General features: G+C 39.9%; 3 protein-coding genes across 9 annotated transcripts in view; 1 reads left to right on the plus strand and 2 right to left on the minus strand.

Annotated features, from left to right (window-relative positions):
• RPRD1A (regulation of nuclear pre-mRNA domain containing 1A) overlaps positions 1-13,110 on the minus strand; it is a 68,293-nt gene extending 55,183 nt beyond the window's left edge. For 2 of the 4 annotated variants that reach the window (XM_015082334.3, XM_015082333.3), the window contains exon 1: positions 12,789-13,108. In XM_015082334.3, coding sequence (XP_014937820.1) covers positions 12,789-12,939 — 151 coding nt within the window. In that variant the 5' untranslated portion in view covers positions 12,940-13,108. Of the gene's footprint in view, positions 1-12,788 lie in introns of all 4 variants that reach the window. The other 2 variants (XM_015082336.3, XM_015082335.3) reach the window with 2 other exon arrangements.
• A 32,794-nt stretch (positions 13,111-45,904) lies between these two features.
• On the minus strand, positions 45,905-68,198 carry SLC39A6 (solute carrier family 39 member 6). 2 transcript variants are annotated; one of them, XM_015082342.3, is made up of 10 exons: positions 68,057-68,198; positions 65,482-66,213; positions 63,841-64,024; positions 62,425-62,594; positions 60,396-60,614; positions 54,873-54,978; positions 51,099-51,476; positions 49,822-49,902; positions 48,315-48,505; positions 45,905-47,194 (listed from the first exon to the last, which is right to left on the minus strand). In XM_015082342.3, the coding sequence occupies exons 2-10, from the start codon at positions 66,202-66,204 to the stop codon at positions 47,042-47,044; spliced, it is 2,205 nt and encodes a 734-aa protein (XP_014937828.3). In that variant the 5' UTR covers positions 66,205-66,213; positions 68,057-68,198; the 3' UTR covers positions 45,905-47,041. The 2 variants fall into 2 exon arrangements, with proteins under 2 accessions (XP_014937828.3, XP_026924586.2); XM_027068785.2 differs by lacking the exon at positions 68,057-68,198 and adding an exon at positions 67,899-68,030.
• Positions 68,199-68,796: 598 nt separating this feature from the next.
• ELP2 (elongator acetyltransferase complex subunit 2) lies at positions 68,797-112,316 on the plus strand. 3 transcript variants are annotated; one of them, XM_015082337.3, is made up of 22 exons: positions 68,950-69,087; positions 71,664-71,742; positions 73,941-74,011; positions 77,869-78,025; positions 78,286-78,363; positions 80,577-80,641; positions 81,423-81,489; positions 81,970-82,110; positions 83,188-83,283; positions 84,711-84,811; positions 85,009-85,140; positions 88,649-88,798; positions 90,913-91,101; positions 93,322-93,391; positions 93,928-94,023; positions 94,168-94,225; positions 94,982-95,054; positions 102,488-102,680; positions 104,096-104,217; positions 106,426-106,559; positions 107,534-107,647; positions 111,757-112,316. In XM_015082337.3, the coding sequence occupies exons 1-22, from the start codon at positions 68,950-68,952 to the stop codon at positions 111,911-111,913; spliced, it is 2,481 nt and encodes an 826-aa protein (XP_014937823.2). In that variant the 3' UTR covers positions 111,914-112,316. The 3 variants fall into 3 exon arrangements, with proteins under 3 accessions (XP_053062656.1, XP_026924583.1, XP_014937823.2); XM_053206681.1 differs by lacking the exon at positions 78,286-78,363 and having other exon boundaries at positions 68,797-69,087; XM_027068782.2 differs by lacking the exon at positions 73,941-74,011 and having other exon boundaries at positions 68,949-69,087.
• Positions 112,317-122,007: the final 9,691 nt, after the last annotated feature.

Here is a 122,007-nt window from a genome sequence, read left to right on the forward strand (position 1 = left end):
AAAACAATTTCTTTATCCATTCATCTGATGATAAACACTTAGGTAGTTTCCTTGTCTTGGCGATTGTAAATAATGCTGATATTATTAACATGGGGGTGCAGACAGCTTTTCAAGTTGGCATTTTCATTTCCTTTGGATATATTCCAGAAGGGGAACTGCTGTGTCATATGGCAGTTTTATTTTTTAAGTTTTAAATCTATTTTAATTTTCTTTCAAAAAAATTTTTTAACGTTTATTTTTGAGAAAAAGAAAGTGCGCGCAGGAGAGGGGCAGAGAGAGAAGGAGACACAGAATCTGAAGCAGACTCCAGGCTCTGAGCTTTCAGGACAAAGCCCGATGAGGGACTTGAACTCATGAGTGGTGAGATAATGACCTGAGCTGAAGTCAGGTGCTTAACCAACTGAGCCACCCAGGCACCCCTCCAATTTTAATTATTTAATTTATTTTTAATTCCATAGTAACTGTACCAGATTATAATCCCACCAACAGGGCACAAGGGTTCCCTTTCCTCCACATCCTCTCCATCATTTCTCTCTTTTTGATGATGGACATTCTAACAAGTGTAAGGTGATATCTCATTGTGGTTTTGAGTTGCATTTTCCTAATGATTAGTAATGTTGAGCATCAAAGAGCTGCTTCCTTGAAAATATGAATTCAAATGATAAACTTCTACCAAGAATGACAAGGAAAAAAGGGAAAACACAAATTTTCAATACAAGGATTACCACTGGTATTGAAAGGACAATTAGGATAATAAGGGCAAACAATGAAAAACCCCGGACACATAAATTTGACACTTAGAAAAAATGGACTATAGTTCCTCAAGTAAAACACAAACCACTGCAAACTCACCAAATACATGAATATACAGAAAATATACAGAAAACCAAATATATGAATATACAGAAAATATACAGAAAACCTAAACAGCCCTGTAACAATAAAATTGAATATGCAATTTTTAAACTCCCAAAAAAGAACTCTCCAGATCCAGATAGTTTCTGCCAAATAATTCTACCAAGCATTTAAAGAAGAATTTTAAAAATCCTACACCTCTTCCAGAAAACAGGGGAACAAACCTCAATTCATTTTATGAAGTCAGTGCTACTCTGATTTCAAAACAAGACACACATGTGCATGCGCACGCACGTGCGCACGCGCACACACACACACACACACACACACACACTATAGACCAACAGTCCTCCTGAATACAGATGTAAATACCCTTAACAAAATTAAGCAAACAGAATTCAGCTATATATATATGTAAACAATTAACAACCACAAACAAGTAGGATCTATTGTAGGGATGCACAGCTGGTTCAAGATTTGAAAACTGATCAACATAATACACCATATTAACAGGCGAAAGAAAAAAATCACATGATCAAATTGATGCAAAAAAGGCTTTTGACAAATTTCATCAACATTTTATTTTAGTATCTCTCAAAAACCAGGAACAGAGAGGAAGTTCCTCAACTTGATACAGAATCTAAAAATAAAACTACAGCTAACACTATATGTAATGGTGAAAACACTGCTTACCCACTAAGGAAAAAGACAAGGATGTCCACTCATCATTCTTATTCAACACTGTGCCTGACATGCCAGCAAGTTCAATAAGGTAAGAAAAAGAAAAAAACACAGCGGTCAAAGATGAAAAAATAAAACCATACCCATTTGCAGATGACATGACTGTCTACACAGAAAATCCCAAGGAAACCTACCAAAAAACTCCTACAACTAATAAGTATGTTCAGCAAGGTCACACAAAACAAGATAAATACTTTTTTTAAAGCTTATTTATTTTTGGAAAAGAGAAAGAGTGCACACGCAAGTGGGGTAGGGTCAGAGAAATAGAGAATCCCAAGCAGGCTCTGCACAGATAGTAAAGAAAGGGGAAGATATGCCATGCTTATAGATTGGAAGACTCAGAGTAATAAAGGTCAATTCTCCTTACACTGGTATACAAGATTAAAGAACCCTTATCAAAATCCCATCAAAATAATTTTTATTGATATAGACAAGAATATTTTAAAGTCTATATGGAAGAACAAAGGAACTAGAATAGCTATAATAATTTTGAAAAATATAGAAGAAATAAGTTTATTCAATTTCAAGATTTATTACATAGTTATAATAAAGACTATGTGTGGTATTTATTGGTACAGGGAAAGACACATGGATCAATAGAGAACCCAGAAAAAGACGCATACAAATAAGCCCAAATCAATTTTAACAAAGATGCAGAAGTAATTCAATGAAAGAAAGACAGCCTTTGAACAAACTGTACTGGAGATTCTGAACATCCACATACAAAAACTGAACCTTGACCTAAATTTCACCCCTTCCACAAAAATCGACTGAAAAGGCATCATGGACTTAAATGTAAAACTATATAAACATTTTAGAACAAAATGTAGAAGAAATCTTCAAAATACAGGGCCAAGCAAAGCTCTTAAACTTGTTATCAAAAGCAAAATTCAGGGGCGCCTGGATAGCTCAGCTGGTTAAGCATCTGACTTGGTTTCTGTTCTGGTCATGATCTCATGGTTTGTGGGTTTGAGACCCACATGGGGCTCTGTGGTGACAGCGTGGAGCCTGCTTGAGAGTCTCTGTCTCCCTCTCTCTGCCCCTTCCCTGCTGAGAAAAGGTCTAGGATGGATGATGATGCCAGTTGCAAAACAATGTTAAAATACACAGTGCCACTGAACTGCACATTTAAAAAATGGTTAAAATGGTAAATGTATATTATATATAACCTACCGCACAAAAAACCAAGAAAAAACATTAAAACATTAAATTTTATGTTACATATACTTTACCACAATAAAGAAATGTGCACGTGTGTGCACACACACAGAGTCATGCACTCAAGGGTCAAGATACAACAAAATTAGTAGCGTGCGCTGCTTTGATAAGCAGTCAGGAAAGTGATATATTTTTCAGCTGTGAATGTCATGTGAAAGGTACAATGAATTTCAGTAGAATGGTCCCTCTACCTTTATTAATATTTAGGCACTAACCGTTTTCATCCACACCTGCTTTTTACACTGACGTCAACACAGTCAAAAGGGGGAAAATATCTTAGAAGTATTACAAAAATAATTTTTACCTTGTGGACTCATACATTCCCTAAAAAGGTCTTGGTGATTCACTGACCACACTTGAAGAACCACTACCCTAAGAACTGATAAATATGGGAAAAGCAGAACAGTATGACAGACTGAAAATGGTGGAAATTTTCCAAGTTTTTCTCATTAAGGGAAATATTCACAACTGGAATTCATTATTTGTCTTAAAATGTTGGAAGTTCCTAAGTCAGGCACTATCTTTAAAAGAAACTGTTTAAAAGCAAAACATTCTTTAATACTCCTTCCAAGATCTAAAAATCTCAGATTCTACACACTTTCCAACATTCATTCAGTAACTCATCACGTATTTTACTTCATGCTAGATTCTGAGGCAACAAAGAAATAGGCTCAGTCCTCTAGCAATAGGAAACTCAACACAGAACCATTAAAATACAGTACAATAAGTAGTATAAGAATAGCAGTAGCAAGTACTTGATGTCAGAGTTGGAGACCCAACAAATTTGAAGAGACCCAACAAACTCCCACTGAAATGGGAGTGTGGAGAGCAGAAAGAAAAAGAATGAAGAAAAATGAACAGAACCTTAGGGTTCTGTGGCACACCATCAATACAACAAACATACACATTACAAGAATCCCAGAAGGGAGGAGGGTGCATAAAGAATATCTAAAGAAACAATGGCCAAAAATGTCCCCAAATCTAGGAAAGACATGAATCTACAAATCCAAAGATCTCAATGAACCCTAAGTAGGATAAACTCAAAGAGACCCACACTGAGACACAGAATCAAACTTTAGGACAAAGAATTATGAAAACAGCAAGAAATGACTCACTTTCACGCACAAAAGAGACTCAATAAGACTGAGTAACAAGGACAGCCAACTTATCAGAAACTATGGAGGCCAAAAGATGCCAATACTGAAAGAAATCTGGCAAAATTATCTTTCAATACAAAGGAGAAAATAAGACATATTAACCTAAACAAAAGCTGAGGGATTTTGTCACTAGCAGATCTGTCCTACAAGAAATGGTAAAGAGACTCCCGCAGGCTGAAATGAAAGGATGTTAGATAGTAACTAGAAGACATATAAATAAAGATCATCAGTAAAGGTAACTATATAATTAAATATAAAAGCCAGTATTAATTGATGTTTTAATCTGTAACCCTCTTTTTGTTTCCTATATGACTTAAAAGACAAATATATAAAACAGCAATTTTAAGTCTTTTAATGGGCACACAACTTACAAAGATGTAACTTGTGACAGTAATAACAAAGGGGGGGGGGGGAGACAGCTCTATAGGAACAGTTTTTGTAGGCTATTGAAGAAAAGTTACTATCAATTCAAACTAGATTATTATAAATTTAGGATGTTAACTGGAATTTTTATTCCCAAAAAAGGATTAGGGACTATAAATGGACAACTAACTCTTCCTGGGGACTAGGGGAAGCTGCAGAGAGGAGTAGGTAGACACCAGAGCTTAGAGGCTAGGAGACAGAGTAGAAATAGAAACAGAGTATATAAAAGCAGAGAGACACATAAAAGTGCAAGGTGTTTATATGACTTTTTTCTTTTAGGAAATTACATAACAAAATTAACCACATTAAAGTATCTAATTCAGCAGCAGTTAGTGCATTCATAAAGTTCCACAACCATCACCTATACAGTATTTAGTTCCAAAACATTTTTGTCATGCCCCCAGATGACCTCATACCCATTAAAGTCATCCATTTTCCATTCCTCCCCTCCTCCCAGCTCCTGACAACCACTTTCTATCTCTGTGGATTTATCTCTTCTGAATATTTCATATGAATACAATCATAAAATGTTACCTTTTGTCTCTGGTTTCTTTCACTTAACATGTTTTTGAGGTTCATTCACACTGTGGCAGAATTAGCCCTTCATTCCTTTTTTATTTACTGGCTGAATACTATCCTACTGCATGAATTCCACTGCACCATATAAATTCATTCATCCATTGATGGACATTCAGGTTGTTCCACCTTTTGGTACTCTGAATAGCACTGCTATAAGCAGTCTTGTAAAATATATGTTTGAATCCTTGAATATTTCAACTCTTTGAACATATACCTAAAAGTGGAATTACTGGGTCATATGGTAATTCTATGCTAACACTGGTAAGGAGGACAAGCAGATGGCTAAAGAGACTAAACACAAGGAAATTAGATGGGAGGCTATTGCAAGGGTGTTAGTGAAAGATGAGGACTTGGGCAGTAGAGATAGTGCTAAAATAGCAACAAAATAGCTCAAGGTGAGGCACGTGTGGAAAGGGGCCAAGCCAAACTTAAAGTTCTGAGCTTAGGCAACTGGTGGACAGTAATGTCTTTCACTGGAACAGGAAAGCCCGCCCCCCCCGCCCCCCCGCAAAAAAACAAAACAAAACAAAACCAAAAAAACAGTGGGATGAGAGTGGGGAAAGATAACATAAAGGGTTGTTTTGTGCAAGGTGAGTTTGTAGTGCTCAAGAAATACCATTCAGTAACATTGAAATGGGCTAAAAAAAGGGATCACTAAGTGTGATCAGCATATTGATGTTTCTACCATCACTTAACATCTAAAGTACCAAATTATAAACACATAAAATGAAATTATTTTTAGTCATGAAGAGTTTTCTATGTGCTATATGTTAGTTATAGCATATCAACTGCTTTTTAAAAATTCTCAAACAGGGACTTATTTGGATTAAATCCACAATTAATATAGTTGATTTACTAACGAAATCGTAGTAAATCCAGATAAAGCTGCTATGTTATAAGGGTTCTCCAGAGAAACATAACCAATAAAATATGTGTGTATATACATATAAAGAGATTATAATATTAAAAGGAAGTAGCTTATAAGATTATAGACGCTGACAAGTCCCAAGATCTGCAGCTAGGTCCCGTGGGTCCCGTGGGTCCCGTGGGTCCCGTCTGCAAGCAGCTCCAGACCCAGGAAGAGTCCATGTTTCAGTGTGAGTCCAAAGGCAAGAAAGAACAGTCAGGCAGGAAGAGTTCCCTCTTACTTACAGGAAGGTCAGCCTTTTTTAATTCAGGCCTCCAAATGACAGAGGTCAACTCACATTAAAGGAGGGCAATCTGCTTTACTCAGTCTATACATTCAAATGTTAAATTTCCAGAAATTACTTCACAAACATACTGTATGACCCAATATCTAGCTGCCTCGTGGCCCAGTCGGCATGCCACATAAAATTAACCATCATTAAGTGCTGTTAAAGATAATAATTCATGATACTCTGCTAAGAAAACTGAATTTTCTGATAAGCAAAATACGGTCCTTGACTACCCAAATAAATTTGTTATTTTAAAAAGTAATATATAAAACAGAATACAGTACACAGTACGATTTGCACAAATACTAATGAAACAAACACTGGTGAGTAGATGAGGATTTTAAGTCACGCTCTTGAAGCAGAATGATGTTCCCTGAGCTAGACCAAAGCATGCCATCACAAAAATCAACTAAGGCAAGCCATTTTCTCAATTTACAAAAAATATTTTTTCAGTTTTAAGTCTTTCTGTGTAATGTGGCTTAATCCTTTGACACATCCTTCTGTTAGTCTGTACTAGAATTAAACAAGATACATTTAGCACAAAGTTATTCTAAAGTTAAGGGTGCACTGCACAATAGTCTTTACAAACCTTTATAAAATATCAAGAACTGATATATAAACAAGCTTGAGAACCACTTATTTAAAGAATTACAATAAATACATTTAGAGTAAGACAGCATGATTCTCAGCCTAAGATGATTTACCATTAAAAAGATGTGAATTCTCTTTAAGCTAATATATAAACTGAAAAGGTCATGATCTCACAGTTTGTGAGTTCGAGCCCCGCACCAGGCTCTGTGCTGACTTGTAGTCTGGAGCCTGCTTCACATTCTGTCTCTCTCTCTCTCTCTGCCCTTCCTCCACTCATGCTCGCTCTCTCTCTCTCTCTCTCTCAAAAATAAATAAACATTAAAAAAAATGGTACAATACACTAATGCCTAACCATTTCTATCATGGTCTCTCTCTTTTTTTTTTTTTAATGAAATTACTCTTTTAAAAAAAATTTTTTTTAACATTTATTCATATTTTGAGAGACAGAGCATGAGTGGGGGGGGGGGGGGGGGGCAGAGAGAGAGGGAGACAGAATCCAAAGAAGGCTCCAGGCTCTGAACTGACAGCACAGAGCCTGACCGCGGGGCTCGAACTCACAGACCGTGAGATCATGACCTGAGCCGAAGTCGGACGCCTCATTGACTGAGCCAACAAGGGGGCCCCTCTATTATGGTCTCTTAAGTCAGCTGAAACCATTAAGAAAAACACTAGAATATTTAGTAACAAAAATTAATATATAAATATTAATATTAAAAACAGACCCATCCTATATGTTCATCAATAAAGAAACAGTTATAAATTTTGGTGCATCCAAAAAACAGAATACAATGCAGTAATTTTTTTTTAATGAAGCAACACCATTTTTATCAATATGCAACAATCTGAAAGATATATTAAAAGGAAGAAAAGCAAAGCAAAGTCTACATGTTGGTCTATGTAATACTCTACCATTTGTCTAAACAAGAAAGAAAAAAATTATATATAGGACTGTATATACATAGAAAATTCTGGAAAAATATATAAACTGTTAAATTGATTCTAGGTGGGGAAAATCTGTGGGTAAAGAAGAGAAGAATAATGGGAAGGAGTCTTACCCCTCTTTATAACCTTTTTTCGCTTTTGAATTTTACATTATGTGCATGTTATTACTAAGATATATCTGTGTATTTTTTAATACACCTGGAAAGTCCAAGCATCTAATGTAAGCAAAGTAAAATTTTTACTTAATTTCTCAGTTATTAAAGAAGGGACTAAGGAAAAATTATAAAAAGAAGATTATAGGTACCTGAGAGCAGCCAAGAGTTATGCTACAGAACCAAAAATGACCAAATGACCTAGAAGACAGCAAGGTAACTAAATAATTCATTATAATCCTCCTAACGCATTTTATAAACATAAAAATTTCAAATATCTTAGGGGCACATGGGTGGCTCAGTCCGTTAAGTGTCCAACTCTTGATTGCAGCTCAGGTCACGATCTCACAATTTGTGAGATCAAGCCCCGAGTCCAGTTCCATACTGAGCATGGAGCCTGCTTGAGATTCTCTCTCTCTCAAAATAAATAAACATTAAAAAATATGTATCTTAGGGGTGCTTGGGTGGCTCAGTCGGTTAAGTGTCCAACTTCAGCTCAGGTCATGATCTCATGGTTTGTGACTTCTAGCCCCGTGTCGGGCTCTGTGCTGACAGCTCAAAGCCTGGGGCCCACTTCAGATTCTGTGTCTCCCTCTGTTTGCCCCTCCACTGCTTGCACTTACTCTCACATTGTCTCAAAAATAAATAAACATAAAAAAAATTAAAAAATTAAAAAAAAAAAGAGATACAAAGATTTGCAAAAATGTAAATCACTCCAATTAATATTTTTAGGAAATCGTTATCTTTTACTAAATGTTATTTTACATTAACATGAAATCAATTTGGGGCGTCTGGGTGGCTCAGTCGGTTAGGTGTCCAACTTCAGCTCAGGTCATGATCTCACAGTTCATAAGTTCGAGCCCTGTGTCGGGCTCTGTGCCGACATCTCAGAGCCTGGAGCCTGTTTCGTATTCTGTGTGTGTGTGTCTCTCTCTGCCCTTCCCTTCCCCTCTTTCAAAAAATAAAAAAAAAACATTTTAAAAAAATGTAAAAATGGGCAAGAATCTGAACAAACATTTCTCCAAAGTCAACATACAAATAGCCTTAAGCACATGTAAATGTGCTCAATATCCTTAGCCATCAGGAAAATACATATGAAAACCACAATCATACTTTACAACCCAATAGGATGGCTACAAAAAAGACAGGTAATACAAGTGCTGACAAAGGTGTAGAAAAATTGGATCCTCATACACTGCTGGTAGGAGTATATGAAGCAGTCACTGTGGAAAAGTCTGGCAGTTCCTCAGAAGGTTAAACATAGAGTTTCTGTATGACCTAGCAATTCCACCCATAGGTATATATTCAAAAAAAATGAAAAAACATTCACACAAAAACCTGTATGCAAATGTTCATAGCAATATTACTCATAATAGCAAAAAACAGAAATAACCAAATGTCTTATCAACTGATGAATGGATAAATCCATACAATGGATTATTATTTGGCCATGAAAAGGAATTAAAAATGCTACAACACAGATGAGCCTGGAAAACATTATACTAATCAAAGGAAATCAAGCACAAAGGATGACATGTTGTATACTTCCACTATGTGAAATGCTAAGAATAGGCAAATCTATAGACAACACAAACTAATGGATGCCTAAGGCTAGGGAAAGTGGAGGGGTTTGGGGGATAATGGCTAAAAGGCATAGAGTTTCTTTCTGGGTGATGAAAATGTTTTAAAATTGACTATGGTGGTGGTCTCACCATACACTAAAAACCACTGAACTATACACTTTAAATGAGTGATTGTATGATACGTTAATTATATCTCAATAAAGCAGTCAGAAAACAACAAAATCCTTACGTTTTTTGGTTATGCTCTAACACATTTCTCAGGGAAAATATGGCTACTTTATAGTCTTCATAAAGGCCTTGGGATATATACCTGCAAACAGAAATTCTTTTTTTGTCCCCACCCCAGAAATTCTTTAAAAGAGGCAAAAATAAGGAAGGTGGAACAAAAAAGGAAATCTTCATAACTGGATAATTACCATGTGTGACATTACCATTTTACCTGATTCTTATATTTTGAACAGTAATTTTTCCTACCCATGTCACATTTATCTTCTTTAATCACTTCAAGAAACTAAAGAATGCCAAGCTTAATACAAAATGTTCTACTGATTTTACTTATTGATTTCTTTATTTCAAATTTGACCAATTCCTTTTATAAATATTTATTTTATAGAGATTATGTGAGGATTCACAGTATCACAGTAAGATGGCTAAAACAATGCTGATATTCAGTTAACTATTCCCCTTGTCATTATGCTACAGGCCATGGAGGATCCTAAAGCTGATGAGGAGGGACGCTGCGGTGGCTCAGTCAGTTAAGAGTCCAACTTTGGCTCAGATCATGATTCCTCACTTCATCAGTTTGAGTCCCACGTCAGGCTCTGTGCTAACAGCTCAGAGCCTGGAGACTATTTTGAAATCTGTGTGTCCCTCTCTCTCTCTCTGCCCCTCCCCAACTTGCGCGCATGCGTGCGCACACAAACTCTCTCTCTCTCTCTCTCTCTCTCTCAAAAATAAACACTAAAAAAAATAAAGTTGATGAGCAAAACACTGCAAAGGTGGGGGAACACAAAGGCTCTACCCTGCAAAGGTACAGTCATGTCAAGGAAAGGAAACTTCTGGCAGATAATGCAAAACCAAACAAAACTGCAGCAGCAGCAGCATGATCATCACCACCATTACCATCATCACCCAATACCACTCGCCTCCTACAGTATCTATTTATATGCCTTCAATTTTTTTTTAATTATAAATCGTTTAAACATATGGAAATAACCCCAAGCCCAGTTAATAGCACATCTTATCATTTTCCCCCAGGTATCAAATGATTAAAAAAAATATGAAATGTAAGACACCACAGATCCATTTTCACTTCCTCTCTCCCTTATGGTAAGCACTGTCTTGCAACGTGATGTTAATCATCACTATGCATGTTTTTCTAACTGTAACTACAGGTATCTGCGAACAAAGCAGAGTATTGTTCCTGCATGTTTTCAAACTTTACCAGATGGCATACTGGTCTGCACCTTGCTTTCTTAGCTCAACATTTTCCTTGTTTGTTGTTTTTTTAATTCAGTGATGTTGTTTCATGGAGCTCTAGTCTGTTCACGAAAACTGCTGGTCGGTATTATATTCCATGAATGTTTCAATATATTCGCCCACAGCTGTTTCTAATTTTGTTACTAAGAAGCTACAATAAACATGACTCCTTGAGGACATGTATTAGTTTCTAAGACACATTCCTAGAAGAACTGCTAGGTCAAAGGATATATACCTTCAACTTCATTAGGAAGTCATGGAGTTTATCTCCTTTTTACACTTCAACCAGTAGTGTAGGAGAGTTCCTGTTTCTCCCCGTCTTCACCAATTCTTTTTTTTTTCATCTTCACCAATTCTTGCAAACTGAAGGGTATAAAGTGGTACCTCATTGGTTTATTCTTTCCTGATCAGTAAGATTAAGTATCATTCATTGGCCTTTCAGGTTTCCGCTCATGGGGCACCTTTAATAGTACTGCCATTTTTCTATTGCTTTGTGGTAGTTCTCTTAAGATAGTCTGGGTACCAATCCTTTATTGATTATGTGTTTCTGATACTCTTCCCTAACCCCAAAAAAGTATAAGCCTTTTGCTTATTTCGAAATCTAGTAAAGTATAGGAGCAAAGACAACTACTTCCTTCTCAGAGTTCAGCTATTTTCCAGACCTTTTTATCTGCTTCTCAAACCTTTCTGGTCACTCACAGAAGATGAATTCCTCCCTGAGCACCAATACAGAGACACACATATGAACTGAAAAACCTCACTCCAAGGTCCATTTCTCTTAAGAGATTAACCACAAGCAAATAGACAAGAAAAGGACAGTTTGTTTCCATTCCCTGTAGCCAATGCCACATTTTAGCTCTCATATTAATACATCACATCATACAGCTTTCATATAGGTCAGTAAACAAGCATCCATTTTGATTAATAATGGCTGTTAAAACCCCTAATTAATAAATAACCAGCATATCGATACAGGAGAATGTCTGAAGCAATAACGAGAAGCGCACATTCTTTCTACGCAATGAATTAAGAATTACGGTTAAAACCCAGACTCTAAGCAAATGATTTAGTCTCACTGACAATCAGTTCTTACAGATAAAGTCGCTCTGCAGAAGTGAAATGATTCTGAGTGTTTTAGCGAGAGCAGACTACTGCTCAGAAAAGTTAACTTCATTTACAGGCCTGATGTTTTGCAAAACAAACATGCTGCCCTGAAAGTACATAATCACGGAGCAAGAAAAGACTTTAGATGACTCAATGTAACTCCCTCATTTTCAGGTGAGGCAACCGCAATCCAGAAATTAATAATAAATTCACCGAATGCTAGTCCTCTAAAATCTACAAATTCAGGGTTCCTTCACTGCATCAGGTATGGATGCAATTTCACATTCCCCAATTCTAAAATTCCGATTCCTCTATTAATTTTTCAAGACTGAGTTGATGTGTTATAGAAATGATGGAATTAACTCCCATCCGGACGCCAATCTTTTCCTTTCCACTTCCCTTTTTTCACCCTTACCCTCCATTATAACCCACAGAATGAAAAAGATACCTGACTGCCTGAATTTCTGGCCCTAATTAGAGGCAGAATCCCGAGTTCCTGGCTACGGCCTCTGTGTTAAATCAGAAGGAGTTGTGTTTTGTTTTGATCCTTCATTTCTTATGCAACAATACCTACTAACCGCAGGTTCTGCGGGAAGCGCAGTGCACGCCGCTCCTCCTAGCCGGCGGACCACCGACGCCAGGAAGCCGGGCACGCTGGGTAGGGCGGTGCCGGGCAGCGGGGAGCTGGGGTCGCTGGGGAAGTGGAGCTCGCGGGGAGGGGGGGTCCCGGCGGCACCAGGGAACAGGCCGGGTGGCGGGGCGACTCACCTTTACGCAGCTCCCGCTCCCACACGGTGACGATGGGCCGGGAGTGCTTGCGGTGGTGGATGAGCCACAGGGACAAGGTCTGCACGCTCTGCTGCGAGTTGCTCAACTCCGACAGCTTCTTCTCCAGCGCCGCCTCAGAGAAGGCTGACATCCCTCCGACACCGCGTTCACGCCGTCCCACGCGGTGGGGCTGAGGGGAGGAGAGTTTCGCCGCCCGCGCCGCGGCCTCGCCCCCTCACCCCACCCTTCCCCACGCCCTCACCACTGCTGCCGCCACATCCAAGACCGGCCGCAAACCAGCAAGATGGCGTCCGGCCGGCAGTGACGTCACGGCCGACCCACGCCCCGCCCTCGGAAGAGGCGAGGCCAAGCGGCAGGTCCTCTGAGCGGAAGGGCGGGGCCAAAGCTGGCGCACTGGAGGCATGTGGGGGCGTGCCGCTTCGGCCAGGCTGGGGCGGAGTGGGGTTTGCCCAGTCTGGAACCGTCGTAGGTTAAAACTGTCTGCCAAGAAAGGAGTGATTAAAAATATCTACATAGGCGTGTGAATTGGCATAGCCAATTTGGAAGACTATTTGGCGTGATAATTACATTTTAAAATTACAATTTCCCTGTGACCCTGCACTTTCGCTAATTGCCCTCAGTGCTAGGGAAATCGCATGCTTGCCGGAGGAGCTGTATGCTAGTTTCTTGTCAGGCTTACTAACCCTAAAGAGATGGGACATTCACAACAGATAGATGGCTAAAAATTGTAATACTGCATATTACAGAGTACATGCAGCAGTTCAAAAGATTAATCCAGTGGTGAATTGGAGGGTTGTTTTTTTTTTTTTTAAGTTCCTGGGGGAAAATACAGTATAACATTTGTTTTTTTAATATAAAAGTGTACATTTTATATGAATTCATAAGTATGTAAATGCAGGGCAAAAAGTCTGGAAGAATATACACTACATTAATAGTGGTGTCGGGGTGCCTGGGTGGCCTGGTCGGTTAAGCGTCCAGCTTCGGCTCAGGTCATGATCTCACGGTCCGTGAGTTCGAGCCCGCGTCAGGCTCTGTGCTGACAGCTCAGAGCCTGGAGCCTGTTTCACATTCTGTGTCTCCCTCTCTCTCTCTGTCCCTCCCCTGTTCATGCTCTGTCTCTCTCTGTCTCAAAAATAAATAAACGTTAAAAAAAAAAATTTTTTTTTAAATAGTGGTGTCAAAGGGAGGATCAGAATTGGAGTCCTTAAGCTATGTTTCTATTGTTTTCATTTTTTTACAAGAATGGTTGCACATATTCCTTGTATAATTAAAAACTAATTTCAGAAATCCCATAATTGGGGCGCCTGGGTGGCTCAGTTGGTTGAGTGCCCAACTTCGGCTCAGGTCATGATCTCACAGCTTGTGAGATCAAGCCCTTTGTCGGGTTCTGTGCTGACAGCTCAGAGCCTGGAGCCTGCTTCAGATTCTGTCTCCTTCTCTCTCTGCCCCTCCCCACTTGTGGTCTGTCTCTCTGTCTCTCAAAAATAAATAAATGTAGGGGCGCCTGTGTGGTGCAGTTGGTTAAGCATCCGACTTCAGCCAGGTCACGATCTCACGGTCCATGAGTTCGAGCCCCGCGTCAGGCTCTGGGCTGATGGCTCAGAGCCTGGAGCCTGTTTCCGATTCTGTGTCTCCCTCTCTCTCTGCCCCTCCCCCGTTCATGCTCTGTCTCTCTCTGTCCGAAAAATAAATAAACGTTGAAAAAAAAATTAAAAAAAAATAAATGTAAAAAAATTTTTAAAAAATCCCATAATTAATCTAGCATTTTGACATATGACGAATGACATGATGTGTGACAAATCCATACGTTTTGACATAGTACTACAATAGTTCACAAAAGAAACAGGTACTGTCACATTCTAAATATTAATACAAACTTCTAGAAAGATACATTAAAAAATACAGGAATTCTTATCTTTTGAGGGGCAGTGTTCAAGAATTTTGCACCAACTGGGCATCAAATACGTTTTTTGTTTGTTTGATCGTAAGTATAGTTTATCTTTCCCATTAAAAAAAATAGCATTTATTTTTGAGAGACAGAGACAGAGCACAAGTTGGGGAGGGACAGAGAGAGAGGGAGACACAGAATATGAGGCAGGTTCCAGTCTCTGAGCTGTCAGCACAGAGCCCAACGCGGGGCTCAAACCAGGAAGTGTGAGACCATGACCTGAACCGACTAAGCCACCCAGGTGCCCCTCCCCCCCATTTTTAATGTCACTACAGTTTGAGGTTCTGCCATACCTCAAAAGGTGAGATGACTTCTTTCTCTTCCTCTCACTCGCAGGTCTATTCCTGTCTCTACACTCTTGTCTTTCCCTATTATACATCCTTTTGTTTTTCCAATCTACTTAGTCTAGTTTTTAGCCTTCACTTTGTTCAGGTTTAACTTATCTGTCTTCTGAGACCTCAGTGTATCTTCTACACTATTCTCGTTCAGCCACCAGAATTCCTACATATCATCTCCCAAATTATGTCTTTACCTAAAATTCTGATTCTTCCCACTCCCTCCTTCTCTACCTCAATTCTACCTGAAATTTAAAGACCATCTTAAATTCCACCTTCTTTTCCTTCCCAGCCAGTTCAATGCATGTAAAAAGTTCCTTTACTGATTTGAATGCCTTCTTTAGTACTTACACTACTAATCTATGTTATGTATACTTATATAGTTTATCTGTTCTCTCTCCAGCGAGATTTTGCTCTCAGTGACCCAGTAAAAGCACCAACTCTTCCGTCTGCCTTAGTCCTTGGTCTGATTTGGCTGTTCCTGCTCTGAACTTCTACAGTATTTTGTACATGTATGTGACATGGCTTTCCACACTAAGCTGTTAGTTCTATATTTACTGACATTGGTACTAATTGCTGTGTTTTAAAAATATTGGCTGTAACTGCATATGCCCTTAGATAATTATAACTTGTTTTCATAATATACTCTGACTATACTTCTTTAAAAAAAAAAACCTTCAAATTATGTCACTTTCTTTTTTTTTAAGTTTATTTATGTATTTTGAGAGAGACAGAGACAAGCAGGGGAGGGGCAGAGAGGAGGTGGTCAGAGGATCTGAAGCAGGCTCTGTGCTGGCAGCATAGAGCCCTATGTAGGGCTCAAACTCACAAGCAGAAAGATCATGACCTGAGCCAAAGTCATGCTTAACTGACTGAGCCACCCAGGCACCCCTCCTCTGACTATACTTCTTGATTTGTCTTTCCAAATACAGGCTCAAATTCAGAATAATGTTGGGACACCTGGGCGGTTCAGTGGTTAAATATCCAACTTGGGCTCAGGTCATGATCTCACGGTTTGTGAGTTGGAGCCCCACATCGGGCTCACTGCTCTCAGCGCAGAGCCTGCTTCAGATCCTTCCCCCGTTTGCAGTCTCTCTCTCTCTCTCTCTCTCTCTCTCTCAAAATAAATTAAAAAAATTTTTTAAATCAGAATGATGCATTTTCCCCCCATAAATTATCTTTGGCTTGGGGCGCCTGTGTGGCTCTAACCATTAAGCATCCAACTTTGGCTCAGGTCATGATCTCCCAGTTTGTGAGTTCAAGCCCCACATCAGGCTCTGTGCTGACAGCTTCAGATTCTGTGTCTCCCTCTCTCTGCCCTTCCCACTCGTGCTCTGTCTCTCTCTTTCTCTCAAAAATGAATGAACTTTAAAAAAAAAATTAAAGACAAAACTATCTTTGGCTTTCTTGGAATGGCCACTAAGTAACAAAGAGATGCGCTCCTTCAACTTAAAAAAAAAAAAAGAAGATTGTTGCAAGAAGAGACTAGACCAATATCACTTATGAATATGGAAGCAAAAATCCTTAACAAAATACTAGCAAACCCAATCCATCATCCTATTAAAAGGATTATACATCATGACGAAGTGGGATTTATTCCAAGAATGCAAGGGTAGTTCAAATACAAAATCCAATCAATATTATACATCATATTAAAAGAACGAAGGTAGGGAACCTGGGTGACTTACTCGGTTAAGCATTTGACTTTGGCTCAGCTCATGATCTTGCAGTTTGTGGGTTTGAGCCCTTGTCAGGCTCTGTGCTAATAGCTCAGAGCCTGGAGCCTGCTTCAGATTCTGTGTCTCCCTCTCTCTCTGCCCCTCTCCCCCCTCCCCATCTCTCTCTCTCAAAAATAAATAAACATTAAAAAAATTTTTTTTAATTTAAAAGAATGAAGAAAAAAACACGTGATCATTTTAATTGGTGAAAAAACAAAAATTTTTGACAAAAATCCAGCATACTTTCATGATTAAAAAAAAAACCTCATCAAAGCAGGAATAAAAGGGAACTTTCTGAACATAGTATTATATAATAATAATACATATATAATGTTATATATATAGCATAATAAAATGTATGGGAAAACCCACAGCTAACATTATACTCGATGATGAAAGACTGAAAGCTTTCTTCCTAAGATCAGGAACAAGACAAGTATATAAATTTTTGCCACCTTCTATTCAACATTATACTGGAAGTTCTAGCCATAGCAATTAGGCAATAAAGAGAAATACAAGGTATCCAAATTGTAAAAGAAGAGATAAAATTATTTCTATTTACAGAGGACATGATCTTACACATAAGAAAATCCTAAAAAACAAACAAACAAACAAACAAAAAACCTAAGGAATCCACAAAAGCACTGGAGCTAATAAATTAATTCATCAGGGGGCGTCTGGGTGGCTCAGTCGGTTAAGCATCCAACTTCCACTCAGATGAGTCCTACATCGGGCTCCGTGTTGACAACGTGAAGCTGGGAGCCTGCCTTGGATTCTGTGTCTCCCTCTCTCTGTGCCCCTTCCCTGTTCATGCTCTGTCTCTCTTTCTCTCTCAAAAAGAAATAAACATTTTAAATAATTTTTAAATTAATTCAGCAAAAAAACAGGACTAAGGTGAATACACAAAAATCAGTTGTAGTTCTATGTTCTATATACTAGCAATAAACAATCTGAAAATGAAATTAGTAAAATAGTCCCACTTACAATAGCATAAAAAATAATAAAATACAGGAATAAATTTAACCAAGGATATTTTCAGGTATACACTGAAAACTGCAAAAATATTTTTGAAAGAAATCAAAGAAGACCTAAATAAGTGGATAGACATAACTTGTCCATGGATTAAAAGACATACGTTGTTAATATAACAATATTACATAAAACAAGCTCCAAGTCCAATGCAATTCATGTTAAAACCCAGTGGCCTTTTGTGCAGAAGTGGGAAAGCTGATTCTAAAATTCATGTGGAATTGCAAAGGAGACTGCATAACCAAAACAATGTTGAAAAAGCAAAGCAAAGTGAGTTTCAAAACTTACTACAAAGCTATAGAAATCAAAACAGCGTGGCATATTATTAAGTGAACAAAAGGAATGAAGCAGCAATAAATGCTAGAAGATAGATGAACTTTAAAAGCATTATGTTAAATGAAGGAACTCATACACAAAAGGCACATACTGTATGATTTCATTTATATGGAATGTCAAGAATAGGTAAATCCAGAGCTAGATAATGGTTGCCAGGGGCTGGGGGGGGGAGGGGGAACAAGGAAGTGACTGTTTAACGGAGTTGTTTTTTGCAGTGATGAAAATGTTTTAGAACTAGATAGAAGTAATGGTTGCAGTGCGTTGTAGATGTACTAAATGCCACTAAAGTTCACACTTTAAAATGGTTAATTCTGGGATGCTCAGCTGGCTCAGTTGGAAGAGCATGTGACCCCCTAATCTCAGGGTTGTGAGTTCAACCCCCATGTTGGGCATAGAGATTACTAAAAAATAATAAATAATAGGGGCCCCTGGGCGGCTCAGTTGGTTAAGTGTCAGACTCTTGATTTCAGCTCACGTCATGACCTCACAGTTCATAAGATAGAGCCCCACATGGGGCTCTGCACTAACAGAACGGAGACTGCTTGGGATTTTCCCTCCTCTCTCTGCCCCTCCCCTGCTCATGTGCTCATGTGTGAGTTCTCTCTCTCTCTCTCTGAAAATAAATAAACTTAAAAAATAAAAAAATAAAAAAAAACTAAAAATGATTAATTCTATGTTATGTGCATTTCACTTCAGTACTAAAAAAAGGGGGGGAAGTCTAATAGAAATAATTAGATTAATGGTTTATTTCGTATTTTCCAATTTTTTTTTTTTTTTATTTTAGAGACAGAAAGAGAAAGAGCTCACGAGCAGGAGGAGAGGGACACAGGGAGAGAAAGAGAGAATCTTAAGCAGACTCCACACTCAGCACAGAGCCCAATGTGGGTTTTGATCCCACAACCATGGGATCATGACCCGAGCTGAAATGAAGAGTCAGACACTCAAGCAACTGAGCCACCCAGGTGCCCCCTTCCTTATGATTTTCTTGGTAACAATTTCTTTCTCTAGTTTACTTTATTATAAGAATATGGTATAGAATACATCAAACACAAAATATGTGTTAATCATTTGTTTATGTTATTGGTAAAGCTTCCAATCAACAGTAAGCTATTAGTAGTTAAGTTTTAGTTATAGTGAAAAGCTATGTGTGGATTTTTGACTGTGCAGGGAGGTTGGCACCCCTAAACCTTGCCTTGTTTAAGGTCAACTGTACTTATATCCCTATAGACTTCTCTGAAATCATTAATATTACTAAAATGTTCCAGGAAACAAAGGAATTAGGAGATCGGGTACTTTGGCTGTTTTTCCCTGTACGTGTAAATATAGCCATGGTCACATCAGATGACTCAACAGCTCCTGTTCCAACAGAAGAAACATGATTACTGACTTCAGTGCAATAACAGATGATGTTCTCTAAGCAACCTTCCAATCAATGAAATCTTGACAATGGGTCTGAACATCACAGAATAACATATCCTGCAGGCTGACTTCATCTGCCCTTGCTAACATGGGGAACTGAGAAAGGAAAAAGATAACCCTGGAAGCTGATAGCCGGGCTGTAGTGTTCCTAACAAAACATCAACTATCCTCATAGGACATAAAGAGTAACTGGACAAGGTCATTCTGTGACTGTTGTGGAACAAAACAGAGTCAAGGCCACCTTGAAACCACAAAAATCACTAACGTCTTCCTCTTATAACAAACATAAATGATTACAGCTCCTTTACCAATGATATCTCTAACCCCACCCACCTTAGTCCTTTGGCATTATAGATAGAAATTACCAAAGATCTACCCACTCACCAAATTCTCCCTGCTTCCTGACAGCATCCAATCCAGAACGGATCCCTCCTTTCCCTAAAATCTCCATAGAATCACCCAACTCAAGCTCAAATCTTATAAGCCCTTCCCAATTCTTTCCTAAAGACTCACCCACAGTGTCTCTGATGTGTGTTCTTCAGTTGCAGCAAGCTAAATCACCCGAACTTTAACTTGATGTGGTTCTTGTGGTCTTTCAGCTAGACAGCTTTAATATAAGATATACATCAAACTGTTAACTAGTGGTTAGCTCTCTTGGTAAGAAAACAGGTAATGTCTTCTTTACAATGTAGACATTTCAGTAAGGTTTGACTTTTTGACCACAAGCATGCACTGAGAAAAATAATAAGTATATTTTGATTGGGGCAGGTGAGGGACCTCCATTGGCTCCCTTTGCTATAAGAAAAAAACCACGTCCTTAGTCTGGCGTACAAGGTTCACATTAATTGAATTCTACTAGTCTTGGCAGCCCCATTGGTCACAACTCCCCTATGTTCTCGAGCCTCTAGCTGTGTCAGACTCCCCAATTATTTCCCAAATCCTATGCAATTCCATTTTCCACTGCTTTCTACCCATTTAAACATGCAAACAATATTCTTCCTGCACCTGCCTGTTCTCCCCCACAATGAAGAACTTCCTTTTGAAGTTTAAATTGGTTTGAAAATTGGTCTGAATCTGGGGCGCCTGGGTGGCTCAGTCGGTTAAGCATCCAACGCTTTATTTCAGCTCAGGTCTTGATCTCCCGGTTTGTAAGATCAAGCCTTACATTGGGCTCTGTGACGACAGCTCGGAGCCTGCTTGGGATTCTCTCTCTCTCTCTCTCTCTCTCTCTCTCTCTCTCTTTCTCTCTCTCTCTGACCCTGCCCCATGCGTGTCCCACTTCCCACTCAAAATAAATAAATAAATAGGGGCACCTGGGTGGCTCATTTGGCTTGGCGTCTGACTTTGGCTCAGGTCTGATCTCACCGTTTGTGAGTTGGAGCCCCACATCAGGCTCTGTGTTGACAGCTCAAAGCCTGGAGCCCGCTTCAGAGTCTGTGTCTTCCTTTCTCTCTGGCCCTCCCCCACTGGCACTCTGTGTCTCTCTGTCTCTTAAAAATAAATAAATATTTAAAAAAATAAAAAAAATTATAAATAAACTTAAACAATGGTTTGAATCAATAGAATGAATGTACAAACAAAATGCAATACATACATACAATGGGATATTATTCAACAATAAAAAGAAATTAAATTCTGACACGTTACAACATAGGTGAACTTTGAAAACATTATGTTAAGTGAAATAAGCCAGACACAAAAGGACAAATATTGTATGATTCCACTGTATGATTACACCAGGAACCTAGAATAGGCAAATCCATAGAGACAAAAAGTAGAATAGAAGTGACCAGGGGCACCTAGGTGACTCAGTTGGTTAAGTGTCTGACTTCCACTCAGGTCATGATCTCATGGTTCTTGAGTTCAAGCCCTACAACGGGCTCTGTGCTGACAGCTCGGAGCCTGGAGCCTGCTTCAGATTCTGTGTCTCCCTCTCTCTCTACCCCTCTCCTGCTCATGCTCTGTCTCTCTCTCTCTCTCTCTCTCTCAAAAAGAAATAAACGTTAAAAAAAAAAAGTGACCGCTACTAGGTGGCTCAGTAGGTTAAATGTCAGACTTCAGCTCAGGTCATGGTTTGTGAGTTTGAGCCCTGCATCGGGCTCTCTGCTGTCAGTGCAGAGCCCGCTTTAGATCCTTTGTCCCGTGCCCCCCTGCCTTTCCCCCACTCGTGCTCTCTCTCTCTCTCAAATAAATAATAATTTTATGGGAATGCAAGATGGTGCAGCCACTCTGGAAAATAGTATGGAGGTTCCTCAAAAAATTAAAAATAGAACTACCCTATGACCCAGCAATTGCACTACTAGGTATTTATCCAAGGGATACAGGTGTGTTGTTTCGAAGGGACACATGTGCCCCAATGTTTCTAGCAGCTCTTTTGACAAGAGCCAAAGTGTGGAAAGAGCCCAAATGTCCATCTATGGATGAATGGATAAAGAAGATGTGGCATATATATATATATATATATATACACACAATGGATTATTACTTGGAAATCAAAAAGAATGTGAAATCTTGCCATTTGCAACTACATGAATGGAACTGGAAGGGATTATGCTAAGTGAAATTAGCCAGTCAGAGAAAGACAAATATCATATGACTTCACTCATATGAGGACTTTAAGAGACAAAACAGAGGAACATAAGGGAAGGGAAACAAAAGTAATATAAAAACAGGGAGGGGGACAAAGTATAAGAGACTCATAAATATGGAGAACAAACAGAGGGTTACTGGAAGGGGTGTGGGAGAGGAGATGGGCTAAATGGGTAAGGGGCACTAAGGAATCTACTCCTGAAATCATTTTTGCATTATATGCTAACTAATTTGGATGTAAATTATTTATTTATTTATTTATTTATTTTTTAACGTTTATTTATTTTTGAGACAGAGAGAGACAGAGCATGAATGGGGGAGGGTCAGAGAGAGAGGGAGACACAGAATCCGAAACAGGCTCCAGGCTCTGAGCTGTCAGCACAGAGCCCGACGTGGGGCTCAAACTCACAGACCACGAGATCATGACCTGAGCCGAAGTCGGACGCTTAACCGACTGAGCCACCCAGGCACCCCGTAAATTTTTTAAAAAATTAAATAAAAAATTAAATTAAATCAAAATTAAAAAATAAAATAAATAATAATTAAAAAAAATTAATGACCAAGGTCTAGGGGGAGGAAGGAATGGGGAGTTATTGTATAATGGGTACAGAATTTATGTTTGGGATGATTAAAAATTTCAGGAAATAGTGGTGATAGTTGTACAACATTGTAAATATACATAATGCCACTGAATTATACCCTAAAAAATGATTAAAATGGAATTAAAAAAAATTTTTAATGTTTATTTCTGAGAGAGAGAGAGAGAGAATGAGCAGGAGAGGGGTATAGAGAGAGATGGGAAGGGGTATAGAGAGAGATGAAGACACAGAATCAGAAGCAGACTCCAGACACTGAGCTGTCAGCAGTTAGCCCAATGTGGGGCTTGAACCCACAAACCATAAGATCATGACCCGTACTGAAGTTGGACACTTAGCCAACTGAGCCACCCAGGTGCCCTTAAAATGGAAATTTTTTAATTAAAAAAAAATTAAAAATTCGTTTTCATGTTTATTTATTTATTTTGAGAGAAAGAGAGAGAGAGAGAGAACATAAGCAGGGTAGAGGCAGAGAAAGAGAGAGAGAGAGGGAGAGAGAAAATCCCAAGCCGGCTCCATGCTGTCAGCACAGAGCCCGATGGCTCAGCCTCACCAACTGTGAGTTTGTGACCTTAGCTGAAATCAAGAGCCAGAACTTAACCAATTGAGCCACCCCAGTGCCCCTAAAAATGTTTTTTAAGTAGGCTTCATGCCCAACGTGGTACAGGGCTCAATGCAAGGCTTGAACTCAAGATGGCGAGATCAAGACCTAAGCTGAGATGCAGAGTTGAATGCTTAACCAACTGAGCCACCCAGGCACCCCTTAAAATGATAAATTTTATGTAATGTATATTTTACCACAATAAGAAAAGAAAAAACTTGATTTGAATTTTTATTATACAAAATTTCAGGAATATACAAAAATTAAGAGAAAAATTTAATGAGCCTCCATGTACCCATCAACACTCAGAACAATTATCAATCCCTGGCCAAACTTCTACCCTTTCTCACACCCTCCCCTCACCATACATACACTGAATTATTTTGCAGCAAATCGTAGACATTATATCATTTCATCAACAAATATTTTAGATGCTCCCTCTAAAATAATGTCTTGGGGCACCTGGGTGGCTCAGTCAGTTAAGCATCTGACTTCAGCTCAGGTCATGATCTCTTGGTTCATGAGTTCAAGCCCCACATCAGGCTTTGTGCTGACAGCTTGGAGTCTGGAGCCTGCTTCAGATTCTGTGTTCCACCAACTGAGCCACGTAGGCACCCCATGGCTTCTACTTCTAGATACAAGTAGCATCTCCCTCCCCTTTGTGACAACCAAACATGTTTCCAGATAATTGTCAAATGTCCCATGGGGAGGCAAAACTGCCCCCAGTGAGAACAACTTCTTCAGAACTACCCTTAAGAACAACACTGACTATCAAAAAATTAAAGGGGCACCTGGGTGGCTCAGTCGGTTAAGCATCCGACTTCGGCTCAGGTCACGATCTCACGGTTTGTGAGTTCGAGCCCTGCGACAGCTCTGTGCTGACAGCTCAGAGCCTGGAGCCTGCCTCAGATTCTGTGTCTTCCTCTCTCTCTGCCCCTCCCCGCACACGCTCTGTGTCTCTCTGTCTCTCAATAATAAATAAACGTTAAAAAAAATTGTTTAAAAAAAATTAAAAATAGAACCACCCTATGACCCAGGAAATTGCACTACTAGGTATTTATCCAAGGGATACAGGTATGCTGTTTTGAAGGGGCACATGTACCCCAATGATTATAGCAGCACTATCAACAATAGCCAAAGTATGGAAAGAGCTCAAATGTCCATTGATGGATGAATGGATAAAGAAGATGTGGTATATATATACAATGGAGTATTACTTGGCAATCAAAATGAATGAAATCTTGCCACTTGCAACTATGTGGATGGAACTAGAGGGTATTATCCTAAGTGAAATTAGTCGGAGAAAGACAGATATCATATGACTTCACTCATATGAGGACTTTAAGATACAAAACAGATGAAACATAAGGGAAGAGAAGCAGAAATAATACAAAAACAGGGAGGGGGACAAATCATAAGAGACTCTTAAATATGGAGAACAAACAGATGGTTACTGGAGGGGGTTGTGAGAGGGGGGACAGACTAAATGGGCAAGAGGCACTAAGGGAGACACTTGCTGGGATGAACACTGGGTGTTATACATAGGGGATGAATCACTGGAATCTACTCCTGAAATCACTGTTGCACTATATGCTAACTAACTTGGATGTAAATAATAATAATAAAAAAAAAGATTATGGCTGAAAATAGTGATACATTTTGCTAACTGCCGATTGTGGCACAAATATTTTCACTTTTAACATCTGAGTTTGCCACCAGGGAGCTGTGCCTCATGCAGAGCAGAAGGCCCACCTACTTAAAAACCACCCCTCCCTGTGCACCAGCATTGAAACCAGAATGTAACAGGAACTTTCATGTTGATGACAACAGCAGAATAAAACAAAAAGGAAAAGGAAAAGAAGATGGATACAGTATATAAGAGAATGTTGGAAGAAATACTTTAAATAATGACAGAATTGGTGGGAAGGCAAGCTGGTGCTGCCACTCTGGAAGAGTGTGGACGTTCCTCTAAAAATTAAAAATAAAACTACCCTATGAACCAGCAATTGCACTACTAGGAATTTATCCAAAGGCTATAGGAGTGATGATTCATAGGGGCACATGGACCCCAATATTTATAGCAGCGCTTTCAACAATAGCCACATAATGGAAAGAGTCCAAATGTTCATCAACTGATGAATGGATAAAGAAGATGTGGTTTATATATACAATGGAATACTACTTGGCATTGAGAAAGAATGAAATTATTCCATTAGCAACAATGTGGGTGGAACTGGAGAAAGACAGATATCATACGTTTCACTCATGCGTGGAACTGGAGAAACTTAACAGAAGACCATGGGGGAAGGGAAGGGGAAAAACAGTTTCAAACAGAGAGGGAGGCAAACCATAAAAGACTCTTAAATACAAAGAACAAACTGAGGGTTGATTAGGGTGGGGCTGAAGAGGAGGGAAGTGGGTGAGGGGCACTGAGGAGGGCACTTGTAAAAAAAAAAAGAACTACACTGCCTAGGTTTGTTTCATGTCTGTCTTCACTTCTAGACTGTGAAATCCTTAATGACATAGACAGCTTCTTCTTCATTTTAGCGTCACCAGTGTCTGATTCTTACTGAGATCTTCATAGGAAGAAAGCTGGGAGGCCAAGTGAGTTTTGGTAGATCACGGAACTTCACAAAAATCTGAAGCTATTAGGTCTAGCCTTAGTTACTTCTACAATATCCTAGTCCACTATTCCTGCAGCGTCTCTCAAGAAGTCAAGTCATTGGGATTCATCTTCCTGCAGAGGGGCTCATTTTGTTAAAATTCTTAGGGTGAGTGGAAGCTTGCTCACTCTATTACTTTATCCATTGTCTCAACTCCACCCTCTGAATTCTTATAAAATGAACTTGATTTCAGTCAGGTTCATACGGCAGCCCTTCAGGTATGTGAAGACCACCCTTATATTTATTCATTAAATCATTCAAACATATACCTACTTGAACAAGAAAAAAGCCTCTCTTCCTTGAAACCTCCCCCAAATTACCTAACAAAAAGTCTGAATGCTTTAAGCCCTCTAAGTGAGCCGCTCCCTGGTTCCCTCTAGTGTACATTCTCCCTCATTACAACAGCTAAAAACCCAACTTGATCAACTACCCGTTGTATTCTTCATGGTCTTTGGCAGGAGAACATTGAGATATGAAACACCTAACATGAGCCGGGTGCTGCGGATACAGCAGTGAATAAAACAGACAAAAAAACTCTGCCCCTCATAGAGCTTACATGGAGGTAAATAATGAGCCATGTATGTAAATGTAATACAAGGCATGATGGAGTACGGGCCATGAGCAAAAGTAAATAGGGGGGGAGGTAGCTTATGTTAGAATTTTATTTATTTATTTATCTATCTATCTATCTATCTATCTATCTTGGGTGCAAAAGAGATCCTCTTTCTCTGCATCCTCGACAACTTGTGTTAGAATTTTTAAATTGCTTAGCCAGGGAAAGCCTTACTAAGATGATATTTTGAGATCTGAAGGACAGGAAGCAAGGGTCAAGCAATATTTCAGAGTGTTCCCAGCAGAGGGAATGGCAACAGCAAAGGCCCTAGGACAGGAGTGTGCCTGTTGTGGTTCAAGAAATAGCAAGGAGAAGTCCTAGGGTTGGAGGGGTGTGATCAGAGAGTAAGAGGAGGCAGAGAGTAAGATGAAGTCCGGGGGCGGGGAAGAACAAGCATACAGCACCTGCAGACCACTGCAGGGACTTCAGCTTTTACTCTGAGATGGAAAATTGTGGGAAAGTGTTGAACAGAAATGTAACATGATCTTATTTACATTTTATTTTATTTTTTTTTAAAATGCTTTTAGGGGCACCTGGGTGGCTCAGTCAGTTGAGCATCAGACTTTGGCTCAGGTCATGATCTCGTGGTCCGTGAGTTCGAGCCCCGCATCGGGCTCTGTGCTGACAGCTCAGAGCCTGGAGCCTGTTTCAGATTCTGTGTCTCCCTCTCTCTCTGACCCTCCCCCATTCATGCTCTGTCTCTCTCTGTCTCAAAAATAAACATTAAAAAAATTTTTTTTTTAATGTTTTTAAATGTTTATTTATTTTGAGAGAGAGAGACAGACAGAGCACGAGCAGGGGAGGGGCAGAGAGAGAGGGAGACAGAATCTGGGGCAGGCTCCAGGCTCTGAGCTGTCAGCACACAGCCTGATGCGGGGCTCAAACCCACGAGCTTTGAGATCATGACCTGAACTGAAGTTGGACTCTCAACCAACTGAGACACCCAGGCTCCCCATTTACATTGTAATGAAAAACAACAACAACACTCTAGCTGCTAGGTTGAGGAGTCACCAGGTGAGGGTAGCAGCTAGCGAGGAGACCAGGTACTTGTAATAAGCCAGTGAGAGTTGATGGTGCTTTGGACCAGGCTAGAAACACAGGAGACGAAAAGCTGACAGATTCTAGATCTATTTGGAAAGTAGAACAGGCCAGATTTACTGGTAGGGGGTAGGAGTGAAAGAGAGAAGAGTTACAACTGGAAGGCAGGTAGTTACCATTGACTGAGGAAGGATAGTGGGACAGCAGGTTTTTTAGGAGGAAAGAATAGGAATTCACATAACATTTGCAGTTACCAGTGGAGATGTTGGGCAGGCAACCGAATAGCCCAGAATCCAGAAGAGAGATCTGGGTTGGAGTTATAACCTCTGAGTTTGGTGATGGACAGTATTTAAACTCCTGAGACGGCATGAGGGCAGCCAGCTGGGAATGCAGGGTAACAGAGAAGGTCAGGGATTGAACTCAGGGCACTCCAGTATTTAGACGTTGGGGAAAGGCAAAGAAAGAAGCTAAACATATCCAAAGGAATTGCCATTGAGATAAGAAACTAGCAATGTGGAATCCTAGAAACCAGAAGAACGCATTTGAAAGGGAATGATCAAGTGTCAAATGTTGCTAATAGACCAAGATAAGGATGAGAGTTGACTATTAGATTTAGCACTATCTTCCTTGGGACTTTTCTTTTCAGGAGAATATTTTATTCCATTATCCCCCCCCTTTCTTTGTAAAATATCACTTTTTTAAAAAAAAGTAAGCTCAGTGCCCCACATGGGGCTCACACTCATGACCCCAAGATCAAGTCACATGCTCCACCAACTAAGCCAGCCAGATGCCCCCAAATATCACTTTCTAATACGCTACATAAGTTGCTTATTTATCTTCTTGTCTGTCTATTCTTGCTAGAATAATAAAATAAATACTAGGGCAGGAATTTTTATCTATTTTGCTAAATAACAAAATTCTGCATAGAGCAGCATCTGGTCATAGTAGGAGCTCAATAAATATTTGTTGAATGAATGGTTTTCAGATCCATCATTATGTTGGTCTGACATTTATGAACACGCTTGTTTGGCAATGTTTCTCTGAAGCTATTAGAATATGTTCTAGATAAGTCTTAAAATACTAAGGTGGTTCTCCTTTGTTTATAGCCTTGCATTTTATGGCAAGCTCAGCCTGTCTGGCGGACAATCACCTTGCGACTTCATGCCTCCCTATCTGGCACCGTGTACTTCTACTGACCTGAAGAAAAACAAATCCATAGCCAGCCAACCCCACAGAGCTCAGGGTATGCTCCTCATCTCTAATAATGGAATCACATGTTTCAGAGGAAATGGAGAAAAAAAGACATTGGACATCAGATGGGGAAATCTCTTTTAAGACAAGGGTGCCCAACCTGAACTCCCAAATTTTTCAGCTTTTGAGGCTAATGGGAGTTTAAGCCTCTTCTGTGGCATCATGTGGCATTGAGACTTTCGCCAAACCAATGAATCTAACCGAACTTCATTTTCTTCATCTGCAACTTGTAACTGATCAGGTCTACACAGCAGGGTTGTCATAAAGATTGAGAGGATTATGTATAAGCCTACAAGAGACTTTAATAAACGCTATCATTTTTACTTCATAACCCCTTCCCATTTGCCAAGTGTCTTCAGCCATGATAAAGTGGAAGCAGAGAGCTTTTTTTTTTTTTCCAGTAACATCATACAATAAAAAAGCACAAATACGGTATGTGTCCTTTTGTGTCTGGTGTATTTCACTTTGCATAATGTTCTCATCATGGTTCATCCATACTGTAGATAGTGAAATTTTTGAGTTGTATTTTTTCTCATGAGTGAGAAATTTTGCAATACGTCATTTTTTATACAATGAAGAGCGATTTGAATCTTTGCCCGTGACCCCACAATTCATGTCATTTGTGACTTCCTCCTAACCAAGAACAGGAAATACCTTTACGTTTATTCAAATATTTGTGTCCATTAGCAGCATTTTATCTTCCCATAGATCTTGCACAGATACATTAAATAAAACTGGTTCTTTAAATTTAGCACAGGAGAAAAACCTAATAGTTGAACACAGAGAGCATCATCTATAAATTTTAGTCATCCTCTCAATTTGTACAATTTAAGTTGCAGTAAAATTCCACAAGGCAGCAGACTGGTTCCATTAAATTGGCCTCAATGCACTGATTTTTAAATACATTCTAGATATTCCCAATATTGGCATCCCCAAGTATAAAACAAATTTTTAAGCCAACAAAGGGAATCTATGAAGATATTTTCTCCCAGAGACAACTTTACAAATCTAGTTGACAAGTTTTACTATTAAATTAGTTGTAATAGAATCATAGAACTTTACATTTAAACCACGAGAACATGACCTGAACCCAAACCAAGAGTTGGACACTTAAATGAACCTCAGGTGTCCCGAAAACTTGATATTTTAAATTGCGTAACTAGTTTAAGAGACAAAAATCTACCTCATCCTTGTTTTGGAAAAAAAAAGTTTGAGGCACCTGGCTGGTTCAGTCAGTGGAGCGTGTGAATCTAGATTTTGGGATTGTAGGCTTGAGCCCCACACTGGGTGCAGAGATTACTGAAAAATAAAATCTTTTTTAAAAAGTTCTGTTGTGTTTTGTTCTGTTTTTTTTTTAAGTTTATTTATTTATTTTGAGAAAGAGAAAGAGAGAGTGGGGAAGGGCAGAGAGAGAGAGAGGGAGAGACAGAGTCCCAAGCAGGCTCTGGTGTCAGCATAGAGCCTGACTCGGGCTTCATCTCACAGTGAGATCGTGACCTGAGTTGAAATCAAGAGTCAGACGCTTAAAGGACTGAGCCACCCAGGCACTGCCCACCCTCTCCACAGCCCCCCACTCCCCACCCAAAAAGTTTAACATACAGGACAATTTACTTTAAAATTTTTCAGTACGGTTCTATTCATTCTAATACAATATAGAGTTGTGTAACTGCCACAAGAATCAGAATGCAGAATGGTCTGTCACTTCAAAAAACTCTTTGTGTCACCGCTTCACGGTCATACCTTCCCTCTGAACGCTAACCTTGGGAAACTACCCATGTATTCTCCCTATCTTACTATTTTTTCCAGAATGTTATGTAAATGGCAACATCCGATAGGTAACCTTCTGTATCTGTCTTTTTCTGCTTAGCGTAATGCCTTTCACATTCATGGAAGTTGTTGCCTGTATCAATGGTTCGTTCTTTTCATTGCCGAGCAGTATTGCATTGAACAAATACACCAGTGTTGGCTATTCATTCAACACTTGAGGGACATTTGGGTGGTTTCCAGTTTCTTGCAGTTATGAATAGAACTGCTATGCAGCTTTTTGTGAAAATGTGTTTCAATTACTCTAGGGTAAATACACAGGAGAGGGATTGCTGGGTCATGATGTGGGTGCATGTTTACTTTCATAAGAAATTGCCAAAAGGTTTTCCATAGTGGCGCATACCATTTTGCATACCCACCAGCAATGTATGAAAGTTCCAGTTGTGCTATATCCTTGCCAGTAATTGCTATTTATTTATTTATTCATTTATTTATTGTGAACTTGACACCACACGTGGGGCTCGAACTCACGACCCTGTGATCAAGAGTCAACTCAGCCAGGCAGGTGTCCTGCCAATACTTTTTATTTTGGCCATTCTAGTAGATGAGTAGTGATATCATGGTTTTTAAAAATCATTTTTTGTTTTTAATTTTTTGATGTTTATTTATTTTTGAGAGAGAGAGAGAGGGACAAAAAGTGCAAGCGGGGGAGGGGCAGAGATAGAGGGAGACACGGAATCTGAAGCAAGGTCTAGGCTCCGAGCTGTCAGCACAGAGACTGGTGTGTGGCTTGAATTCATGAATCATGATATCATGACCTGAGCTGAAATCGGACGCTCAACTGACCGAGCCACCCAGGCCCCCCTTAAAAATCATTTTTAAAAGTTGTGTGCTATGGATCTTTAAAGGGAATATTTTGATAAGAAATAATTTTTTTTGGCGTGCTTGGCGTGCTCATTTGGTTAAGCGTCTGATTCTTGGTTTCTGCTCAGGTCATGATCTCGCGGTTTCATCTCATGGTTTCCTGAGTTCGAGCCCCACGTTGGGCTCTGTGCTGGCAGCGTGGGGCCTGCTTGGGATTCTCTGTCTCCCTCTCTCTCTGCCCCTCCTCCGCTTGTGCTCTGTCTCTCAAAAATAAACAAAGGTAAAAAAAGCTTTGTAAATAAAAAAGACACAATACAAATTCTACACAAACTGTTCCAGAAAACAGCAGAGGAGGAAATATTTCTAAGAGGCTAGCATTACTCTTTCAACTTAGTATACAGCATTTATGGTTGTATTTCTAGTTTTTTCTAGATATAAGCACTTGGCATTTCTTAAGCCTTGCCACTAGAAATATGCTACTAGTTTCAGAACTCAGTAAGAACTTCTTCCAAAACAGCCAATAACATTTCAAAAACATTGTTCTACCCCTGACATGATTTACTAATTTGTATAGGATATTTCCATAGTTGGAGATATTCGAACAATTTTTTTTTGCTACAATTCATGATAGAGGATGTTCATGTGTGGGACACTCTCTCAAGTAGTAACAGAGACATGAATAAGATAGACTATGGCTTTTAATCTTTCTCAGTACTGTATGTACATAAATTACTAAATGTAAGTTCATAATGTTATAGGATTGACTATGAATCTACTCCCAATTTGTTTTTGAAAAGTAAGTTACTGGGGCACCTGGTTCGCTCTGTCGGTTGGGCGTCCGACTTCAGCTCAGGTCATGATCTCATGATTCGTGAGTTCGAGCCCCACATTGGAGCTGACAGCTCAGAGCCTGGAGCCTGCTTCAGATTCTGTGTCTCCCTCTCTCTCTGCCCCTCCCCCGCTCACATTCTGTCTCTGTCTCTCTCAAAAATAAATAAAACGTTAAAAAAATTTTTTTGAAAAGTAAGTTACTTCCAGATTGTATTATTTTTAACCATCATTGGAAACATGTTACTTGCAGAAAGGCTCTACTATAGTAACAATGTGACACATTACTGTTGGACTATTAGAGAACCACTACTCTATACTATTTGCTTATTTTATGTAAATTGTCTAATTTATCGCCATATTTTGCTTATAACATTCTCTTATCCTTTTGACTTCCATAGGATCTATCTTTAATTTATAACATTGGGAATTTCTGTCATATTTTTTTCCTTGATCAATTTGGCTAGGAAGCTTATCAATTTTACTGATCTTTACAAAGAAAGATCTTTTAGGGCGCTTGGGTGGCTCAGTTGGTTGAGCATCTGACTCTTGATTTCGGTCCAGGTCATGGTCCCAGGGTCATGGGATGGAGCCCTGAGTTGGGCTCTGTACTGAGTGTGGAGCCTGCTTGAGATTCTCTCTCTCTCTCTCTCTCTCTCTCTCTCTCTCTCTCTGTCTCCACCCCTCCATTCCCCCCCACCCCCACTCACACTCACTTTCTCTAAAATAAAAAATTAAAAAATTTAAAAAAAAACAGCTTTTGGTTTTATTGATTTTATCTATTATTGGTCTATTTTCTCTGTCACTGGTTTTTACTTATGGTTTTAGTTTGTATTTTCCTAATGATTATTTATGTTCAACATCTTTTCATGCCCTTATTTGCCACCATACATCCTCTTTGGTGAAATATCTGTTCGAGTCTTCTATCCACTTTAAAAATTTTTGCTTTTTTCCCACTTTGTGTTATGAGAGCTCCTTACACACTCTAAATTCAAGTAAACTTTTGAACATGTGATTTGCAAATATTTTTCTCCCAGTCTGTTTCTCTCTTGCATTCTCACAAAATATTTCAATATTTATGAAGTTCAAATTATGTTTTTTAAAAATCTATCTATCTATCTATCTATCTATCCATCTATTTATCTATCTAGTGCTTTGGTGTCATGTCTAAGAACACTGCCTAACCTCAGGTATTGAAGATTTCCTTCTATAAGTTTCATTGGTTTAGGTCTATGACCCATTTCAGATAAATTTTTGTACAAGCTGTGAGGTTTAGGTAGATATTTATTTATTTTCGCTCCAATGTTCAATTTGTTGGAAAGACTACTCTATTCTCCATTAAACTGTCTTCTCACTTTTGTAAATAGCAAGTGGCCATCTTTGTATGGGTCTATTTCTGGACCCTCTACTCTATTGCATTAATTTATGTGTTTATCCATTGGCCAATACCAGAGTACTGATTATAGTAGGTTTATAGTAAGTCATAAAGTCAGATGGTATGATTCCATCAACTTTACTCTTCAAAATTGTTTTGGTTATTCTAGTTCCTTTGCCTTTCTATAGACATTTTATTTTTTAATGTTTATTTATTTTGAGAGAGAGAGAGAGCATGCACCCATAGGTGGGGGAGGGGTGTATAGAGACTCCTAAGCAGGCTCTGCTCTGTCAGTGCAGAGCCTGACACAGGGCATGACCTCATGAACCGGCAGATCATGACCTGAGCCCAAATCAAGAGTTGGATGCTTAAAGCGACTGAGCTATCCAGGTGGCCTGTATATAAATTTTAGAATCAGCTTGTCTACCTTAAAAGATCCTGCTGGAATTTTGACTGAAATGGACTTACTTCTACGTCCAGCTTTCCAATCTATGAACATGGTATGTTTCTTAGTTTTTTCTTTTTTTAAAGCATTTTCTAGTTTTCAGCATATTTTGTTAAGATTTGTAACTAAGGGTTGCATTTTGAGGGGAGCCATTGTAAGTGGAATTTTATTTTTAAATTTGTTTCCAATTGTTCATTTCCAAAAATAGAGATATGATTAACTTTTGTTTGTTGACACTGTATACAGTAACCTTGCTGAAACTGCTTATTAGTTCTTGGAAACATTTTTGTAGATTTCTTGGAATTTTGTATGTAGATAATTATGTCATCTGTGGTTAGGAAAAATTTTTATCTCTTATTTTCCAATTCATATGCATTTTAATTTTTTTCTTGCCTTATTGTACTGTTTAGGAGTTCCAGCAAGATGTTGGAAATGAGGGCTGAGAGTGGACATCCTTGCCTAATATCCAATTTTAGGGGAAAAGCATTCATTCTTTGACTAATAGGTATGATGTAAGCTATCATTTTATTGTTTTTTCTTAATCATAAATGGTTGTTAACCTTTGTCAAATATCTTTTCTGCATCAATTGATATGATCATTTCTTTCTTGTAGTTTTCTTGGTTTCAGTATCAGACTAATGTTGGCTTCATAAAATGAGTTGGGAAGTGTTCCCTCCTATTTTCTAAGAGAGATCATTTACTGTTGGCATTATACTTTTTTAAATATTTGGGAGAATTCACCACTGAAATGATCTCAGCATGCAATATTTGTTTTCAGAAGGTTTTTTTGTTTACCTGTTTTTCGTTTCGTTTTGTTTTCAGAAGGTTTTAACTGCAAATTCAATTTCTTTAACAGTTATGGTACTATTTAGGTTGCTTATTAATCTTGGGTGAATTTTGGTTATTTGTAGTTTTTTAGGAATTGGTTTATTTGCTCTAAGTTGCCAAATTTTTGTGAATATAGTTTTCCTTGATCCTTTATTTTGAACTAAAAATGAAAATGCAACATATTAAAATGTGTAGGTTGTAGCTAAGGCAGTATTTAGAGAGAAATTTATGATATTAAATGAAGATAAGTAGAAGTGTTTCAAATCGATAATCTAAGCTTCCACTTAAATAAATTAGGAAACAACAAAATATACCCAAAACTTATTTTAAAAAGTGCCAAAATTAATGCAATTGAAAACAGATAAACAAGAGACAATCAATGAAACCAAAAAGTGTATTCTTTGTGAAAATCACAAAAATTGGTTGATAAACCTGTAGTCAGACTGATCAAGAAAAAAGAAAAGAGACACGTTATCAATAATAGCAATGGTATCACTACTAACTTACTGCTGTTATTAGGAGGATAAGTGAATACTTTGAAAACTCTGTGCCTATAAATTTGCAACTTAGATGAAAGGGATTAATCCCTTGAAAGACAAACAGTACCAAAACTCACTCAAGATGAAATATCTGAATATTCTTGTATCTATTAAATAAATTGAATACAGAGATTAAAAACTCCAGGGTCAGATTGTTTTAGGAGTGAATTCTAACAAATATTTTAAGGAAGAAATATCAATACCATTTCTACACAAACACTTCCAGAAAATAAAAGAGGAGAAAACACTTTCCTACTCATTTTATGCAGCCAGCATTATTCTAACACTGACACCAGACAAGGAAAGTGCAAGAAAACTACAGACCAATATCCATCATGAACAAATACAGAATAAAAACACTCAATATTTGCACACTGAACTCAGCAATACACAAAAAAGATAACATATCATCTACAATGGGATTTATTTTAAGAATGCAAGGCTGGTTCATTTAAAAATTAATTAACCTACCATATTAAAATTACATTATCATATCAATTGATACCAAAAAAGCATTAAAAAATTTTTTAATGTTTGTTTATTTTTGAGAGAGACAGAGTGTGAGTGGGGGAAGATCAGAGATAGAGGGAGACACAGAATCCACGGCAGGTTCCAGGCTCTGAGCTGTCAGCACAGAACCGATATGGGGCTTGAACTCACGAATCGGGAGATCATGACCTGAGCTGAAGTTGGACGCCTAACCGGCTGAGCCACCTAGGTGCCCCACCCCCCTTTAAAAAAAAATTTTTTTTTTTATCAAAAAAGCATTTGACAAGATTCAACATTCATTCATAAAAGTTCTTAGCAAACTAGAAGCAGAAAGAATTTCCTCAATTTAATAAAGGACATCTACAAAAAATTATAGCTAACACTTTATCTAATGGAGAAATACTGAATGCCTCTCTAAGATCAGAACAAAGCAAAGATGTCCATTTGCACCATTCCTATTCAACATCATACAGGAAGTCCTAGTATAATGTAGTGTAATAAAGGAAAAGAAATTAAAAGCATACAATTGGAAAGAGAGGCATACAACATGCTCTTCTCATAGATGACATTACTACATAGACAATCAAAAACTATCTACAAAAATCTTAGAATAGGGGTCTGTGGGTGCCTTGGTCAGTGTAGCATGTGACTCTTGATCTCAGGGTTGTGAGTTTGAGCCCCATGTTGGGTAGTTGAGTGTGGAGATTACTGAAAAATAAAAAAATCTTTAAAAATCTCTCAGAATAAATGAGTATAGCAAGGTTGCAGGATATAAGGTGAATACACAGAAATCAATTTTATTTCTGTATACTAGAAAATAAATTGGAAATTGAAATAAAAACCAGAATGATTTATTAATGGCACCCAAAACATGAAATACTTAGGTATAAATCTAACAAAATGTGTGGAGGATTATGCATGCTAAACACTATACATCGATGAAAAAAAGATTTTAAAGACCTAAATAAATGGATAAACATGGTTGTTCATTGATTAGAAGACTCAATATTATTAAGCTACCAATTCTTCCCAAACTTACCTATAGTTTTAATGTGATCCTAGTCAAAATCCAAGCACAATATTTTTGGACATTGAAAAAGTGATTCTAAAATCTTTATTGGAAAATGAAGACTAGAATATCCTAAACACTTTTTTTATCCTGAACATTTTTGAAAAAGTAAACAAAATTTGATATGTCATGATTTCAAGACTTGATTTCAAACTTGTGAAAATTTAGGGGCACCTGGTTGGCTCAGTCAGAAGAGCACATGACTGGTGATCTCAAGGTCATGGGTTTGAGCCCCACATGGGGTGTAGAGATTACTTAAATATATAAACTTAAAAACAATTCAGGGGATGTCTGGGTTGTTCAGTTGGTTGAACGTCCAACTCTTGATTTCATCTCGGGTCATGATCCCAGGGTCATGGGATTAAGCCCCTGCATTGGGCTCCACGCTAAGCGTGGAGCCTACTTGAGATTCCCTCTCTCTCCTCCTCTGCTCTTCTCCCCTGCTCTCGTGTGCTGTTTAAAACATTTTTAAAAATTAAAAAAATTCAGTAATCAAGACAGAATAGAAACTTCAGTAACAGATTCAAATAGCCAGAAAGTTATAATAGGCAAAACAGTGTGGTACTGCATAAAGACAGATAAACAGACCAGTAGAATGGAATTGAGATTTTGTATATATGGTCAAATTATTTTCAACAAAGGTAAAGACTATTCAACAGAGACAGGACAGTCTTTTCAACAAATGGTGCTAGGGAAACTGGATATCCACACCCAAAAGAATGAAGTTGTGCCCTTACCTAATATGATATACAAAAATTAACTCAAATTGGATCAAAGAAGTAAGAGCTAAAACTATAAAACTCTTAGAAGAAAGCACAGAGGAAAAGCCTTGTGACATTGGATTTGGCACTGGTTTCTTAGATATGATATCAAAGGTACAGACAACAACAACAAAAATAAACAAGTTGGACTTAATCAAAATTGAATACTTTTGTGCACTGTAGGACAATTTAACAGAGTAAAAATCCCATAGAGTGGGGGAAAATATTTGGAAATTACATATCTGATAAGGAGTTAATATCCAGAATATGTGAGGAACTCCTACAAGTCAACATGAGCATGAAACAAACAGCCCAATTAAAACACAGGAGAAGAACTTGAACAGACAATTCTCCAAAGAAGATATAGCAATGGCCAGCAAGCACATGAAAAGATGCTTATGGTTAGTCATTAGGGAAATGCAAATCAAATCCACAATGAGACCCTACTTCCCATCCAGTAGGATGGCTATTACCAGAAACTAACCTACAAACAAACCAGAAAACAAATGTTGGTGAGGATGTGGAGAAATTGGAACCCTTGTGCACCGATAGTGGGAATGTGAAAATTGTGCAGTCGCTGTGGAAAATGGTATGGTAGTTCCTCAGAAAATGAAAGCTAGGATTCCCATACAATTCCACTTCTGGTTATATACTCCCAAAGAACTGAAAGTAGGGAAACAAGATATTTGTACCCCTGTTCCTAGCAACATATTTACAATAGCTAAAAGGTAGAAACAACTCAACTGTCCATCAATGGATAAATGGACTAACAAAATGTAGTATATACATATAATTAAGTAATATTCAGCCTTAAAAAGGAAGGAAATGCTGGCGCGTGCTACAACAGGGATGATACTTGAAGACACACTAAGTGAAATAAGCTAGACTCAAAAGGACAAATTGTAGGATTTCACTTATATGGTATATCTAAATAGTCAGATACATAGAGACCAAAAAAAAAAAAAAAAAAAAAGTTGGACAGTGGTTACCAGGGGCTGGAGAGGAGAATGGAGAATTACTGTTTAAAAGTTACAGAGATGCAGTACAGGGTGATGAAAAAGCTCTGGAGATGGATGGTGGTAATGGTTGCACAACACATGAAGATAGGTGATGCTACTGAACTGTACCTTTAAAAATGGTTAAAATATTAAATATTATGTTTATCTTACCAGAATCTTTTAAAGGAAAAATTCTTTCCAGTTATCAATAACATAGTGTTTATGATGACAGCTACGAAATTGTGGTACTTTGCTACCTCCTTTCTCATGACACTTTGTATACTTTATATGGGAAGTTCAAGCTCTGATGTTTTTGGACTTGTAGTTTCTCTCTTTTTGGTCTACATTAGTTCCTCCTTCTCTGCACAGTTCCCCTCCCCTCTTTTTTTTTTTGTTTTTACAAAAATATTTTGAGAGACAGCATGTATGTGTGCACACGAGTTGGGGAGTAGGGGAAGAGAGAGAGGAAAGAATCCCAAGCAGGCTCTGTGCTGACAGCCTGACGTGGGGCTTACGAACTGAACCTTAAAATCATGACCTAAGCCTAAATCAAGTCAGATGCTTAACCAACTGAGCCACCCAGGCACCCCTCTCCTGTTCTTTCTCAAGTCCTTGACTTCATAGGATGGGGACACCAAAAAGGAGCAAGTTTTTAAAAAGGCGAAAGATTTATACAATTTGAAGAGAAACCAGAGTATATAAAGGAGACAAGTTTTTAAAAGACTTCCTGAATTCCAAAATATTTCTTGTACTCTTAATATGCTAAAATGTTTTCCTTTAATCCTGAAATATTAAACTTTAAAGAAAAATTGTTTTAATGTTTATTTTTGAGAGAGAAGGCGAGTAGGGGAGGGGCAGAGAGAGGGAGAATATAGGAGAATACAGAATACAGAATCTGAAGTAGGTTCTAGGCTCTGGGCTGTCAACACAGAGCCTGATGTCGGGCTCGACTTCACGAACCGTGAGATCATGACCTGAGCTCAAGTTGGATGCTTAACTGACTGAGCCACCCAGGTGCCCCCTGAATTATTTAATTTCTGATCCAGTTACGATTGTGTTTTTCTCTCTTTAACATAGATTACAGCAACAGGGTTTCTGATGAACAATGCCTACATTCCTAGGATCACCTTACCTGATGATATTATAAACAGAGTTAGCTATTTAGGATTCTTGTACCTAATGACTCCAAACCCATATCTTCCTATAATAACACTGAATGTAAACGGACTAAATGCTCTAACCAAAAGACATAGGGTATCAGAATGGATAAAAAAACAAGACCCATCTATTTGCTGTCTACAAGAGACTCCTTTTAGACCTGAGGACACCTTCAGATTGAAAGTGAGGGGATGGAGAACGATCTATCATGCTACTGGAAGTCAAAAGAACAAGCTGGAGTAGCCATACTTATATCAGACAAACTAGACTTTAAAGTAAAGGCTTTAACAAGAGACGAAGAAGGCATTATGTAATAATTACAGAGTCTATTCATCAGGAAGAGCTAACAATTATAAATGTCTATGTGCCGAATACGGGAGCTCCCAAATATATAAAACAATCACAAACATAAGCAACCTTATCGATAAGAATGTGGTAATTGCAGGGGACTTTAATATTCCACTTACAACAATGGACAGATCATCTAGACACAGGATCAATAAAGAAACATGGGCCCTGAATGATACATTGGATCAGACGGACTTGACAGATATATTTAGAACTCTGCATCTCCAGTGCACATGGAACATTCTCCAAGGTAGATCACATACTGGGTCACAAAACAGCCCTTCATAAGTACAAAAGAATTGACATCATACCATGCACACTTTCAGACCACAATGCTATGAAACTTGAAATCAACCACAGGAAAAAGTCTGCAAAACCTTCAAAAGCATGGAGGTTAAACAACACCCTACTAAAGAATGAATGGGTCAACCAGGCAATTAGAGAAGAAATTAAAAAATATATGGAAACAAATGAAGATGAAAATACAACAATCTAAACGCTTTGGGATGCAGCGAAGGCAGTCCTGAGAGGAAAATACATTACAATCCAGGCCTATCTCAAGACACAAGAAAAATCCCAAATACAAAATCTAACAGCACACCTAAAGGAAATAGAAGCAGAACAGCAAAGACACCCCAAACCCAGCAGAAGACGAGAAATAATAAAGATCAGAGCAGAAATAAACAATATAGAATCTAAAAAAGCCGTAGAGCAGATCAATGAAACCAAGAGTTGGTTTTTTGAAAAAATAAACAAAATTGATAAACCTCTAGCCAGGCTTCTCAAAAAGAAAAGGGAGATGACCCAAATAGATAAAATCATGAATGAAAATGGAATTATTACAACCAATCCCTCAGAAATACAAGCAATTATCAGGGAGTACTATGAAAGATTATATGCCAACAAACTGGACAACCTGGAAGAAATGGACAAATTCCTAAACACCCACACACTTCCAAAACTCAAACAGGAAGAAATAGAAAACTTGAACAGACCCATAACCAGCAAAGAAATTGAATCACTTATCAAAAATCTCCCAACCAATAAGAGTCCAGGACCAGATGGCTTTCCTGGGGGAATTCTATGAGACATTTAAAGCAGAGTTAATACCTATCCTTCTCAAGCTGTTCCAAAAAATAGAAAGGGAAGGAAAACTTCCAGACTCATTCTATGAAGCCAGCATTACTTTGATTCCTAAACCAGACAGAGATCCAGCAAAAAAGAGAACTACAGGCCAATATCCCTGATGAATATGGATGCAAAAATTCTCAATAAGATACCAGCAAATCGAATTCAACAGCATATAAAAAGAATTATTCACCATGATCAAGTGGGATTCATTCCTGGGCTGCAGGGCTGGTCCAACATTCACAAATCAATCAATGTGATACATCACATTAATAAAAGAAAAGGTAAGAACCATATGATCCTGTCAATCGATGCAGAAAAAGCATTTGACAAAATTGAGCATCCTTACATAATAAAAACCCTTGAGGAAGTCGGGATAGAAGGAACGTACTTAAACATCATAAAAGCCATCTATGAAAAGCCTACAGCTAATATCATTCTCAATAGGGAAAAACTGAGAGCTTTCCCCCTGAGATCAGGAACATGACAGGGATGTCCACTCTCACCGCTGTTGTTTAACATAGTGTTGGAAGTGCTAGCATCAGCAATCAGACAACAAAAGGAAATGAAAGGCATCAAAATTGGCAAAGATGAAGTCAAGCTTTCACTTTTTGCAGATGACATGATATTAGACATGGAAAACCCGACAGACTCCACCAAAAATCTGCTAGAACTGGTACATGAATTCAGCAAAGTTGCAGGATACAAAATCAATGTACAGAAATCAGCTGCATTCTTATACACTAATAATGAGGCAACAGAAAGACAAATAAATAAACTGATCCCATTCACAACTGCACCAAGAATCATAAAATACCTAGGAATAAACCTAACCAAAGATGTAAAAGATTTGTATGCTGAAAACTATAGAAAACTTATGAAGGAAATTTAAGAAGATATAAAGAAATGGAAAAACATTCCGTGCTCACGGATTGGAAGAATAAATATTGTTAAAATGTCAATACTACCCAAAACTATTTATACATTCAATGCAATCCTAATCAAAATTGCTCCAGCATTCTTCTCAAAGCTAGAACAAGCAATCCTAAAATTTGTATGGAACCACAAAAAAACCTGAAGAGCCAAAGTAATTTTGAAGAAGAAGACCAAAGCAGGAGGCATCACAATCCTAGACTTTAGCCTCTACTACAAAGCTGTAATCATCAAGACAGCATGGTATTGGCACAAAAACAGACACATAGACCAATGGAATAGAGACTCCAGAATTGGACCCACAAAAGTATGGCCAATGTAATCTTTGACAAAGCAGGAAAGAATATCCAATGGAAAAAAGACAGTCTCTTTAACAAATGGTGCTGGGAGAACTGGACAGCAACATGCAGAAGAATGAAACTAGACGACTTTCTTACACCATTCACAAAAATAAACTCAAAATGGATAAAGGACCTGAATGTGAGACAGGAAACCATCAAAACCCTAGAGGAGAAAGCAGGAAAAAACCTCCCTGACCTCAGCTGCAGCAATTTCTTACTTGACACATCCCCAAAGGCAAGGGAATTAAAAGCAAAAATGAACTATTGGGACCTCATGAAGACAAAAATCTTCTGCACTGCAAAGGAAACAACAAACAAAACTAAAAGGCAACCAATGGAATGGGAAAAGATATTTGCAAATGACATATTGGACAAAGGGCTAGTATCCAAAATCTATAAAGAACTCTCCAAACTCCACACCCGAAAAACAAATAATCCAGTAAAGAAATGGACAGAAAACATGAATAGACACTTCTCTAAAGAAGACATCAGATGGCCAACAGGCACAGAAAAGATGCTCAATGTCTCTTCTTATCAGGGAAATACAAATCAAAACCACACTCAGATACCACCTCACACCAGTCAGAGTGGCTAAAATGAACAAATCAGGAGACTATAGATGCTTGAGAGGATGTGGAGAAACGGCAACCCTCTTGCACTGTTGGTGGGAATGCAAATTGGTGCAGCTACTCTGGAAAACAGTGTGGAGGTTCCTCAAAAAATTAAAAATAGATCTACCCTATGACCCAGCAATAGCACTGCTAGAAATTTACCCAAGGGATACAGGAGTGCTGATGCATAGGGGCACGTGTACCCCAATGTTTACAGCAGCACTTTCAACAACAGCCAAATTATGGAAAGAGCCTAAATGTCCATCAACTGATGAATGGATAAAGAAATTGTGGTTTATATACACAATGGAGTACTATGTGGCAATGAGAAAGAATGAATTATGGCCTTTTGTAGCAACGTGGATGGAACTGGAGAGTGTTATGCTAAGTGAAATAAGTCATACAGAGAAAGATACCATATATTTTCACTCCTATGTGGGTCCTGAGAAACTTAACAGAAGACCATGGGGGAGGGGAAGGAAAAAAAGAAAAGGTTAGAGAGGGAGGGAGCCAAAACATAAGAGACTCTTAAAAACTGAGAACAAACTGAGGGTTGATGGGGTGTGGGAGGGAGAGGAGAGTGGGCGATGGGTATTGAGGAGGGCACCTGTTGGGATGAGCGCTGGGTGCTGTATGGAAGCCAATTTGACAATAAATTTCATATTTAAAAAAAAGGATTCTTGTACCTATATCCATTTTTTTCTTTTTCTACACAATCCTATAGTTTTGTGAGGGTCTGAGATTTTATCCAATTTAGAAGCTGCAAGCAAGCCTGAGATATTTTAGGGATAATGGCTGAAGACATGAGACTTCCGGGACACAAAGGATTTGACTGCTCACAGCATAGCAAGCATTTGCATTGGTACTTCTTGACCCCAAATCCTACAGTAGCAAAGTGAAAGGTCTCCAGTGGATGTTGTACATGGTATAAATCTGTGCAGCAGCTGAACCTGGGGAATTCACCTCATATATAAGCCTGATCTTTGTCTCTGACCTCATCCTTCAATGTTGTTCACTGAGAAATGACCCAAGCAAAGAGTGGTCAGGGTCCTCCATTCTTGACTTAGCTAGCAAGAATGTAGGGAGTCTTAGGGTACCAGGTAGACTGCCTTTCCCAGCACGGTTTTATTTCAAGCTTACACTACCCTCAATTAACATTGTGAACATTCTTTTTTTCTCATCCCAGAAGCTATTTAAATAAATAACCTAGGGATTTATGTGCTGCTTGAAGTTTTGGTAAAATTCACAGCAAACAATGCCTTGTCAGGGAGGAGGAAGGCGGGAGTTTTGACAGGATTATTTTAACAGTAATTGACTTTCTATTTTTTTCTTGAGTGGCCATTTTCCAGAAAATTAATCCATAAAGTTTTCAAGTATACATAATCTACTCTATGCATTTTTCATTCAAGGTATTACTTGTGCCTTTTTCTATCAGTCTTTTAAGTTTTCCCTACCCTTCCCCCACTCCCTGCCTGATCAGCTTGTTTCATATTCTACAGCTCCTACATCTTTTTTTTTTTTAACATTTATTCATTATTGAGAGACAGAGGGAGACAGAGCATGAGCATGGGAGAGGCAGAGAGAGGGGAGACAGAATCCAAAGCAGGCTCTATAAGCTGTCAGCACACAGCCCGGCGTGGGGCTCAAACTCACAAACCGTGAGATCATTGCCTGAGCTCAAGTTGGACACTCAACCGACTGAGCCACCCAGGCGCCCCCCTACATTTTCTTCTCATCTCCATTCTCCCCCATATGGAGCCATGGAAACTACTTAAATCTTCCACAGATCTACAAAGGAGTTTAACCTGGAGTAGGAATTATTTCCAGTTCATTGTTTTGTGGGCTGGTCCTGCACACCTTCCACCTTCAGAGTCTATGAAGTCTGTGTTCCCCAAACTCAAGGAACATTTCCAGCTCTTCCAGAACTTCCTCATCTTGCAGTGATTTAGTAGTAGCAGTAAGGTAGGTCTGTGGGCAGAAGTCTGAAGCACAGTAATCATTGAACTAGAGGAGACGCCTCATGTCATGCTTTGAGGCACCCTAAATCCAAGTCATTCTCTGGTTACCCATATCCATCCCTGTCACTTGGTTTGGGGAATAGAAATGATAGTCCAATTGACTCAGTAGGCCATCGGGTTTTGTCCAATTTTCTTCTGATTCTCTAGAACGTAGGGTATCAATTCCTCTCGGGCTTAAGGCCCTGGTTGTTATAAAAGAAAAACTAGGGGCAGCTTGGAACAGATTGTGGATCATTGTCTTGGTGGAAAAGATTTTCAAACGGAGTTAAGGCCACCTAATAATATAAATGAGTTGATAAGTATACTATAATCTGGATTGTACTTAAAATTAGACATCTCAAATTCACAGAGATGAAAGTAAAATGGTGGTTACCAGGGGCTGCGGAAGGAGGAAATGAGGAGTTGTTATTTAATGGGTGTAGAGATCCAGTTCTGCAAGATGAAAAAGCTCTGGAGACCCAATGCACAGCAGGGTGAATATACTTTAATGAACTGTATACTTACAAATGGTTACGACGGTAAAAGAAAAGAAAATCAGGTATCTGATACCAAGCTGACATGGGGGATTTATTTTGTAGAAAAGCAACATCTAGAGAATGCCACAGACAGCCCTAGTATGTCTAAAGTACTACATATAAACATGGTAATTGCTCAAAGTGACAACACTGAAGCACTGAAAGATACCAAAGTACTTTCTGAATCCAAGAAGTCAAATTACACTCAGAATGGTTTTCAGGTCTTTACGTATCTCAAAGTTCTAATATGCTGACATCTGGCAAACCAGATAACCAGAGCACTCAACAGCCAAGTTTTCTGACCATACATAAACTTACTCGTACTCATCCGGTATATCTCCATACAAATATTTTAAGATTCCAATTTCTTGGTTAAGCTATATATGCTTGAGCTCAGTAAATATACTTAGACTTCTGTATTATACAAAGTTAAATGTACAACTAAATTAGTAAAAAGTGCTCACTGTGGTTTATTTCACTCTGACAAAAATGTTTATGCATGTGTACTCTATACTAATACTGCTTTTTTTTAATTCAAAAATTTCCTTCTCTTTTATAACTAGTTTTGTGACTTTTTTGGGTAAGACATCTGTGTCTTCTTTATTCTTACAGATTCTTCTTTTTATTTCTTAGCTTAAATTCAGTACGAGCTTTATTGGTATCTTAGGCTTTGTGTGCGTCCTTGCTCCTCAACGCCAGCAGTTCTTCAGAGGTCTGACATCCAGCACGGGGCTTGCTGTGTTAGATTAGTTCTACAAAAAGGATTCAAGACATTTTTCCTGAAATATACAGAATATGTCATGCCAAATCTCTTGTTTATACAATAAACTGGTAAAACTGGTAAATTGCACATACAGCTCATATTCCCAAAATAGAATAACTTAAATATTAAAACGTACCTTTATGTTACCACCAAAACTGACCTTATAAAGCACAACAAATGGAAATACTCAATTAAAAAAACACACAAAATCCACTAACCGTAAAGTCTGCGTATCACAGCGTAAGAACTCTCATTTCCCTATGACCTATTCAAACTACAGACAGCTATATTTTTTAAGCTACTCTAGAATTTACACCCTAATTAGAAATTTATACGAAACACAATTTTATGTTCAAATATGGAAATAAGCAACATAATTCCAAAACCCAAAAGTATTCCAGCATTCTGTAAAAAGAAATATCCCCAGCGGCTACATCCATGGTCACTAGCATCATTGTGCAGCATCTCAGGTACCTTAAAGAAAAAAAAAAAGGGCAACATTTAAGTTTTCAGAACCACAAATTTGTTTTTATTACAGAACAGTATACAGTATATAGTATACGGTAATATTAGTTGTATACGTAGCTGGATATACTGAGTCAACTCCTTAAAACAGGATCTTAAAACAGGACATGTTGACTCTAGCTAATACTGCCACACAGCATTTCCCAGCAGTTTTATCTTTTTTTATGCTTATTTGCGAGAGAGTGCGTGCATACGGAGCACGTGCACCGTCAGCGCAGAACCCAATGCAGGGCTTGATCCCACGAACCACGAGATCATGATCTGAGCCGAAATCAAGAGTCAGACACTTGATAATCAACTGAGCCACCCACGCACCCCTCCCAGCAGTTTAATTAATAGTGATTATTCACAGTATGCTCAACAAGCCACAGTCTTTATTGGTCCAGTTTGCTCCACTAGAAGATGAAGAGCTATACTGATTATGGTGCTTCAGTTACTGTGTATAGCTGAACTGAACATGACATATAGCTCACCTAAGTTCAGAGATCTGGAACTCTTACATTATATAGAAGTTCGGCAGATTAGCTGGGATTATTGTGTGGATTTTGGTGACAAAAAAAAAAGTAACTCCTTTGTCCATTAGTAAGAAACTTATGAACATTCTCAAGTATACACAGCATGCCAACAAAATGTGACATGTGCTGGGTTTCCTACAAATCTATACACAATTCAATACCTGATTACTGAGATTCTACCTTCAAGAAGACACATCAGAAAGGGGTAGATATTTCTGTGTATCCTGATACACATTAGGATAAATGTGCTTGTGATCAATAATCCAAAAAGATAAACTCTAAAGAGCCTGTATTTTCTATGTTACCTTACTAAAGTATAGACTCCCTTATCACTACGGCATTTAATATAAAGCTTTTTTATTTATTTATTTAAAAAGTTAGCTCTATCCCCAATGTGGGGCTTGAACTCACAACCCTGAGATCAAGAGTCACATGCTCTACTGAGCCAGCCAGATGCCCCTTAATCTAAAGCCTTTATAAAAATAAGGTTTCACTGAGCATTTTCTCTATTTTATCATTAATCAACACTATAATTAAACTTCTTAAAAACTTACCATATCAACCAGAGCAACATACATGAATAAGCCAGCAGTAAGTGCAAATATCCACATAGAAACATTTTCAGCATAATGACCAATGAAGATTCCCGTTGCCATTCCAAGATATGCCAGCATGGCTGACAGAGCATTATAAAGAACAGCCTGCTTAACAGTCATGCCAGCCTTTAGTAAAACAGCAAAGTCACCTTTCATAGAAAACAAAAAGGGACAAAGTAATGAAAAATCACTTTTAAGACACAAACCCAACAGATTTCCCAATTTACAAAATTCTCTAATTTTTTTGAGGGGAAAAGAAAAAGCAGCAAACTTAAGAATTACCCAGGGGTTAACAGTGTTAGTGTAAATCACCTAACAGCTCTATAAATTAAGATTTTGGTTTTTAAGTTTGTGATTGTTTGCTTGTTTATTTATTTATTTTGAGAGAGAGAGAGAGGGCAGAGAGGGAAAGAGAGAATCCCAAGCAGGCTCCACACTATCAGCACAGAGCCTGATGTGGGGCTCAAATTCACAAACTGAGATCATGACCTGAGCTGAAATCAAGAGTCAGATGCTTAACCAACTAGGCCACCCAGGACCCCTAAATTATTTTTTTCCAGTTTTTTTTATGGCTTTCACTTTGTCGATGAATGATAAATACCACAAACCTACTATTTGTGGTCTTGCACTGTCTTCAACAAGCTTGTAACTGGCCATCAAGAAGAGGAGAGTGGAGAACAGATGAAATGATTAGCATATGATAAAGGCAATTTATAATTAAGAGCTAAAGAGTCTAATGTTCCAGTTATAAAAGGAGAAAAAGAGACAAATTAAGATAGGAATAGCTGAGAGAGGCTTAATGAAACATGAAGGATCTAGAATGTGGAACATAAACCAGATGTTGAGGATCATAAACATTGAGTAGGCAGATGGGAGGCCTTGTGAATGGCAGAACACATGCCAAGGAGCAAAAGTGAAAATGGCATCACAGGTGTGTGCAAATATGTGTCTGTAAAAAGAAAAACAAGGACATGAACTGGGATCCAGAACAACTCTGGGAAGGTTTTAAGTCCTGGTGACAGAAGAGAAAAATATTCAAAACATAATTCATCAACTTCCCTTTTCTTCAGCTGTAACAAGTCTCTTTGCCAACTTATACTCTGTTAACAAAAGATGACTCTTATTCCTGTGGTCTTATTCATATTGTAGGTATGAAGATAATGATCACTGATGTCACCAGCATGCTGGTGTAAGAAGATATGTGGTAGGGAAAGAGGACAAGGGAGGAGACCCAGGTTTCTCTCTGGCAACCCCACATGGACAATTGTGTAATTAAACTTATAGGGTCAGAGTTCTGGCTGGAAACAAACTTGTACTCAGTAAGAAAAGAAAGCTAGACAGGTTAGCAGACTTCTAAGAAGGCATGAAAGTTACAAAGAAGTTTGCTGGAACTCTGAATAGCAAAAGCCAGCAATACTAGGATACTTCATCCCCCTGGAAAATGCCATTTATGTGGTTCTCTTACCTAATTCATGTGGCAACTCATGACAAAACACAGCAACAGAAGTACTTAAACCACTTGATAAACCTTCAGTAAAAGCAGCCCCTGGGTAAAAATCAGAGAAAGTTTGGCTACATTATATTGTGGGTGTTTTTAAAAACAACTTACCAGCTTACAAAACAAGGTAAAAGATGTGAACCATATTCTGGTCGTAAATAAACAGAACTTTCCCAGCTGTACTCCGTATCTCCTTTATAAGTAATGTTAGATTACATTCCATTAGGTTTACATTTCCCAGTGGAGCATAAGCAGGTACGAGAGAGAAGGGAAAGTTCCCCTATGCCTCAGAGTGATTAGAGGATCTTCCCACAGACCTGGGAAGTAACTGCAACCACGTAAAACATTTATGTAAAAAATAAACTGATTTAAAAGGTTTAAAAGAAAACACAGCAGTCAGGAGTACAAATATGTTTCGCTGGCCTCAGAAGAATTCACTATGTAATTAGACTTGTTTACGTTCATTCTTTCATTGTCTACCAAGGACAGTCTAGGACAAATGGCTCCCCCCATTTTAAAAGCTAACACCATATATAACTGACTGCTTATACAGAGTGACTGAGCACCTGCACGTCCTCCTTTGCTGCTCATGCTGTGCACAGTACATACAGGAGGGAGAGCACCAGGCTTCCAGGGGGCCAAGGCCTGGGCGCATCTGCCCGGCTGCACAACAGCACTACCTCCTGGGGCAGGTGGTTCGCTCTGCCAGGCCTCAGCTGCCTAACCAGTAATCATTTCCATTGCTCCTTCCAGCATCAAGTTACTAAACTCATAAGTATTCTATTATCTCTCGATTGTGATACAACAATTTAATAGCAAAAACTAGTTTTTTGGATAGAGATTCGTAACTGAACTTATCAGACATGCCAAGATGATTTTGGTATAAAAGATGATGAAAATTCTCTTCCCTTAATACTATTTTATAGATAAGGGAACTTAAATGTAAACAAAAACAAAACCAAAACACATGCTCTGTACACATTAGATCTTGATCTTAAGACTGCAAATTAAAACAACTGTTGATAGTTACAAGTTAGGTAATGGGCTAGGCAGTTGTAGCACTTAACCTTACCTAGTATTTATTGAGAACTTCCTTGTCGAAGTAGCTACAGAAGAAATAACATTTTGATAATCTTAGAAGTTAACAGCCTTATCAAAATCAACCTATTCTTTGTTAAAATTGGACTGGTAGTTTAATGTGACATTTTCAGAGTCAAACAACAAGCAACTATGTAGATGTATACCAATTGCCAGGCCATCGCTGAAATTGTGCAGGCCGTCGCCCATTATCACCATCCAGGCCAATGTGGCGATGCCGGCGTCTTTCAGCTCCTCCCGAGAGTAGCGCTGACTGTGGCTGTGGGGGTGGTGGTTTTGGTGGTGGTGGTGGTGGAGGATATGATGATAGTCATGATGATGGTGAATGAGATCGTCTGATTGGCCGAGGGTATCATGGAAATGCGAATGGCATTTATTCTTGCACCCTCGGGGTACATATTCATTATAGACTTCTTGCGGATGAGCATGAGCTATCATGACCTCTTCTTCTTCCAAGATTGCTGGCTGTTGAGAATCAAAGTGGGAAGGCTCCTGTGAGTCTGCTCGTAAATAGCCTTCAGGTCCTAGGTATAAACACAAAGGACATTGGGAAAGAGTCAGAAAACTTTGTTAATGTGCCTGGACACATTTCAAACAGTCCCACTGACAAAGTCCAAAAAGATCTTAGAGCATGGCAAGTACTAAACAGAGTGAAGCTTATGAAAAACATCATCAGGCTTCACAGCGACATGCAGAAGAATGAGCCTGGACCACTTTCTTACATACACAAAAATAAACTCAAAATGGATGAAGGACCTAAACGTAAGACAGGAAGCCATCAAAATCCTCGAGGAGGAAGCAGGCAGAAACCTCTTTGACCTTGGCTGCAGCAACTTCTTACTCAACACATCTCCAGAGGCAAGGGAAACAAAAGCAAAAAGGAACTATTGGGACCTTATCAAGATAAAAACTTCTGCACAGCCAGTGAAGGAAACAAACAACAAAACTAAAAGGCAACCTAAGGAATGGGAGAAAATATTTGCAAATAACATATCAGATGAAAGGTTAGTATCTAAAATCTATAAACAGTATATCAAACTCAACACCCAAAAAGCAAATAATCCAGTGAAGAAATTGGCAAAAGACATGAATAGACACTTTTCCAAAGAAGACATCCAGATGCCTAACTGACACATGAAAAGAGCCTCAACATCACTCATCATCAGGGAAATACAAATCAAAACCACACTGAGATACCACCTTACACCTGTCAGAATAGCTAACATTAACAACTCAGGCAACAACAGATGTTGGTGAGGATGCAGAGAAAGAGGATCTCTTTTGCACTGTAGGTGGGAATGCAAACTGGTGCAGCCACTCTGGAAAACAGTATGGAGGTTCCTCAAAAAATTAAAAATAGAACTACCCTACAACCCAGCAATTGCACTGCTAGGTATTTATCCAAACAATACAGGTGTGCTGTTTTCAAGGGGCACATGCACCCCAATGTTTATAGCAATACTATCGACAATAGCCAAAGTATGGAAAGAGCCCAAACGTCCATTGACAGATGAATTCATAAAGAAAGTGTGGTGTGTGTATACACACACACACACACACACACACACAATAGAATATCACTTGGCAAAAAAGAATGAAATCTTTCCATTTGCAACTAGAGGATATTATGCTAAGTGAAATGAGCCAGTCAGAAAAAGACAAATATCATAGGACTTCACTCATATGTGGAATTTAAGATACAAAACAGATGAACATAAGGGAAGGGAAGCAAAACTAACATAAAAACAGGGAGGGGACAAACAGAAGAGACTCTTAAATATAGAGAACAAACTGAGGTTTGCTGGAGGGGTCGTGGGAGGGGAGATGGGCTAATGGGTAAGGGGCATTAAGGGAGACACTTGTTGGAATGAGCACTGGGTGTTCTATGTAGGGGATAAACCATGGGATTCTACTCCTGAAATCATAATTGCAATATATGCTAACTAACTTGGATGTAAATTAAGAAAGAAAGAAAAGAAAGAAAGAAAGAAGAAAATACAAACATCAACAGGTTTTATTGAATTTTAAGAAATGGTCTCACAGATTAAGAATGGATTTTAAACTTTAGCCTTCAGTAACAACCGCTCAGATTCTTCCTTGATTTCTTCTGCCTTCTTACGTTTGTTTTTTCTTTTTCAAGTTTTTATTGAAATTCCAGTTAGTTAACATACAGTGTAATATCTGCCTCCTTACATTTTTGAAAGATGACTGTTTTCCTGATTATAAAAGCACCACATACTTTAGAAAAACATTTAAGAAAAATACTGAAATTTGGAAATAAAAAACATGCTTAATCATATCATCCAACTTCTTCTGTTTTGAGGGCAAAGCTCAAGGAAAAACAAGTACTGTATTTGAAATACAATTATCACCAAGGACCATTTATTGTGCAAAGAGAAGTAAATTAAACTGCAACAATAAAGTTTTGTTTTTTTCTCTTTGTCTTGTCCACTGATGACACTTTTCTTGGGAACATTCTGACCCTGTGGTCCAATCCTAGGGCAGCTATTTCTGCTCAATGTTACATATTTCACTGGACTCCATTAAAAAGGCTGAAGAGAGAAGAGACACAAGAAAAAGAGCAAGAACATTTCACTTACTCTTTAGAGAAAAAAACATGTGAAAAAACAAAGGGTGGACAGGAAACCTTACAAGTAGGCGGTAGCAAAAACGTAGTTTTTTCTCCTTTGTCAGCTGGCAACTATGTAGTGAGCATCTACACTGGCCAGTATCCTGCTGGGCACTGGGGATGGAATGGAGCATGACAAGGTCTCTAGCTTCAAGGAAGTTACGTTCTTGTGGGGTGACAGCCATATTTAATAAGGAAACACATGTATAAATAAGGTCATTTAAGGCACCAGAAAGCATGGAAAAAAACAGAAAAGGTTAATGTGAAGGACAGTGACCGGGAAACCTTTGTCTTTTGGTGATCAAGAAAGGCCTCTGACCCCCAAATGATGGGAGAAGGAATTTGTGTGAAGATCTGATTAAGAGGCTTTCAAGAAGAAACAACAGCGAATGCAAGGCTCCGAGATAAACCTGGTGTGCTCACAGAATGAAAAGAAGGCCAGTGAAACTGGACACAATGAACAATGAAAGAGAGTTCATGGCAAGGAGTCTGGTTTAAAAATTTATTAACTCAATCTGTCTAACAAGAAATGCCAAGCTAATAGTCAAGTTACAGGAAAAATAGGAACTTTACAGTGGAGCATCATGTTAGGTGGCACATCATGTCACTGAAAAGGATACAATATCACGTTGTGGTATTCCTGCCCAAAATGATCAATTAATCATAAAAAAAAAAAAAAAAGAGAGAAACCCCAAGTGGGGGACAACTAGACGCAACATTTGATTCTGGATTATACTCTGGACCAATTTTTTCTTTGGGTGGAGGGAGAATATAAAGGAGTCATTAAGACAACTGGAAAAACATGAGTGATATCTACAGAGACTAGATAATGGCATAGTATCAGCATTAATTTCCTGATTTCAGTAAGTGAACTGTGGTTATAGAACACAGTGTCCTTTTACTTAAAAAAAAAAAACATACTGAGCATTTGGGGATACACAGACATCTCATCTGTAACTTACTTTCAAATGGTTTAGCAAAAAATTGTGTATGTGTACTCACAGAGAAATAGAATGATAAACGTAGGTAAAATAACTGGGGAATATATGAAAGAGATACAGAAATTCTTTGTATTATTCTTGAAACTTCTCTGTATGTCTGAATTTACCTTTGGAAAAATAAATATAATATAAACAACTTACAATTAAGAAGAAAAGGTATAAGATATTTCAAAAGTAAAAAAGAAAACATTTAAAAAGGGACATAGTCCCCTCTCTTCCAGATAGTCTAAGCTGCCTGTAAATCACGGAGCAATCGACTACCTCCAGCCCTCAGATGTGTTAAGACTTACGATCGTCTGCATCTACTTTCTCCTCATTTGTTGAAAGTTGAGATTCATACTTGGACAGCTGCTTCTTAATCTCCACATCATCATCATTTTCAGGTTTTTTCTGATTCTAAAATGGCAAGGGAAAGCCATACTTTAAAACAGTTGACTTGCTTAGGTGTACAACTGTAAACAAACAGTTAAGCAAAAGATTCAGAAAAAGACAACACAGTAAACCGAACTTTACTGGAATAAAAGTCATCCAAAGGCAGGCAGGGCCTATAGTTAACTTATACAGCACCTAGTAGTGTGTTCTAGACATAATAACTGCTCAGAAAGGTGAAGTGTCAAAGCTCCAATAATAGGAAATGTTGCAAAATCACATAGTCATCTTTCTCAATGTCCCCCATGTCATCCACTTTTAAGTGTGCTCTGGGAGCCTGTTAGAAATGAACAATCTTGGGCCACACTCCAGACCTAATGAATCAACATAGGGATTTTAACTAGATGCCCAGATGATTCATACACACATTAAAATTGAACTCTGCCCCAGGCTATCAATTTGGAATCAACTAGAGACATTTTCTCCAGCATTTAGTGAGCTGCTAACCAACTACTTGGTTCTCTCTCCATTCCTCTTTTGGACACTGAAACCACATATTTCCCATACTTTTTATAACCTGAAACTATACTGTAACACTGATTAAGTATTTCCTATTAAAACTAAAATACTTTTCCTGTAATAAAACACCATTAACAAGCTTTCTTTTTTTATTAAAAAAATTTTTTTTTTAAATCTTTACTTATTTTTGAGAGAGAGAGAGAGAGACAGCATGTGAGCAGGGGGGGAGCAGAGAGAGAGGGAGACACACAACAAGTAGCAGGCTCCAGGCTCCGAGCTGTCAGCACAGAGCCCGACGCGGGGCTCGAACTAACAAACTGTGAGATCATGACCCGAGCCGTAGTTGGACACTCAACCAACTGAGCCACCCAGGTGCCCCCAGCTTTCTTTTTTTCAACAAATCTCTACTGGTTAGCCTTAAACTTATTAGATTTTTTAACCACCTCAATACCATTCTTGAGATATTATCCTTACCTCTGAGCCCAAGCATAATGGTCACCATTTGAACATTGGTGCCTATGCAGGATTTACTCATGTAGAAGGTAATATTCAAAATGACATTCAACATCTGTCAATATTCAGTATTCAAAACTGTCACACAAATAATAGATTTCTTATTTGCAGTACTTTTGAATATGACTTAATTACTACTGGACCTGAGATTTCATTCTGGTGACAGCATATAAAATATCTGTACATTCTTATACATTTTTAAAGGCAAGCATACAGACACATCTTTAAAAAAAAATTTTTTTTAAATCTTTATTTATTTTTGAGAGAGAGACAGAGTGTGAGCAGGGGAGGAGCAGAGAGAGAGGGAGACACAGAATCTGAAGCAGGCTCCAGGCCCTGAGCTGTTAGCACAGAGCCCGACACGGGGCCCGAACCCACGAACCGTGAGATCATGACGTGGGCCAAAGTTGCACGCTCAACCAACTGAGCCACCCAAGTGCTCCCATTTTTTTTTTTTAACGTCTTATTTAATTTTGAGATGGGGGTTGGCGACAGGGGGAGACACAGAATCTGAGACTCCAGGCTCCGAGCTGTCAGCATCATAAGCTGAAGTTGGACGCTTAACTGACTGAGCCACCCAGGCCCCCACATCTTTTTGTTTTAATGATTATTTATTTTGACACACACACACACACAGAGAGAGAGAGAGAGAAAATCCAAGCAGGTTCTGCCCTGTCAGCACAGAGCTGGACACGGGGCTTGATCTCAAGAATGCTGAGATCATGACCTGAGCTGAAATCAAGAGTCAGATGCTTAGACTGAGCTACCCAGGAGTCTCCACAGACATATCTTTATACCTACCCCTAGCTTAATGCCTTAAACAGAGAAAGTACTTCAATATTTGTGACAAGAGATGAATTCAGGATATTTTATATCACTTCAGTTAATGCTTTCTTATTGGGCAATGACTCACCCTAGAACCTACAGTTTAACCAATTCTTTCATTCTGTAAGTATTGGGGACCCATAATGTTCCCTATGCTAAGTGCTGGCAATATAGCATAAAACAAGATACACCTGGTCTCTGTTTTCATGGAGCTTATCACCCACGGGAAGGGAGACTGCACAGATACAATGATTAAACAATTCTTCAATTGCTATTTTCGATATGTTTTATAAAGGAAAAACACATAGTGCTATGAGAGTGTATAACAAGACGCAACTAAGTTCCAGGACAGGCTTCCTTGAGAAAGCAATACTTATACCAAGACCTAAAGAAAGCAGGAGTTTGTGGGGGGTGGGGTGGCTGTGGAGGTGCAGAGGTGGATGTACTCCAGGCAGGGAAAAAAGCAGGTGGGAGGGCCCTACAACAGGAAGGGCCAGCCCCACCCCACCCCACAAATGAAAGCAACGTAAGGTGGTTGGGGCTTAGTAGGTCAGAGACGGGGCTAGAGAGGAGGCTGGGTGGCAGAAAGAGAGCTAGACAATGCAAATCAAGTTAAAAGTGTGGACTCTGTTCTGAAAGTATCAACAAGTCACTGGAAGGATTTTCAGTGGTGGTTACAACTTCACCAGATTTTCCATTTAAACAAATCACTTTGCCTGCTCTGTTCTGGACTGGGAGAAGAAAACAATACAATAATGTAGACAGTCCAGTTAGGAAGTGACTGCTAACACCTAGGTAGGAGATAAGCATGGTTTAGACCAGCATCATAGCAAAGAAGAGGGAGAGAAACTGAAAGACTGTGGATGTATTTAAAACTAGCTTGGATATGAGGATAAGGGAGATGTTATAGATGACTTTCAGGTTCCTAGAGTGAGCAATAACCTTCACTGGTAGAAAAAAGGTTTTGACGTTGAACTTATTATAAAGGCCCAACTATCTATAAAGTATGAGATGTAACCTAGTCTGCATATAGAGATTTCAGATTGACATACATAGTATGATATATGGAATCGTCCAGAGTACAGAATGGATCTTAAGGAAAATGCTAGGTAAAATGTCCTGTTATGAGGCTGAAGAAGCTCTCAACACTCACCATATAATGGAGAGTTTTTATTTAATGTTTCTTATACATTCAACAAATATTTGTTAAGTATCTATTATGTGCCAGATGGCATTCTAGGCATTGGAGATGTGGCAGAGGTCCTGGGTCTTAACAGTTTATATTCCAGTAGAAACTATTTTAGAAAAGATATCATCAAGCTTCTTTGACTACAAGCCAAAGTAATGTGTACATAGTAAAAGACATAATACATCGTAATATCACTGATGCATTTAAAAACATTGGTAATGGGGCGCCTGGGTGGCTCAGTCAGTTAAGTGTCCAACTCCTGATCTTGGCTCAGGTCATGATCTCATGGTTTATGGGTGTGAACCCCACATCAGGCTCTGCTCTGATGGTGCCAAGCCTGCTTGGGATTCTGTCTCTCCTTCTCTCTGATCCTCTCCCACTTGTGCTTTTTCTAAGATGAATAAACAGAAAAATAATTTAAAAACATTGGTGATGACAGAAGACTGATTTCACAACTCATTGAATTATAACCTGGAGTTTAAAAATAATTGTTCTCTATTAAATAAGAGAGAACCTACTTCTTAAGAGTCTCATATTAAAGAGTACCAGATTAAAGAAAAGCTATCTTTAGGTAAATTTGAAAGCTAAATTGAAATTAGAATGTTAAAGAAATGATGGCATTTGAACCAGGGAGACAACAATACAAAGAGACCTCTAAACCCCACCTCTTCCAAAAGAAAACTAAAAAGGATCATTTGTTTTTCTAAGGAAAGAATTCCAGAGAATGTAAACAAGTAGGATATATCCTCAAATTAGTCCCAGGGAAGTGCGTGGGACGATGGGAACGTGGAAGAGGACTCCTGGATTAAGAATGAACAAGCTATTCTTACTTCCTTTCTTTCCACTAAATTTAGGTCCAGCAAGGAGAAGGCTCAAAATTTATAGCTTGAGATTTTAGTGGATGTCAAATCTATCGGGGCAAATAGTCACAGGATGAACGAGGCACTCTCCTGGTCACACACGCACTTGTTTCCCACAGGGAGCTCTGTGTTCAGCAAGAACAACTATGTTCGTTTTCAAACCTCTTCATGCCAGTTATACTTGTTATTGTAATTGCACAATTAAATTATGTACAGCTCAAATTGTGAAATGATGGTGAGAATAGGTACATCTGTGAAACCTTAAGTTGAATGCTTTTGAAAGATTCAAAGGCAAGGCGCTAAAAAAAAAAAAGACTATCAAGTTATGTAAAGCAACCACTGCATAAAACTTTAAAAATTTACAAAACCTAAACTCTACCTTCGAATAGCTTTGCTAACGTATAACCTCTTGCTCAACTTGAGAGAAACTGAAATTGGAGATTGTGGATGAAGTCGCATGGCTATAGGAAAACAATGGTCATACGGAACTCCAACTCAAAATCCTGGTCAACATCAAATGACCAGAATGTGAATGTATGAATGTTTTATATTAATTAAGACATCTAAGATGTGTACGTGCCATTTTTACAGGATTCCATAAAGACAGTCTTTTGACTGACTTGCCTGGTCACATCAGACGAGAGGTGGCAGATAACCACAGGCGACACATTGGGTGTTTTTACCAGAGATAAGGAGTCTACTGTTTGCCTTCATACTACTTTCTGGTGTCAATTTGCAAAGGACAAGACTGTGAAAGTCACAAACCCTCTTAAATGCAACAGAATATTCAGCTACTGGGTGAATAAAGTTAATCAAGCAGTTAACGCTAACTACCAATAAATACCAACAGTGTATCCATAATGCTTCTTTAAAAAAACACAAGCCGGGGCGCCTGGGTGGCGCTGTCGGTTGGGCGTCCGACTTCAGCCAGGTCACGATCTCGTGGTCCGTGAGTTCGAGCCCCGCGTCAGGCTCTGGGCTGATGGCTCAGAGCCTGGAGCCTGTTTCCGATTCTGTGTCTCCCTCTCTCTCTGCCCCTCCCCCGTTCATGCTCTGTCTCTCTCTGTCCCAAAAATAAATAAACGTTGAAAAAAAAAAATTAAAAAAAAAAAAAAAAAACACAAGCAAACCTTTACTGACAGGTATGATTGACACTGAAAACTGTGCATATTTAAAGTATATAAATCAATGAACTTGGGTATATATCCCTGTGAAACCATTGCCACTATAAAGGCCATAATCGTGATGCTTCTGACCTTTAAGGCTTTAAGGCTCTGCGTGTGTCTCGTTTGGTCGTTTATACAGATGTTCATCCTTTGCAGTTCTTACCCTCGCCTGAGTTTGAAAGGAACACTGAAAATAGAGAACTCCCGGGTTATCAATAATATGAATGCCTCTGGGAACAAAAACTATCTCAGGGTACTGAACTCCTCTCAAATGAAGATCACACCCCCTGGACAAGCTCAGCTAACAGTCTAGTTAGAGTACTACTCAAATAAATGTCTGATGTATAGTAAATACACAGTACTTTTTCTTACCTTTTTCTTCTTATCTTTAAATTGCTTGATCAATGTGAGCACATGTTCGACGAGAAACATGAAATACAAGCCACCCAGAGCTGTCAGACCCTTCCACGTGGAATCAAAATAGGTACTTTCTTCTATGTTTTCAGAAGACAGATGACTGAAAAGTGGCCCTCTCTTTGCTTCCATTGCTGGTTCTTCATGGCTGTGACTGTGCTGGTGACTTGCGTGAGACTAAAGGGAAAACAATGTGTGTTTTATAAATTCATTAGTTTCACACGTGTCAGAAAAACTGGCCAAGATAATAAGGTCAAATACGAAAACATTCAGAATTAGTCAAGTAATGGGATACTTCAGAGCTCAGAGGGAAGTTCAATACATGAAAAAAAATGACCCGCAGTCAGCTAGCAATTTAGATCTTAATGTACCATGTGCTAAGGCACTTAACAGACTGCATTTGTTTAGTGTGAAGACAGATACCTTCCTTAATAACTCTCACATAGGTAACGGGTATTTTCAATGTTTGACAAGTGACCAGGGCCACAAATAGCAGGGAACTGCCAGATTTAACAGACATACAGTGTTTACTGTCTACACTCCAAACTGAAAAAGCCCACACTAGTCCTGTCACTGTGGTTACAAGAAGCCCCGTGTGTATCACGGGCCCTGGCAGGTACCTGAGATCCAGGTGTGTGGCCCCAGCAGTCCGCAGCTGGGTGCGGTAGGAACTGCCACCACTGCGCGTCAGGCAACTGAGTGTGGAGCACACCAGCCGAGACAAGATGGGGGGTGGGGCACGGGGCACCCTATGCATCAGCTGCTTGGTGCAGCAGGTATTCCTGAACAAGTGCCTTCTGGGGCCCGGGGAAGTTATCACAGCAAAATATATGTAGTACTCTAAGAATGATTTTTTTCCCTGCTTACCTATGAACATCTGAGGAAAATTTAAAGGATGAGATCCGATTATTTTAAGTATTTAATGGAGCTATCAAATAAACTTTACATAATTTAAGAATTTACTTGTGTCAATGAGTGTGAATCTTATAAGTTCAACTCTCAAGGAAAATTCGTTTCTTGAGTACATAGAGAATCAGTTTATATTTCTGTGGCAAATACACTAATGTAAGCAGATAATTCACGTTGCAATCTATCACAGTAATAATATCTGAGCAGAATCTGTCTCCTTCTATTAACTGGGTCCAAAAAGTTAAATTCTTTATTTAATAAAGTCCCTTAAAGAAAAAAAGCAAAAAACAAACCATGAACATATATGCAGATCTAGAACAAAAATGCAGCTTTCAGTTACCAGTTTTTTTTTAAATTTTATTAAAAAATTTTTTTTAACATTTTTTAAAATGTTTATTCATTTTTGAAAGAGATAGAGCATGAGTTGTGGAGGGGCAGAGAAGGAGACACAGACTCTGAAACAGGCTTCAGACTCTGAGCTGTCAGCACAGAGCTGACGTGGGGCTCAAACTCACAAACCATGAGATCATGACCTGAGCCGAAGTCGGATGCTTAACTGACTGAATCACCCAGGCACCCCTAAAAAAATTTTTTTTTAAGTTTTAAGTAATTTCTACAACCAAAATGGGTCTTGAACTCACAACCCTGATATCAAGAGTTGCATGTTCTTCGGACTGAGTCAGCCAGGCACTGCCACAAATATATTTTATTTATTTATTCAACGTTTTATTTTACTTTAAAAGACAGAGAGGGACAGAGCATGAGCAGGGGAGGGGCAGAGAGAGAGGGAGACACAGAATCGAAAGCAGGCTCCAGGCTCTGAGCCCAGCACAGAGCCCGATGTGGGGATTGAACTCGTGAACTGTGAGATCATGACCTGAGCCCAAGTCAGATGCTCTACCGACTGAGCCAACCAGGCGCCCCTCCAGCAAATGTATTTTAAAATCAACTCTTCTAAACCAAATCTCTAACCTTTTATATATACCAACACAAAGAATTCTAGTACAAACCAAAAGTTCTTGAATTTTTTCAATGTTGAATAATACAATATACTAATAAGACAAGTGACTGTACTTACATGTGGGAGGAGGTGTAAAAAAGCATCACCACTCAATGTCCCGACAGCCAGTGCCACAAGGAAACTTAGGAGAAACTTGAAAAACACCCGATTCATGAGAGGCACTAAGATAACGCCCAGCAAGGACAGGAAACTGATGATGGAAATGGCTATAAAGCCACCAACCCAGGCTGTCAAATAAAACACAGCAAAAGGAAAATTATATAATTGTTAAACTTTGAAGAGTTTTTTAAAAGTTATTTATTTTGAGAGAGAGAGAGCACGCATGCACACAAGCAGGGGTGGGGGAGAGGGTGAGACGGGGGTGGGGGAGGGGGAGAGAGAGAGAGAGAGACAATGAATGAATTTCCAAGCAGGCTCCATGCTGTCAGTGAAGAGCCCAATGAGACGTGAGGCTTGATACCACAAACCTTGAGATCATGACATAAGCCGAAAATGATTTGATTTGGATGCTTAACCAACTAAGCCACCAGGCACCCCCAAGTTGCATTTCTTAATCTTCTTTTTTTTGAAGTTTATCCATTTATTTTCGAAGAGAGAGAAAGAGGGAGGCAGGGGCAGAGAGAGAGGAGGACAGAGGATCTGAAGCAGGCTCCGTACTGACAGCAGAGAGCCTGATGTGGGGCTTGAACTCACGAACTGTGAGATCATGATCCAAGCTGAAGGCAGACACTCAACTGAGCCACCCGGGCACTACCTCACCGCCCCCCACCCCGCCCCAAGTTGCATTTCTTAAGCTAAAGAAATACAAACTCAGTGGAAGAGGGCTGTGGTAATAGAGCAATAACCAAGAAACCTGCTGCTGGCTCAAATCAACAATCTGACTGAACCCTCCTGGTAAAGAATGTAAGTCTAGTGGAAAGCTCTTTCAGATGGGGGTGAAAAGAGGGCAGAATACTGCTACCAACAATGATTTCTACATCATTTGGGAACTGAGCTTTTCGACTCCCATACAGCTAAATTATGAAAGGGAGAAGAGTTAAAAAAAAAAAAAAAAAAGAAAGAATGAAAGAAAGAGAAGGAAACCAGGAATTCAATAATTTCTTCAGTGAACAAAGCAACTATTCACCATACTTTTTGAGCAACACAGGTCTACAGTAGAGAACTTATCCTAGTTTATTAATTTATTAATAAGAACATACCATTAGGCTCCTAAACAGCAGATATTAACTCTGACCTTCTGAAACAGTGTGACAACATAGAAAAAGCCCAAATTTTGGATGGCCCTGTGGGATGTCCTCACTTACAGTATATTTTTGTTTTTAAGGCAAGGCTAACCAACTTGCTTTGTTCACACTCAGGGCAGAGAACAATTAAGATTAGGCTGAAAATGAATGGATTCATGTCAATATAGGGAAAAGGACAACATGAATATACCTACTTGAAATTATCTTTACATAAGAAAGGCTACCCTACCTATTTGTAAAGAATAGGTCTTTGGAGGGATTTCAGCTTTCTTTTCACTCGTTGTATGAATTAGACACGATCTAGCGTCAATTTGATTGATGATGGCTGGGCAGAGATAGTTGAACTCTGTTGCATTCAGCAGAACCTGGATGCCCATGCCATGAGACGTGAGTAACTTGGACGCATTGAAACACTGTGGGAAACAAAGCAGTGAAAATCACCAGAAAGCATTCCCATTACACAATCCAAAAAAATTGTCTGATGATACAACACCCTTTCCACACTGAAGCTACTTCCTTATTTTTTCAAGTCAACCCATTAGCATCAACTGTTGTTTTGAGTACTTTGGAACTTGCCTCAAGCTTCTTGGTGATACTGTGTGACAATGGTGGTGTCCCACTTCTTCTGCCTACTTCTTGGGAGAAGCAGTTTAAATCACCTAGAGAGAAAGCCCTGAGCGGAATAACCTTCAGGATAAATGGACATTCACAAGCCTGTTAACTCATTGTATAAACCTATTAAGGAAATGAGCTTTAATTTTGAGATGGGAACTCATTAGAGATTGAGAAATATGTTGATTTAGTACTAATGCTACCCTACCTGGCCTAAACAAGTCCAAAACATGTCGCTCTTCCAGCAATGACTGTACTTGCAAAACTTAGCTCAGTTCTATCTCCCTGGCAAAAGCTCTACAAGAACGAGAGATTAAATTATGCCAATTACTCTTGTGGAGGGCAAGGCTGGTTAATGAAACAAACCTGTACCAGCAGGCAGCTGTTTCAACAACGTAATCAGACGACAAGCTCAGTTTGAAGAGAATCCCCTCTAGGTAATCTGAACGCCCCTTCTCACACATGCACAAAATTGGCAATGGCACCTGTTTCTCATCTTCTGTAAAGTTACTTTAACTTCCCACAGTTCTTGGCAAATACTACTCAGAACAAACTTTATTACCGGTGTTGCTATGGGAATGACCATTAAGATTATTCTGGAATTGGTTCAGTCATATGATGATTTGGATGAAGTGTTCGTTTTGATCATTAATGTGTACCAACTAATTCCTTGTTCTTGACCTCTCTCAGCCAAGGAAAACTGTGCACAGTCTGGAAGTCTAGTCTAAGAAAAATACATGAATTCAGAACCTCACTGCCCAGACTTTTAATTTGTCCACCGCATGGTTCTTGGTAGCTAGGACTCCACAAGCCACAGAGATACTTCTTCCAAAAAGGTAACACTATTCTTCTTGCCTTCTTTTGTGTCTTCAGCCACACCTTTCCCTAAAACATGGATTCTAACTGCTGCTTTTGTGAACTCCCATTTTCTACTTTTCATGAACAAAATCCACCTTTTAAAGGTATTTACTCCAAAAATAACTGATAACTGCCTTCCACACTCATTTTCAATTCTATTAGAGAATAGTTTTAGCTGCCAGCACCATCGTTACCAAAAAACTATCCCCCAAGTTTTGTATCAGGAATGTTTATAACACAGTAGAGATCAGGACTTTTGGACCAAATGCCTGGATGAGAAAGCAGACATTCCCTTTTCAGTAATTCATCATTTTATTTTTACTTTATACTCTTTACAGCTAAAGATAGAATGGCAATGATGGGACAAACAAGCAGGCGTAATGAAAAGCAGTCATCTTACCTCCTGAGTATTTTCATTTGTGTTTCTGGAATACATAAAGCCTTTTCTGGGCTCACTCACAGATTCATTTGTTTTCCTACTGGCCAGCTGGCTCATCTGGCCTTTTTCTGTGATACTGGGTGGAGTAGAACTGCTCACATCTTTGGGGAAAAGTTTTCCAGGTTTTGGAGTGTCTATTGTCTCTAGAAAGTGAGTTCCTTCAGAGACAGTGTTATACATAGTGGAGGTCACTTCACTAGCCGTAACACCATCCTTGATTAAAACATTCCTTCTGTTAGCATGTTCTGATCGGTGAGATCCTTTTCCCTGGCTGTTTCTGGGATCTTTACCCGAACTATCAGGCTCATGGTCTGGGCAAAGAGCTTTCCGATTATTTTTATTGGAAGGAGCGTGATTACGGTGAGAATGGTGATCATGGTCAGAGTGATGGTCATGGTCATGGTGTATATGGATTTTTTTAATCTTATCTATGCCTATATTCTGAAGCAATTTCCTGAATCCTTCAACTGACAAGGAATTATTTTCTCCATAGCGATGGAAAAGCTGCTGTAGATGATGTCGCCGTGTGGTGACTGCCAAGTCAATGTTAATGCCAGATTCCCAATTTGTAATAATTTTCTCAGTGGTCTGAGGGAAAGCAGTTGCTGGTTCTAGTTCGTGGAGGGGATTTGTGACTGACAGGGTGAGGGTCAGAATCAAGATTACAGATAAATTCCTCGCCATTGCACCTTCCTAGAGAAAACAGAAAAAAAATTCTTGCTTTCACTTTTAAAACAATTTGAATTAAGAAATTTCATGCTGAAAATTGATACTGAACAATCAAGGTTTACAGAGTATCATTTAGTATGGTTAGTGTAATGCTACATACAGTGAAAATATAAAGAAATATACAAATATAAAGAAATATACAAAAGTACAAAGAATTCTAGGCCCTACCCTTGAATATACATGAAACAACTGGAGAACAATTGAGTGCTAAGGGACCATAATTAGCACTGAGAAAGCAACAAGTAATGCAGAAACTGGAGAGATTCATGTGGTTGCAGCCATACTGGTAATTTGTTATGGTAAGAACAATGATTCAAAATGAAACAAAACCCAATTATCTCCACCATCATTATTATTTCATAAAACAATCTTTTTTTTTCTTTTTCATAAAACAATCTTTTAACATCGGAAAAAAAAGTAGAAACGGTAATCTCAGAATTCACATTTATAACTTTTCTTAACTGTATACAAATCAATTTAAGTCTTCTCTCTCCCAATCCCACTCCTCAAAGGCAACCCATTTGCCAGTTTCTTGTATATCTCTTAGGATATTTTCTATCCCTAGTCAAGTAGATGTGTCCTTTAATGACACAAATCGGATCCTTTTTCCCACTCAACAAATGACACCTTTCAGTGTTGGTACATACAGATTGATCTCATTCTCTTGAATGACTGCAAAATGTCACCTCTAATTTTTTTTTAATATGAAATTTATTGTCAAATTGGTTTCCATACAACACCCAGTGCTCATCCCAACAGGTGTGTCACCTCTAATTAAACTTCATTAAAAAAATCGTTATGTTCCTATAAAACAGTAAAAATTTTATCATGGACTATCATCACTCATTCACACAATAGTATTTGGAAACAAAGGCCTAACCTCCAGGAAAAGAATCAAGTTGAGCCTTGGGGCGCCTTCGTGGCTCAGTGGCTCTTGATTTCAGGGTTGTAGGTTTGAGCCCCACGTTGGGTGTAGAGATTTAAATCTTAAAAAAAAAATCTTAAAAAGAAATCCCATTTTATTAAAAAAAAAAAAATCGAGCCTTGAAAAGCAGAACTCAGTTAAACAAGGGAAGGTATAGTCCAGATAAGCAGAAGGACTGATATCTCAGGACCCAGATGTCCAGCACCAATGATGGATGCTGACTGTGACCAAATTCACCTGCCTTCAGCCAAAGAGGTGGAGGTCGGTTCTAGAGCTAGAGAGCAAGGACGGGGTAACTTAGTACTACCACTTTCAGCCGTCTCCTACACCAGGAAAAGCTAGTGCTAGGAGGGCTAGCACCTTACAGGGCTAGACTCCTCAAAGAACAATTTTCCGGGCCTGAAGTTTTGGGAATTCAGTTAATATGCAAAGGATAAAGATTAAGAAATCATTCGCAGAAGATCTGGTCTGGTCAAGGACCAGAGTGGGTGGGGACAAACACAAATGGGTGGCTCAGAGGGCAGCTCCATGCCTTTCTCCCGGGAGGATGCTTACTTAGGGCGGTCAAGGACCGGCCGCCGGTTCTTCCCTACAAGTCAGCGTGTGTTGAAGAAAAAAGAAAACCTAAAGACAAGGGCCTGGAAAAAGGGGAGAGTGGAGAAAACGGGAAAAAAGGGCACAAAACTGCTTCCAAAGGCTTTCGTATTTTTAAACACGACAGTACCTTCCTCGAATATGAGATGAACAGGACAGACCGTTTCCTCCGAAAGTCCTCCGCTGGACTCCGCAACCCATCTATGCACCCGAAACTGGGAAGTCCGGCCTCCACGGACCGCGAGGTTCCCCCTCTCCGCTGTCCCCTCCCGGACCTGCGGGACTCACCTCTCCGCGGCCTCGCCGTCCCACGGCCCGGCCCCGCGCGCCGGTTCAGTTCTCCGCGGGCGGTCCGGAGGGCTCGGAACCGGTCCGTGCTTCTGTCTCAGAAGCCTCTACAGGGCACGGAGAAGCGGCGGTCTCATCTGCCCTGCTGTCCCTCGGGCTGGGCTGGGGTACCGCCGCGCAGCCACCGGGAAGCCGCGCCCCACGCGCCTCGCCTCCCAGGAGCAGGAGGACAATTACTAATTACCGCCGCGCGCAGCGCGCCGCCGCGAACCACCGCCTCCGCCAGCCATGACTGCAGGGCATGCGCAGTGCGGCCCGGAACCCCGTCCCCGTCAGGCGGATCCACGAGTCCGCCTGTTCGCCCGCGCCGCGGGGCTCGCAGGGGCGGGTGAGACGAAGGCGCGGTCCGAGCAGGCTGTGAGAGCCGGCACCAGTTAGGGGCCCTTTCGTCCAGCCTCTCCCCGGCCCTGCGCCGCTCTGAGGCCCGAGATGCGCTCTTGAGTTCCCCCGGCCAGCTTCCGTCCGCTGCTGGGAGCCTGGCCGTGAGGGGCAGCGGGACGTTCCTGACGCTCCCGCGGCACACGAGCCCCGGGTCTTTGTGGAGGACCCTGAGCTACTCCACGCGGGTCTTCGTTCCTGCGACGCAACCTGTGCTTGGGTGCTGGGCCACCGTCCAGCACAGAGTGCCGGTAGCTAACTGCGCCCAGACACTAAAGACCAATCGCGCCAGGAGAGTGGGCGGACCCGGCGTGGGCGTGGCCGCCTCCGCCCCGCCCTCGGACGCCTCTGAAAAGCGGTGTGGATAACGCCTGCAGGAAAGGCCACCACGCGGGTAGTTCCGCTCCGAGGGCGGAAGTGCGCGTCCAGGCCTCCGCCGCGGCCCAGCCAGCAACATGGTAGCGCCCGTGCTGGAGGTAACTCACGTGTTTTGCTGCCCAAACCGGGTGCGGGGAGCCCTGAGCTGGAACTCCGGGCCCGGAGGACTTTTGGCCTTCGGCACATCCTGTTCCGTGGTGCTCTATGACCCTCAGGTAAGAGAAGCGGCTGGACGCCTGTTTCCATGTTCTTCGGGGTCGGAATCCTCTGGGTGCGCTGCGGCCAGACTGTAGACACTCCTGCAGAGCGGCAGATAGGGTGTGTGGGCGAGGGGTCGCCTTGGGGCGTGCAGGACTCGTGTCGCACGCCGCGGCAGCCTGGGGTCACCGTGTACTGCCAGTAGCCTGTTAGTCTCACGTAGCCCCCCACCTGTCCCACGTAACTCCCCACATGAATGACAGCCATTTCTGAAAACTTCCGTGGGAACAGCCGTACTGTTAATGAGTTCGGGTTTTAAAAGATTCGCCATTTAGGTATGGATGAAAGCCATTATCACAGGTGGTACCTCACTTCTGTATTTCCTTCAGATTTACTTAACAAGCTTGTATTGGGTTTCAAAGAAATATTACTTGTATTTTGACTTAGGGAGTAGATATTTTAAAGAAGGCGCCGGTGGGGTAAATGTCAAAGGGATTAGGAATCCTAAGCAGTGGTTATAGGGCAGGGAGTACATATTCTTGGAACTTTACCAAGTCTATTGATTGTTTTCTTGGTGCTTTAACCAGGCTTTTTTTTCTCCCCCTTTAAAATGTTTATTTTGAGAGAGAGAACGCATGCAGGGGGGGTGTCAGTGGGAGAAGGAGAGAGAGAATCCCTAGCAGGTTCGGTGCTGTCGGCCCGCGGAGCCCAACCACAAGCTCTGTCTCACCAACTGTGAGATCTTGAGCTGACCGGAAATCAAGAGTCCAGCGCTCAATCTCGGGAGTCCAGAGCTCAATTGACTAAGCCACGCAGGCTCCCATAACCAAACTTTCCAAGTGACTAGTTTTTGCAGTCTTACCAGAGTTATTATGACTCCATTCCCACTGTCTGATTTTGGAGGATGCAATTAGTATCGCTTCTCAAAAGGAGCCTCAGTGTAAAAAGTAGAGTGCTAGAAATGAAAATGTAATGCAGGAGATAGCTCTGTGTATTTCTTATTGTACTGCTTTATTTGATTAAAAATCTCATTCTCATAATCTTTTCACATTCAAATTTATATATGAAATAGCTGTGTTTTCTGTATCTTGAGCTGGCTTCCTGCCTCTTTGTTTCCTATTGTTGCCATGCATTCTTTTTTTTTTTTTTAATGTTTATTTTTGAGAGAGCATGCACGTGCGCATAAGTGGTAGGGGAGGGGCAGAGAGCAAGAGAGAGAATCCTAAGCAGGCTCAGAGTTGTCAGTGCAGAGCCCCAACTTAGGGCTCAAACTCACCATGAGATCATGACCTCAGCTGAAACCAAGAGTTTAACCGGCTGAACCACCCAGGCGCTCCGCCATGCCCTGCCATGCGTTCGTAACTGGCAGGAGGAAGCATGGAAAACCAAGGAAAACTTTACTGAGACAGTCAACCAAGGACTGACTCAGCTGTAGAGGGCAATTTTTCTGCAGCCACGTAATGTATTTGTGCCCGTGTCTTCCATCACATTTTTACTTTTAATGATAGCCTCGTGGCCATGTTAGGGGATTTTAACTTACCAAAAAAGAAGTATGTTGGGCCTAAAAAGTACTTTGTTACATATCTGTTGTTTGGGCTCTAAATTAAATATAGGAATAAGAGCATGTCAAATGCTAAAGTAAAGTTTTGGTGTGATACTCAGCAGATTTTTGAGGACCCTCTGTGCTAGTCCTGGACTGGATGGTGATGACACAAAGATAATGGGTAATAATTCCTGCCCATCAAGGAATTCTTAATCTAGTGAGAGAGACCGTGAAATACTATAAATTGTTTCACAGCCTCAAATAACTTATGTGTGAAATATACCAGTTTTTGCACATTCACATCTGAATTTCAGTTGGCATTTAAGCAGATAGGAAGCTTGTGCTGTTCATAGTAAATAGGGAAAGTGGCCCTAAAGAGGAAGGCACTGTAGCACAGAGTTAATATCTTCAGTGCGTGAAGTAAAATAAAGCCCAAGTGTGGAGGGATGTTACTGAAAGCACAGTCTGAGCGGCTGCTGGGAACTTGACTGTACCCCTTGAAGGGATCCCATGTCTGAAGACCTTAGTTGTGGCCTGGTAACTTTGTTTCTTTAAGGCTGATGACCCAACATCTGATCAGCCATGGCATATAAAGAGAGCCATGAATTTGACTCCAATAATCATGAATTTCTCTATTAAGGGGTTTTTTTTGGTCAGTAAAACCCCGAGATTGGTACAAGCATGGTAGCAGTAGGCCCTGAGACCTGTGGGAGCACAAGAAAGAGTTAGCCTGGGGTATCCAGACAGGCTCCCCAGTAGAGAAGGACCAAGGTGGTCAGGAGGAGCTAGCAGATAACGACCTGAGAGCTCAGTGTGCTGAGAACAAGGAACATCCAGAATATGGAGTGGTGACAAAGGCAGGCACACATTAGAGTGAACGGATAGTTTAAGCTATGGTTTAGAGTTTATGAATTAAGGGAAGTGATTCTGTTTGAAATAATCCTGAACTTTTTATTAGCATCAAAACCATTGACATCTGACTTTTATTAATTTATTAATTCCTCTGGAGGATAATTTGTAATTTACTAACTGGTGTTTTCTTTTGTAAAGGAAAGGGTTGTCATCACCAACCTGAATGGTCACACTGCTCGGGTCAATTGCGTACAGTGGATTTGTAAACAAGATGGTTGTAAGTATTCATCTGTTTGTTAAAGGTACTTTCAGTTGTTTTCTGCTAAGTATGGTTAGTCATTTTTCTAAAAAGAATTGCTTTTAGATGGTGCTTCCAGAATCCTTTGGAATTTGCTGAAATGTCTTATATATACCTACTGTGGTATTCTTATGGACTCTGAAATAATTTTATTTTCTATTCCATAAACACTTATTGAGAGCATTCTGAGCCATGCACAAATACAGAATTTGCTGAATAAGTATGACTTTGCTATGATTTTATTTGTGACATTAAAAAAAAAGTTTAGGGGCACTTGGGTGGCTCAGTCAGTTGAGGGTCCAACTTTGGCTCAGCTCATGATCTTGCGGTCTGAGGGTTTGAGCCCTGCGTCTTTGCTGACAGCTCAGAGCCTGGAGCCTGCTTCTGATTCTGTATCTCCCTCTCTCTGTCCCTGCCCTGCTCATGCTCTGTCTGCCTCTCTCAAAAATAAACATAAAAAGATAAAAAAGTTAATAAGCCACTTATTTCAATTGGTAATGCAGTATTAGTCATGGTAGGTCAATAAAAACCATTAAATAGTAGAAAGAGTGGCTGTTGGTGCAGATATTAAAGCACAATTGTAATTATATTAATTGCCGCCAAGTGACATCAAAGACTACTTGAATTTCAGTATAGGGATTTATTATGAAATGTTAATTTGGGCTTGTATATTTTATCTTTAAAAGTGAGGTTATATAAAATGAATTGCTTGTGTTTCAATGTAATCTGTAACTATTATGTTTGATTTCCTAAGATTAGGGCTCTACCAGTAGATAATTAAGATATTTTTTCTAACCCAAGTATTAGTGATATATAAAATGTTAATAATATCATTTCATAATTTTAGGAGAACCCATCTGGCTTGGTTTGTAGAGCATGTGACTGGATCTCAGGGTCATGAGTTTAAGACCCATGTTGGGTGTGAGCCTACTTAAACAACAACAAAAAAACCTTTCATATTTTTATTTTCATTTTTTTAATGTTTATTTTGTGAGAGAGAGAACATGGAGGGGCAGAGAGAGAGTGGGACAGAGGATCTGAAAAGGGTTCTGTGCTGACAGCAGAGAGCCCAATAGAAGGCTCAAACTCACGAACCATGAGATTATGATCTGAGCTGGAGTTGGATGCTTAACCGACTAAGCCACCCAGCTGCCCCATTTCATATTTTTAAAATGTCTGATTTTTAACACATTACTTTTAGGGACCTTATAGTAATTCTCAAAATCATGTAGTTAAATAATTGGCTTAGTGTCTGTGATCCATGAAGAAATTAAAGCCCCAAGATCACAGCTGGCTGGCAGTAGGGTTTGGACATGAACCTCGGACTTCTGACTCTGGATCTAATGTTCTTCAGACAATCCCCCTGTTGCTCCCCTAAATATCTAGCACACAGACCAGAAGAAACATAAGTGGAAAATTATATTTGATTATTTCTCCCTTTTTGGTTGTTACTCCTTATTCTTCTGTTATCCACAAGAAGTTGTGTTTAAAAGAGCTACTCTGAAATATTTGTCTTATTTCAAAAATATGTCATATACGTGATAGCAGTTGACTGTAAATGTCTCACATAGGTCATTCCTGCCGAAAGTATTTAGCGTGCATCTTACATGTTGAAACAACCAGGTATATCCAGATTGAGGGACATTTGTAAAACAACTGGCTGGGACTGTCATTGTCCCAAAAAAAGGGGACTGGGAAACTATTCTAGGTTAAAGGATATTAAAAAGATATGGCAACTAAATATGCAATTTGTGGTCCTTAGGTTCAGAATTTATAAAAGTTACAAAAGACGTTACTGGGACAATTCAGGGTAATTTAAATATGGACTGTATGTTACGGGTGATACTGTATCAATCAACAATTAAAACTTTTGAATATGTTAATTGTCCTGTGGTATGTACGGAAATGTTCTAATTCTTAGGTTACATATAATAAAGTGTTAGAAAGTCAGAGGTCCTGATGTCTGCAACTTATTTTTAAATGGTTTGTTAAAATAAAGGGATCTGTGTATGCGTGTATAGAGAAAGTGAGCTGTTAGGCAAATGTGGCAAAACGTTAAAGTTGGTGAGTCAAGATAAGGGTATATGAGTTTTCTTATATCTTTTCTATAGCCTTGAGAGTTTTCAAGACAGCTGGGGAAAAAATAAAAATATTTATGGAGATTTAACTTTTTTCAGCTCCTTCTACTGAATTACTTTCTGGAGGATCTGATAATCAAGTGATTCACTGGGAAATAAAGAATAATCAGGTGGGTGGACATGTTTATAGTTATAAGAAAAGACCTTTATCTGCTTTTATTTTCATCTTTTTGTCCTTTCTACTGTATTCTTTTATGAAGTTGCTTTATTCTTATCAGTAATCCAGGTCCTGTATCTTCTATACTTCACATGCCCTGTACCCTTCCTTCTGATATTTGCTCTCATATTCACATGCTGTCATTCATTTCTGTGAATTTCCCATCATTTTGTAATAGTTTTCACACTGCACATACAGGGGCTATTTGTTCTGTCTTCACTGATAGCATAAATTAGTACTGCCTTGTTCACAGGACAGCTGTTACCATGTGGATATAGATTTACATAATTCTGAGTGATGTTATAATATGCAGTGCTGAGTATGGACGGATTTCTATTGATGGACACTAGGTTGTTTCTAGTTGTAAGCAAAGATTAAAAGTTAGCGTGTTAGACATTTGAACATCTGTCATGCAGTAGATGTAGATGAGGCAGAATCCTATTCATGATTCACGTACATGGTTTTGAAGGCAAAATCTACTTGAAGAGTTAAAGAGCAAGGGTAGCTCCGTAGATAATGTGCTCTAGCTTGCTGTACCACAACCGTGGTGCTGTGAGTTTAGTAGAGTTTTAAGAGGTGGTCTTTGAATTGGGTCTTAAAGTATCAGGTGGTTTCCTTGGGAGGAATTAAAAAAAAATTTTTTTTAATGTTTATTTATTTTTATTTTATTTCTTAAAAAAAATTTTTTTTTAATGTTTATTTATTTTTGAGAGAGAGAGACAGAACGTGAGTGGTTGAGGGTCAGAGAGAGGGAGACACAGAATCCGAAGCAGACTCTGTGCTGACAGCTCAGAGCCTGATGTGGGTTTCTAGTCCACAAACTGAGATCATGACCTGAGTGAAGTTGGGTGCTTAACCTACTGAGCCACCCAGGTGCCCCTAGTGTTTGTTTATTTTTGAAGGAGAAAGAGACAAAGTGTGAGCAGGGGAGGAGCAGAGACAGAGCGAGGGAGACACAGAATCCGAAGCAGGCTCCAGGCTCTGAGCTGTCGGCACAGAGCTCAACATGAGGCTTGAACTCATGAGCCATGAGGTCATGACCTGGGCCGAAGTCGGAAACCCACCCGACTGGGCCACCCAGGTGCCCCTCCTTGGGAGGAATTTAAGGGTCTAGAATTCCTGGGAGGAAATTCCTGGCATGAATGAAAAAGCTCAGTTGATAAAGAAGACCACCTGTTCAGCAGTATCCAGTCTTAACCCAAGCCTAGGCTTTAGGACAGGGCTTTCTAAAAAAGTTTGTTCAGGGAGGTATTCATCTCTCAAGAAGTTAAGTGAAAAAAGGAATCTATGGCCAATCAAGGTTGGGAAACACTATATTCTATACCTCCTTTAGAGAGTCCCAGTGCACCGTGAGTATAGTGAGGGCTCTGTAAAGTTCTGACATGGACCAACATGAGTATCTTTAAGTACCATTTCCCAAGCTTCGTTCAAGTCTTAACTTTTTTTTCCCCTTTTAAGTTTCTTAGCATTCCTTGTAACTGAATGACATAGTTCTGGACATGTTTCTTGATAATTCATTGTAGGCAGTACTACTAGAGAAGTACGGTAGGGGAAGGTCATGTGGAAATGTAGATACCAGCTTTAAGAGTTTGTTCTTTATTAGCAGGCACTAGGAAGTCCTTGATGATTTCTAAGCAGAAGAGTATGAATAACAGAAGAAGATTAATCTGACAGCAATGTGCCATATCACAGTAGGAAAAAATAGGAAGAAAGCGATGTGGGGTGTTTTTGAAGGCAAAATGATTTTGACATTGACTAGTTATTAAAGGAGTGGGAGCTGGTGTTAGGGAGTAAGTAATAAAAATAGTGGGATTCTGTTTCCAGGTCTTGGGAGAAAGGTGCTTCTACAAAGTAAGATAGGGAAACTGGAGGAAAGATGTGGAATTTACTTGTAGACATTTCACTTGAATTGCTGGCCTGGCATCCATACTTGTCCTCAGAAGGAGAGGGCAGGTGCGGAGGTGGGGATTTTGGAAGTACCTAGACGTGAATGAGAGCAAAGGGAGGTGTAGCAAACTTAACTCCTGTTTGGACTGATCTTGGTAGAGGAATCCAGAGGGAGTGAGTGATTTGAACACTTGATTTTGAGATCTTGAGGTGAGACTTGAAAAACTCTTTCCTCATTGCTGCCCCACGCTTCTGTCAATAGGGGATCACTGAGCAAGTATCTGGTGGCAGCAAACTTCAGGAGGAGCCAGAGGAGAAAATGTGAGGCCAGACAGGGAGGACGGCAGGAGGGTGAAAGGCATAAAAGGGGGTTAAAGGGAATAAGAGGATTTAGAGGAAGGGGCCACACATGGAAACCTTAGAGCCTTACAGGCTCCTTTCCATATGCATTTCCATGTATGCAGGTGTTCAACACACCTTGACTTCTGATAAAAGGAAATCTAAGCTGGTAGAATGAGAGGTTTGTCTTTGAAGAGTGAGCATTGTTTTTTAACAAGGTGACAAACTTGAGAGGTTTCTTTTGAGTTTTTAAAATTCTCTGATGGTTGACATACACCCCTGCTTAAAAATGTAAAATGAGTATTTTCAAGAGATTTAAATTTGGGGGGAGTAATGATATAGACACATGTGAAGGAAGTTTACAGAAAAGCATGAAGAAGGAAAACAAACTAAGTACAGAACCTCAACAGAGTTAACATTCTAATGAACATTGTTGTAGTTCTCTATTTCGTGTGTATAATTATACATACAAGAGATTATATTGTACTTGAGTTTTTTAAAATGAGTTTTCCAAGAAGCCAAAAGTTAATGGCTGCAGGAAGTTAGTGTACAGAACCTTATACATAATTATTTTCTTGAATGGCAGAGTTCAGCTTAATTGGGAAAACAATTGAAACATTTAAGGGATCCCACTATTTTGGGAGATAGCAAATTATAGAAGATACTTCTCAAAGGATATGATGGAATCTCACACATTTTGAACTCTAAAAAATACACCTAAAATAACAGAAATGATACCACAGGGCATAATCTTGCATGGCAAGCATTTAGATGATAAACAAATGGAATTTCTTAGTTCTGTTTGCCATTTTTTTTTTTTTTTCATTTTCCAGCTGTACTTGATTCAGGCAAGTATCATGAGTGTATGCTAAAAATATTTGGTTAAAGTTTGATGGAGAAGTACCAAGTTACAAAGTATAATCTTACATAACATTACGAAAAAAATTTTTACCTTCGCAGTGAAAAAACATGGCAGACACTACCTTTACTAGGATACCAAGCTTAACTTCACTAATATTGGCACAGAGTGATATCATGTGCTTCCTGATGGGATGCACATGGATAGTAATGTCAAAATGTATACCCTGAATCTATTCATGAGGAAATATCAGACTGATCCAAAAGAGAAACATTCCACAAAGCTGGCTCTAGTCTTCAAAAAATATCAATGTTGTGGTTGTCTTTCCATGTTATCCTTTTTGTTGACTACAGTGTGTATCTACAATAATTTAATCAGTTCCTCCTAAAAATTTTAGGTTGATTGCAATTTTTCACTAGTATAAAGATTGTGTGATGAATCTTTTTCTGCATTCGTTTGTTACTATTTGTTACACTAGTGTGGTTAGCATCTCAGAGTAGATTCTTAGATGTGAAATTGCTGTGTCAAAGGGTATGCACACTTTAAGTGTCCTTACTGCAGTCAGACCAACTTCTCTGAAGTTTACTTGCTCTTCAACTCTAGAGGATGTATTTCTGGGTCAGGTAGTTTAACAGTACTTTTAATTCTGTGATTTTAATTCAGTAAAGGTAAAACTGTTAATTCCTTTTTTATCACCGTATTTTTGTCAATTCTTTCTGATGTAGCTTTTAAAAGCAGTCCATCTCCAAGGCCACGAAGGACCTGTTAATGCAGTGCATGCTCTTTACCAGAAGAGGGCGTCAGGCATTGCATTCCGTACACTGATGGTGTCTGCAGCTTCTGATTCTACTGTTCGAGTCTGGTCTAAAAACGGTTCAGAAGGTAGGTTTAGAGAAATTATAATACAAATGAAATAGTAATTGTCAAGTGACGAAAGAACATACATGTCAGTTTCTTTCAGTCTTCGAAGTCCTTTTATTCTCTGTAACGTTAAAAATTGACCATTTATGTCCACATGGTCATTGGGTCTCAGGATTGACTTCTCTCATCCCTGTTGCACCCAGGGCTGTTGACGATGCTGCCCAACCTTTCTAGGTGGATAAGCTCAGTGTTAGTTGTTCATGGTGTTTTTTATTTCTTAGTAACATGCCTTCAGACCTTGAACTTTGGAAATGGATTCACTCTGGCTCTCTGCTTGTCTTATTTGCCTAGTACTGATGGTGAGTATCCTGCTGAGTATACGTTAAAACAGCAGTATAGGTGCCTGGCTGGCTCAGTAGAGCATGTCACTCTTGATCTCTGAGTTGTGAGTTCGAGCCCCATGTGTAGACCCTACCTAAAAATCCCAAAACACCACAAAAAACAGCAATATGTTTTTGTATCTCCCTACAACCAGACACGTTCGGTTTTAATATTGTATCTAGATAAGTTGAAACATGGAAAATAGACCTTTTAAAAGAATGGAAGTATAGTTGACACAATGTTACATTAGTTTCAGGTGTACAACATAGTGATTCCACTACTGTGTTCCTTATGCTACGTTACCCAGAAGCGTACTTTTGTTTTCAGTATTCAAATGATTTGTGTATAGAACATAAAATTAAGAGAAGTTGTAAGAATTTTGATAGCTGTTGAAAATTTAAGAGACCTAATATGTACTTGGGATTGATGCTATTTATCGTGTACGTTATCAACATCTATAGATCTAATTTGGGAAAATGAACTCTTTGAAGGCTGAGATCTGGCATAAGTTGAAAAAAATACTAAAGATGAACCCCATGAACATTCCTCTGATGATGAGAGCCTCTTCACATCCTGCATAATGACCATTGGCCCAAGATCACTTAGAATCTCCCAACAGAAAAACTTCCCTTTTGCTATGAAACCCATCTGTACGTACCTTTGATTGTCCTCCACAGAGTTGTTGGCCAATGTGGTTCAGTCTGTCTCTGCCGCCTCAGTTGTCTGGAGGACATACCTGGTGGAGAGAGGCCACCAGCCTCCCTTGCCCTCTGCAGCAGCAACTGCAGCTCCGTGTTACGATGTGATGAACTTTGTGCAAGGGCTCCCTGGGAGGAGGAACTCCCACATTCTGGCTTCATAGCAGAGAATTTAGTTTCTTCCCATCCACAGTGAGGCCAAGTGACTGGAGTTTTTGTTTTTGTGTTTTGTTTTGTTTTTTGATGTTTGTTTGTTTGTTTGAGAGAGCTGCCAGCCAACGTGGGAGGGGTGATGAGTGAGGGGGACAGAGAATCTGAAGTGCTGACAGCAGCAAGCCCCATGCCCTCAAACTCACAAACCTTGAGATCATGACCTGAGCTGAAGTCAGATGCTCAATCGACTGAGCCACCCAGGTGCCCCTGGGGTTTTTTTTGTTTTTTTGTTTTTACCTGATTTAGAGTGAAAAAATCTTTGAAAAACAAATTTAGAAAAAGACTCCTAATTTTATCTGCTGTCCTTTGGTAACGTGAATTTTTTTATAGTCCTACCTTTCATAACATTTTAACCACGTATTTAATTACCTGCTCTTTTTTTTTTTTAAAAAGTGAGGTATAATTGACACGTATTAGTTTTAAGTATACAATGTAAGGATTTGATATTTATATATATTGTGAAATCACACAATAAGTCTGGTGAACATTCCTCACCATCCATAGGTACAGAATTTTTTTCCTTGTGTTGAGAACTTTTAAGATCTATTCTCTTAGCAACTTTCAATTATGAAGTAATTGTATGTGCTTTTATTTTGTTCTCTACTTGCTTCATGAATTTTGTTTTACTGTTGAATTCTCAAAGTGTAAGGTCCTTGAAGTAACAAACCCTTAAATCTTTGTGCAGTAGCCATGATGCTGGACTCCTACATAACTCGTACATTTTCTGGCTGTGTTGGACCAGCAACTTTTCATATTAATCTTCTGGTTGACATGGTGAAATGCTGCCAACTTGCTTTTTGTGTTTCTCTTTTCACTGCTGCTTCTATCGTAAATGACACAGAATGGAGGAAAGGACTCGCAGCTAATTAGCAGTGATTCTTTGCCGAGTAGCTGTTTGGTTTTTTTTTTTATTTGTTTTGAGAGACAGCACAGGGGAGGGTCAGAGAGAGAGGGGGAGAGCGAATTCCAAGCAGGCTCTGTGCTGTCAGTGCAAAGTCCAACACAGGGCTTGATCTCACAAACTGTGAGATGATGACCTGAGTTGAAATCAGGAGTCTGATGCTCAACCAACTGAGCCACCCAGGCACCAAGTAACTAATAGAACATTTGAGATTATTCATTTTATTCCTACAGACATTTATTGAGCACTTTCAGTTTGTTTGTGCAGGGTGTGGGACATAGAAGTCTGGATTCTTTACCAAGTTCTTAGAATCCATCATAGGTGATAATCATAACATGTGATGGAATATTTACAGTAAAGCCTCTTTTTATCCTCCCAGTACCAATATTAGCATGTGGCGATGATGACTGCAAAATTCACTTATTCGTTCAACAAAATGACCAGGTAATTAATGATTTTATTAAGATACTGGAATTACGTTCTGCTTAATTACACATTTTAATGCAGCCTAGTTCCAGATGATAAATTTTAGGGATGTTCTACTACTCTAAACTAAAATAATCCAGTACGAGAATCTTTTTTGAAAGTCCTCTTTTAGATGGTTTTCCACTCTCTTTGAACACAAGTAAGTGCTGCCTTGGCCACCTGGTCCAGAGTTGTTAGGTGGAAACGGATCATTAGATGGTGGAAGGACAGGAGGAAGATGCTGTGGTGGTGGTTTATAAATTTTTTTTTGGTAAATTCTAAATAAATTATATCTATGGTGAAATACAGCTGGTAGTGTTTGTCTTTCTGAGCTTACCTAGATATTGAGACATTAGAGGAGAAAAGTTCCAGAAAAGGGGTTGGGTCACTTAAAACTTCAATAGTAGAGATACTTCTTTCTTTACCTTCTATAGTGAAGTTTAAAACGGTTGTGAATGTCCGACCACCCGACTTTTTTCTACAGAATAATACGTGTCATTTTATCCTGTAAAAATTTAGAGTATTTATCTATTTATAGATATTACATACTCAGCATTGCTCCGTTAGATAAGTTAGATGACTATGAGATTTTTTCATTCCCAAATGAGAGCTCTATCTTATGTCTGATCAGATAGTGTTGCCAATTTAAAAAACAAAAAAAAAGTGCATCAGGACTGGCTGTGACCCCAAATGAAATCACTGATATACCTGAAAATTTAAATTCTTACATCAAGTCTGATGATTTTTGTTATCTTACTAGTTTCAGAAAGTGCTTTTTCTCTGTGGACATGAGGATTGGATAAGAGGCGTGGAATGGGCAACCTTTGGTCAGTATGAAATCTTGCTGAAGTTCGTATGATGGGGCAAGTGTGTGGAACTTCCGGGAAAGCAGTCTGTTGTGTTTTCATTTAAAATTTTCTTTGTATGTAACATTTTTCTGTTGTCCCTTTTAGAAAAGAGGATACTTACCCCTTTTGTTAACGATCAATTGGGGTGGCAGAGGATGAAAGCAGTTGATGTTTTAAAGCGGACACTAGCTGACTATTACACACGTAGACATTCTTGAGGAGTTCTTTGTAGAATTTTGTAGACTGTATAAGAACACATGTCATAACCATTTATTGGTATTGTATGTATATTTGCCAATGTTACTGAAAAAGAATATAGGTCAAGTGAATAAAGGGCTGGGAGACAAAGTCTAATTTTTTCAGGAAGTTTAAAGATCTGCATATTGTGGAGGAGAAAGTCTTACACATAAATTTAAGATATAATGTTTAAAAAAATAATAAAATTTGTTGTTTTATTAGGTAGAGATCTTTTCCTGGCGAGCTGCTCACAAGATTGCCTGATACGAATATGGAAGCTGTATGTAAAATCAACATCTTTAGAAACTCAGGATGATGATAATATAAAGCTGAAGGAAAACACTTTTACGATAGAAAAGGAAGGTGAGTAATCATGAAAATATTTGATGTTAACAGTTTCCTGACTCATTCATAATATTATTAACACAACACACCTAGGTGAAGGTTAGTTTTTCAAAAGTATCAGATACCTACGTGAAACGGATACTGTGCATTTTTAAAAACAATTTTTTTAAGGATAAGTTATTTTTCGTATATGAAACTTTTCTTCTAAACCACGCTTGTAAGATTTTTAGAAATTGCTGAAAATGTTTACTATTCTCTCAAATTATAAATTATAAGATGCCAAATTTTTCGTTTAGCATCGGAAGATCTAAAAGAATAAAGTAAGTTATCCGTACCTTTACTGGATGAGAGAAGACGAGCCAGAGCCCTACATTTGAGTGGGATGTGTAATTCTGATTTTCTTATTGGGTGGTAATCAGAGCAGTACCCCTGCATGGCAGATCCTGTTGGGATGTTGTATTTGAAGGAAATATTTTTAAGTGTTCAACTAAATTATAGTGTTGTTCACCTAGGAGTACTCTCCTTTGTTATTACTCTTCTTGGTTTTGAAGCCCTTTAGAGTTGAGATTTTGGTATGTGGTTTTATGGGGAAAACCTAGAAATCCTTAACCAGCATGTCATGAGTAGCTGGCTATTCCCAAATATGAAATTTTGTTACATTTTTATGAATGACTTTGAAAGGTCCAGTACTGATTTGACCTCCTTTATTTCTGCATTTTTCTTAATTTTTTTTAAAATGGTATTTTAGGCTATTATATGCTGATAATGACTGAGGATAGCCAGGAGGCTGACATGTCTGTTTTTCCTTTTTCATTGCAGTATAACAGCAGCTATCCCAGAAAAGTTTTAAAATTGGACATACTCCTTAATATGTACTTATGACTAGAGAAAAATTTATGTAATTTTAGAACTTTTTGTCTTGTAATTTTGAACGAGTGAAGTTAATGAAATTTATTTTTTTGTTGAATTATTGACTCTAAATCATGTTTCTCTTCTGACTTTTGGAAAGGGAGTACATAGTTGTACAACTTTGTTGGTATGGAAATTCTTTTTAGAAGAGCTTTCAGGAAGAATATGTCATTCTTTTTGTTGTAGGTATTAAAATAGCATTTGCGGTTACTCTAGAGACTGTGCTGGCTGGTCATGAAAACTGGGTAAATGCAGTTCACTGGCAGCCTTCATTCTACAAAGGTAGGAAGAAAACATACTACATACTTGTCATTTCAGTTGAATCACACATGTAGAATTTTAAGCTGACCAAATGTAGTGGAGGAAGTGTTTTTAGTGTGACCAAGTGCTCGCTAACTGGCTGGCTCAGTCAGTAGAGTGTGCAACTCTTCATCTCGGGGTTGTAAGTTTGGGCCCCGCATTGAGTGTAGAGTTTACTTAAAATCTTGGAAAAAAAAAAAAAACCTAAAAATCTCATATATAAGACATTTTTAAGTTGGCACAGTATAATACTACAGTTAGGTTCTCCTGGACATTCAGTCCCATTGAAACTTACACTCCTAAGTGGGAAAAGTGTGATTCCTGCTGTGAGGCTGAAGCCACCATGTACCTTTTCACTTGCTCTTTAAATGCTTTCATCTAGTCTTCATGGCGTTTAAGAGAAACTGACTTTTTTTTTAATGTTTTTGTTTATTTTTGAGACAGACAGAGACAGAGCATGAGCAGGGGAGGGGCAGAGAGAGAGGGAGACACAGAATCTGAAGCAGGCTCCAGGCTCTGAGCTGTCAGCACAGAGCCCGACGCAGGGCTCGAACTCACAGCCCGTGAGATCAAGCCCTGAGCTGAAGTCGGACGCTTAACCGACTGAGCCACCCAGGTGCCCCAAGAGAAACTGACTTTTAAGCCAACTTCTCTGGAACTTTTCCCCCTGGAAATAGGAAGTTGGTAATACTGAGCCACATCATTTATGAACAAATAAGACTCTTTCTCCCTCTTTCTTTGGCCCTTAACCTCTCTTCGTGGAGTGATGGTTGCTTGCTGAAGTTGGTGCTGTATCGTATAGCTGAACGAGGCACAGGCCTCATAATCTTCCCCTGACCCCCTCACCGAGGCAAGAATAGAGACGATCATTAATGAATACTCAAGTAACCGCCGTCCAACTGTTATTAATATTGTCATATTTTTGCTGCAATTTAAAAAAAAGTAGATATTATTGGTATTGAGGGACCCCTGTGTATTCTTTCCCGAACTCTTTCCCCTCCATTCTTCCCTTAGGACAACTACAAGGCTGAATTCACTGCATATCATTCCCATGAGTGTTTTTATACTACTACTATACATTTCTGTAGCCACAAACAGTATTGCTTTACAGTTGTTAAAACTTGATAACAATATGTATTCTCTTACATCTTGGCTTTTAGCTTAACGTGTTTTAGAGTTGTACTCGTGTTGATTCATGTAGCTCTAATTTATTTATTTTTATTGAAGTATAATCCATTGTCTAAATGTACCACACCTCGTTTATCTGGTCTAACGTAAACCTCTGTTGTGTTTCTAAAATGTTGCTATTGCTGCAAGTGAATGTTCTTGCAGTAACCGTGTTGTGTTTTTCTGGTAATCTACAAACAATGCTTGTTGATCACCTAAAGGCATTAGTTTTTATTCTTTAGATGGTCTTCTGCAGCAGCCAATGAGATTGTTGTCCGCCTCAATGGATAAAACCATGATTCTCTGGGCTCCAGATGAAGAGTCTGGAGTTTGGCTGGAACAGGTAAAAATGTGAATATTTACAGAACAGAAAATTGGGTTTAATAAATGATATTTAGCCCCCAAGTCTTTGTTCCTAGAGCTGCAAAAGTGTTCACTCTTTGTATGTGTTAAGTAAGTGAGAACATAAAAATCTCTGGAATCTGATTTCTACTGTGAGAATTGTGGACTCTTGATTACCACTTATTTTCTATTGCATAGGTTCGAGTAGGTGAAATAGGTGGAAATACTCTGGGATTTTATGATTGCCAGTTCAATGAAGATGGCTCCATGATCATTGCTCATGCTTTCCATGGAGCATTGCACCTTTGGAAACAGAATACGGCTAACCCAGTAAGAAAAGCATTTTTAAATAAAGCATGTGTTCTCACATAGAGTGAAATGAAACTTAGGTAAACAGTGTTATGTACTTCCTATACTCTGCCAGAAACATAGTTGGGGTGTTTAAGTTCAAATGACGTCTCTCTTACTCACTTTTTCTTGTAGACATTATACTGTAGTTACACTAAGTGAGAAACTGATGCTTTCCCAAGAGGAAAAGTATTCATTTGTTCAGTATCGTTGGGGTTTTGAAATTTGCACATAGGTCAGTTTTCTATGTAAGTGAACTTTAAGCTGTATAAATTGTTTATTTTTGAGAGAGAGAGCAAGCTAGAAAGGAAGGGGCAGAGAGAGAGAGGGAGACACAGAACCTGAAGCAGGCTCCAGTCTCTGAGCTACTAACAGAGAGCCTGATGCAGCATCTGAACCCACAAACTGAGATCATGACCTGAGCTGAAGTCAGAGGCTTAACTAACTGAGCCACCCAGGTGCCCAAGCTGTATAAATTTTAGGCTCTGCCTTTAAGCTCTATAAATTTTTTGATGAGAATATTTCCTATAATGTGTAACATCCTGTCTTCTTTAAAAAAAATTTTTTTTTAACATTTATTCATTTTTGAGAGACAGTGTGAGTGGGAGAGGGGCAGAGAGAGAGAGGGAGACACAGAATCCAAAGCAGCCTCCAGGCTCTGAGCTGTCAGCACAGAGCCTGACATGGGGCTCGAACTCACAGACCATGAGACCATAACCTGAGCTGAAGTTGGATGCTTAACCGACTGAGCCACCCAGGCGCCCCATGTAACATCCCTGTCTTCTTAAACAAGATAACATAATTTGGTCTTTTCTTGGGCAGTGAAGTACTCCATAGACAATTACTGGATGAATGACTGACAAAAGGGCAATAGGACCACCTGTTATTTTGTGAAGGAATGTATTAATGCTCTCAAGTTGTTGATGGGTGTAATTTTAAATGGTCCTGTAAATACTGGGCTGTTTTACATCTTTTTTATAATTGTTAGTTTCTTCTCAAAGAGGGAATTTTCCTTTAGTCATCTAGCTGCCTTTCAGTATTATTCCTTCTCTTACTTTCTTTTTTTTTTAATTTTTTTTAATGTTTATTTATTTTTGAGACAGAGGGAGATAGAGCGCGAGTGGGGGAGGGACAGAGAGAGAGGGAGACACAGAACCTGAAACAGGCTCTAGGCTCTGAGCTGTCAGCACAGAGCCTGATGCGGGGCTCGAACCCACGAACCGTGAGGTCATGACCTGAGCCGAAGTTGGATGCTTAACCGACTGAGCCACCCAGATGCCCCATCTCTTAACTTTCCAATTTGCTTCTGATCCACTTTTTTGGGTTTGGGGAAATTGCGGGAAAAGTGGCTAAGAGCACAGACTTTGGAGCTGGACAGTCTGGCTTCAGGCCCAGACCCCAGCACTTACTGGCTGTGTGCCCTCGAGGTCTTTGCCTAACCTCTGTCTCAGGTTCCTCCTGAGGAGGGTAAATAGAAAATGTAAAACGTGAATAGAAATATCACCTACTCTGGGGTTTCTATGATGCTTCAATGAGTTAATATTTGTATACTATGTAAAACGGGTCTGGCACCTAGAGGTTACTGTATGAATACGTTAAGTAAATAAATGAAAGAAATAAGAGCATTGAGTGAAATGTGAGTCAGCAGATTCTGAATGTCCATCTGATGGCTTCCTTTAAAAAGTAAAAATTCATGGATTTGCATAAACTTTAGTTGGTGGGCTTTGTAATAGTTGTGTCATCTGTGAAGCTTTCTCAATGCATGGAGTGATTTACTCTTTCCCTTATATCTTCCATTTGGAGTTGACCTTCGAAGACTGTTTCTACGAGTATGGAATCAGACCTGTAAATACAGAGAACACACTGATGTTTTGCTGAAGGGGAAAGGGGACGGGGGTTGGCCAAGTAGGTGAAGGGGAGTGGGAGGTACAGGCTTCCAGCTGTGGAATGGGTAAGTCACGGGAATGAAAGATACAGAGTAGGGAATGTGGTCAGTGGGTATTGCAGTAGTTTTGTATGGTGACAGATGGTGGCTACACTTGTGGTGAGCATAGCATAATGTATAGACATGTTGAATCACTGTGTGGTACACCTGAAACTAATGTTAACATTGTGTGTCAACTGTACACACACACACACACACACACACACACAACAAAAAGATTGTTTCTACTATGAAATGAGCTAAGGCACTGTTAAAGAGGATATTTTTTAGGATAAAATTTGTTCTTGGAGCTCCTGCTAGTCATATTCAGCTTTAGTTTTTGAGGGCCTTCATAGAAAAAAAAGCATCAGATGAGTAAAAAGAAACTCAAACCACGAGACAGAATTCAAGGAAATTTACTTGTGCTTATAATTTGACTTCCAATTTATATTAGCCCCTTACTAAGGTGACTTTTTTTTTAAGAGACTTTATTTTTTTTTTTAAGAAGTTTTAGGTTCACAGAAAAACTGAACAGAAATTACAGAGAGTTCCCATATACCCTCTGCCCCCACACATCCACAGCCTCCAGAGTGGCACATTTGTGACAATCAGGGCTGATTTTAAGAAGAAACACTGTCCTTTAGGACTGTTCTAGTGGAAAACTGTACTGATAGTCCAAAAGTGCTGCCTTTCTTTCAAAACTTTTTGGAAACTGCCATTGGTGCTTACCATAGAATCAATTTTTTCGTCACAAAAGAAATTAATAGCATTTCTTAGTCACAACCTTTTTATTTTTTTGACCAGAAAATAATATAGCTTAACTTAATCACTGTATTCAGCATACTTGTCTTTGAATGACATTTTATTGATACAAATTTGATTTTTCCTCTAAAGATCACATTTTACCACTACTTGTGATTCTGTGTGGACCAGAGATAAGACGTTTTGTGTATTTCATTGTCACTTGTTCACATGGTTGCTGGTACAGGTTCCCTCTGGAGGTGGCCAGCTAGGTTTGATTTGGACTGTGTTCTCTACACCTGCAGCTCCTTTTGTTTAATAAAGCCGTCAGAATCTACCAGTTTTACGTAATACCCTTTATTATGTAGTTTCATAGAAAAATACTCACATAATACCTAGTATGTGCCAGCATTGTTATGAGTGCTTTACAAATATAAATTCATTTTATTCTCATAACAGCCATACAAGCTTGGTAACTTTCCTACGGAAGAGTTCTTTGAGGCAGAGAAAAGTTAAGTAGTGTCTGACTTCTAGGAGGCATTCAGTAAATGATGAATGGAGGGAAATTTCCGTGGGTTACTGCTTTAAAGGAATATAGCACAGATTTGAATGTTTAAGTTCTCATGCTTGATTGGAAAACCCTTCCTTTTATTTTAGGATCCTACTATTTTAAGATCCCATCTTTTTTTTTTTTTTTTTTTAAAGCTTTTCACATGCCGGGGGGCATCAGTCTTTTTCATCATTAGCCCTGAGGGCATTATGAAATGGATTCTGAGTAATGCTGATCTTTGATTATTTGGATGTGTCACAGTACTTTCATTGCAGAGAGAGTGGACTCCAGAGATTGTTATCTCAGGGCACTTTGATGGTGTCCAAGACCTGATGTGGGATCCGGAAGGAGAGTTTATCATCACTGTTGGTACTGACCAAACAACTCGACTTTTTGCTCCATGGAAGAGAAAAGACCAATCACAGGTAAGTGACTTCCTACTTGACTGATCTACATTAAAAAACCTCCATGAGCACATGAAAAGTGGGGCAACATTGTTAGCCCCTGCAGAAGTGCAAGTTAAAACCATGCCGCGATGCACTGTATACCCTCAGCTGCAGTAGACGGTACTGACGGTGAGGAGCAGTGGGAAGGGTGCAGAGCGCCTGCAGACTTCCTGTGTGCCGGTAGGGGCGCAGAATGCTAACAGCCAGGCAGGAGGGCAGTTTGGTATTTTCTTAGAAACTTAAACATATGTATACTCTTGCCAGTTTAGACAATTTAAATGTTAGTTGTTTTCAAAATGTGTTTACTTCAGTTCTTTTTTTTTTTTAATTTTTTTTTTTAACGTTTATTTATCTTTGAGACAGAGAGAGACAGAGCATGAACAGGGGAGGGTCAGAGAAAGGGAGACACAGAATCAGAAGCAGGCTCCAGGCTCTGAGCTGTCAGCACAGAGCCCGACGCGGGGCTCGAACTCCCGGACCGTGAGATCGTGACCTGAGCCGAAGTCGGCTGCTTAACCGACTGAGCCACCCAGGTGCCCCTACTTCAGTTCTACATAAAAGTTCAGTTATCCCTTGTAATTTTAGGTTTAATTCATAAAACACTGCCAAGTCTGTAACAAAAGCTAATTTCTAAAGTCATATAGTATTAGATACTAGTGCTTCTGGGCAGTTTTTGTTGAGTAACTTTTCAGTCTTGGCCTTGAGCTCAAAAAGTCGCAACAGAACTTTACCACTGACAAGCCATTGACCTGTGCTATGTGGTAGAGGAAGTCTGTGTACTCAGCTTCAGTTCCTGACAAAAATTCATGGAACTGCCTGTGGGTTGGTTAGTCCATAGAAACGAGTGAAAACTGCCACTGACAATACTACTTCGGTAGCGGTGGGAGGTTCAGATTAATAGAGTTGAGTTAGTTAAAAAACAAGGCAAATGATTTTCACTGGTTTTCTGTGGCTCTTTGTGACTTGTTACCCATATAGCTCAGCTGTTGTTTATTAATCATCTATTTAAAAAATAGATAGGGGCACCTGTGTGGCTCAGTCAGTTAAGCATCTGAGTCAGGTCATGATCCCATGGTTTCTGAGTACAAGCCCCACATTGGTCTCTGCACTAACAGCACAGAGCCTACTTGGGATTCTCTCTCCGTCTCTGCCCACCACCACCCCCCTGCCTCAAAATAAATTTAAAAAAAGTTAAAAAGTGGATAAATCAGACTTGACTAAAATGGAAAATTTCTGTTCCTTGAAAGATACTGCCAGGAAAATGAGAAGTCCAGTCACAACTGGGAGAAAGTATTTACCAAGCACATCTCTGATGAAGGATTTATATCTAGAGTGTATATGTATGAAGAATATCTCAGAAGTCAGTACTAGGATAATAGTCCAGTTTAAAAAAACCAAAAGGGCAAAAGATTTGAACAGATATTTCTCCAAAAAAGATATAAGGAAATAAGGACAGGAAAAGAGTCTCAACACCATTAGTCATTAGGGAAACGCAAGGTAAAGCTGCAGTGAGATACCATCACACATTCACCTATCAGAATGATTAAAGTAAAAATACTGAGTGTTGGTGAGGGAGCAGGCAGCTGGCACTCTCGTACACTGCTGGTGGGATTGTAAAGTGCATATCCTCTTGGGAAAATAGTTTGGCAGTTCCTTAAAAATGTAAATATGCATCTATTATATCATCCAGCCATTCTACTTATAGGTAGTATCAACCCAAGAAAAGTAGCAGCCCATGTCCATGCAAAGACCTGTACAGAAATGTTCACAACTGCTTTCTCAATGAAAGACAAGCTGGAAACAACTTGAATATCTATCAGTATGTAAATGGATCAGTAAGCTTATATGTATGTGTATATATATGTATACACACACACACACACACACACGTATATATATGTATATGTCTCCATACAAGAGAATCCTACTCAGTAACAAAAAGGATTGAATTATTGGTAAATACAACACAGATGAATCTGCTTTGTTGTCCTATTTCCATGCATGATAAATGATTTTGCATCTGACATTTTGCTTGTTGAAAAGAATTTGATTTTTGAAATGGTCATTTTTATTTATCCTATTTTAATACGCAGGTTACTTGGCATGAAATTGCCAGGCCTCAGATACATGGGTATGACCTGAAATGTTTGGCGATGATTAGTCGGTTTCAGTTTGTGTCTGGAGCAGATGAGAAGGTTCTTCGAGTATTTTCTGCACCTCAGAATTTTGTGGAAAATTTTTGTGCCATTACAGGCCAGTCACTGAATCTTGTGCTTTGTAATGTGAGTATCCCTCTGAATTTAGTTATGTGGAACTAAATCCATTGACTTCATTTTAAAAATATTTGCTTAAACCTGTAAATGGAGATTATGGGTAGAAAGGAAGTCAGATTGGATTTATTATTGTCTTGACAAACTTGCACATTGTGGCATGCAATAATTTAAATGTTTAAACCAGAAATTTCTTTAAAAAGTCGTCTAAGACACTGAAGAATTAAAGTGTTAAATCAAGGTAGGAATACCACATATCATCACTGTGATTGGTACTTAAAACAATATGTGATAGGTAGGTCATATTTTCAGGGAGATTGCCATGTAACTGTGGTTAGAGGTAGGGAACAGTAGAACTGAAGTGCTTGCACTTACTACGTAAGACCAAGGATTTTTTGGTGGCTAAAGTAAAATATTCATAGAAGGAAGAGGTTACTGCACTAATGAGAAAATGTTTAATGGGACCTTATTTGGGTTTTGAAAGGGTAAATTTTTTTTATGTTTATACTCTTTTTACAGAAGATTTGAGCTACTGATAAAAATACATAAGTTATGGGGCACTTGGGCATTCGGTTGGGAGTCCAACTCCTGCTGTGGTTCAGGTCATGATCCCAAGGTCGTGAGATTGAGCCCTGCATCAGGCTCCATGTTGAGCATGGAGCTTGCTTGGGATTCTCTCTCTCCTTCAGCCCTTCTCCCCCTCTGTCATGTGTGCATACTCTCTATTTCTCTCTCTCTTTCTTTCTCTTAAAATTAATAAATACATACATAAGTTATAAAAATTATAAAGTAACTACTTTTGAAGGAAGGAATTAGGAAAATAGTTGTGTTACATAGAAGTGTACCATCTTATGGTTCTTAAAGTTTGGTCACAAATTTGGTTCTGAGATTGAAAAGGGTAGGTAGGTACACTTGATAGGGAAAAGGGAGGAGAGAGAGAACACGCACACGCACGCAGTAGGGTGGCTCTGGCTGTTCGAATGAAGAGTAGTATATCCAGAGAAATGGAGAGAATGGGAGAAAGTCAAATGCTGGAGGACCTTGGGAGGCAGGCACAATTTAGACTACAGGATGCTGTTGTAGGTCCCTAAACAAAGACAGTGATGAAAAGTACTTTGGGGTGAAGAGAGAGCAGGATACATTTGAGCCTGGAGACTCTGAGGACAGGGCAACTAGCACCAGTCCGGATAAGACTGGAGAAGAAAGTGTCATTTGAAATAAAATTTCCAACTAAGTCTATAGAGTGTATACTGAGCACCCCATGACACAGGCATTCTTGATTATGTGAAGAGAGGTTAAGGTTCTGTTCTGCTTCTTTCTAACCATAATAAACAGTGGGAATGAGATCAAAAGGGAAGTCTTGTTTGGGATTATAATGCAGTGCCACAGGGTGGGAGGGCAGTTAGTTTCAGGATCTCTTAGTTCTAGGGATTGAAATGTGGTTTTAGGGCTCCATGAGAGCCTTAGTCCCAGGTAGACAATCAGTTCTGTGTCCTAAGCTAACAGAGGTTTCATGGACTAGAAAGCCTCTTGCTGTATTTTGGGGTTTGTTCCCCTGCTGAATGTTGGGTTAGGTTTGTAGGAGTGCTTCTTACTGCTCTTTTCCATGCAGTTTTTCCTTGGTTTCTGAGATAAAGCATGCTGTGGCTTATGTCCCAGGTGGCTGTTCTCGATGCCAGGTTAGCATATCGTTTTTTACGAGATGATTTGGTTGGTATACATTGCAGAGTATAAACAGATCATTGGCGCTTCAAATGGCACTCTAAAAGTTTTTAAAAATACTGAGTTATTTAAATATGTTTAATGAAAATACTATATGCCTTTTTGGGAAACAGTGGTGTCTGCATGTGCATCATTAAGGATGTGCTTGGGAGACTCTTGGAAGTAGAGCCCTGGGCGTGCCATTTCAACCCACTCTGCTATTAGAAACGAGCCCAGTGCATGCCCTGTCAGACTCCAAAACTCACTGAGCTGTTAGGGTTTGATGAGCTCATGGATGACAGGATGCCCGACTTTATGGATTGGGTAGAGACTTGGGGGGGGGTTAACTGCAGCCTGTTTGTGGAGAGTGCTTAGCATTGCATCTTTGGTTTAGGAAATGGAAGTGTGGGCAGATAGCCACACTTGTGTTCTTTAAATTGTTCCTCTGCATTTATGAGCATGACATTTTTGGTTGCCTGAGGTAACAGTAACTTTTAGTGTTTAAAACATGTATCATACTTTTTATTCCAGCAAGATGGTGATCTTCCAGAAGGAGCTACTGTCCCTGCGTTGGGGTTATCAAATAAAGCTGTCTTTCAGGGTAAGACTTTAGTGTCCAACATTTTTGAACCCATTGTATTTTAAAACCTAGTTACACACTTGTATAACATGTTCCTCGTGTTCATTACTGATCTTTTTTTTTTTTTTTTTTTTAATCACAACACATGCATTTGCTTTCTCCACCAGATATCTCACGATAAATACTCCGTGTATACACAGACCCTGAAATAGGTACAGTTTTCACAAAGTGTGTTTCATGGAGCTCTACCACCACACATGCTAATATGGGTAGCCTGAATAATGTGTCCGATTGTTCTAAAAGTTTGGGAAGTGTTAGGTCAAAGAGAGAGGAAGAAATCGTTAAGGAATTGACTAGCGCTTCAAAGAACACATCTGGCAAATACTGGAGTACTGAAAGTACCCTTGGATTTGGAATTGCATTGATACATCTTGAAGTACAATCAGTACTTTGAAGTTCCACTACTTTGTAATTGATGCTCTTAATATTGGGACGTATATAGGACATATAAATACCGTGACTATATACATGATGTTGACGTGTTTCTTTTAAACTAGGAGATCTAGTTTCTCAGCCTTCTGATGAAGAGGAGCTATTAACGAGTAATGGTTTTGAGTATCAACCAGTGGCCTTTCAGCCTTCCATACTTACTGGTAAGAAATGGTAAAAAGGTGGTTTGATAGTCATTAGTACACATAGTATGGTACCTGTCACTATTGATCTAAAAAAGTGCTATAGAATTCACTTATTTGCGTGAAAATAGAAAAAGTAATTGCAGTGCTATACATTTATCGTAGAACCTCCCACTGAGGGTCATCTTCTGCAGAATACTTTATGGCCTGAGGTTCAAAAACTGTGAGTTAAACTGTGCTAAGCTCTCTGATCTGATTCTGTCATAACTTGTGATTTTTTTTTTTCCCACACAACTTGCTTTTTTCCTTTGCTTTCTTCATACCTACATTCCGCCCCCCCCCTCGCCGATCTAAAAATCTTCAGTGGCCTTCCCAAGAGGCAAGAATCAAACTTCACATAGATTTTTATATTACTATGCATTCTATTTCCTAGATTTGTTTATTGGTCTTAATTTTTAACATTGTATTTCTTTTCCTTTCTTAAAAGGACTTCTAAGATTTATTATTCTGTTTTTTGTTTTTGTTTTTTCCCCTTTGGTGGCTCTCCGTCAAAACCTTTCCCAGATATATTGTGTATACACTAGCTAGGGGTGAAAACTTGTATTTTAATCTAATTGTTTGAGTAACTTGTATCACTTGTAGGAAGCTGGCATTTTCCCCAGTATCTCTGTTTTTTCCCCAAATGTTTGCCTCGACAGAAATGTACTGTCCCCTGAAAGAATTGCCTGTTAGCTAGATAGATTGATGTTGTTCTTTTCACGTTTTAAAACTTTGCAGCATGAGAGTAGGTACTTTTACTAATACAGGGGTCATGTATTTTCTCTTAAATTTTCTCTTAAATTTTAGATTTTCTCTTAAATTTTCTTTTTAATTTAAATTTAAATTTAAATTTAATTTAACAATTTAATTTTTTAATTAAAATTAAAATTTTTAATTTAAAAATTTTAAATTTTCTCTTAAATTTTCTCTTAAATTTTAGATATGGACACGGTTATGAAATATTTTGTGTTGCTTGTAGCAATTCAAAGACTCTGCTTGCCTCAGCATGTAAGGTAGGGGATTATACTTTTTTATTCCACTTGGTCACATGAATCACATGAGTCCTCAGGCACCTGCAGGTTGTGGCGATGGAGGCAGAACCCTACATGAAAGGCCACTGGGGCCTGCTTTTTTGGAGTTTTGCTTTCTCAACCTCTTTTTCCTTCTGTCCCTTCAAAAGCTTGCAGTTGAGGAGCGCCTGGCTGGCTCCGTCCTCGGTAAATAAAGTGTGTCACTCTTGATCCTCGGGGTCATGAGTTCAAGCCCCAAGTAGGGGGTAGACCTTACTCAAAATAAAAAGCTTGCAGTTGCATTTTAAATCTGTTTCCGCCACACACTTTTGTTCTTAAATACTTGGTTTGACCTGATCTACACCTGATTTATTTAATCAGGTATTTTTAAATGACCTAAAAATGTGATAAATAATTTGAATAATTGGAGTCCTGGAGACACAGGGGAATGAGAAGATGAAATCCAGAGTGCGCTCTGTTTGACCATTTCTCTAGGAACAGACTTGGGACTGAGCAAAGTGCATGGGGTCACTCAGCCTGTGCCGGGATGGGACAGGGTGGTGGCCAGCTCACTAGCATGGGGCACTGCAGAGTAGTACTTTTCAGTGTTTGCTTGTGAGACTAATCTCGTACTCCCTAGTCCGTATCTATCCCTGTTCTGTGCAGTGAACTAGTATGTATGGAGGATCGTCTGAAAGGTCTTGAGACCCCCCCGTTTTATCTACATTGTCTAAAGTATATTTACTTGTTTCAAGCGTGATGATGTGAGTTGCCTATCTGGCAGGTCCCTCTGTCCCTGCTTTTGCTGCAGCTTCTTGCTGCTGGCCTGTATTGAGAGGCATCATAAGAAATATCGCTGTGCCCTTCCTGCCCCACCTCCTTTGCCTGTTGTCCTGTCTGTGAGAGTGCTACTGAGAGTACTTCTTCTGTTACAGGGGCCTGGGGGGGGAGAATAGAGCTTGGTGGCAGGAATAGCTATGCTTCTGCTGAGCAGCCAATTCGTTTTTAGCTTTCAGCACTATCAGTGATGTGTAATTGATTATTTCCTTTTCAACTTGGCTTGCTTGTAGCAAATGTGTACTTGGTTTTTGTTATTTGTATACTTTTTCTAAGTATTTTATATTTTAATAAACAGTAGAAAAGAAGTGTGGTTGATAGTGTGGCTTGGAAAGTTTAAATCTGAAGGTTTGTCTAAACTCACCTGCCCAGTAGAAGGGTAAATAATCCATGGAAACTTCTAGTTCTTCTGGGCGCCAACCTGAAGGTGGCTTGGTTTCTTGATCGGAGGATGCCAGCCACAATTTTGTTTTTGACTGGTAAAGCAAATGATTAGATCCATCTTTCTTTGAAACTTAACATTTTAAACAATTTTATTTAGATGTTGTTAGCTTCTTATAAGCTGTGTGTTGAAACTGGCTAATTTGATAAATTTTGACATATGGTTTATACGTGAAATCATAACCACAATTAAGATAATGAACATAGCCATCAACCCCAGAAATTTCCTCTGCCCCTTGGTAGGTCCTCTTTCCTGCCCCTTCTTACCTTCTCCTGCTCCATCCGTAGGAAACCACTAATCTGCTTTTTGTCATGGTAGAGTACTTTGTGTTTTCTAAAATTTATATAAATGGAATATGCAGTTCATTCTCTTTTAGTGCTAAGTAGTTTTCCCTTCTACAGATGTATTACAATTTGTTGATCTCTTCACTTATTAATGGACATTTGAGTTGTTTCCACTTTTTGGCTTTTACCCATAAAAGCAGTTGTGAACATTTGTATAATGTCTTCATTTGGGTATATGCTTTCGTTTCAGTTGAATAAGTACCTCCAAGTAGAATTGCTAGATTATATGGTAGGTATATATTTAAAGTTTTAAGAAACTGCCAAACTATTTTCCAAAACAGTTAAACCTTTTTACTGTCCTGCCAGCAGTGCGAGTTCCAGTTGCTCCACACCCTCACTGACCCTTAGTATGGTCAGTCTTTTTAACCATTCTCTTTGGTGTGTAACATCTCATTGTGGTGGTCATTGGCATTTTCCTAATGACTAATGATATTGGGCATCTTTTCATGTGCTAATTTTCTTTCTATATCTTTTATTGATGAAGTACCTGTTCAGATCTTTTGCCCATTTCTTTCTTGGATTGTTCGCTTATTACTCAGTTTGGAAATGTTCTTTGTATACACTGGATACAAGTATCAGATGTATGCAATTTAGATAATTATTCCCAGTGACTTATCTTCATTTCCCGTTTTTCAGAGAGCAGACGTTGTATGTTTTGGTGAAGCTTAATTTACCAATTTTTTTCTGTATTGGGTTGTGCTTTTTGTATAGTAAGAAATCTTTGTCTAACTCTAGGGCACATCTGGTTCTCTGAGTTTTATAGATTTTAAGTTTTATGTTTAGACCTAATTAATTTTTGCATTTGGCCTAGAATATAGGTTAAAGTTGGTTTTCTTGCATGTGGATATCCAATTGTTCCATATTTGTTGAAAAGACTATCCCTTTACTTACTGCCTTTTGCACCTTTGTCAAAAATCACTTGTCCATATATGCGTAGGTCTGTTTCTGGACTTGTGTTTTTTTCCATTCATCTTTTATTCTTGATGCCAATACTACATTCTCTATATAGGTATAGCTTTTTGTAATATGTCTTAAAACCAGGAAGTAATTATCTTCCAATTCTCTTCAAAGTTATTTTGGCTATTCTAGGTTCTTCACTTTTTTATATAAATTTTAGAATCAGCTTGACATTTTCCACAAAAACACTTACTGGAATTGTTTGGGGATTACATTGAATCTATAGCTCAATTTGAGGAGCGTTTTAACAATATTGGGGGTTTTTGGACATACAAATACAGTATGTCTTTCATTTATTTAGGTGTTTAATTTTTTAGGAATGATTTTTTTTTTTTTAATATTTATTTTTGAGACAGAGCAAGCAGAGGAGGGGTGAGAGAGAGGGAGACACAATCTGAAGCAGGTTCAGGCTCTGAGCTGTCAGCACAGATCCCGATGTGGTACTTGAACTCCCAAACCATGAGATCATGACCTGAGCCAAAGTTGGACGCTTAACTAAGCCACCCAGGTGCCCTAGGAATGAACTTTTCTTTTTAATAAAGATTTTATCTTATTTTAATTCATTTTATTTTTTAAGTTTTTTATTTTATTTTAGTAAACCTTTTATTTTAGAGTAATTCTAGATTTAACAAAATGTTGCAAAGATAATAGAAAACCTCTCACCCAGTTTTCCCCAGTGTTAACATCTTAATATTATTAGGGCTGTTTTGTAATTTTCAGTGTCTGATCTTACACATATTTTATCAGATTTACCCTTAATTTGTATATTTTATGTCTATTCATTATTTACACATGGAAATACAGTTGCTTTTTGTTTATCAATCTTATATTCTGTGAGTTTCCTAAACTTAATTATTAGTTCTTGTAGCTTTATTGTAGATACTGTAGCATTTTCCATATGAATGCTTATGTTGCCTATGAATAAAAAGTTTTATTTCTTCCTTTCCTATAAGGATGTCTTAATGTTGGATACCAATGGTGATAGCAGAAATCCTTGGCCTTATTCCTTACCTAAGGAACAAAACATTGCTTCTTTGCCCATGATGTATTATCCCTATGTCCATTATGGATTTTGTGATTCTTCTTTATCAGGTTGCCTACAATTTCTAGTTGAGAGAGTGTTTTTATCAGGAATGGATGATAGATTTTGTTGAATATTTTTTCTTCATCTGTTGACATGATCATATGGTTTTCCCTCTTTAGTTAATTAACATGGTGAATTACATTGATTGGTTTTTCAAATAATAAACCAAAATTGCATTCCTGGAACCAAACCCCATCTGTTTGTGATACATTATCTTCTTATATAGTGTTGGGCTTATTTTACTAAATTTTTGTTTAAAAACTTTTATGTATAGTACATGAAGGATATTGTGTATAGTTTTCTTTCTTTACAATGGCTTCATCTGGTTTTGGTTTCAAGGTAATGCTAGCCTCTTAGAAATATTTCTCCTGCAGTTTTCTGGAACAGTTTGTGTAGAATTTGTAACGTTTATTTTTTGAGAGACAAAGCGTGAACAGGGGAAGGGCAGAGAGACAGGGAGACAGAATCTGAAGCAGGCTCCAGGCTCTGAGCTGTCAGCACAGAGCCCAACGTGGGGCTTGAACCCACAAACCATGAGAACCAAAGCCAAATTTGGATGCTTAATGACTGAGCCACCCAGTCACCCTGATTATTTCTTTTTCAGATGTTTGAGAGAATTCCTCAGTAAGCCAACTGATGCTGGAGTTTTCTTTGTGGGAAGGTTTTAACTACAAATATAATATCTTCAGTAGATATAGGACTATTTAGGTTATCCAGTTTTTCTTGAGTGTATTTTGGTAGTTTGTATCTTTCAGAAAATTTGTCCTTTTTACCTGAATTGTCAAATTTGTTGTCATAAAGTTACTCATAATATTCTCTTATGATACTTTTAATTTCTAAAGAATCTCTGGTGATACTACCTTTCTTATTCTGCTATTAGCAATTTGTATTTTCTCTCTCACACCCTCTTTTTTCTTTTTGTGGGAGGAGCATTCTGAGAATTGATAAGGAAACTAATGATATTTTGATATTTTCAAATAATTCTACTTTTGGTTTTGTTGATTTTCCTCTGCTGTTTTTCTTGTTTCTATTTCATTGATTTTTGCCGTTTTTTTTTCTTTTACTTAGATTTCATTTCCTCTTCTGTCACTAGTTTAATAAGGTTAAAGCTGAGGCTATTGATTATAAATCTCTCTTTTTAATATGGATGTTGAGTGCTATAAATTTCTAAGTATTATTTTTGAGATATTCCATAAATTTTGATATGTTGTTTTCATTTACACTTAACTAAAAATATTTTTAAAATTCCCTTTGATTTTTGTCTTTTACCTATAGGTTATTTTGAAATTTATTATTTAGTGTCCATATACTATTTTCCGGATATCTTTTTACTATTGATTTCTAACTTAATTTCATTGTGGTCAGAGAACATAGTATGATTTGAATCCTTTGAAATTTAATCTTGGTAAATTTCCATGTTCACATGAAAAGAATGTGGATTCTGTTTCTGTTGGGTGGGGTGTTCTGAAAATATGAATTATGTCAGATTGGTTGATAGTATTGTGCAAGTCTTTATCCTTTCAGTTTTGAGAGTAGCATTTTGAAATCTCTGACTATAATTGTGGGCTTATCTTTTAATCTTTGTATTTCAGTTTTTATATATTTTGAGGCTGTCCTGTTAAAACATTAATGATTGTTACATTCTCTTGATTAGTTGACTATCATTATGGAATTATTCTCTTTTTGGTAATATTTTGTGCTTTCAAATCTATGTTGTCCAATGTTAAAATAGCCACTCCAACTTTCTTTTGAGAAGTGCTTGAGTTAAATATCTTTTTCCATCATTGTGCTCTTAAGCTACTTGTTTCCTTTTATTTTCAAGTGGGCTTCTTAAGGGCGGCCTACAGTTAGGTCTTGCTTTTTCACTCATCTTGATAATTTTCCTTTTTTTTTTTTTTTTTTTAATGTTTATTATTTTTGAGAGAGAGCACAATAGGGTCAGGGGCAGAGAGAGAGGGAGAGAGAATCCCAAGCAGGCTTCATGCCCTCAGGACAGAGCCCACTGTGGGGCTTGAACTCACCAACCACAAGATCATGACCTGAGCTAAAACGAAGAGTCTGCCGCTTAACCAACTGAGCCATCCAGGCCCCGATAATCTTCCATTTTAATAGGGGCATTTGTTAGACCATTTACATGTAACATAATAACATGCTTGGATTTAAATCCGTCATCTTGCTATTTATTTTCTATTTGATCCATCCTTTCTCTGTTCTGTTTTACTTATTTTGGATTAATTGATTACTTTTTATGAGTCCGTTTTATTTCATTAGTTTGGTTAGTACATATAACTGTTATTTTATTGATTGTCTTTCATTTTATACTATACTTTTAAAAAAAATTTTTTTTTTCAATGTTTGTTTATTTTTGAGACAGAGACAGAGCATGAATGGGGGAGGGTCAGAGAGAGAGGGAGACACAGAATCTGAAACAGGCTCCAGGCTCTGAGCTGTCAGCACAGAGCCCCGACGCGGGGCTCGAACTCACGGGCCGTGAGATCATGACCTGAGCCGAAGTCGGACGCTTAACCGACCAAGCCACCCAGGTGCCCCGATATACTATACATTTTTAATTTGCCAACATCGGTCTTAAGTGATGTTGCACTATTTTAGGTATGATTTAAGAACTTTACAGAAGTATACTTTTGTTTCCTTTGTGGTATTGTTTCACTTTTTCATAGAGTTAATACCATATATAGTCATTTTTTCTTTGAGTAGTCTGTTCTCTTTTGAAGAGATTTAAATAATACAAAAATTTCCAGCAGATACCATTGTCCTTCTGCCTAGAGGATATCCTTTAACATTCCTTATAATGCTCTTCTGCTGGTCGTGAATTTTTTTGAGCTTCTGCCTGTCTGCAAAAACCTATTTCTCCTTCATTTTGGAATGATTTTTATAGTGGGTAAAAAAAATGTTGGTTTTCCTTTCAGTACATTAAAGATGTAGCTCCGTTTTTCTTTTTCTTTTTCTTTTTTTTTTTTTTTTTTTGACTTGTATTGCTCTGATTGGAGTCTGCTATAATTTTTTTGTGTCTTAGTGATGGGTTTTTTCCCCTTCAACTGCATTTTTTTTTATGGCTGATTTTAAACAATTTGCTTATTGTTGGTATAATTTCTTCATGTTTTCTGTGCTTGGGTTTTTCTGGAACCTCTTGGATCTGTAGGTTCGTTGTTTCTATCAAATTTCAAAATTTGTCAGCCATTATCTTTTTCAGTATTTTTTCTTTTCATCCTTTTTGGAGACTCTAGTTATACCTATATGTTGCTGCTTAAAATTGTCCTAGAGTTTAGTGATGGTCTTTTCTTTTTCTTTTAGCTTTTCTACTCTGAGTTTCATTTTGTCTCTCAGAGATCAGTGTTCTTTGTTGCCAGATATCTCATATTTTGGAGTGTTGTTATTTTCGGGTGTTAAGTCTGGTTTTTTAGTTTTGTCACACCAGTGCAGTCTCGTTCGTCCCTGTTACTCCATCATGTTGACCAGAAGTGAAAGTCTCTAAACTATTAACTATACAATTAATACGCAAATATATGCTTCTTGTAAAATGTTGAAACTCTGTGATGACAATGCCAGTCTCTGATGAGTCACCTATCTTAGTCCCAGTCTTCCTTTTCCCAAGGTTACACTGGCTTGTAGTATGTATCTCCTCAGAATTTTTTTTTTCCATTTATACATATACATAAAATATACCCATAGAAACAGTATACTGTTTTTTAAATGTGGTTTTTTTCAGTTCATTTTAACTTAAATTGCTTGATTGTTTCATCTCTGTCTACAGGCAGCTAAGAAAGAGCATGCAGCTATCATTCTTTGGAACACTACCTCTTGGAAACAGGTGCAGAATTTAGTTTTCCACAGTTTGACTGTCACACAGATGGCCTTCTCACCTAACGACAGGTTCTTACTAGCTGTTTCCAGAGATCGAACTTGGTCACTGTGGAAAAGGCAGGACACAGTCTCACCTGAATTAGGTAAAGTAGCTTCTGATTGGAAGATTATTAGTGAAACACTTGTGAGCATTTTATCTCCCTTGAGTAGCTACTAGGTGAAGAGGAATAGAAATAATAACAGGGTGAAGGACAGAGTCTCTGTTTTGAAACCTTTCAAAGTTGTGTTATAAGTGACGAAGACTTGACCTTCCTTGTAAGATTTAAATGCAGACGATCTTTGAGTTGACTTCCTTGTGATTATCTAGTTGGGATGGCATGTGTTCAGACATCTCAGTTAAACATAAAACTACAAAATATAAAAATATAAAATACAAAAAATATATACATCTAAAAATATAAGCTATAAAAACAGATTTTATGGATGGTTACAGAATGCCAGTGTAAAACCAAATGGATAGTATATTTTGAGCTAGGATTTTATGGTACAGGATTAATGAAGACACAATTAAATTATGAAACCTAAAAGGACATTATTTTTACCCTTTCCTACTTCCCCCTGTCACTTTGATAATTAGGAAGGGCATTTTCAGTATCCGTCTGTGAATACCGTGGCCCATGGGCAACATATTAACACCTACCTGCGTTCTGCCCTGAGCCTGGCATAAATTAAAAACAAAAGGGAAAAAAAATTGTGTTTTTGGAGCAAGGTGTATTTGTATTCCCCTGGTTTCTTTGGGTAAACTTTAGAGAGTATTTAAAATATCTTTGTGTTATTTAATTCTGTTTTAATTTTTCTATTGATAGAACTTGCATGCAGATCTATCTTGTGATATTCATAGTCTTTTAGTTTCTTGTATTTTAGAGACTGACATATTGAACATTATATGTTAGAACAGACTGACTCCTTTTGCAACTAGTGATTTTAAAAAGTTAACGTGATACCAAAAATATACCCATAAACTGTTGTGTCTTTATGGATTACGAATTAATAGATGCATTCCTCTTCCCTCTTTGTAAGTAATTAATGTGTTTTAGGTTTAGTCCATATAAGGACTAGAAGTTACCTTACATTTAAATCTTACAAGGGTGAAGATTTTTTAAGGTTTTCATTTGTTTTTTGTTTTGTTTTATTTTTAAGAGTACATTAATCTTTTTTCCATATATGTAAATTGGGCTACTTCCTGAGTAAAGTTAAATTGTTCAGGCTTCTTTCATGGGCATAAGTTGAACCTTCAGTTAAGTGCCTGGAAGATGGTTGCCATCTGTCACTAGAGAGTGACTAGTAATATAAAAGTGTTCCCTACCAGGAAACTAACTATATGTCCATTGCCTTCTGATGAGGGTCAGCCGCTGAGCCATGGTCTGTTGCAAAAGTCAACATGTATAATTGGTTACTACAGGATGTGATGTATATGGCACATAAACATAGATTTCTGACAGAGAAAAACCTAGATTTCTGTCTGCCTTGTGAGTGGTGTGTGTGGTGATTCTTTCAGACCCAATTTTCAGCCTCTTCGCCTTCACCAACAAGATAACTGCTGTGCACAGTAGAATTATTTGGTCTTGTGATTGGAGTCCTGATAGCGTGTATTTCTTCACTGGGAGTCGGGACAAAAAGGTAATTCTTTTTAACGTCATATTTTTTAAAATGTGAAATAATATTACAGGTATGTTCGGATAGAAAACACATAATCCTGACCCTGATACAATTTTTAAAAAATCTATGTATACTGTGTTTTTTTGTATGCATGCATACAAAGGCTTTCTTGTTAAATTTTGCAAATACCCATCTCCAAAATATCCAATATGAAAAGAAAGCCTTTCAGACACATGATGGTCATCAAATGGCCCCAATGGGAGAGAAGTAGTAAATGAAATGGTCCAAAACTAACAAGGAGAGCAGGAGGCGGTGAATGGGCATAAGGAGGAAAATAGTTGCTTCTTTTCTTTTTCATACTGTTAGGAATTAAAGATTTGTTTCTATGGTAGATGATTATTGCCTTTTCATTCATGGGAGGAAGCAGTGTGTGTGTGTATGTGTTTCTCAAGCTTCAAAAAAATAAAACAAGTTAGCTAGTAGTAGACTCTTGACCATGGCCCTCACCCTGTCTTCTGGTCTTTGCTGTTCTCACATTCTTCTCTTTTTCTTTTTTTTTTTTTAAAGTTTATTTATTCTGAGAGAGTGTGTGTGTGGGAGGAGCAGAGAGAAAGAGAGAATCCCAAGCAGACTCCACACTGTCAGTGCAGAGCCCGAGGTGAGGCTCGAACTCAGAAACCATGAGACTATGACCTGAGCTGAAACTAAGAGTTGAACACCCAACCGACTGAGCCACCCAGGTGCCCCATCGCACTCTTTATTTAAAAGGTCCTTTCCGGGGCGCCTGGGTGGCTCAGTCGGTTGAGCGTCCGTCTTCAGCTCAGGTCATGATCTCACGGTCCGTGAGTTCGAGCCCCGCGTCAGGCTCTGTGCTGACAGCTCAGAGCCTGGAGCCTGTTTCAGATTCTGTGTCTCCCTCTCTCTCTGACCCTCCCCCATTCATGCTCTGTCTCTCTGTCTTAAAAATAAATAAACGTTTAAAAAATATATAAAAATAAAAATAAAAGGTCCTTTCCTTGGGGTGCCTGGGGGGCTCAGTTGGTTAAGCATCCAACTTTGGTAGTTGGGTTTGTGAGTTTGAGTCCTGTGTCGGGCTCTGTGCTTGACAGCTCAGAGCCTGGAGCCTGCTTTGGATTCTGTGTCTCCTTCTCTCTCTGCTCTTCCCTCACTCATGCACTCTTTTTCTCTCAAAAATAAATAAACGTTAAAAAAAAATAATAAAATAAAATGTCCTCTCCTTTTTCTGTAGTGCCTGCAGACCAGAGACGGCGAGGCAATTGAGCATTTCCTTTCCTCCCCTTGCCCCCTCCAGTTGTCGTGATGGTACAAATCACTGAAGCAGGGGCTAGCATGGACATGCAAACACGGAAATGTCAGCCTCTAAACCTGTTTCTGTTAGACTTTCACTTGCATTCATTTGCCTGTTCATTTCTTCCCTGGCATTTATGTGCCTGTGCTGTGCTCACCGCTGAGGAAGCAGGACTGCTTCTGCCCTCCACAGCACCCCCCCCCCCCGCCCAGTAGCAGATGGTCCACCTGTGCCTCTAAGCTGAAATGGACAGAGAGCATCACCACCACACATTCTCAGAAGTGTACTTCTGTGTACTTGGACAGAGCCTTCTGCTTGGAATCTTGCTTTGGTCTTGCATTTTATAGCTCTTGTCCACTTCACTTCCCTCTCTATTCTTCGTGACCAGTCCCACCCCCCAGAAGTGTGAGCTTCCAGGGAAGCTTCCTTTCTTATGCAGGGTATCGTGAAGGTTAGGTCCTCGTGACTGCTGAGTTGTTCCCTTAGTGCCAGTGGTGGTGTAGAGGAAAATCCAGGACTTGATCGGTCCCCATACGCTGTGTGGTAGCTTCTTGGAGAGGTGCACGAGCCTCTTGGTGAGGATCTGACCAGTGGACTCTCCCTGGATCAGAACTGGTTTCCTGAGCATAAAAGAGCGTGCTAGACAATCTCTGGTCTCTGGGCAGGGAGAGTCCATCTTTGGACCGGCACAGTTAGGTGGTTGAGGACTCAGAGACTTGTGTCTACTACACAAGTCGTCTGGCTTCTCTCTGATGCTTGAAATACTTTGAAATCTAGAACATAATCCACAAATGTAAACGAGGCATTTTTTTAAATGCTAGAGTGAATATTTTGCATTTATCTGTGCCATTGATACTCTAATGCATTGCTGGAAGTCTTGCAAAGAGAAGTCTTCACAGAATTTGATCTCTCTGTGTTAGGTGGTTGTCTGGGGTGAGTGTGACTCCAGTGATGACTCCGTCGAGCACAACATTGGCCCCTGCTCCTCTGTCCTGGATGTGGGGGGAGCAGTGACAGCCGTCAGTGTCTGCCCCGTGCTTAACTGTGCCCAACGGTCAGTCTCTGAGCGGGGCTTTGTTTTAAGTTTTTGCTACAACCACTTGGTTTCTTAAGATGTAGCCCTCTATACTTTAATTTGTTATTTCTTATTTCTCTTAGCTTCCAAGTTGCTATTTTTTTTTCATAATGCTTATGTTTCTCGTAAGAATTGTTAAATTGATAGAACTTGATCATACTCGGAGTGGGGAAAACGGGGATTGGGAGTGTGGCTCAGAGGATCGTATTTCACCAAATTTAGAACCTGGTGCTTTCTCAGTAATGGCATCCGCAGTAGAACAAGGGTCCCTGCAGCCAGCCAGGGCAACACTGGCTTGTGGGCTTTGCTAGCAGAGGACAGGGGAGGACTTGGTGCACCCTCGGTAGAGAGGAGGCTCCATGAGGACGTAACAGAACAGTGCCTGGTCTCGTGGGCTGGTGCTTTTCAGTAGAGCCTTTTGAGGGTGCCTGGGTGGCTTAGTCCAGCTTCTGATGCCTGATTTCAGCTCAGGTCATGATCTCATAGTTCTTGGGATCGAGCCTCGCATGGAGCCCCGTGTCAGACTTGGTGCTGACAGCGTGGAGACTACTTGGGGTTTTCTCTCCCTCTCTCTCTCCCCCTCCCTCATGCATGCATGTGCACACACGTGCTTTCTGTCTCTCTCAAAATAAGTAAACATTAAAAAAAAACAACAGCCATTTGATTTTTAAAGTTTATTTGAGAGAGAGAGAGAAAGCAGACAGGTAAGTGCAGAGAGAGAGAATTCTAAGCAGGTTCTGCACTGTCAGCATAGAGTCTGATGCGGGGCTCGAACTCCTGAACCACGAGATCATGACCTGAGCTGAAACCAAGAGTCAGACACTCAAGCGACTGAGCCACCCAGGTGCCCCCATGGACAGTTGGGAACACTGTAAAGAAATACTTTAGAGTGATAATGGAGATAACAGAAATTCATGCTAATTAATCACTGTCTTCTCCTCCCTTAAAAATAGATACGTTGTTGCCGTAGGATTAGAGTGTGGAAAGATTTGTTTATACACTTGGAAAAAAACTGATCAAGTTCCAGAAATAAATGACTGGACTCACTGTGTAGAAACAAGTCAAAGGTATTTTACTATTTTTGCTTCCATAAGATTAGATTTTGTTATAATTATACAAATTGTAATTATATTTGTTATAAAGCATTTAGTGGCAGTTTTTTTCGTTTTATTGAGAAGTAATCGACATACGTCACTGTGCATGTTTAAGGGGTACAGCAAGATTTACATACACCGTGAAATGATTATAGCTTCAACTTACATCCATCTGCTTGTGTAGCTACAGTAAAAAGAAGAGAAAGAAGAATAAAGAGAAAAAAAATCTCTCCTTGTGATGAGAACCCTTAGGATTCACTCTCCAAACAACTTCCCTCTGCATCATCCAGCAGCATTCTTTGTAGTCATCATGTGTACATTCCGTCCCTAGTACTTATTTGTCTTACTGTCGGCAGTTTGTACCTTTCGACCACCTTCCTCTGATTCCCCCTCTCCCCACCGTCTGCATCTGGTAACCATAAATCTGATCTCTTCTTCCATGAGTTTGTTTTTGTTTGTTTTTTTAAAGATTCCATGTGTAAGTGAGATCATGTAGTATTTGTCTTCCGTGGCGAATTGATGCCACATTCACATGGAGAGGAACACAGATCTCGATTAAGGTGCTTACCACTAAGTGATACTTCTGTGTTCTGCGGTAGCCTCTTGAGATTGATGCTTGCTGCTGTGTTGCACTTGGTTTTTAAAAGTTTGCTTCAGCCGGTTGCTTGCTGCATACTATTGTCTTTATACACAACACGTTTGAGATGAAAGTGATTTTCGTAATGAAGTGGTCTAGAATGTGACTACGGTAGATTTTTAATAAAACTGGATTAAAAATGTTGGTGATGTTTTGAAATGTTGTAGATTGTGTTTTGGTAGCCTCATCTTGTTTGAACATGTCAGCTCAGATCCCATGATGGGGAGCAAACTCAAGTGCCCCTCAAAGCCACATGACTGATTTTAAGCCTGGTAAGTGCTCCCTGGGCACAGGCCCTTGCCTCCTGCTGTCTTAGAGCACCTGTCATTTACACCCTTCTCCCCACCCTCAACCACCTAGACAGCAGGATCATTTTTTAACCTAATTTTAATCCATTTTATGCTTTAACAATGTCTAAATTATCAAAAAATCAGTAACCCCATTCTGTCAGATTTTTTTTAAGGATCCTTCAACCTTCATATCAAAATAGAATTTCAAATACAATTCCAAATGACAGTGTCATGATGAAAGTGATGGGCTTGATGGAGAAAGACCTGTGAGCCACACGTCTTTCATGTGATATTTCATCCAGGGGAGTTTGTCTCCTTGTTAGCAAAGTATGTTAGTGCTCATAATAATTGCATTTGTTAAAATGTGATTTCTCTTTATTCCTGCTGCCCTTTTGGCTTCTTTCCCACCTCTCTGATGCTGGGTTTAGCAGTTGAAATGGTTCATGCTGTTGCTTACCGAAGAAGGGAATATGTCAGTGAAGTATTCATTTGAAATTTCATTTTCCAGTCATTTGAAATTTTCTCTCTTCCTGGACTCCCCTCCCTTCTGTTTTCCTTCCTTTCACCCTGCCCTGCCTATGGTGCTTGCTCCTATTAACTTGCTAGATTTAAAGAATATTACCCAAAAAGAAGAAATTCACCATCTTAAAGCTTGTATAGCTAAATAAGTACTGTTCCTCAAAGTAGCTCCCCTGGGAAGCAGTATACAGTCGGTCCTTGAACAGCATGGGAGTTAGAAGTGTGTACCTTTCAACTCCACAGAAGCTAATTACTAATGGCCTACTGTTGATTGGAAGCCTTAGTGATGAACAACGGATTGACCCATATTTTGTATGATATATGTATTAGGTAGTGTATTCTTACAATAAAGTAACCTAGGGAAAAGAAAATATTAAGAAATCATAGGAGAAAATACATTTATGAGACTGTGCTATGTGAATTGAAACAAATCCGTGTATAAGTGGACCTGTGCAGTTCAAACCTGTGTTGTGTAAGGGTCAACTGTATTATATATACTTGTTTCAGTAATGTGTCAGTACTTCCACCATTCCTCTGATGAAATGAGAAATCTTTAATAGTATCAATAATGAGCTTCCAGTGATGTTTGTGTCACTTAAAATATTTCTGGAACTTCTCTTTAGGAATTGTGTTCAGAAGCAGCTCACTACGATGCAAGAAAACCAATTCTAATACCTTTTTTTTTTTTTAATTTTTTTTTTCAACGTTTTTATTTATTTTTGGGACAGAGAGAGACAGAGCATGAACGGGGCAGGGGCAGAGAGAGAGGGAGACACAGAATCGGAAACAGGCTCCAGGCTCTGAGCCATCAGCCCAGAGCCTGACGCGGGGCTCGAACTCATGGACCGCGAGATCGTGACCTGGCTGAAGCCGGACGCTTAACCGACTGCGCCACCCAGGCGCCCCAATCTAATACCTTTTTATAGTTGTACCCATTTGGTCCCCTTTTTTTTTTTAAGTTTGGCATTGATTTTATTCATGAAGCTCATCTCCAGAGGACTCTTGACTGCCTCCGGTAATGAGATTCAAACTCGCAGAAGGGTCAGTAGCGTTGAGGGTAGTGCTCAAGTCCTAGCCTGCAGAGAATGGGAGCATTGCCTTGAGAAGACGTTCAGGAAGGGCTACTGGACGACAACCCTGTCGAGCCGTGTGTAACCTCTAGGGTGGCCACTTGCAGGTCCTCACAGTCGTGTGGTTGTGTAGGCTGTGGTATGCTGATTTTTAAAACGCGTTTCTTTACCTCAAGGTTGTGTTTCATTCCTACCGAGAGCGCATCTGGTGACGCGTGGGCTCTCAACAGCTGAAAGTATAATTGTGTGCTCTGGTATTGTTTTCAGGGTTGACTGCCTTAAAACCTACTTAGGTTTTTTACTTTATTCTTCCTTGGTTCAGAGGTCTGATTTGCAGGTTGAATTTGTAGAGGGTGTTCTATTCTCCTAGGGATTTATTAATAACCTATGGTGGCATTCTAGGCCATGGGGTTGAGGGAGCATTAACAGGAGTGTGTTGCCCAAGGTCATGCAGTTAGAGGTCACGTTGGAGTCCAAGGTTGTTTCATTGGGCAGTTTATTAAATCTTTCATTATCTTTCCTTACCCAGCAGTGAACATGTGAGTAAGAGTCCCTTCTATGTCAGAGGGATGTCAAGGGAATAAAATAATCTGGAATATGTTGCAAAGTTAGAATTCTTTCTTTTTTTTTTTTTTTTTTAACGTTTTATTTATTTTTGAGATAGGGAAAGACAGAGTATGAACAGGGGAGGGTCAGAGAGAGGGAGACACAGAATCTGAAACAGGCTCCAGGCTCTGAGCTGTCAGCACAGAGCCCAACGCGAGGCTCAAACTCACGGACCGCGAGATCTTGACCTGAGCCGAAGTCGGCCGCTTAACCGTCTGAGCCACCCAGGCACCCCAAGTTAGAATTCTTTAAAAAAGAAACCCATTTAGTAATGTTACCTGAAAGACTGATTTTAATAGCCATTTCGTGAATTCCACTGATCATCGAAAGAAAATTCAACAGAAATTCATTGTCTGTATCTCGCTGGTGGTGTCCTTTTTCATTAAGTAAGATATTTAGTCTGACAGTTTTAAGTAAATAGAGTAAGATGTTTTCAAGGTTAGGATAAAATTGCAAAATTATTAGTGATGGTATTTTAAAACCTCTAATTTTTAAAAACTTTTTTGCCATTTTTTTCATTTGAGTATAGTTGACATACAGCGTTATGTACACCTTAGTTTCAGGTGTACAACTTAGTTCATACATTATTCTATGTTCCCCACAAGTGTAGCTGCCATCTGCCCTTTTATATCACTATTACTGTTGACTGTATTCCTTACGCTGTGCCTTTTATTCCTGTGACTTACTCATTCCATACCTGGAATCCCATATCTCCCTCTCCCCTTCATCCGTTCTGGCCAACCCTCCACCCCACAGCCCTCTGACAACCATCAGTTTGTTCTCTGTATTTGTAGGTCTGACTCCGCTTTTTGTAAAACCTGTACATTTTGATGTTCAGGTTTTGACTTCCATTTATGTTAACATCGATAGCAAGGGCATAGTAATTAAGTGAATATGTAGGTAAAATATTTTGTAGTCACAGCATACGTTCATTTCATGATTTCTCTGTCTTTGTTTTAGCCAAAGTCATACACTTGCTGTCAAAAAATTATGCTGGAAGAATTGTAATGGGAAAACCGAACAGAACGGAACAGAAGGTGCTGAGTGGTTACACTTCGCAAGTTGTGGTGAAGATCATACTGTGAAGATACACAGAGTTAACAGACGTGCACTGTAACGGACTTAGTAACTATAGGCATACAGGCACTGGTGTCTTAAGCTATTTGTCATGTAAATAGATGACTTTCTTTACCTCAAAATTTCATTGATTTTCATTTTTAAGTCCTACAGCAGTAGTACTACTCACTGGGTCACAGACCCTTTGAAATGTGATGACAGCTGCAGACTCTTGTCACAGATGTGTATATGCACACACCCTTGGAACCTTGCCCACACTTTCAGGGGTCCAGACCTGCATTTCTGTGTCCCAGATTAAGAACCACATTCTTCGTGACTGAATTTGCCTAATTTTGTGTTAACGTGTGGGGCCTTTTCTTTTCATACGTCTGTCTTTGGGACATTGCCTTGTTTATTACCCTCTTCAAAGGGAGGACATAGAAAATAAAAAGAGATAAAACTCAGATTATTCAGCTTTAACAGTTTTTGTGCATAAACGGATCACACTTGGTGTGGTCTTGACCCTTCCTTCCAGTACACACCAGCCATTCTAGGAATTTGGCAGGTGGTTGTGAGTTTGAACTGCAGTGAGTTCTTTTATTCTTTAAAAGTACATAGATTGTTTTACAGTTTGACTTAACGCAGAATATCCTGACACACTGATAGACGGAGGGGCTGAAAAGTGGAGTTCCGTGGCGATCCTGTGAATTGATGTGAAGTCACATACATGAGTCATGAGAAAAAGAGGGTGTCCCCGAGGGTGAAGGAGTAGTGGGAGCAGAGGGAGGAAGAAGATGCTAGAAACAGAGTGTTGAGTGTGCCAGTTGAGGTTTGGGAGGCGGGCCGTGACAGTCGGGAGCTTGGGAGCTTGGCAGTTGGGTGGAGGGAGGTTGAACCCGGGAGAGCGCTACTGTGAAGGCTGGCATGAAAGTGGAGGAGATCCTAGAGTCATCTGGCAAATTGGCAGTGAAATGAGTGCCGTACGTAATAAATATGCTGAAAAGAGGGAGGTGGGGATTTTCTTGGTTGGAGTTTGCCATTATCTAACATGATATTTCGCTTCCAAAGGAGTGGCGATGCTTTGTTTAAATGGAGATTTCTAGACTAGCATTATCCACTGTCTCTAGCCCAACAGAAGCATAATGTGAGCTGTATAAGTAATTAAAAGTTTTCTGGTAGCTACGTAATAAAAATAAAAAGAAACGGGTAAAATTTATTTTAGTGACATGTTTTATTTAACCTAGTATGTCCAACATAAACAAGCTATACGTTTCAACATAAAGGATTGTGGAGGTATTTTACACTTTTTTGGTATAAAGTCCTTGTACGATATAAAGAACATTTCATACTTTAGTGTATACTTAGAGTGTTTTATACTGAGTGCATCTCAGTTTGGATTAGCCGCATTTCAAGTGCTCACTAGCCACATGCTGTTAGCGGCCATCTGTATTTGGACAGTTCAGTTCTAGACGATTGAGTCTGTGTAAGCTTGTCTTACTCCCTCAGGCTTGTGTGTGCATGTATGCACCAAGGCAGGGAGACCCTGAGTTCCAACTTCAGAAACCAGGACGGCCTGCAGTAGTTCCTTATTTATCAGCTGAGGGATCTGAGTCTTTACCCCCACCGGCATGCCGGGATTTGTTGGGATTCCAGGGCAGAATCTGTGAACTAACCTGGTGTTGTAGAACATTTTCAAGCACAGAACTCAACCCCCTAAGGTTCCCTGAAAACAGGCCTAGTCCTGGGAAGACCGAATTCGTAGGTATTTAATTCGTCAGTTGGGTTTGTGTTAGACACTTTGCCCAAGTTGTCCTGAAGCACCTTCCTCAGGAACAACCTGGGTAATTCAGTTCAGTAAGCGTTCAGAGGTCGTGCTATTCACGTGGGCAGTCTGCATTGTAATTCATACACATACATCGTAATTTGTCACGCATCTTAATCTGCTAAAGGAGCACCCTTTGAAGCATATGATACAAACCATATAGTTTAACACCTCTGAAGCAAAAAGGTACCCTTGGAACTTCGCTCCAGGGGAGTTGATGGGGTGTTTCAGAGTCCCTGACCTGCCCTTCCCCATTCCCCCCATCTCCCTTCTCTGCCTCATTCACGGCATTGCAGCTCAGGTTGATGCCCAGTGCCAGCCTAAGCAGTCGCTGCCTTCTGACCTGTACAACTTCCCTAGACGGGAGAGGTAGTTGGGTGGTTCCGAGGACACTGTTACTTTCAACAGCACAGAGCCAAATCCCTTCCCAGTAGCCTCGGGAAGCAGAGTCAGTTATTGATTTCAAAGGGGGAATGTGGGAAATGGAGGGAGAGTGCAAATTCAGGAATAAAATGAAAGAACAGAATCGATCTCTTTTAAGTTAGAAATTGTGGCCACCCCAGAAAATCCTGGGCTGTCCAGGGAATGCCAGGCCTGCGAACCACTATGTACAAAGCCCGTGTGTTTCTCAAGGCACTCTAGGTGGGGGTTGGAGCCCGGATGGAAGGAATCAGAAGCGCCTTTGATCTGGCTCACTCTGGCAGCGATTGCGTCTGTTTCCCCTCACCTCTAAATGCAGATACTACCAGTGGATCAGTCTGACTTCAATTCGCCTATGTGTGAAAGCAAACGCCAAATGTTCTTTCTGGCTTTTGCAAGGTAGAAGTTTTCTCGCAAAAGGAATCAAGATAGGCAGACCGTGACAGACAGGGGGACTTCTCAACATGATCGGGGATGCGGGCTCTTTTTCTTTGGGGTCCTCCATCCTCAGTGTGAGGCTTCCTCACCAGCCAGGGTGGCTGCTTGGCCTCCTGCCGTGATCTTTTGCATTCCAGCCAACAGAAAGGAAAGGCTCATCCCGAGCTTGAAGAAAACTTCTTGGAAGTCCACACAGTTCTGCTTCATCTCCTTGGCCAGAATCTAGGCTTGTGGCCACACCTCAAGAGAAACTAGGAAATGAAATTTTCATTCCAGAGTCCTTGCATTCAGCTAGGAATTGAGGTGTTTTATTTTGGAAGAAAGAACAGATGTTAGTCTCATTTTGCAAAAAGCAACTACTTTGTAGGGTTGTTTTGAGGATTAAATGAGCCAGTGCATGAAAAACACTGGTTTAGCACTGGGGTATATATAATAAGACACCAACTATTAGGATTAAGTACATCTCAGCTCACGTCACCTCTGCAGAACCTTAATTCCCTTCTTTCAAGTATTTCTTTCTCTGCATGCCACCATATTTTATTCTCATTGTCTTTTATGGCATTTCTCATGTCCTATCTTTTATTTACATATGTCTTACACTATATCAATTAGATTCTGCGGTAAGAAAGTTGGTCTCAAAATGATTTGGGGAATCATTAGATCACATAATTGAAAACAAATTTAGTGGTAGGACAAAGTTCAGGTGTAGTTTCATCAGGACACTCTTGCCCCTTTGTCTACTTCTTTCAGAGGACCTCTCCATGGGTCAGCGTTCTTCCAAGGCTGCCCTCCCCCATGGATGAAAGCAGCCGTTAAAGTTACAGATTTCCTTGCTCGTATCAAAGGGAATACATTTTTAAACATTAAGCTTTGCTCAGCGGAACATCCTGAACTAAGCAGTGGGCAGGGGAAAACCCGCACGTGGAGTGGCGTGGGCCTGCCCATCTGACGCGGCAAGAGCCATGAGATCACTCTGGGACTGAAGGCAGGGTTGGTCCCATCGGGACCTCATCCTGATCTGGCTGGGGTGGTTTTTCCAAATCAAAATCAAGGGCAGTGGGCGGTGGGTAGGCAACCAATGAAATCCCACTATACAAGCCTACCAGAGCCTAAATACCTGGGCATTAGATTTGTTTCCTTGTTCTCCACAGCATCTAGCACAGTGCGTCTAGCAGTGTGTTGTTAAATATTTGCTACATTTAAGGGTGAGTAAATTTGACAACACAGATGGCTGGCTGGTGGAGGACGGATTCTCCAATGTAATCCACTAGTCAGTAAATAGCATGACTGGTATCAGATCCTTTCCCTGGCATAAAGGTGGCATAAAGGAGTAGGAGACAAAGAGCAGGAGAAAGGTGTCATCCAGAAGGGACCAAGAAGGAGGCAGGCTGGTCCAAACCCGCCCCTGAATGAACACAGAGAGAAGCTGAGCCCCCTGGAAAGCAGCCTTCAAGAAAATTCCCCCTCAGGGTCCACCCACCCTGTCGCTACTGTGGTCTCCCTAGTACTGGTGGGGTTTTGTTGTTTTGAATATTATGGATTTAGATATAATGGAGCTTTGTTCATGATTCCAAACTGCCCTTTTAGCTTCTATTCACAGAAAAGGTCTCCTTTCCCTCTAGGGGAGGGAGCTTCCTGAGGTTTCGGATCATTCTTTCCACTGCTTCCAAGTTGTTTCTCCCAGAACTTCTACAGTGCCAGGCTTTGGAGAAAAAGCTGCTCCATTATTGTCTTAGTCCTGTTGTGTGACCGAGGATCTCGGTCAGCAGGTTCTAGTTGTTAAGGGGGGATGCATTTCACTCTAGCAGGAAATAATAAGGTCACTCTCCCAACCAGATTTCGCCTCTGCAACACCCACCCTCCATCCTGACTACTTGGCAGGAAATTGGAGCCACCATAATTGCAGCCCCCAGACACCTTCAGGATCAAGAGCCTTTGGGGATTAGCCAGTAGGAAAACCTCTACCCCTCATCAGCATTTAAGACTTGAATGGAGCTTGTAAAATGGAGCTCCCATCCCCACCAAGATAAAAGTGTCTCACTTCGGTCACCGCACACCCCCTAGCCAGCACATTCATTAATCTGATTGGCCCTTGTCCCAACTGGCCTGTCGGCCTAAGCACCCCAAGGTGCTGGCTGTCTTCCCACCTCTCTGACCAGTTAGCAGCATGGAGGCAGACACCACTTAAATGTTGCTGTCCCCACGGCTCTGTCTCTCCCAGAACACTCCAGAGCCCCTGGGGTGACCTCTGCACAGGCCTCTTCTGTGAGTTGTGTCTTCAACTCCCGACACCGTCCTTCCTGAGTCTGGGCCCCAATCTCTACTTAGATGTCCTGAACCTCTTGTGTCCCTGTGCCTGACCCCCACCCCCTGCATCCACCAAGGCATCCACTCCAACACTGTTGAGTCACCCAGAGCCTGTCCTCCCTCAGTCCCCATTTTCCCTGAATTTCATCACCTCCACAAGGGTCATCTGGACCCTCACTGCCCCTCACCAGGACTCCTGCCCAGACTCCCTACATGATCCTCAGTGCTGCTGGGGTGCCAGAAACACCTTTGACACAGACACTGTCCTGTGGGCACTCCTTGGCATCTTCCTGTCCCTTCCGTCTGCAGAGTTTGGCTCGCTCCCTTTCCTCACTCCCCATCCCACCCCTTATCCCTGCACAACCATAGCTTGTGCTCCAGCCTCACTGAAGATCCTGCTTCTGTAATTTTCGGGGCCTTTTCCTGTCTCCAGCACTTGCACCTGGAATACTGCCCTCCCTCTCTCGCTTTCTATTCCAGGACTTCTGGAATCCCAGATTGGGGAGACTCTCTCCCTCGCAGCCTTGACCTCTTTGGGAAGCCCCCTTCTCTGGCACTGTGCATTGTGGAGGGGTGATCCAGCTGCGGCCCCATCTCCTTCCCTGTCCTGGGGCCTCCCAGGCATGCAGGCTGCTTTGTTGACTAATGTCTCCCCGGCTCCCCAGTGAACACTGGATGATGCCCCTGCCAAAGCCCACTTTCACCTCTGGTGCCTCAAGCCTGGAGGTTGCAGGAGGTTGTAGCTAGTCCTCTGCCCCCAGTTCTTACCACCGCATCCAGCCTGGTCATGGCCATTAGATGGCCTGCCTAAATCACCTCTTCGGAGCACTTTCTTGCTCAAATATTTTCAGAATGAAATTCCAGTCCCTTTGGGTGACTTATACCTTCCAAAATCTGCCCTCAAGCCTACCTTGCCTTTTACTTCAACCACTATAAACTTTAACTCTGAGAAGTACTCGTTGACCTTTTGCCGAGTGAACGAATGAAGAATATATGAATGCATGCCTTGGGCATAGTAGTGATTTCTGGAAATGAACTCTATTGCCAGGGGACACTGGGGGTGGGGTCCTATAGAAGTCTGTTAACGTGGGAGCAAGTGTTTTTGGCAGATATCATCCTGAGTCGAAAACCAAGCTCAGTGAACTGGACCAGGGATAAAGCCTTGCCCAGGGGGAGAGATTTTAAGTACAAAATCAAGGCTCTCATGTCTGCCCAATCTGGCCTTTAGGCACATATTTTTCACGGCTCCCAGGCGAGACAGGGCTGTAAGTAGGAGCCAAAGAGCTGTTTACCTATGAAGCTCTAAACTTTGGGCGCAGAAGCTAGCTTCTTGCGACCTCAACGTGGACTGGCTCAGGCTCCTCCAGGGCCCCAGGGCCAGTAGCTGGACCAGGTCAGATGAGGCAGTGGCAGCCCCACAGCACAGGACCCAGGAGCTCGTTGAGTGATGAACACGCATAAGACATTCACCGGTGGGGGCAGGGTAAGAATGAGCAATCTGATTTCTGACAGCCTCTTTCTGGCAGGAGAGGCCTGAGGAATCTTGGTGAAATAAATCTGAGAGTGCCAATTAGAGGCTGAGCCTGCCAGTGTCCTCAGACCCCACTACTCTCCCTCCCTTTTTCACAGGCTCATTGCTATGGCCCAGGTCAAAGGCTTCCTCCTTTGGGGTGCTTTCCCTGAACTCCCTGGTTGCAAGTAGCCCGTTTTCTCTTCCCTGCAATTCTACACCTGCATCCTGGAGCAGTGGTGGGGAACTCAGGCCTCATGGCCTTGTGGCTGGCATTCAGTAGTTCATTTCCCTGTGTGTCTGTAGGTGAAAGTCCTTCCCATCCTCCTGAGCAAGCAGTGCTCTGGGAAGAGCCAGGAGCTTAAAGATGTTTCTTTCTTTTTGAGAGAGAGAGAGAGAGAGAGAGAGAGAGAGAGAGAGAGAGAGAGAGAAAGTGAGCAGGGGAGGCAGAGAGAGAGGGAAAGAGAATCCCAAGCAGACTCCACACTCAGTGCAGAACCCAACTCAGGGCTCAATCTCATGACCATGAGATCATGACCTGAGCCAAAATTGAGTCAGGCACTCAACCCCTTTAAAGATATTTCTTGACTGAATGGTAGTTCAGTGACTTTTAATGATCTTCAAGAGTTCTGCACTGTACATAAAAGGATACGATTAACAAAGTGAAAAGCCATCTATAGAATGGGAGAAAATATTGCCAATTATATACCTGACAAGGGGTTCGTATTCAGAAAATATAAAGAACTCCTACAACTTAACAATTAATTAAAAAAAAAAAACCCAATTGAAAAAATGGGCAAAAGGCTTGAATAAGCATTTCTCCAAAGAATACATACAAACGGCCAAAAAGCACAGGAAAAGATGCGCAACATCATTAATCATTAGGGAAGTGGACATTAAAACTGCAATGAGCTACCACTTCACACCCAGTAGAATGCCTACTATAACAACAGCAACAACAACAACAACAAGAACAACAACAGGAAACAAACGTTGGTGAGAATGAGGAGCAACGGGAACCCTCGTGCACTGTAGGAATGTAAAATGGTGCAGCTAATGGAAAACAGTATGGCGGTTCCTTGAAAATTAAAACTACAACTGCCACATGATCCAGCAATCCTACTTCTGGTTATAGACCCAAAAGTAGAGTCTCAAAAGAAGTATGTGTATATCCAGGTTAAGAGCAGCATTATTCACCATAGCCAAGAAGTGGGAGTAATCCAAGTGTCCATCCATGGATGCACGGATAAAGAAAACATGATATATACACACGATGGAACATTATTCCGTCTTAAAAAGGAAAGCAATCCTGAAACACACCACAACCTGGATGAATCTTGAGGACATTATGTAATTCAAATACGCCAGTCACAAAAAGACAAATATTGTATGATTCCACTAATGTGAGGTACTTAGAATCGCCAAATTCAAAGAGACCGAAAAGAATGGTGATTGCCGGGGGCCAGGGGAGGGGGGAAATGGGGAGTTTTTTTTAATGGAGACAGACTTTCAGTTTTTGCAAGATGGAAAAAGTTCTGGAGATTGGTTGCACATAATGTGAATATACTCAACACTACTGAACAAGTACACTGCAAAATGGCTAAGTCGGTAAATTTTTGTTATGTATATTTTACTACAATTAAAAATTAAAAAAAAAAAGAGTTCTGCATTGAGTTGGCCCATTCAGATTATTCACTAGGCAGGCTTGCCTGAAAGTAGCACCCTAGTGGATTTGCGATTTGGTACTTGGCCACAGAACACCGCGAGGAGAGAGGTAGGTACTCCTTACATTCCCAAGGAAATAAGGAAGGCCTTCACTCCTCAGAGTGCAGTTCATGGACCGACTAACAACATCACCCAGGTTCCTTACAAACAAAGAAGTTCAGGCCCCAACTTAAACTTGAAGAATCGGAATCTGCATTTTGATAAAAAGCTTCCAGGCCACTCACGTAAGTTAATGCCTGACAAACGTGGCCTGGAGGAGATCCTCCCTGGGAAGTAGGGCAGTAAAGGAGGGGTGAGTGGCACACACACCATACGGTGTCTGGGACGACCAGCTCCCACCACCCTCCCAACTTAGATGTGGGGAGACTGAGACCCTGAGGACCAGAGAGGCTGCTGAACACATTTCACTGGTTGGGCTCTGGAGACTGACTTCACAGGTGCTGGCTTGTCCATTCTCTTCCAGCTGTGTGCTCTTGAGCAAGTTACTCTATGTCTTTGTGACTTAGCGTCTCCACCTGTAAGAGTCACCTCATCGACGTGCTGATTTAATTGTGGACCAATTAGTACAGGTCAAAGTGTACAGGTGCCCAGGGCAGTACCTGCTCGTATCATTGTTGCCAGAAGTCACATTGCAGGAAGGAGTGCTGTGGAGAGGGGTCAAGATGGCACCGGAGCCCAAAGTTCCAGGTACAAGTGTGGTCAGAAGGTATGCAGAAGAGGATGGGGGTGGAGTCAGTGAAGCCAATGAGCAAATTCGGGCATTCGTTCGTGAATATGTTCAGTCCTTCCAGAACAAGTATGAATGCTTGTCCAGTAAGAACCTGGAGATCTGGCAGAGAGGAGGATGAGGCTACCTAAGCAGGGGGAACCCCGGGACTGGCTCTTATGGATGGGGAACCTCTGGCCAGGGCCATATAGACCCTCCACCCCCCCGGTGCAACCTGGTATTGGGGGGCTGGGCTAGGAGGGGCAGGACTGTGCATGGCCTTCTGGCAGCTCTCTCAAGCTGGGCCCATCCACAGCCCTTGGGATGCTTTTCATACAGGCAGAGGCTGGGCCCAGGAGTCTGCAGTGCACATCATCAGGCATCCTAACGCCCCGGAGACCCACGCACTGGGTGACAGTGGGCCTGGCTGTGGTGAACTTGTATCATGGGCACCCTTTCCACCTCCTCCCACCATGGTATGCTTCGAAAGCCAGTGGTCCACCCCACCTTGGGCCGGTGGCCCCACTGGGCCCGCACCTGAGTCCCTTCACCTGGGCTGCCAGCACGTTGTCCCCCCTTCCACAGCAGGTTCTGCACTAAGCGCCGCAACTTGGTTTCACACCAGGCACCTCGCCCAGGCCCCCGTTACTTGGTCGCCTTTCACTCCATACTCCAAAGCGGGCCCCGACCCTGAGTTCTCTCTGTCGAGGGAGAGCGGCCCCGATCGCACCTGAGTTCTCCCTGTCGCGCACCTGGGCCCCGTGTTGTGCACCTGTCCACTCGCCCTGACACCGGCTTTACACTTCCTTCCAACGCATGGGTTTGGCCTGCCGCTCAGTACTGAGACAATGGAGGCCCGAGACAGAGCAGCTCTGACGCCGGCACCCGGGATGCAGGCCCAAGGGCGGAGCGCCTCCGGCGCTAAGGCCCGAGTCGCATCCGAGCTACTGTTTTCAACCTTGCGCAGCCAAGGAGACCAAATTAGCCAACCAACCTCCTGGATCCCCAATCTTTTTCGTCTTCCACCCTTTGCTCAGCCGCATTCTCAGACACGCCGAGCACACAACCCAGTGGGGAGCAGCAAGGAGAACTCTCCTTGCAAACACCCCACAAGTGTCCTGCCCCGCCCCCCGCCACGGGGAGTGAGGGTCCCGGGTGCTATGCCGGGGTCAGGACCGGTAGAGTCAGGCGGGAGGATGCCCAGGTTTCAGGATGCCGAGCAGGAGA

Source organism: Acinonyx jubatus, chromosome D3 (assembly GCF_027475565.1).
Source record: "Acinonyx jubatus isolate Ajub_Pintada_27869175 chromosome D3, VMU_Ajub_asm_v1.0, whole genome shotgun sequence".
NCBI classification, from domain to species: domain Eukaryota; kingdom Metazoa; phylum Chordata; class Mammalia; order Carnivora; family Felidae; genus Acinonyx; species Acinonyx jubatus.

What these genes read in the sequence shown, in the direction of transcription:
- SLC39A6 (XM_015082342.3), bottom strand. Translation starts at nt 66,204, where the DNA reads ATGGCGAGGAATTTATCTGTAATCTTGATTCTGACCCTCACCCTGTCA. An exon ending in TTAAAGATAAGAAGAAAAAG is followed by an intron (nt 54,979 to 60,395) that starts GTAAGAAAAAGT and finishes TTGCCATTTTAG; the next exon opens with AATCAGAAAAAACCTGAAAA. An exon ending in CAGCGATGGCCTGGCAATTG is followed by an intron (nt 49,903 to 51,098) that starts GTATACATCTAC and finishes ATTTTTACCCAG; the next exon opens with GGGCTGCTTTTACTGAAGGT.
- ELP2 (XM_015082337.3), top strand. Translation starts at nt 68,950, where the DNA reads ATGGTAGCGCCCGTGCTGGAGGTAACTCACGTGTTTTGCTGCCCAAAC. An exon ending in GGGAAATAAAGAATAATCAG is followed by an intron (nt 74,012 to 77,868) that starts GTGGGTGGACAT and finishes TTTCTGATGTAG; the next exon opens with CTTTTAAAAGCAGTCCATCT. An exon ending in GTCTAAAAACGGTTCAGAAG is followed by an intron (nt 78,026 to 78,285) that starts GTAGGTTTAGAG and finishes TTTATTTCTTAG; the next exon opens with TAACATGCCTTCAGACCTTG.